Source organism: Microtus pennsylvanicus, chromosome 11, assembly GCF_037038515.1.
Source record: "Microtus pennsylvanicus isolate mMicPen1 chromosome 11, mMicPen1.hap1, whole genome shotgun sequence".
Classification (NCBI taxonomy): domain Eukaryota; kingdom Metazoa; phylum Chordata; class Mammalia; order Rodentia; family Cricetidae; genus Microtus; species Microtus pennsylvanicus.
In genome coordinates, this window is record NC_134589.1 from 103,055,405 (window position 1) to 103,177,300 (window position 121,896).

The 121,896-nt window shown below is 45.8% G+C and overlaps 1 protein-coding gene and 1 pseudogene across 5 annotated transcripts; one reads left to right on the forward strand and one right to left on the reverse strand.

Moving 5' to 3' along the window:
- Nucleotides 1-48,539: 48,539 nt before the first annotated feature.
- Bmerb1 (bMERB domain containing 1) lies at nt 48,540-121,645 on the forward strand. Of its 5 annotated transcripts, none has more exons than XM_075942090.1 (7): nt 48,541-48,828; nt 70,272-70,364; nt 90,766-90,889; nt 108,242-108,315; nt 117,638-117,752; nt 118,657-118,720; nt 120,414-121,645. In XM_075942090.1, exons 1-7 carry the CDS (start codon nt 48,726-48,728, stop codon nt 120,633-120,635), a joined length of 795 nt encoding a protein of 264 aa, XP_075798205.1. In that variant the 5' UTR covers nt 48,541-48,725; the 3' UTR covers nt 120,636-121,645. The 5 variants fall into 5 exon arrangements, with proteins under 5 accessions (XP_075798209.1, XP_075798205.1, XP_075798206.1 ...); XM_075942091.1 differs by having other exon boundaries at nt 48,545-48,828; nt 118,657-118,739; XM_075942092.1 differs by lacking the exon at nt 70,272-70,364 and having other exon boundaries at nt 48,546-48,828.
- On the reverse strand, nt 95,775-96,311 carry LOC142859650 (ubiquitin-conjugating enzyme E2 N pseudogene; annotated as a pseudogene).
- Nucleotides 121,646-121,896: the final 251 nt, after the last annotated feature.

Genomic DNA, 121,896 nt, shown 5'->3' on the forward strand with positions numbered 1-121,896 from the left:
TCTTACTGAAACAGAGTCTCACATTATACAGCCCAGGCTGGCCTTGTACACTAGGGCAATCCTCCTCCCTCAGCCTCTTATGAACTGAAGTCATGGACAGAAGCCACCATACGTAGCAGAATTAATTTCTGTATAAAGTGTGATGGTTTCTTTGAAATTCTGTGGCCTTTTGGAGTCTTTTGTTACTACTGAGGGCATTCAGGAGCCTGATGGAAGCCTCTCACCATCTCAGAGCTACCAAGTGCAGCACAATTAGCAACATTTGTTGTTATGGTTGCCAACACAGAGACAATATTCCTATCATATAGTCATATTGCAAACAATAAATTTAAAACAGAAATAAGTCATGCTTAAGATCCAGAGATCAGTCTTCACACACCACCAACTTGTGACATACAGTTTTACCTTACCAGTTGGAAACCCTATCTGAGGGACCTCTCTGTGACTTCACTAACTAGGGGAAAAAGAGGACCCTTAAAACCGTTTGAGGGGCTGGAGAGATGGCTCAGTGGTAAGAGCTATTCTTGTACTTGCAGAGGACCAGGATGGGAGCTCAGTTCCCAATACCCAGAATAGGAGGCTCACAGCCATCTTTAATTCCAACTCTGGGGATCTGATGCCTTCTTCTGCTTTCCATGGGCATTGCACACACAGGCACCGCACACACGGGAATGGCACACACGGGCACCGCACACATGGGCACTGCAGACATGGGCACTGCAGACATGGGCACTGCACACACGGGCACTGCACACATGGGCACCGCAGACATGGGCACCACACACATGGGCACCACACACATGAGCACCACACACACGGGCACCGCACACATGGGCACTGCAGATATGGGCACTGCACACATGGGCACTGCACACACACGGGCACTGCAGACATGGGCACTGCAGACATGAGCACCGCACACATAGGCACTGCACACATGGGCACTGCAGACATGGGCACCACACACACGGGCACTGCACACATGGGCACTGCAGACATGGGCACCACACACACGGGCACTGCACACATGGGCACTGCACACATGGGCACTGCACACACGGGCACTGCAGACATGGGCACCGCACACACAGGTACCGCACACACGGGCACTGCAGACATGGGCACTGCACACACGGGCACTGCAGACATGGGCACTGCACACATGGGCACTGCAGACATGGGCACCGCACACACGGGCACTGCAGACATGGGCACTGCAGACACGGGCACTGCAGACACGGGCACTGCACACATGGGCACTGCACACACGGGCACTGCACACACGGGCACTGCACACACGGGCACTGCAGACACGGGCACTGCACACATGGGCACTGCACACACGGGCACTGCACACACGGGCACTGCACACATGGGCACTGCAGACACGGGCACTGCAGACACGGGCACTGCAGACACGGGCACTGCACACACGGGCACTGCAGACATGGGCACTGCACACACGGGCACCGCACACACGGGCACCGCAGACACGGGCACTGCACACATGGGCACTGCAGACACGTGCACTGCACACACGGGCACTGCAGACACGGGCACTGCAGACATGGGCACTGCACACATGGGCACTGCAGACATGGGCACCGCACACATAGGCACTGCAGACATGGGCACTGCACACATGGGCACTGCAGACATGGACACCGCACACACACATGGGCACTGCACACATGGGCACTGCAGACATGGGCACTGCACACATGGGCACTGCACACATGGGCACCGCACACACACATGGGCACTGCACACATGGGCACTGCAGACATGGGCACCGCACACACACATGGGCACTGCACACATGGGCACTGCAGACATGGGCACTGCACACATGGGCACCGCACACACACATGGGCACTGCACACATGGGCACTGCACACATGGGCACTGCAGACACGGGCACTGCAGACATGGGCACCGCACACATAGGCACTGCACACATAGGCACTGCAGACACGGGCACTGCAGACATGAGCACCGCACACATAGGCACTGCACACATGGGCACTGCACACATGGGCACTGCACACACGGGCACTGCAGACACAGGCACTGCACACACGGGCACTGCACACATGGGCACTGCACACATGGGCACTGCAGACATGGGCACCGCACACACGGGCACCGCAGACATGGGCACTGCAGACATGGGCACTGCACACATGGGCACTGCACACATGGGCACTGCACACACAGGCACTGCAGACATGGGCACTGCAGACATGGGCACTGCAAACATGGGCACCGCACACATAGGCACTGCACACATGGGCACTGCACACATGGGCACTTCACACATGGGCACATACATACACACAGACAATCATACATTGAAAAAAGAAAGAAACCTTTACAGATGTGCCTTTTGAAGCACTAAAATTGTGTATATGGCTACTGCAAAGATACTTGATCGAGCTCTCTCTTTAGAAATCACACTAGAGTGTATACTCTCCTTTTTCTAAGACCCCTGCTTTGTTACATCTTCCGAATAAGCTTCGACTCTGGTTTATACCGACGCCTCCTGAATTCTGTGAAATTCTCCTGAAAAGCTGTGAAGCCAATTATCTAGGCTCACTGGGGTGAAGGTCTGCAAATCATGTCTCAGCAACTCTTCGGAGCTGGATCTCTGGCCCATCCCTGCGGCCACCACACATGCCTTTCTTTCTGTCTTCCTGGGTTCACCATTACCATTTTCTATTACGTTAGGATTAACAGCGGCAACTTCATTTTGATTTTGATGACGTTCCCAGAAGTCTATTTGACAATTTTTTTAAAAGTATTTACTTATTTATTATTCATTATGTATACAATGTTCTGTCTGTATGCCTGCAGGCCAGAAGAGGGTGCTAGACCTCATTACAGATGGTTGTGAGCCACCATGTGGTTGCTGGGAATTGAACTCAGGACCTTTGGAAGAGCAGGCAATGCTCTTAACCACTGAGCCATCTCTCCAGGCCTTGACAATTTTTGTATGCTGCTAGTGTCTACAGCCAGAGCAGACGTGTGGGACCTTGCGGCTCAACCTGTGGGATCTGATATTCCCTTCAGTATAGGCTGTGTCCACCGGAGAAAACCTTGATGTCTGTCAAGTTCTATAAACATTTACTCACAGGAGAGTTCTCTGCGCTGAGTATGTGAGTGTCACGACCGCCTCGACCAGCAAGGAAGACGCAATACCGGACTCTTCTTTCAGCAGTTTATTCAGGAACCTTGAACATTCTTCGAATACCGGGGAAAGCCAACCCACAGCTAAAGTAGCCCCTGGTCAGCCAGCTACGTGGGAAATGCGGATAGGTCTAGGTACACGAAAGCAAGCCACAGTCTCAGTTTAGGCCATATATAGGATGGTATGTGACTTAGACCACCTTATCAGCCTTAGCCATATATGGGATAGTACGTGACTTAGAGAACATTCTCAAGAGGGGGTGATGGGCGGAAACCAGCGCCACCCTCATGGCACTGCACATGTGAGTAAAGAGAAGGGCTGTTTTTCTTTCAGAATTGAGTGCTGAATTAAATGACAAGGAGGAAAAACTAAGGAATCTACAGAAGACAATTGCAGAGCTAGGGCCAGTTGAGCGATGAAGGCAACGATACCCACCCCCAAGTATGGCGGTCACCTTGATGTGGCCGATTCTTTTCCATTAGGAACAATTTTGCACAGGAATAAAGTGAAATGAGAGGCAAGAACCCTGGAAGTGAAGACCTTTGGGTGGTGGGAAAGGCAACCACATCTGCTGCAGTAGTTTTGGATCGGGTCATTTTTGTTTGACACGACAGAAAGCCTTGCTATCTAGCACAGGTCTAAGAGCCAAAGTTATTCTGTAAGCCCTGTCTGCCCTAGGACCAGGTAACTTCCTGGAATGCTGGGAATTGCAGTTCTCAGAAAATAACAAAGCCACATGGAAAATATGGTGGCTATATAGTTTTGTCCTTAAAAAGCCCCTTACACTCTGGACTCATCATCACTCACTGCGAATGCAGCTGTTGCCCTGACCAGAATCCATGCTGGTCAGTACTTAATTAAGGCTTGCTTCTAATTTTGCTCAAATTTATGGAATTGATTTGTCTTTTACTAATCTCAGGATTAGCATCTGGAGGCCCCAGTGAGATAAGAAAGACCTTTCCACCTATATTCTGCAGTTAGGCTCTTGACTCTGTCTCCAGGGACCTCCCACGGTGAAGGAGGAGATAGTTCTAAAAAGGAGATGGCAAGCATTGTTGGTGAGTCATGGAAACCTTTTTAGCTTCCTAGGACACTTCTTATGCCTAGTTTCTGGATTTTGGTTTTGAGGTACCCAGATCTGGGAGTGGGGAGGATCTAATGAGATCTGTGCACCGCTGTTCAGAGCAAGGAGAGACATCCCATAACTCTCTGGTTAATTCTGGTTAGTTAGGGAGTTCAGCCAAAGCCACCAGTTTCTCTCTCCTGATCTGCCTTGGAGCCCTGAGTTTCTAACACCTAGGTTAACCATAGAGAAATTCCACCACACTGGGAGGCAATCCAAGGGTTTGGAAAGGCCCAATGTGGATTCAGGAGCTGAGGAGGATATGAAGGGCCTGGCCTCTGATGGCTTCCTAGTATCAGGGTTGTACAAAAAGGCTATAAGAAAAGTTCTCTTGGTCATACTGGTGGACCTCTGAAGCAGAAGATTCCAATTGCTAAGTGTTGTTTCGGCTCTATGTCTGTACTTGTTATGTTTTCTGACTGGGGCTCCCATACAGAAGCCCTGCTGCAGCAGCCCTGTGCCCGGGGAGAATTGGATTCAACAGCAGCAGCTTGCAAGCCATGCTGGATCCCCAATTTATAACACTGGAGGAAGCAGGAGAAGTTTTGTTTGTTTGCTTTTGTTTTTGGTGTTGGTTTTTTTGAGACAGGGTTTCTCTGTAGCTTTGGAGCCTGTCTTAGAACTAGCTCTTGTAGAGCAGGCTAGTCTCGAACTCACAGAGATTCACCTGCCTCTACCTCACTGGGATGTGGGAGTGCTGGGATGGGGTAAGGTAGCCACTGCCAGTCTCTTGTTAGAAACCGGGTGCTGTTCCAGCCTACCTTCTCAGCTGGGCACCAGCGGCCGGGTCCGCGCCACCTTCCCAGCTGGGCACCAGCGGCCGGGTCCTCGCCATCTTCAGAACTCGGCACCAGGATGTTGTCAAATGTGATCTTCAAACACTTAAAAAGGTGCTCTCCATCACAGACGTAGCTCTTGCTCTCTTGCTCTGTCTGTCTCTCTCTTGTCCCCACTCCTAGATGGCCTTTCATTCCACATCCCCCACATACACAATAAATCTTGTGAAATCTGTTGTATGGTGTGATTTCTATGTTTTGGGGGGTGGCTGTTGTTGCTTCCCCCCCCCCCCCCCCCCCGAGACAGGGCCTTAGCCGTCCTGGAACTAGGTCTTGTAGAACAGGCTGACCTCAAACTCACAGAGATCCGCCTGCCTCTCCCTCCTGAGTGCTGGGTTTAAAGGCGTGCGCCACCACTGCCTGGTGGTGGTGTGATTTCTACAGCACTCTTTGCCTGGATCTGTCTCTCTGATTGGTTTTGAATGTGTGAACTTACTAGACTGTTTCTCCTACCGCTAGGGCTCAAAATTTACCTCTGGCCTTTCTGGCCACTGAAGCTGATGTAATAGTGATTGAGATGTCAGTCGGGTACACACAATATCACAGGTTTAATGCCGGCCGTCCTAGCTCTTCTTGTATGAGATGTCAGTCGGGTATGCACAATATCACAGGTTTAATGCCGGCCGTCCTAGCTCTTCTTGTATGAGATGTCAGTCGGGTATGCACAATATCACAGGTTTAATGCTGTCCTAGCTCCTCCTGTATGAGATGTCAGTCGGGTACGCACAATATCACAGGTTTAATGCTGTCCTAGCTCCTCCTGTATGAGATGTCAGTCGGGTACGCACAATATCACAGGTTTAATGCTGTCCTAGCTCCTCCTGTATGAGATGTCAGTCGGGTACGCACAATATCACAGGTTTAATGCTGTCCTAGCTCCTCCTGTATGCTCCACCATAGGGTTTCTCTGTAACAGCCCTGGCTGTTCTGGAACTTGCTCTGTAGAGCAGGCTGGCCTTGAACTCACCTACTTCTGACTCTAAGTGTTGGGATTAAAGGCATATACCATCACACCTGGCTGTTCTAGTTTATTGAAAAACTGGCTCTAAAATTAGGTAATGGCTCTTACTTTCCCAGACTCAGATATGCTTTTAAAATCTCTGTCTGGGTAAAGAGTTGAAACAGTGAGAAAAGAAAAAAGCAGAATAGGTAAAGGGATTATTGGTTTCATTTAATTATCTTAAACTATTTATATGAACTTTCTTTGGTTAAAAATCTGTAATATCCGTAAAAAAAAGTTAATTTAGTCCACCAGAACTGGAGTGGGACAGAACCAGCTACCTAGGACAGAGAGCTAACAATCACTACTGGGAGCAGAAGCCAGGAGCAAATCCAGTCCTGGAAGCCACCCCAGTCCCAGAACACTGGCAGATCAGGACTGAGCTAGCGACAAGATCCAGAGTCAGTGATCTCCACCAGAACAGGCTCAACTCGGAGCCAGGGACTTCTGCAGAAGGGAATCCAGACCAGGATTTACAGAAACAGGGTAAAGCCAGCAGCCTAGGCCAAAGTAGGCCTGAGACAGCAAACTCCAAGGGAGCAAACTAAAGCACAGGAGCGCTGAGCTATCTCCAGGAACAGGAATAACCAACGGGGTAACTAGAACTGTGACACTAACTGTACCATGAGGAACACCATCTGAGCTTTGGATTCACTGGCACCTAGAAGATTATTTAACAGAATATCAGACACCCCAACCACACCTGTTAGAGGAAAAGATGAGTAGAAAAGGTAAGATCACACACTACACCACAAAGAGCAACACAACACCAGTAAAACCTAAAGACCCTACAACAACAAGACCTTAACAACCAAATATGGATGAACCAGAAAAAAATGGCCTAAAAATAACTTCAAGAGAATGTTTGAAATCCTTAAAAATGAAACGAGAAATTCCCTTAAAGAAAATTGAGGAAAAGACAAAGAAAAAAATTGGAAGATATCAGCAAATCACTTAAAGAAAACCAAGAAAAAGAAATCAAACATATTCAGGAATTGAAAACAAATAGAAACAATAAAGAAAATACAAGCTGAAGGAATTATAGAAACAGAAATCATGAGAAAAAGATCAAAAACCACAAACATAAGCATGGACGACAGAATACAGGAGATGGAAGAGAGAATCTCAAGCGCTGAAGATACAATAAAGGAAATAGACTCATCAGTTAAAGAAAACATTAAATCTAACAAAAGATTAACCCAAAATATCCAGGAAATATGGGACATCATGAAAAGGACAAATCTTAGAATAATAGTATAGAAAAAGGAGAAGTTCAACTCAAAGGCACAGAAAATTTATTTAACAAAATCATAGAAGAAAACTTTCCTTACCTAAAGAAAGATATGCCTATGAAGATACAAGAAGCTTATAGAACACCAAATAGACTGGATCCAAAAAAAGTCCTCTCGCTACATAATAATCTAAACAATAAATATACAGAGGAAAGAATGAATATTAAGAGCTGCAAAGGAAAAAGTCCAAGTAACATATAAAGGCAGACCTATCAGAATTACACCTGACTTCTCAGTGGAGACAATGAAAGCCAGAAGGTCATGGTCAAGCATTATACAGACATTAAGAGACCACGGATGCCAGCCCAGACTACTATACCCAGCAAAACTGTCAATCACCATAGAAGGACAAAACAAGATATTCCATGGAAAATCTAGATTTCACCAATACCTAGTCACAAACTCAGCCCTACACAAAATACTAGAAGGAAACTCCAAACCAAGGAAGATGGCTACACCAACAAAAACATAGACAATTGATGATCTCATAACAGCAAATCCCAAAGAAGAAAAAAACACACAAATTAACATCACCAACGATGAAAACTAAATTAACAGGAGATAGCAACCAGTGGTCATTAATATCCCTTAATGTAAATGGACTCAACTCACCTATAAAAAGGCATAGACTAACAGATTGGATACAAAAACAGAATCCATCCTTCTTCTGCATACAAGAAACACATCTCAACATCAAAAACAGACATTGTCTTAGAGTAAAGGGTTGGGAAAAAAATATACCAATCAAATGGACCTAAGAAACAAGCAGGTGTAGCTATTCTAATATCTAACAAAATAGACTTCAAGCTTAAATCAGTCAAAAGAGGCAAAGATGATCATTTCATATTAGTCACAGGAAAAGTCCATCAAGAGGAAATTTCAACACTGAATATCTTTGCCCCAAATACAAGGACACCCTCATATGTCAAAGAAACACTTCTACAGCTTAAAACATACATTAAACCCCACACACTAATAGTGGGAGACTTCAACACTTCCCTCTCACCACTGGACAGGTCAGTCAGACAAAAAATGAACAGAGAAATAAGAGAACTAACAGATTTTATGACTCAAATGGACCTAATAGACATCTATAGAATATTCCATCCAAACAGAAAAGAATATACCTTCTTCTTAACACCTCATGGAACCTTCCCAAAAATTGACCACATACTCGGTAACAAAACAAACTTCAACAAATACAAAAAATTTGGAAAAACCCAATGTACCATATCAGATCACCATGGTATAAAACTAGATTTCAACAGCAATGCTAATTCCAGAAAACCCACAAACACATAGAAATTAAACAATGCTCACATGAATCATCAATGGGTCAAGAAAGAAATGGAGAAATTAAAGACTTCCTAAAATTCAAAGAAAATGACCACACAACATACCCAGATTTATGGGACACAATGAAAGCAGTGTTAAGCGGCAACTTCATAGCACTTAATGCCTACATAAAGAAGCTAGAAAAATCCCACACTAGTGAACTAACAGAACATTTGAAAACTTTAGAACAAAAAGAAGCAAACTCACCTAAGAGAACTAGATGGCAGGAAATAATCAAAGTGAGAGCTGAAATCAACAAGATAGAAACAAAGAAAGCAACACAAAAAATCAATGAGAGGAAGAGCTGGTTCTTTGAGAAAAATCAACAAAATAGACAACCTTTATCCAAACTAACCAAAAGGTAGAGAGAGACTATCCAAATGAACAAAATTAGAAATGAAAAGGGGAATATAAGAACAGACATAGAGGAAATACAGAGAATCATCAGGTCATATTTTGAAAACCTATACTCCACAAAATTGAAAAACTTAAAGAAAATGGACAACTAAATTAAATTAAGACCAGACAAACAAATTAAACAGACCTATAACTGCTGAAGAAATAGAAACAGTTATCAAAAGTCTCCCAAACTAAAAAAATCCAGGACCAGATTTCAGCTCAGAATTCTACAAGATTTTCGAGGAAGAACTAATACCAATTCTCCTTAAATTATTCCATACAATAGAAACAAAAGGAACATTGGCAAACTCTTTTTCTGAGGCTACAATTACTCTGATACCCAAACCACAGAAAGACATTACTAAGAAAGAGAATTACAGACCAATTTCACTCATGAACATTGATGCAAAAATACTAAATAAAATACTGGAAAATCGAATCCAAGAACACATCAGAACCATCATCCACCATAATCGGCTTCATCCCACAGATTTAGGGATGGTTCAACATACAAAAATCTGTCAATGTAATCCAGCATATAAACAAGCTGAAAAATAAAAAACCTCATAATCATCTCATTAGATGTCGAAAAAGCATTTGACAAAATACAACACCCCTTCATGATAAAGGTCTTGGAGAGAGCAGGGATACAAGGAACATACCTAAACATAATTAAGGCAATATACAGTAAGCCAACAGCCAACATCAAACTAAATGGAGAGAAACTGCCAGTGATCCCACTGATATCAGAAACAAGACAAGGTTGTTCACCCTCTCCATATCTATTCGATATAGTTCTTGAGGTTCTAGCTAGAGCAATAAGACACCAAAAGGAGATCAAGGGGTTACAAATGGAAAAGAAGAAGTCAAAGTCTCACTGTTTGCTGATGATATGATAGTTTACATAAGTGATCCCAAAAATTCTACCAAGGAACTTCTACAACTCATAAACACTTTCAGCAATGTAACAGGATACAAAATTAACTCAAAAAAATCAGTAGCCCTCCTGTACACAGATGATAAAAGGGCTAGGGAAGAAATCAGAGCATCAACACACTTCACAGTAGCCACAAATAGCAAAAAATATCTCAGAGTAATTCTAACCAAGCAAGTGGAAGACTTGTATGGAAGAACTTTAAATCTTTGAAGAGAGAAATTGAAGAAAACACCAGAAAGTGGAAAGATCTCCCATGATCTTGGGTAGGCAGAATTAACATAGTAAAAATGGCAATCTTACCAAAAGCATCTACAGATTCAACAGCAGCTACTCAGGGATCCGTAGCATTTTTAATTAATCCATTGCACTCTGTTCCCCAGGGAGAGCAGAGTGGGCGGGTATGACTATAAAAGAGTATGAGAAGAATCGTCCTGCAAGAATGCAGGGAAGAAACAGGGTCCCGAGTCGGAAGGAAAGGGTCTTGTCTACCCCATGACAGAAATTGGTGAGAATATTATAGGACCCAAGTGTAATTTTTAAATCAGAGTTAGCAGCGCCATTAAAACGTCAGAGGACTTACCCACTGCCTGTAAGTGCCTGCGCTTGGAGAGGGTAATGGGAGTCACCAAGTCTGGGCCGTGTCAGTCTGCCAGGCTGAGAAGCTCCATGGCATGGCACAGAGGACCAAACCTGCTTGTGGGCATTCTGACTTCCAGTGTCCAGGCTGTCAGCAGACAGGGCACAGCCTTGTTGGCAGCTGAAGGTCAGGGCAAGATCATGACTAGTGGCCCTCTTGGCTGTATTTGAAACAGACTCCTGGTGGAGTTGACTTGGGATGAGCTCTGGATGGATGGAATTTCCTGGTCGACATCCCTTTTACCCCTTGTTGGGGTACTTGGAACATAGTCTTCTCTTGAGTCTTGTCTGTGGGGGCTGCCTCTTCTCAGGTATTGACAACTTTAAAGGCCATTTTTACCAACTACTGTATGGGAGTTTGGGGGCCTTCCTCAGCTTTTTAAATTTCTAATATCTGGAGTTGACTGAGAAATGAAATGGGTGGCGAGGACCGTGGCTCCTGCTGGGGAGATTGCGTCAAGTCGAGTATATTAAACCATCGTCTCTTGTAATCAATTTAGCAAAAATGCCAGGTTTTCACCAGCTAGGTGTGTAATTTCTTGGAGCTTATCAAAATTAAAAACTTTGTTTGAGACCATTTCCATACCTTGAAGGAGACAGAGGACCATAAGGTCGCTCCTCTGTGCCCACTCTGACCTGATTGATAGGCCTAATATGTATGTAGTCCCAGAATGTAGCTGGCATGGCCACGTCCCCTACAGGGACCATACTGTCCACTAGGTGGGTCTGGTCTGCACTCTGTCTTGCTGCTGCTTCTTGGGAGTGACAGTGGAGGCCTGGATGACATAGAGGTCATAGGTCATGCCAGGTCAAATTGTGGGCCTGGGACAGACAACAAAAATTCTTTGATATAAACAGAAGGATTAGTAGAGAAGGAACACAACCACTTTTCTATCTGTGAGAGACCCTGAAGGGAGAAAGGAGTGTAGACTAGAACAATTCCATCGGCTCCAGCCACCTCTCAGAGAGGGCAGAGGAAGTCAGGAGTCTGGTGAGACTGCTTATGAGAAGAGACTGGGGAGGATTCAGGGGGGATTAGGCCAATGTGTAGAAGGGGACAGGGTGTGGGTTGTGGCACGGAAGGGTAGGAAGGAGCGATAGGAGGAGGAAGGGGAGGAGAGGAAGGTATTGGCCCCAAGGGCGTGGATGGGGGAAAAACTTGAGGAGTATTGGCCACTGAATGGAATGTGTGGCTCAGTAGGAGGGGGTGGATAGGCAGAGTTGGTGGGGGGAGGGGAGGAGGGGCCACTGTATCCAGGGAAGGGCAGGAATGCAGTACTCAGAAACCACTGGCAGACAGGAGTTCTGGCCACTTGGACCCACGCAGACAAAAATTTTCAAGGTCACAGAGGGTGGTCATTGTGTCCAATTGTCAAGGACATATTGAGGCTAGGCCTTCGTGCCCAGAGAAGTCAGGCATTCAGGATGTATGGTGTCTAAAAGGCAGCCCAAGGGCATTTGGGATCTGGCTTCGAATTGCAGGTGCCCATTTCACAAGTCTATGCCAGGACCTGAAGTCTAATGCAATGCGTCCATTGTGGTAGGCTTTAGGTCAAGAAGAAGGTTTATGGGATATTCCCTTGAACAGAACATCTTCTGAAGAAGGGATTCCCAAGTGACAAAGACAGGTCTTTGTCCCGGTGTTGGGTTGAGGGCCTGGCATGGCTGCATCTTTGGCAGGACACCCCCAAATAGGAAAAGGACCTGGACCTCCGAGGCAATGACTGGGAAAGCATAATTTACCATTCAAAAGTCAATCTTAGCCCCAAGGTCACAGAGACAAGATGATTGCTTGGCTCTTCAGTTGCTTCAGCTTAGCTGGGAAAACACAAGCCCAAGGTCCAAGAAGAGATCATGCTTCAAAGGAGCAGGTGGAGTGTGATAGATGAGGCTATCAGGCACAGACACACCCACAGCACACACACACTGACACAGGTGCACACACCCACACACAGCACAAACACACTGACACAGGTGCACACAACCACAGCACAAACACACTACACAGGTGCACACACCCACACACAACACAAACACACTGACACAGGTGCACACACCCACACACAGCACAAACACACTGACACAGGTGAACACACCCACAGCACACACACACTGACACAGGTGCACACACCCACACACAACACAAACACACTGACACAGGTGCACACACCCACACACAGCACAAACACACTGACACAGGTGCACACACCCACACACAACACAAACACTGACACAGGTGCACACACCCACACACAGCACAAACACACTGACACAGGTGCACACACACATACACAACACAAACACACTGACACAAGTGCACACACCCACAGCACACACACACTGACACAGGTGCACAACCCACACACAACACAAACACACTGACACAGGTGCACACACCCATACACAACACAAACACACTGACACAGGTGCACACACCCATACACAACACACACATACTGACACAGGTGCACACACCCACAGCACACACACATTGACACAGGTGCACAACACACACACAGCACAAACACACTGACACAGGTGCACACACCCACACACAGCACAAACACACTGACACAGGTGCACACACCCACACACAACACAAACACACTGACACAGGTGCACACACCCACACACAATACAAACACACTGACACAGGTGCACACACCCACAAACAACACAAACACACTGACGCAGGTGCACACACCCACAGCACACACACACTGACACAGGTGCACACACCCACACACAACACAAACACACTGACACAGGTGCACACACCCATACACAGCACACACACACTGACACAGGTGCACACACCCACACACAGCACACACACACTGACACAGGTGCACACACCCATACACAACACAAACACACTACACAGGTGCACACACCCACACACAACACAAACACACTGACACAGGTGCACACACCCACACACAACACAAACACACTGACACAGGTGCACACACCCACACACAACACAAACACACTGACACAGGTGCACACACCCACAGCACAAACACACTGACACAGATGCACACACCCACACACAACACAAACACACTGACACAGGTGCACACACCCACACACAACACAAACACACTGACACAGGTGCACACACCCACACACAACACAAACACACTGACACAGGTGCACACACCCACACACAGCACACACACACTGACACAGGTGCACACACCCACACACAACACAAACACACTGACACAGGTGCACACACCCATATACAGCACACACACACTGACACAGGTGCACACACCCACACACAGCACACACACACTGACACAGGTGCACACACCCACACAAAACACAAACACACTACACAGGTGCACACACCCACACACAACACAAACACACTGACACAGGTGCACACACCCACACACAGCACAAACACACTGACACAGGTGCACACAACCACACACAACACAAACACACTGACACAGGTGCACACACCCACAGCACAAACACACTGACACAGATGCACACACCCACACACAACACAAACACACTGACACAGGTGCACACACCCACACACAACACAAACACACTGACACAGGTGCACACACCCACACACAACACAAACACACTGACACAGGTGCACACACCCACACACAGAACAAACACACTGACACAGGTGCACACACCCACACACAACACAAACACACTGACACAGGTGCACACACCCACACACAACACAAACACACTGACGCAGGTGCACAACACACACAGCACAAACACACTGACACAGATGCACACACCCACACACAGCACAAACACACTGACACAGGTGCACACACCCATACACAACGCAAACACACTGACACAGATGCACACACCCACACACAACACAAACACATTACACAGGTGCACACACCCACACACAGCACAAACACACTGACACAGGTGCACACACCCACAAACAGCACAAACACACTGACACAGGTGCACACACCCACAGAAAACACAAACACACTGACACAGGTGCACACACCCACACACAACACAAACACACTGACACAGATGCACACACCAACACACAACACAAACACACTGACACAGGTGCACACACCCACACACAGCACACACACACTGACACAGGTGCACACACCCACACACAGCACACACACTGACACAGGTGCACACACCCACACACAGCACACACACACTGACACAGGTGCACACACCCATACACAACACAAACACACTGACACAGGTGCACACACCCACACACAGCACAAACACACTGACACAGGTGCACACACCCACACACAACAGAAACACACTACACAGGTGCACACACCCACACACAGCACAAACACACTGACACAGGTGCACACACCCACACACAACACAAACACACTGAAACAGGTGCACACACCCACACACAGCACACACACACTGACACAGGTGCACACACCCACACAAAACACAAACACACTGACACAGGTGCACACACCCACACACAACACAAACACACTGACACAGGTGCACACACCCACACACAGCACAAACACACTGACACAGGTGCACACACCCACAGCACACACACACTGACACAGGTGCACACACCCACACACAACACAAACACACTTACACAGGTGCACACACCCACACACAGCACAAACACACTGACACAGGTGCACACACCCACACACAGCACAAACACACTGACACAGGTGCACACACCAACACACAGCACACACACACTGACACAGGTGCACACACCCACACACAGCACACACACACTGACAAGGTGCACACACCCATACACAACACAAACACACCGACACAGGTGCACACACCCACAGCACAAACACACTGACACAGGTGCACACACCCATACACAACACAAACACACCGACACAGGTGCACACACCCACAGCACAAACACACTGACACAGGTGCACACACCCACACACAACACACACACACTGACACAGGTGCACACACCCACACATAACACAAACACACTACACAGGTGCACACACCCACACACAACACAAACACACTGACACAGATGCACACACCCACACACAACACAAACACACTGACACAGGTGCACACACCCACACACAGCACACACACACTGACACAGGTGCACACACCCACACACAGCACACACACACTGACACAGGTGCACACACCCATACACAACACAAACACACTGACACAGGTGCACACACCCACACAGAGCACAAACATACTGACACAGGTGCACACACCCACACACAGCACACACACACTGACACAGGTGCACACACCCACACACAGCACACACACACTGACACAGGTGCACACACCCACACACAACACAAACACACTACACAGGTGCACACACCCACACACAACACAAACACACTGACACAGATGCACACACCCACAACAACACAAACACACTGAAACAGGTGCACACACCCACACACAGCACAAACACACTGACACAGGTGCACACACCAACACACAACACACACACTGACACAGGTGCACACACCCACACACAACACAAACACACTACACAGGTGCACACACCCACACACAGCACAAACACACTGACACAGGTGCACACACCCACACACAACACAAACACACTGACACAGGTGCACACACCCACACACAACACAAACACACTGACACAGGTGCACACACCCACACACAACACAAACACACTGACACAGGTGCACACACCCACACACAGCACAAACACACTGACACAGGTGCACACACCCACACATAACACAAACATACTACACAGGTGCACACACCCACACACAAGACAAACACACTGACACAGATGCACACACCCACACACAACACAAACACACTGACACAGCTGCACACACCCACACACAGCACAAACACACTGACACAGATGCACATACCCACACACAGCACAAACACACTGACACAGATGCACACACCCACACACAGCACAAACACACTGACACAGATGCACAAACCCATACACAACACAAACACACTGACACAGGTGCACACACCCACACACAACACAAACACACTGACACAGGTGCACACACCCACACACAGCACAAACACACTGACACAGATGCACACACCCACACACAGCACACACACACTGACACAGGTGCACACACCCATACACACAGCACAAACACACTGACACAGGTACACACACCCATACACAGCACAAACACACTGACACAGGTGCACACACCCACACACAGCACAAACACACTGACACAGGTGCACACACCCACACACAACACACACACACTGACACAGGTGCACACACCCACCCAAAACACAAACACACTACACAGGTGCACACACCCACACACAGCACAAACACACTGACACAGGTGCACACACCCACACACAACACAAACACACTGACACAGGTGCACACACCCACACAGAGCACACACACACTGACACAGGTGCACACACCCACACACAGCACACACACACTGACACAGTTGCACACACCCACACACAGCACAAACACACTGACACAGATGCACACACCCATAAACAACACAAACACACTGACACAGGTGCACACACCCACACACAGCACAAACACACTGACACAGGTGCACACACCCACACACAACACAAACAAACTGACACAGGTGCACACATGCACACACAGCACAAACACACTGACACAGGTGCACACACCCACACACAGCACACAAACACTGACACAGGTGCACACACCCACACACAGCACAAACACACTGACACAGGTGCACACACACATACACAACACAAACACACTGACACAAGTGCACACACCCACAGCACACACACACTGACACAGGTGCACAACCCACACACAACACAAACACACTGACACAGGTGCACACACCCATACACAACACAAACACACTGACACAGGTGCACACACCCATACACAACACACACACACTGACACAGGTGCACACACCCACAGCACACACACATTGACACAGGTGCACAACACACACACAGCACAAACACACTGACACAGGTGCACACACCCACACACAGCACAAACACACTGACAGTGGTGCACACACCCACACACAACACAAACACACTGACACAGGTGCACACACCCACACACAATACAAACACACTGACACAGGTGCACACACCCACACACAACACAAACACACTGACGCAGGTGCACACACCCACAGCACACACACACTGACACAGGTGCACACACCCACACACAACACAAACACACTGACACAGGTGCACACACCCATACACAGCACACACACACTGACACAGGTGCACACACCCACACACAGCACACACACACTGACACAGGTGCACACACCCACACAAAACAAAAACACACTACACAGGTGCACACACCCACACACAACACAAACACACTGACACAGGTGCACACACCCACACACAACACAAACACACTGACACAGGTGCACACACCCACAGCACAAACACACTGACACAGATGCACATACCCACATACAACACAAACACACTGACACAGGTGCACACACCCACACACAACACAAACACACTGACACAGGTGCACACACCCACACACAACACAAACACACTGACACAGGTGCACACACCCACAGCACACACACACTGACACAGGTGCACACACCCACACACAACACAAACACACTGACACAGGTGCACACACCCATATACAGCACACACACACTGACACAGGTGCACACACCCACACACAGCTCACACACACTGACACAGGTGCACACACCCACACAAAACACAAACACACTACAGAGGTGCACACACCCACACACAACACAAACACACTGACACAGGTGCACACACCCACACACAACACAAACACACTGACACAGGTGCACACACCCACACAAAACACAAACACACTGACACAGTTGCACACACCCACAGCACAAACACACTGACACAGATGCACACACACACACACAACACAAACACACTACACAGGTGCACACACCCACACACAACACAAACACACTGACACAGGTGCATACACCCACACACAACACAAACACACTGACACAGGTGCACACACCCACACACAGAACAAACACACTGACACAGGTGCACACACCCACACACAACACAAACACATTGAAACAGGTGCACACACCCACACACAACACAAACACACTGACGCAGGTGCACAACACACACAGCACAAACACACTGACACAGATGCACACACCCACACACAGCACAAACACACTGACACAGGTGCACACACCCATACACAACACAAACACACTGACACAGATGCACACACCCACACACAACACAAACACATTACACAGGTGCACACACCCACACACAGCACAAACACACTGACACAGGTACACACACCCACAAACAGCACAAACACACTGACACAGGTGCACACACCCACAGAAAACACAAACACACTGACACAGGTACACACACCCACACACAACACAAACACACTGACACAGATGCACACACCCACACACAACACAAACACACTGACACAGGTGCACACACCCACACACAGCACACACACACTGACACAGGTGCACACACCCACACACAGCACACACACTGACACAGGTGCACACACCCACACACAGCACACACACACTGACACAGGTGCACACACCCATACACAACACAAACACACTGACACAGGTGCACATACCCACACACAGCACAAACACACTGACACAGGTGCACACACCCACACACAACAGAAACACACTACACAGGTGCACACACCCACACACAGCACAAACACACTGACACAGGTGCACACACCCACACACAACACAAACACACTGACACAGGTGCACACACCCACACACAGCACACACACACTGACACAGGTGCACACACCCACACAAAACACAAACACACTGACACAGGTGCACACACCCACACACAACACAAACACACTGACACAGGTGCACACACCCACACACAGCACAAACACACTGACACAGGTGCACACACCCACAGCACACACACACTGACACAGGTGCACACACCCACACACAACACAAACACACTAACACAGGTGCACACACCCACACACAGCACAAACACACTGACACAGGTGCACACACCCACACACAGCACAAACACACTGACACAGGTGCACACACCAACACACAGCACACACACACTGACACAGGTGCACACACCCACACACAGCACACACACACTGACACAGGTGCACACACCCATACACAACACAAACACACTGACACAGGTGCACACACCCACAGCACAAACACACTGACACAGGTGCACACACCCACACACAACACACACACACTGACACAGGTGCCAACACCCACACAAAACACAAACACACTACACAGGTGCACACACCCACACACAACACAAACACACTGACACAGGTGCACACACCCACACACAGCACAAACACACTGACACAGGTGCACACAACCACACACAACACAAACACACTGACACAGGTGCACACACCCACAGCACAAACACACTGACACAGATGCACACACCCACACACAACACAAACACACTGACACAGGTGCACACACCCACACACAACACAAACACACTGACACAGGTGCACACACCCACACACAACACAAACACACTGACACAGGTGCACACACCCACACACAGAACAAACACACTGACACAGGTGCACACACCCACACACAACACAAACACACTGACACAGGTGCACACACCCACACACAACACAAACACACTGACGCAGGTGCACAACACACACAGCACAAACACACTGACACAGATGCACACACCCACACACAGCACAAACACACTGACACAGGTGCACACACCCATACACAACACAAACACACTGACACAGGTGCACACACCCACACACAGAACAAACACACTGACACAGATGCTCACACCCACACACAACACAAACACACTGACACAGGTGCACACACCCACACACAGCACACACACACGACACAGGTGCACACACCCACACACAGCACACACACACTGACACAGGTGCACACACCCATACACAACACAAACACACTGACACAGGTGCACACACCCACACACAACACAAACACACTGACACAGGTGCACACACCCACACACAACACAAACACACTGACACAGGTGCACACACCCACACACAACACACACACACTGACACAGGTGCACACACCCACACACAGCACAAACACACTGACACAGGTGCACACACCCACACATAACACAAACACACTACACTGTTGCACACACCCACACACAACACAAACACACTGACACAGATGCACACACCCACACACAACACAAACACACTGACACAGCTGCACACACCCACACACAGCACAAACACACTGACACAGATGCACACACCCACACACAGCACAAACACACTGACACAGGTGCACACACCCACACACAGCACAAACACACTGACACAGGTGCACACACCCACACATAACACAAACACACTACAGAGGTGCACACACCCACACACAACACAAACACACTGACACAGATGCACACACCCACACACAACACAAACACACTGACACAGTTGCACACACCCACACACAGCACAAACACACTGACACAGATGCACACACCCACACACAGCACAAACACACTGACACAGATGCACACACCCACACACAGCACAAACACACTGACACAGATGCACACACCCATACACAACACAAACACACTGACACAGGTGCACACACCCACACACAACACAAACACACTGACACAGGTGCACACACCCACACACAGCACACACACACTGACACAGGTGCACACACCCATACACACAGCACAAACACACTGACACAGGTACACACACCCATACACAACACAAACACACTGACACAGATGCACACACCCACACACAGCACAAACACACTGACACAGGTGCACACACCCACACACAACACACACACACTGACACAGGTGCACACACCCACACAAAACACAAACACACTACACAGGTGCACACACCCACACACAACACAAACACACTGACACAGATGCACACACCCACACACAACACAAACACACTGACACAGGTGCACACACCCACACACAGCACACACACACTGACACAGGTGCACACACCCACACACAGCACACACACACTGACACAGTTGCACACACCCATACACAACACAAACACACTGACACAGGTGCACACACCCATACACAACACAAACACACTGACACAGGTGCACACACCCACAGCACACACACACTGACACAGGTGCACATACCCACACACAGCACAAACACTCTGACACAGGTGCACACACCCACACACAGCACACACACACTGACTCAGGTGCACACACCCACACACAGCACACACACACTGACACAGGTGCACACACCCACACACAACACAAACACACTACACAGGTGCACACACCCACACACAACACAAACACACTGACACAGATGCACACACCCACAACAACACAAACACACTGACACAGGTGCACACACCCACACACAGCACAAACACACTGACACAGGTGCACACACCCACACACAACACACACACACTGACACAGGTGCACACACCCACACACAACACAAACACACTACACAGATGCACACACCCACACACAGCACAAACACACTGACACAGGTGCACACACCCACACACAACACAAACACACTGACACAGGTGCACACACCCACACACAGCACAAACACACTGACACAGGTGCACACACCCACACACAGCACAAACACACTGACACAGGTGCACACACCCACACACAACACAAACACACTGACACAGGTGCACACACCCACACACAGCACACACACACTGACACAGGTGCACACACCCATACACACAGCACCAACACACTGACACAGGTACACACACCCATACACAGCACAAACACACTGACACAGGTACACACACCCATACACAACACAAACACACTGACACAGATGCACACACCCACACACAGCACAAACACACTGACACAGGTGCACACACCCATACACACAGCACAAGCATTCACATAGATACAGACACAAGGACAAACACTCACACCAACACAGACACACACACACAGCACACACACTGATGCATATACCCCCACATACACACGCACAAACACACTGACACAGATACACAGACAAATAAAGTAAACCTCTTTAAAGAAAGAAAAAAGAGGGCTAAAATACCACAACAAAAATTGAGAGTTTTTAATCATTTGCTTGTCCAGTTGATTGTTGTAGATCACGAATGTGGTAAATTCCAGGAGTAAAGTAAAAATATGGACCTTATTTGTGATGTTTGCTCTTGTGTCCCAGTTTATTAAGGTCAGGCTGGACTTTCAAACCCTGTTTATCATTGTTTTCTAGACTCTAGATATTCTATACAGATGTTTTATAGCAGGTATTATCGAAGGGTAATTAGTACAACAATTTAGTTTTCTTTTTAATTCTAGAATTTGTAGCAAGTGTTCTGTTGGTCCAAATAGAAGGAGATTGTCTTTAGAAAGGACAGAAATGGGGATCATTCCAGGGAAGCATTCTACCTCTGAGCTACATCTTCAGCCCCGGTCAGGCATTTTTTTAAAATACAATTTTATTTTTATTGCATTGGTGTTTTGCCTGCATGTCTTGTCTGCCTGTGTGAGGGTGTCAGGTCACTTAGAACTGGAGTTACAGACAGTTGTGAGCTGACATGTTGTGCTGAAAATTGAACTTGGGTCCTCTGGGCGATCAGTCAGTGCTCTTAACTGTTGAGCCATCTCTCCAGACCCCAGTCTGGCATTTTAAATCAACTTTCCTTTGTAAAGTGGGGAGACAAAATAATAGGAAAATAAAGGACAAGTCATTTCAGACTCCTCCTTTTATGGTAGGATTAGAACCAGGAACATTTACTGCCATGCTAATGGAGCTCATCATCCTCACTCCCAGTAAGATCAGCAGGGGGTGGGTCCTTCAGCACAAGTGGCTCCATTTGATTTTCAGCTAGGTTTATGCAGAAGCTGAGCCCAGACAGTGGTCTCTGTTATTTGTAGTTAATGGTGTAGATAATGGAGTGGTTAAGGGTGGAAGCAGAGACAGCTAAAATCCAGTTTAGAAGTAAAATAGAGGAAACACCACTTTGGACTAAAATATTTATTGAGCAAATGAAAAACAAGCTCCTTGGAGTTTATTAAGGAAATGGAAGACTAAGGCTTCCAGACCGCTCCAAGATTTGCAATTCAGCAATGGTCAGACTACCCGTCTTTCATTTTTGAGCAAATCTTCACCCCTGGTGTGAAGGTGTAGCTGGCGTCAGTGACCTCAGGAGTCTGTCTTGGTTTAAAGCAAACATTCCCGAATACACTACTTTTGGAGAACGAGTCTCTTAAAACAAGGCTTCCATTTAGGCGGGAGATTCTGCTTAGACTAACTGAGTACTCTCAGGTCACGAGTCTTCCTTTATGTTGGCCGAGGGAGCAGGTGTGAGCCGCTTACATGACTGTAGGAGGTGTGAGCCTGGAAGAGATGGGAGGATAAGCATGTGCTGTTCTGATGTCATGTGGTGCTGGGGAAGGAAGCACCAAGGATACATAAAAAAACAAAACAAAACAGCAATTGCACATCCAAAAATGACCCAGATATGAGCGCTTTTATTTTCTGTACCACATTCTTTTTATGTTTAAAATGAAGACATCTGTGATATTTTAGGTTTTTAGCTGCAAACTAATAGTCTACAGGAAACTTTTATGATATCTAAAGGGATAGAAGTCTTAGAGAATTTTATGTTAGAACTTCTAGAAGACTTGTATTTGTGTGTGTGTGTGTGTTTACGTGCATATCCACATGCATGCTGCTGCATGTGGCGATCAGAGGATAATCTGTGAGAGTCGTTTCTCTTTTTTTTCACCTCTATGTGAGGTCTGGAAGCAAGTGCCTTTATCTACTGAGCCATTTCATCAGCCCATTGGTCCCACTTTTGTCTTTCACCTGTATAATCCTAAAATGTCTGTCAGCGCCTTAAAGATAGACAGACCTGCTGTTTGGTGTTGTGGCCACAGTGAGTAGATCCCTTCTCATCCCCATTGGGCTATTGTGGTTGGGCCTGGTCTGTTGGGACCCAGAGAATGAGATCACTCTGGCCATGGCTTTGCCAATTATGTTAATTTGTGGCTGAAGGACCAAAGTTCCTCCATTTTGTCTTCTGCCTCCATATTATGTTGAAATGGTTAAACCTCCGTATGAAGCCACCAAGGGTGACTTCACCTGGACTGAGGAAAGACAGAAGGCATTTGACACTCTGAAACGGAAGCTCCTGGAGGCTCAGGCACTCGGACTCCCAGATGTATAAGCCATTCTACCTGTTCGTGGATGAGCACACGGGAATAGCAAAAGGGGTGCTCCTCAGACAGTGGGACCGTGGGAGGGCCTGCTGACCTACCTGTCCAAGCAAAAGGGGTGCTCATTCAGACAGTAGGAACATGGGAGTGCCCAGTGGCCTGCCTGTCTGAAAAGTTAGACCTTGTGGTAGCCGTGTGGCCTCCCTGTCCCCGCATTATAGCAGCTGTAGCCCTACTGGCAAAAGATACTGACAAGCTAACTCTGGGACAGAATTTGAGTATTGCCACCCCGATGTTTTAGCGATTTATTTGTATACAGTATTCTGCCTGCATGTGTACCCCAGAAGAGGGCATCAGATCTCATTACAGATGGTTGTGAGCCACCATGTGGTTGCTGGGAATTGAACTCAGGACCTCTGGAAGAAGAGTCAGTGCTCTTAACCACTGAGCCATCTCTCCAGCCCTAGAGGGGAGTCTTAAGCAGCTGCCAGGCTGGTGGCTGAGCAGCGCCCGGATGACCCACTGTCAGCTTTAGTCCCTAATCCAGCCCAGATTACATTCCAAGACCCAACAACTTTCAACCCAGCCCCGTTGCTACCTGACCCTGACCTCAAGGCTCCATTGCATAATTCTTCTGGGATAGAGGCACAAGCGCATTGCATCAGACCGGACCTGAAAGATACCCCACTGCTGGACGTGGAGGACACCTGGTTCACAGACAGAAGCAGTTACATGCTAAATGGACAAAGGTACAAGGGGGCAACAAGGGTCACAACTGTACTAGCAAAAGTTAAAATGCTGTGGATCTTCTAGTGGCTGCAGCAGCAGAAACACTGCAGGTCCCGGAAGTGGCGGCAGGTAGCGGGCAAGGGGTCCCCCAAGAGCAGTCAGTCCCAGGTAGGGATGGCACACAAGACCACGAGGAGAGACAGATGCATGGGCTTGTGGCAGTGGTGGGCAAGAGACAGATGGATAGGCATGCCATGCAGAGTGAGGTTGGGTGTTTATTTAGTGGTTATAGAAGGGAAGGGGAGAAGGGAAGAAGAGGAGGGGGGGAAGGGGAGAAAGGGGGAAAGAATGGAGTGAGGCAGAAGTTGCCTCTTGAGGGAGAGACAGAAAAGGAAGAGACTCAGGCTACAAGCAGGAAGGAAGATCTGCCTGCCTCGGTGGACTGAAAAGGGAGTGGGCGGGGCTTGTCTTTTAAAGGAACAGGACAGATCATTACAACGACTATGGAAGTTGTAAGGGTAGAATCCCTACCAACGGGAACATCTGCACAAAGGGCAGAGTTGATAGCTCTCACTAGAGCCCTAAGACTGGGAAAAGGAAAGAGGCTGAACATCTACACAGACAGCAGGTATGCCTTTGCCACTGCTCATATCCATGGGACAATGTATAAGGAGAGAGGCCTCCTAACAACTGAAGGAAAGACAATCAAGAATAAACAGGAGATCCTGGATCTCCTATAGGCCCTTTGGGAACCCTCAATGTTGGCTATTATTCACAGCCCTGGACATCAGAGAGGCTCAGGGCCCATGCAGAAGGGAAATAACCTGGCTGATAGGACTGCCAAAGGACAGCGATGGCCCCCAGAGTTACACCAGCCTTAATAGACCTGGGGGCAAGGAACTTACCCCAGATTCCCAACTAAGATCTGGCATGGTCCTTGCTTATGGCTCAACCCTTAGAAGTGTGGTGGAAAACAGCTGATGGGTGGGTCATCCTGCCAAGGAAGCTAGAACATGACATACTCAAAAAGATTCACAGTCCTCACATTTGGGGACACACAGAATGCAGGACCTACTAAGTCGGGCCAAAGTTAAAATGCAGAATGACATTAAAGCTATTGAAGGAACTGTGTCCTAGTGTTGTGCCTGCCAACTGACCAATGCCATACTATCCCCCTCCAATCCTGGTGCTGAACAGAGGGGGACTCGACCAGGTATGAATTGGGAAGTGTGTTTTACTGAAATCAAACCTGGAAAAATTGAATATAAGTATTTGTTAGTATTCATAGACACCTTCTCTGGATGGACTGAGGCGTATCCAACCAAACATGAGATGGCCAATATGCTAACAAAGAAATTAATTGAAGATACAGCTTCCCGTCCATGATTGGGTCTGACAATGGCCCAGACTTCATATCACAGGTAAGCCAGGGAATAGCCACTGCACTGGGGACTGATTGGAAACTCCATTGTGCTTATAGAGCCAAGAACTCAGGGCAGGAAGAAGAGATGAATAGAAAAATCCATCTCCCACCCAAAGGAGTCCATATCCTCCATGGCGGAGGTAGTCTTGCAGAACAAGAGGGGATTAGATCTTCTATTCTTACAGCAGGGTGAGCTCTGTGCAGTTCTACGAGAAAAACTGTTATTTCTTCACTGGTCATTCGGGAATAATCAAAGACAACATGGCTAGAGTTAGAGAAGGACTGGAAAAGTGGACAAGAGAAAGCGAGGCCAGGGTTGGTGTGAACCTGGTTTAATAGCTCCCTCGGTTGACCACTTTTTTCTCTACTCTATGGGATCCCTGGTAATTCTGTTTTTGTTACTGACTTTTTGGCCTTGCATTCTTAACAGGCTAGTGAAATTCATGAAAGACAATATAACTTATGGTCTAGAGATCACACACCCACAGACCCCTCAGTACTGAAGATACTTACGTGTTAACTGTCAGGAACCCATGACTGAGTTCACTATAGTTACTAGAACAGGGGGAATGAAGAACCAAAGTTCCTCCATTTTGTCCTCCACCTCCATCTTGTGTCTTGTATAAGTTATTTCCCCATAAAACATTTCAGTCCTCAGAAATGGCTAGGGGCAAAAGTAACAGGGGAGTTGTCTGGAGAGTACAGATAACTGCAGAATTTCCCCACTTGAAGGTCAGTCAATAAGAAAACTTGTCAAGCAACAGGCAAGGTTTGAAAATAAAATTTCTGAGAAGTTCTTAGCCAATCAGGATTGAACCCGTCACCCCACACCCTGCTAATGTAACTTTTCTGGTTTTTAACTTTAAATAATGCCCTCTACAAGGGCAGGTTACCTCCTCTTGCTGCTGCTGCTGCTGGTGTACCAGTTGCTTTGACGAGGTCCCTGCTGGCTTGTACTGTGCACACAATAAACCTTGCTTTTGCATTTCAGTAAATCAGGTTCCTGGTCGTCATTTGGGGTCCCCCACAGACTGGGCATAACAGTGGCATCTCATAAAATGGGAAGATAGCCAAGTATAGTGGCACATGCCTGTAATCCCAGCACTTGGGAAGTAGAGGCAGAAGGATCAAAGGTTCAAAGTCATCCTCAGCTACATGGTATGTTCAAGATCTGCCTGGGCTATTTGAGACATGGTATAAACTGATGATAAGGCTGTATAAACTGATGGTACGAATGGTCCATGTTACAGTTAAGGGGAAGGTTTTTTTATTGTAGACATGAGAAAGAGAACAACCAGAGGCATCTGGAAGAGTCCAGGGTAGAGAGAGAAAGAAGTAGACTGAGCATGGCCAGAAGACTGGACTTGGCCATAAGAGAAGCAGGAACAGAGGAGAGAGATAGAGATAGAGATAGAGATAGAGATAGAGATAGAGATATAGATAGATAGAGAGAGAGAGAGAGAGAGAGAGAGAGAGAGAGAGAGAGAGAGAGAGGAGGGAGGGAGGGAGGGGGAGAAAGGGAGGGAGGGAGAGAGAGAGAGAGAGAGAGAGAGAGAGAGAGAGAGAGAGAGAGAGAGAGAGGCTAGAGAGCACATGTTGTGAAATAATCTTGTACACTATGAAGATGTCTTGCTCTCACTGGTTTAATAAAAAGCTAAATGACCAGTAGCTAGGCAGGAAGAGGTTACATGGGACTTATGGACACAAAGAGAGCTCACTGGCATAAAGAAGGGTAAAACTGCTAGCCAGGTATAGAGGAAGCAGGGTGTGTACAAGATGAGGTAACAAGTCATGAGCCACATGGCAGCAAATAAATTATTAGAAATGGGTTAGTTTAAGTTGTAAGTGCTAATTAGAAGCAAGCCTAAGCTATCTGTTGAGCATTTATAATTAATAAGTCTCTGTGTGGTTATTTGGGAGCTGGCTGGTGGGAGAGAAAAGTCCACAAGCACACATATCACAACTAGCAGGAGAATGAGTGGCTGTGGGGAGAGAAGCCCATGAGCTGGAGGGAGTGGAGGGTAGACAACGTTGTGAGAAGGCCTAGAGTGCTAGCTAGCATGGACTCAGATGTGTAACAAGTACTTTTGATGATACTGAGGGGGCCTGGAGTCCAGCATGGGCTTTGGTATGTTAGTAGGTACCACAGATAGTCATTTGTCCTTTGACAAATAATAATAATGATGATGATGAGGAGGAGGATGATAAAAATAAGGGAAAGTTCCTAGGGAATGCTGTCTTTTATCTGACCACCAAAAATCCTCCTATAGTTCAGGTTGAGCCCATTTCTGGATATTTCGACTGCCTTTTGGAATTTAGGAAAACGCAGTGTCCTTTGGACCTGATAAAGGCTATATGACTATCCTAGTGTTCCATGAAGCTGTAGTTCACCACTTTCCTGTTGTCTTACAATGCATTCATCTCTATGATGGATCTACAAGCATTGGTGTTTGCAATACTATGTTGTAACATTGACCAAATCACCACACATATTAATGGTCATCTGATAATAACTGAATTAATATCAGTTAATTATAAATTAACATTTTATGTTTTTCATAAAATAGGGGTGGGAGGCACAGCTCAATGGTAAAATGTTTACTAACTCTGCATAAGGCCCTAGGTTCAAGTCTTAGTGCATGCACATACATGCTAAAGAAGTGAAGTAGTACAGTAGACAGTATTTCTTAGGCATCCATTGGTCAGAGGTGGTTTAATTCTATCTTGCTTGTATTCCTCTCTGGAGGGATGTTGAAAAAGTCTCCATTCTCTTGCAACTTAAAATTTTTTTAAATTATTTTATCTACTTAGTTAGTTAGTTTGTGGGACAGGAGTACAGAGGTTCCGTGGAGCACCTGTGGAGGTCAGAGTCTGTTCTCTCCTTCAACCATGTGGGTCCTGGGGATGGAATGTATCTCTTTAGGTTTGGCCTTTTTGCCAGTCCCTTGCTGATGGGGGAGAGTCTTCTGTTTTGTGTTAATTTCATTGGTTATATAGAGACTGCCTTGGCCCTTTAATAAGACAGAAAATTAGGTAGGCGGAGTAGACAGAACAGAATGCTGGGAGAAAGAAGCTGAGTCGGGCAGTCGCCATGATTCTCCCACCTGACACAGACACAGGTTAAGATCTTCCTGGTAAGCTACTGCCTCTTGGTGCTACACAGATTATTAGAAATGGGTTAGTCGAGGTGTGAGAGTTAGCCAAGAAGAGGCTATATATAATGGGCCAAGCAGTGTTTAAAAAAAGAATACAGGTTCCGTGTAATTATTTTGGGTAAAGCTAGCCATGCGGGAGCTGGGTGGGAATGCAGCCCGCCGCTCCTATCACTACACCTTGCAATTCTTAATTTCATCATTTCATTCAGTGGCATTAGTTCAACAAATAATTTAAGCCATCAATGTCCTAGGCATTGTGATAGACATGCGAGGAGTCTGAGGTTAGTGGGACTTAGCCTGCTCCCAATGCCCCCTAGTCTAGCAGACATAAGTAACTTGTAGTCAGCACCCTTCACAGGCCCATTTGTTGTGGACAAGGTTGGCACCATGTCCTGACAGAACACAGTCAGTAGAGAGGTGTGGGAAGCATCCAGCACCCACTGCTCCATCCCTTCCCCCCAAAATTCAACTCTTCTGGCACAAAGGGGTGGATCATGCAACGGGGGTAAGCCAATCAGGGTCTTTTATACTACTGGTTTAGCTGGCAGTGGCCACGTGACCTTCATCTGTCCAATTAGAATGATTCAACTTTTGCTTGGGAAACAGAACAGGCTGCTTCTCATTTCTAGTTGGTGGTGGAATGAGAATGATTGGGAGTTTAATACAGATGTGATGCTTGCAGTGGTGTGGACAGTTTTGTTCTTACAAGGCATGGAAAGAAGAGAAACATGTGGGGAGAGTCAAAGAGAATGAGATAATTTCATGACTGTGGGCCAACACACACCCTGGCTGAAAGCATCTGTGTGTGTGTGTGTGTGTGTGTGTGTGTGAGAGAGAGAGAGAGAGAGAGAGAGAGAGAGAGAGAGAGAGAGAATGTGGGTGTGCGTGTGTGACTCTGTGTGTGTATGAGAGAGAAAGAGAGAGAATGTGGGTGTGCATGTGTGAGTGTGTGTGAGAGAGAATGTGTGTGTGTGCGCACGCGCGTGTGCTCATGAGTACTCATAGAGACCAGAAAGGCACCAGATCCCCAGGAGCTGTACGTACAGACAGTTGTGAGTAACTTGAGGTGGATGCTGGGAACCAAACTCTAGTCCCAGGGAAAAGCAATAACTAATCTCAAAAAGCTGTATTTAGGCGAGTGAGGCAGCCAACGCACTTCCTGTTCAGGGTTGGTTTAATCTGTGGAATCCACATAAACATAGATGGAAAACTGCCCTACAAAATTATCCCCTGACCCTCATATGCCCATCTGTATCTCAGCCACACACACACACAATAATGATAAATAAAAACTGAGACAAAATCCCTCAAAACTATTGTCTATAGAGAATGGTGGTAGATAACTATAAGCTTAGCATTCTGAGGTAGAGGCCGGGAATCAGAAGCTCAAGATCATTCTTATCTGTATCATTATTGATTAAAAATCCAGAAACAGAAAACAGAAAAATGTCTGGAGGTGAGAAAAGTAAAACAGCCAGCCACTGGGTCTTACCTCTACCTCAGTCCAAAATGGCGATCTTGACTCTAGGAATCTCAGAATGAGATTGTGTGTGAGAGCTGTTTCCTCCTGTTTTATATTCCTCTCTAGTTCTGGGATTGAAGGTGTGCACCACTGCTGCCTGGTCTCTATGGCAAACTAGTGTGGCTACTGGGATTAAAGGTGTGAGTCACCACTGTCTGGTCTGTAAGGCTGATCAGTGCCACCGTTTTACTCTCTGAACTTCAGGTAAGCTTTATTTATTAAAATACAAATGAAATGTCACTCACTACACTTAGCCACACAATCACTTGGAGGCCAGCCTAGGCTACATAAAAGACTTTTGTTTCAAAAGAAAGTTTTCTTTTTAAAACTAACAAGCTTTGTAAAGATTTTGCAGATCCATTCCATTAGCCTTCCTTACAATTGGCAGGTGTTACAGCAACTCTGTAGTGGCTATTCAATGAATCATGCCACTTTTTTAAAATCTGTTTTGTCCACCTTATCCTTGGATTCTGCTGCCTTTGGTCCCCATTGTTTCTTGTGTAGAACCCGGATGCTCACAGTGGTACATGACCCATGGCTTCAGCATCACTGGGGGTATCTGATATTGTCTAGATCAGAAAGCTGACTTAATTTTGTTTTTTGACACAAGCTATTGTTATTCAGCCCATGTTGACCTCAAACTCACAATCCTTCTGCCATAGCCTTGGTGTGAATAGTTTTCATCTTACTAAAAATCCTGAGGCTAGAGAGTTGGTGCAGTGGTAAAGAACACTAGCTGCTCTTGCGGAGGACCCAAGTTTGGTTCCCAGTGCCCATGGCAGGCAGTTACTCAAGCACCTTTTTTTTTTTTTTTGCCTCCGTGGGCACCTAAACTCACATGCACATACCACCTCCCATCTCATACATATAACTCTAAAAAATTATTTTTAAAAAATTACAGTGGTTTCCAAAAACTTTTGTGTAGTCTGCAAAGTCCCTAGACTAGGAAGGAACTGTGGCTGATAGGGATATCAGCTCCTGCTCACCACTTGCTGACCCCGACATGTACTGTATTGCAGCCTCACTGTGGTATCTAGCACAGAATGATATTTGTGAAAAGAGTGCGTGTTAGATGGAGATCACATGATCTGGGGGAAAAGAACTCTATCTGATTCAATGGGAGTAGACTGTAAGGGGAGATTAAAGGTCGTTACAAGTGCATGTACTAGGAGAATCAACAGGACCTGTGGCCAATACACATTCTTGTTTCAGTAACCTACTAAAGCAAAGCTGTGATAGAAAATACAAAATTATATCCTACATATGCATACATGTGTACATATGTGAACATACACATACTTTGGATTTTCCAAACTCATCAGATTCCTGTATTATGAGATTGTTTCTTATTCATTCCTCAAAATCTAGTTCAGGAAACAGACACAAACACATACATGCAAAGAGACACACAGACACAGATGAGAGACACACAGACAGACACACACAGATGAGGACACACACACACAAAGAGACACACAGAGGCACAGACACAGATGAGAGACATACAGACACAGACATACACACACAGATGAGAGATACACACAGGCTCACACAGACACACACATTTGTGGTTCTGGGTATCAAACCGTGGGCCTTGCACAGACTAGACTACTGAGCTATGTCCCCCAGACCACTAAAAGAAGCAGGTAGTGGAGGTCAGGTTGAACTTAAGGCCCTTCTGGGAGATTTTTTTCTAGTGGTCTTGACAGCAGAAAGTTGTGCAGACTCCTGTGTCTTAAACGACTCTTCAGCCATTTCCTATTTGGTTTAGGGTAACTCTTCCAGAGAGCAATGACTTGTGTAGCAAGAACGGAAAATAGATGAGATCAAGGTTAGGGCTGTTCAAACACATTAAATGTCGGGAAGGTGTACATTTTCTGATCTGGGCGGGACTTTAGAGCCCAAGTGCAGGAGAACACTGCTGATTCAGTTTTCCAGGAGACAGTCATGTGAGTGCAGGGTACTTGATTGTCTTCCTGCCCACTACAGGCCAATTGGTGTTCCTGCTGGAACGGTTTGAAGGAATGGATTATGTTTCTACCATGTTAGTATGCTTGTGCCATATGACTTGTCATTAATACTAACACACACTGGTGAGGACAGTTTGGCATAACATCTATAAAAGATGGTTATTTGTTTGTATTTATTTTGGGTTGTTGTGTGTGTGTGTGTGTGTGTGTGTGTGTGTGTACTGCAGTGCTTGTGTGGAGGTCAGAGAACAACCTGGCAGAGTCAGCTCTCTCTTTCCATCATGTGAGTCCCAGGGATTGAACCAGGCTGCTGGGCATGGTGACAAGAGCCTTACACTAGCCTGTCTCACCTGCCACTCAGCCCATTTGATAGGAGGGAAAGCCACATCCCCAGTCCAAGGCATTAGGATTTTTAAAGATAAAGAAAATAAAACATAGGAGGGAGGAGATGGCTTGCTCGTGTGCTGTGCAAGCACACCACTCTCAATTTAGATGCCAGCATCCATGTAAAGCTGAGCTTGGAGTGTGCCTGTACCCCAGTACTGAGGAGATCGAGGTAAGAGGGTCCCATGCCTGTACCCCAGTACTGAGGAGATGGAGGTAAGAGGGTCCCGTGCCTGTACCCCAGTACTGAGGCACAAGGCTTAGCAGTTACGAGCACTGGTGGGTCTTTCCAGAGGACCCAGGTTCAACTCCTAACACTTATATGATGGTTCAAAACCATCCAAACTGAAGTTTGGTGTCATCTTCTGGCCTCCTCCCTCACTTGATACCCATGTGGAGCACATACACATGTAAGAAAAACATTCACACACAAAAATAATTACAATAATTATAATGATTAAAAAATTGAGAAGATAAGGTGCAGTAATTGAAGAAGAAATCCAGTATCAATCTCTCGCCTGTACATGCATGTGCACACACATGCACAGATGTACACACAAATACATATACTTACTTATATCACAAACCAGATATACGTTGTTGACAGAGATTTTTGTCCTGCCCAGTCCTGTAGCCATTCAGTTCCGAAGAATCACACAGAGGTCTACATTATCATAAACTGGTTGGCCTACTAGCTCAGGCTTCTTATTAATTCTTACATCCTACATTAACCCATAATAATTCTTGTCTGTGTTAGACATGTGACTTGGTACCTTTTTTTTTTTTTTTTTTTTTTTTTTTGGTTTTTCGAGACAGGGTTTCTCTGTAGCTTTGGAGCCTGTCCTGGAACTAGCTTTGTAGACCAGGCTGGTCTCGAACTCACAGAGATCCTCCTGTCTCTGCCTCCTGAGTGCTGGGATTAAAGGCATGCGCCACCATCTCCAGGCGACTTGGTACCTTTTATCAGTGGGGCGTTCTCATTTTCTTTTCTCTTGGTCTAGGTGACGACTGCAGACTCAGCCTTTCCTCTTTCCAGAATTCTCTTTTTCTGATTGCCCTGCCTATACTTCCTGCCTGATTGCACCACCTCTACTTTCTGCCTGGCTACTGGCCAATCAGCATTTTATTCAAGCAAAACAAGTGTCAGGGTACAAGATCATTGCCCCACTGCACTTTCCCCCTAGTTTTCCAAAACAAGAACCCTGACAGATTGAGATTCTCTGTCTCCCTTCCTCCATTCCCTTCTCCCCCCCCCCCCTCTCTCTCTCTCACACACACACACACACACACAAATGTGCACACCCACGCACACACCCCCACACACGCGCACATGCGCGCACACAAATTCACACACACACACACGCACACACACGCACACACACGCACACACGCGTGCACATGCGCGCACACAAATTCACACACGCACATACACGCGCACACGCACACACACGCGCACACGCACACACACATGCAAACACACAGCAGTGAGAAAGCAAAACAGAGAAATTAAGTGACACATCACACAGGGTACCTTAGATGGCAGCTGGCAGGATCAGGTGCCATCCAACCCAGTATTCCGTGTTTCAAAGCCCATATTTTCAGAAAGCATTGCTGTGTGTGTGTGTTCTGGTTAGTTCCATATAATTCACATTTGAAACTGTTAACGTGCTGATAAAGTTTCAGATTACCAGGATGCTGCTGCATTGTTCTCTTTTTTAGTCAGCTGAGATGACAGTGATGAGACTGTCTCATGCCGGCCCTGCTGGCCTGGCTCCCAGGAGTGAGTCCTTGTCCAACAGAGCTGAGGCAACTGTCCAGGACCAGGAGTTGGCAGAAGGTGGCCATGACAGCAGCTATTGAACTGGAAGCATTGTTGCTCAATCTAACGGGAACAGACCAGCTCGGCCACACTGCTGGCAGTGGTGGCCTGGTCCTCTGGGCTCACAAATTCTGTGTTCCTCAAGTGTTCGATGCTGAATCCATTCATTTTTGAGATGGTAGAGCAACATCTTGGTATGGGTGCTTGGGAAATGCAGAAAATGGAGAGGTAAGCTTCCCCTCTTATTTCAACGTGAGAAACAACTGTTGTTGGTAACACTTTCCTAGGTTGACTTCATGCAGTATGTGCACTATTTAGGCAAGTGTGGGGTGGTACATGGCTGAAAGCTCAGCTCTGGAGAGGCGAAAGCCCAGACAGGAGACTCAGAAGTTCAAGGTCATTCTCAGCTACAGTTCAGAACTGAGCACTGAGTTGCCACATATTCTCAGCAGCTATGCCATCTCTGAGCTCAAGGAAGAGGGGAAAGAAATGAAAAGAGCTGGAACACAGGAAAACGGGCAAGAGATGCCATCTTTTGATCATGGCCACTTCAGTTATCTCACAGCAGCTATGTGTGCCCAAGACTGGCTCTGCTGGGCTGTCAAGATGGCTAGGTGGGTAAAGGTGCTTGCCAGCAATCCTGGAGACCTAAACTCAATTGCAGGTACCACGTGATAGAAGGAGAGAACTAACTCCTGCAGGTTATCCTCTGATATTCATGTAAGTACAGGCATGCACGCACACACATTCATGGAATAATAATAATATAATAATAATAACAATAATAATAATAAATGTATCTGTCCACAATTATGGATGCAGGAGGAGCTCATGAGACCTTAGAGGTAACTATTATTAATATTTGCTGCATGTCATTTTCCCCCAGTGATGTGAGCAGATATGTAAACATATAAAATGGGGAATCATTGCTAGCTGAGACACACACATAATCTTGGCACTCAGGAGGCAGAGGACCTTCTCAAGTTCAAGGTCATCCTTGGATACCTAGCAACTTTGAGGCCAGCTAAGGCTGCACAGACCCTGTCTCAAGAAAAAATTAAAAAAAATTTTTCATTTCATTTTGACTATGAAATAACAGAATTGAGATCATGATGTGCATTTAATGTTAACCAAGGTCAAGAAAAAAGAGGGCCTGGTAGTACAAGCCTAACATTTCAGCTACTGTGGAAGCTGAAGCAAGATGGTCAAAAATTCTAGATTTTTCTGGGATACTCAGTGAGTCCCAAACCAGCCTGGGTTACAGAGTAAAATGCTAGAGAAAATAAGGAAAGAAGAGAGGGAGGGAAGGAGAGAGAGAGGAAAGGAGGGAAGGAGGGAGAGAGGAGGGGGGAGAGAGAGATGGAGGAAGGGAGGGAGGAAGGAAAGAAGAAGAGAAAGAATACAAAAAGATATTAGTTGATGGGTCACAAAAATGAAAATTAAGTATTACTGAGCATATGGAAAAATTGTATATTTGCATATTTCTGATAGAAATGTAGAATGTTTGACAGTTCCTCAAAAAGCCAACTACAGAATTACCAGGTGGTCTGATAATTCTACTTGTAGATACACATCCCAAAGAAAATAAACAGGTACTCAAATAAGTGCTTATACAAAGGCTCATCCTGGCACTAATCACAGTAGCTAAAAAGGAGGGACACTCATCTATCTATTGCTGTGGGAGCACATTCTGCTCCTTCAGCCAATAGCCTTTAAGGTACCAGCCCACTTGATTGTGGTCTCTTATACTATAAAAGCAATGGTAACCATGCACCTGCTCTCTTGCTTCTGGCTCCCGGTTCCAGCTGCGAGACTCTGTTCCTGTTTGCGCAGAGGACTGTTATTTAGGACAGTGATCTGTAAGTTTTCTCCTTAAATAAATAACCCTTTTATTATTCATAATTCTGAACTGGTGTGGGATTGTTTCGTGACTTACTTCATCAGTCTATCAGTGGCTGAATGGATAAATAAATTGTGGCATATCTATACAAAGAAATACTATTCAATCATGAAAATAGATGAGCACATGATTCAATGAGATTGAACTTCAAAGAGTGTGGCAAATGAAAGCAGATAGACATAGAAGTCCATATTGATGGGGTCATTCCTATGAAACATTCAGAATAGATAATTCTTAGGGGAAGAGCAGGGATGGTTGCTAGGAACTAGAGGATGGCAGAAGGTGGAATTACAGTTTCCTTAAAGGGCGGTAAAAATGTTTTAAAATTAGATACAGAAATAACTCAACAATGGGGCCTCCTCACCAGCCCTAGGGTGCACTTTGTTGCAAGATATTTGATTACCCTGTGTAAAGATGAGCCAGGAGAACAAGTGGGACTTCCAGCAAAGAGAGGATCTGGGTATGAAGCTAGGCACACAGAGGAGACACCAGGAGAGGCAGAACAAGTTGGAGGTGCAGAATGAAAGAAAGGCCACATGGTAGAATGTAGATTAAAAATACGGAACAAGCCTAAGCTATAGGCTAACGGTTCATAATTAGTAAGAAATCTTCATGTCATTATTTGGGAGCTGGCAGTGCAGAGCAAGGATCGTTACAGTGCCCCCATCAGAGTACCCTTCAATTGTAAAGTACGAAAGCATTCTTCTATAGTATCTTACCACCTTTTCAGTTGTGTTTCTCTTAGGTCCTTCACATACCTTGATTTGTGATTGCTTGCATGTATGTGTGCATGTGCGTGTGTGTTTATGTATGTACACATGTGCATTGTGAAGTTTCTGCTTGGCTAGGCAGCAATCTCACCATGCTGTAGAGAAGAACAACCTGGAGTGTTGCTGTAATGTCTTTTCTTTGTCTCCCAAATAACAACATGGAGACTTTTGCTTAGACTTGTTTCTAACTAGCTCTGGTAACTTAATTAACTCTATTTGCCTATGTGCTGCCATGTGGCTTGTGGCTTTTACCTTTCCTCCTCCATGTTCTGCTTCTACTGTGTCTGATTGGCAACGCCTGTCTCTCTGCTTCCCAGACTCTCTTCCTGGAAGTCCTGCCTATACCTCCTGCCTAGCTATTGGCTATTTAGCTTTTTATTAAAGCAAACACAGTGACATATCTTTACTCAGTGTAATCAAATATCCCACAACACATTGCCTCTGTCATATAGCAAGATTCTAAATATATGTATGATGGAGGAAGGTCATTGGTTAAGTAATAAAGAAACTGCTTGGCCTCATAGGTTAAAACATAGGTGGGAGGAGTAAACAGAACAGAATGCTGGGAGGAAGAGGAAGTGAGCTCAGACTCGACAGCTCTGCTCTCTGGAGCAGAGATGCCATGCTCCCCTCTCCCGGGTAGATGTGATAGCTCTGCTCTCTGAGGCACACACGATGAAGCTCCAACCCAGGATGGACGTAGGCTAGAATCTTTCCTGGTAAGCCACCTCGTGGTGCTACATAGATTATTAGAAATGGGTTAAGAGGCTGAAACTAGTGGGCCAAGCAGTGCTTAAAAGAATACAGTTTCCATGTAATTATTTCGGGCATAAGCTAGCCAGGCGGCTGGGTGCCGGGGACGCAGCCCCGCTACCCCTATTACAACAGAAGGGCACCGGACGTGGTAGCAACAATTTCTCGGGTCTGCTCTGCTTGCTAGAGGCAAGCAAGCGCTCTCATTTAAGAGAGGCTTCCTGACTCAGCTTCAGCTGCAAAACCTTGCAGCTCTTAAGAGGTCCTGCCACGAAACATTTAAATGGTGTTGATGAAAAGCCGACTGGATGCTTGTTTGTTTTCAGCTGTAGCAGGAAAAAAGTTATGCTGTTTTAAAATGCCGGCTTTCTGGGCCATCCTGCCAGGGCAAACTCTGACTCTTTTACGCAGGCGGTTCGTGCGGTTTGCAAGCACAGGCTGCTGAAGCTCGCTTGCTGGCAGGGACCTTGAAATGCCATAGTTGTGGCAATAAAGATGGCTACAGCCGGTACCTCTGCCATGAGGCTGAAAAGCTAAGGAATGGGCTTGATCCAGCCGTCAAAGCCACGGCTTTAGTCCTACTGAGATTGCTTGGTAAATTAAAGACTCATGTGTTCAGAAAAAGAGATATATACAGTAAAGAGAGATTCAAAGACAAAGAAAATTTCTAAATGCTTTACAGTGTGTTAAAAATATATGCAAACTAAAAGTTAAAGTTCTTAAAAGTAAAAAATGAAAGAAAGAGAGTAGTTGGGTGTGGTAGTACACACCTTTAATCCCAACACTTGGGAGGCAGAGGGAGATTGACCTCTGTGACTTCAAGGTGTGGTAGCACACGCCTTTAATCCCAGTGCCTAGAAGGCAGGGACAAACAGATCTCTATGAGTTCAAGGTGTAGTAGCATACACCTTTAATCCCAATGCCTGGGAGGCAGAGACAGGCGGATCTCTGAGAGTTCAAAGGCAGCCTGGTCTACAGAGTTATTCCAGGTCAAAGATACAGAGAACCTATCTCAAAAAGCAAAAAATAAAAGTAAAAATAAACAAAATAGAGGTTAAAATAAAGCGCACAAAGATGGAAAATACACAGAGAATTTTGATACTGAATGCTATTATGCTCTCTTTGAATTATTTGAATGCTGAGGAAGGAGCAACAGCTGCTAAAAGATATTTGTTTATAAATGCTGCTGAACTAATTCAACATAGATATTTTGAAAATGCCTTGACTTTGAAATTTGGATCTAAGGACATGATGCTTTGAAAGGAGTTTCTTATTTTGTTTTCACAGAGGGTGAAAGTCTGTGGATTGCTTCCATCCCAATGTGGTATGATGACCACGTCCTCCTGAAAGGTTGCTGTGAATACCCTCAAAAAATCACTTCATTCAACTGCCAACTGAGATGAACCTAGCAGACAGGTTATACCCTGAAATACCTAAATAACAGCGCCCCCATTCAGCAGGAAGCAGTTTGGAGAGAAAAAACTGCGCCCATATTCCCAAATATTGTTTATAAATGTTCTTTTACATTTAAAGGGGAATGTGATATAGATAAGAATAATTTGCATTGATATGGGTTTTGCTTTAGTGATTTAAATTTAAGGTCAATTTTGTTATATGTATATGTGTTTCTGATCTTGATTAAGGTATTGTGATTGTGTAGTTCATTTAAAAATGAAATGTATATAGGTTGTTAATGGATAATCATTAATAATAGTCAAGTTTGTAGTCATGTTAGTTAGATTTTCTAGATATATAGATATATATTTCAGTTAGATCGGCATTCTTCATATCTTTCAAAAACTACGGAATATGCTATTTAATGTTTTAATAACTTAAGGTTTTTCATGACAATGAGACATATCTGCTCCTGGAAACACCAATCTACTTCAAGAAGAAGATGGGCATCGAAGAGGATCCTTATGGAGTTTGATAGCCATTTGGGCAAGAAACTGCTCTTGCCTGGACTACTGCATAAACTGGACACAGAGAACCCACAGAGAGAGGACTACTGAACTTGCCTAAAGGTGAGATGATCTTTCAGGGTTCCTGATTCATGAAAGAGTCTGCGAAACATTCTGCAGGACACAACAGATAGTGACTGAACTGACTTTGAATTTTCCTGCTTCATGGAAATGTCTGCTGGATACCGTGGGCCTGTAGGCCGAAGATGGATGCCTCAACGGTACAGAGAAACTTTGGGTGACTGTCCAGGCAGCGAGATGTCTTTGTCATTTCTATAGTTTGAAAGTTGTTTATTTCTTGTTTGCTTAGGTAATATTGTATCTTTCTGGAGTCTTTGATGGAGTTGAAGAATAGATAGATAGTCATAGTTATAGTTTTCCATTGTTATAATAAAAGATAAAATAGATATAAATATTGTAACTGTAATTCTTGCTTCATAACTCTTTTGTTATATGTAATTTTGCTATGTTAAAGTTAAAGCCTTCCTTTTTGTTTAAACAGAAAAAGGGGAAATGATGGAGGAAGGTCATTGGTTAAGTAATAAAGAAAGTGTTTGGCCCCATAGGTTAAAACATATGTGGGAGGAGTAAACAGAACAGAATGCTGGGAGGAAGAGGAAGTGAGCTCAGACTCGACAGCTCTCCTCTTGGGGGCAGACGCCTCAGAGAGACACCATGCTCCCCGCTCCTGGGAAGATACATGCGATGAAGCTCCGACCCAGGATGGATGTAGGCTAGAATCTTCCCGGTAAGACTGGTGTTACACAGATGATTAGAAATGGGCTAAATTAATATGTGAGAATTAGCCTAGAAGAGGCTAGATAGAAATGGGCCAAGCAGTGCTTAAAAGAATACAGTTTGTGTGTTGTTATTTCGGAGCATAAGCTAGCAGGTGGTCGGGGTGCTGGGGATGCAGCCCCGCCGCTCGTATTACAACATATGTAGGTTAATTGGAGGGCTTACAATTTTCCTCCTCTATTGTCAGGCTTTATTTATTTATTCTTATTTTGTTGTATTATGGGTTTTTCCTTATTTAGGTTTTTTTTTGGTGTGTGTGTTCAGGCTGTTTGTAGACAAGACTGGCATGAGCTTGTTATCCTTCTGCCTCTGCCTCTTTTGTCCCAGGATTGCAGACTTGGGACACCATGTCAGGGCTTATAATAGTGTTTGATATTTCATCATTACATTTTCCCAGTCTTGCTCATTTTCTTCCATGCCTGTTTTGTCTATTGCTTTGTTCTTCTATAAAATTTTAGAATCAGCTTACCAGAGTTAATTTTAATCATGAATTTCTTATTGAAATCTCAACTGGAATTACATTGAAAAGAATTTATCTTTATAATATTGATTCTTTTACCCACAAAGAGAAGGGCTAGGGAGTTGAATGAACCTCTTGTCATGTGAAACATAAGGACCTGAGCTCAGATCCACAGCACCCCTATAAAAATCTGGGTGTTTTAATATACACTATGATCCCATTGTTGGGAAGGCAGAGACAGCAGGATACCTAGTGTCCCCTGAACTGATTAGCCCTGGGTTCAGTAAGAAACCCTGCCCTAAAGAATATGAAAGAGAAAAAAAAAAGAATATGAAAGAAAGCAATTGAAGAAGATAGCTGATCTTGTTCTAGGTCTCCACTTACAGATGGGAAAACCCTCTCCCCACAAAAAATATGTAACTTCATATGTCTTTGTTTTGCTTAGGTTGGATCCATGACCTTGAGTATAATGCTAAGCATACACTCTAATACCTTCCTAGGTCCCTAGCACCTGTAGTTTTCAGTTCTTTGTTGCTGTTTCTTTCTGGCTTTGTTTGTTTTTAAGTCAAGATCACATATAGCTCAGCTAGTCTCGAATCCTGATCCCCCTGTTTCTAGCAACCAAGAGCAACCATGCTGGGTCTTGTCTGTTTCGTTTTATTGATACAGCATTTTTCTGTGTAGCCATAGCTGTCCTGGAACTTCCTCTGCATACCAGACTGGCCTCAAACTCAGAGATACACCTGGCTCCTCTGCCTCCAAGAATGTGGATTAAAGATATATGACACCATGCCCAGTGGCTTGGTTCATTTTATTGGTTCATTTTATAAAAATTTATTTTTGTTTATGTCTCTATGTGTGTATGCACACATGACTGAAGGTCTCTTTAGAGACCAGAAGATGGCATCAAATCCCATGAAGTAACAGTTATAGGTAGTTGTAAGCCTCTTAATGTGGGTCCTGGGAACTCCAGGCCTATGCAAGAGCAGCAAGTACTCTTAACTGCTGAGCCATCTCTACAGTCCCTTAAGTTGATTTTTTAAAAAATGTTGCTTAATAATGTGACATAAAATCAGTTAACTTTCCAGGTGGCATAAAAGAACAGCTTTCTTAGTTAAAAAACATTTGATTATGTATTTAATTTCTAATATACATAAGTACTATTTTATAATAAATATAAATATATTAAATACTTACATTTTGTTGCATTTATTTATTCATTGTGTGTGTGTGTGTGTGTGTGTGTGTGTGTGTGTGTTTGGACAGGAGTAGATGCCATGTAGAGGTCAGAGGACAATTTATAGCAGCTGGTTCTTTCCTTCTATCATGGGAGTCCCAGAGCTGAAACTCGGGTTATGATGCTTGGCAGCAGATACTTTAACCCACTGAGCCATCTTGTCAGTTCTGAGCTCAGGGATTATTGACCTGTACCACCACACCCAATTGTTGTTAGGGTTTCTGACCTGCCTGGTTCCCACAATCGTTAAGTCCCAAAGAAATCACACAGAGGTCTACATTAATTATAAACTGGTTGGCCCATTATCTCAGGATTCTTATTGACTCTTATCAACATTATTCTTGTCTATGTTAGCCACAAGGCTTGGTACCTTTTTCCGTGAGGCAGTTATATCTTCCTTGCTCTGTGGCCAGGTGAGGACTGCAGAATCTGCTTCCTTTTTCCCAGAATTCTCCTTTTCTCATTGACCCAACTCTACTTCCTGTCTGGTTGTCCCATCTATACTTTCTGCCTGCTACTGGCCAATCAGTGTTTATTTAAAATATAATTGACAGAATACAGACCATTGTCCCACACCACTTCCCCCTCTTTTTTTTTTTAAAAAAACAAGAACTCTGAATCTAATACCCTTTGTTTAGCTTTTCTCCTTATCATTAGCCATAACAACTTGTAACCAACATTCTAAACAAAGGAAAATATCCATAGTCCATTTTTTGGGAATGTGGGCATAGTTTTCCAGGCTACTTCCTCCTGGTTGGGGGCACTGATATTCTTATGGGGACCTAAAGAAAATTTAGAATTATGATCAAGTCCTGTGAGTCTTGATCATCTTAGGCAGTAGTCTTGAATCTGTTCTGGATGTAGAATTCAGACATCTGGGCCATCTGTTCCTACTGGAGATTTCTCAGGTGGTCTTCCTTGATCAAACCTAATTTTTCTTAACTCAGAATGAATCCACAGCCTCTCATTTCCTGTGGAAACAAAAGCAAATCCTCTTCCAAAGTAACATACCTTTTGACTTCAATTTTGAAGTCAAGGTATTTTCAAAATACCTATGTTGTATTAATTCAGCAGCATTTATAAACAAATATCTTTTAGCAGCTGCTCCTTCCTCAGCATCCAAACAACTCAAAGAGAGCATAATAATACACAGTATCCAGATTCTCTGTGTGTTTTCCATCTTTATTTTAAACTTTATTTCTTTTATTTTTACTTTTAATTTTTGGATTTTTGAGACAGGTTCTCTGTGTATCTTTGGCTGTCCTGGAACTTCCTCAGTAGACCAGGCTGTCCTTGAACTCACAGAGATCCACCTGCCTCTGCCTCCCAAGTGCTGGGATTAAAGGTGTGTGCTACCACACCCAACTATTCTCTTTTTTTTTCTTTTAAGGACTTTATGCTTTTTTTCTCCCAAGCCTACATATATTTTTAAACACACAGTAGACCACTTAAAGATTTTTTTCATCTTTGAATCTACCTTAACTGTATATCTTTTTCTTTTTATGACCACATGAGTCTTTAATTTACCAAGCAATATGGGTAGGATTAAAGCTGTGGCTTTGACGGCTGGATCTAGCCCATTCTTTAGCTTTCTGAGATTCCAGCCTCATGGCAGAGGTACCAGCTGTAGCCCTGTTTATTGCTACAACTCTGTGGCATTTCAAGGTCCCTGCAAGCAAGCAAGCAAGCTGCAGCTAAAGCTGAGTCAGGAAGCCTCTCTTAAATGAGACACATTTGCCTCTAGCAAACAGAGCCCACCTGAGAAATTGCTGCTATCAACAAGTCATGCTTTACTCCTTTTTGTCTAGAATAACTTCCCAAGCTCTCTCAGGCTTTATGTAGATGCAGTTGTCCTTGTGGGCACCAATCTTATATCAATTCTTTGGGGTTTTTTAAGATTTATTTTTATTTTATGTGTATGGGTGTTCTTACTGTGTATCTGTACACATGCATGAAGTACCCTTGTAAACCAAAAGAGGACACTGGGTACCTTGGAACTGGAGTTGCAGGCTGTTGTGAGTTGTCTTTTGGGTTCTAGGAATGGAACGTGGGTCTGATGTGTGAAGTCCTTCTTTATGTGTTTGCTTTTATTGGTTAATGAATAAAGAAACTGCTTTGGCCTGTGATAGGGCAGAGTAGAGTTAGGCAGAAAAACTAAACTGAATGCTGGGAGAAAGAAGGCGGAGTCAGGGAGAAGTCATGTATCCCAACTGGAGACAGATGCTGGATGGAACCTTGCCGGTAAGCCACAGCCACTTGGCAATGCACAGATTTATAGAAATGGGTTGGTTTAAGATGTAAGAGCTAGCCAATAAGAAACTAGAGCTAATAAGCCAAGAAGTGATTTAATTATACAGTTTCTGTGTGATTATTTTGGTTCTGGGCAGCCAGGAACAAACAAGTGGCCGCTGCCTACACCTGGCCCTCTGCAAGAACAGCTAGCACTCATAACTAGAGACTCCAACTTCCTTGTTTCATTTCTCATGCTTGGTAATAAAGGAAATAAGATATTACTTTATGTTTTTTTATCTAATTAGGGTAGGACCTCTCAGAATTAGCCAAATGGTGAAACCTTATCTCAATTCAAACTCCCAAACAAAACAGAACAAAACCTGGCATTATAATTTAGGTTTAGTTTTTTAGGACTTTTTGAAGCTAGCTCCTTTTTCTCTCATAAGTTGTTTAGGAGTTCACTGTTGATAATTTTTTAAGTGACAGAATTATTTTCTTGAAAAACTTGTCTGCTTTACACTTCCAAGTCATAAAAAAAGATACCAATGTCCCCAGATACATCGCAAAATAACCAGCAAATAGTATCCCAGCATCTCTTGACCTAGAGAACCTTGTCTGTTCCTCTCCCTCCATGCAAAATATACCTGCAGTTCAGGTGCTGCAGAGACAGCTTGGCAGGTAAGAGTGTGCATGATCTGAGTTTGGTTCCCAGCACCCATGTCTGATGGTTCACAGTAGCCTGTAATTTCAGCTCCAGGGGATCTAACGCCTCTGGCCTCTGAGAGCAGCGCTTGTGTTCACATGCACCTCCCCCACATGAGCCCCAGCTTATGCACATCATATCATTTTTAGGTTCTTTAAATATAACCACAGGGGCTGGAGAGTTGGTTCAGGGGTTAAGAGCACTGGCTGCTCTTCCAGAGGAACCAGGTTCAGTTCCCAGCACCCACATGGCAGCTCACAACTGTCTGTAACTCTGGTTCCAGGAGATCAACACCCCCACACAGACATATATGCAGGAACAAACAATTAAAAATATAACCACAGTCAAGGATATTAGAACAATAAGAGGGGGGATCCAAATTCATATATTCTGGATTCAAGGGCTGATTTGGTACCTGAGAAATGTGGGGGTCTGGGTAAATGAACTCTCTGAATGTCAGTTCTGTCTTCTGTAAAATTAGGGGGAGTGGAGTGCTAGCTTCCACAGAGACATCGGTAAGTGTTTTATGCTTAGCAATCATTCAATAAGTAGTATTGATTTTTATCAGCCTAGCTTGCTGATTACATTTATTCATTCATTCATTCATTTGAGACATGGTCTAGGCTGTCCTCAAACTCCTTACAGAGCCAAAGATGACTTTGGATTTCAGATCCACCTGCTTCTACTTATGCATTAGGCTTTTGCAATGCTGGGGATAGGAACCAAGGCTTTGCTCATGCTATGGCAAGCATTCTACCCACTGAACTGCATTCTCATTCCTTACTTACTTATATACACCATATATACATATGCACAATATATACATATATAATATACACATTGCGTATACATATACATACACACATACATAGTGTGTGTATGAGTATATGTATGTGTGTGTATATATACATATGTGTGTGTGTGTAGGCCAGAAGTTGGTGTAAGGTGTCTTAGGAAGTCCTAGGAATCCTCCTGTCTCTGCTCCCAGCGCTGAGATTAGAAGTATACACTGCTGCACCTGCTCCTCTTTTAATGTGGGTTCTGGGGCTCAGCTGTGGGTCCTCATGTTTGGGCTGTGAATGCTGTACCAATTGAGCCCCATTGCCAGTCCTGGTTCTATATTTTAATGCTACCATGTTTGGTCTCTATGATTATTCTCCAGGTTTGTAAAGATCAGTGTTCCAAATAGCTTTGTCGGCCATATGTCCAATATATTTTTGCCTCTCTTGTTTCTGTACATACAAATACACAGGATTGACACAGGTGTACACACACACACACACACGGTGGGTGTCTGCTGCTCTTCTTTACGTAAATCATGTACATAAACGCGAACAACACAGATCCCTCAAGCTGGGGTCCACATCCTTCACGAAGGCCATATCATCTGCAGATACATTCTGACTCACCAGTCACACTTGAAACCTACCGGCCCTCTGACAGACCCCAAGCCTCCCGCAATAGCTATGTCTAACCACGCAAAGCCTCTCCACTAGCTCCAATATGGGCAGGTACCTTATTCTTGCTTCCTCTGCAGATGATTTTATTTTAGTTGTTTTTGTTTTTGTTGTTCTAGAGAGTTTATCATCTGTCCCTCTTTCTCACTACCCAGCCCCCAAACCTCCCCCCTCCAGCTTCCATTGCGCATGTGTTATGCATCCCTCCCCCATCCTGGGTACCAGTTGGGCACTTTAGGGTGCTGGCAGTTGAAGAGATGGAGTCGCTTCCTCGGGAACACCGGGCCCCTTAAAACGCTGCTAACCGGAGCCGCCTTCCTCCCTGCTGCCTTCAGCAAGGATGGAGTGAAAGCGGATCCCTTGGCTGCTCACGAGGATTAGCAATGGAATTAAAGCAATCTCTGTCTGTCCATCTGGAAGCTGAGAAGCCTCTGAGGCGCTACGGGGCGGTGGAGGAGACAGCATGGAAAGCAGAGCGACTGGGAAGTAAGTGTTTGGGCAAGGAATGGGTGGGGACATTGGGGACCCGTGTTCTGGAGCTGGTGACTCCTAGTGCGGGGGTGGGGGGAACGTGGGTGAGCTGACAGGGGAAGCGCCCCCACAGACCGGCTTCCAGTGTTGCACAGCAGCGATGTTCTCCCTACAAACAAAAGAGGGGACCTTCCAGGGCTGGGCTGCACCGGGAGGCTCCTCAGGAAATCACAAGCAGCTAAGCCAGGAAGAGCCTGGGCCGATCAGGGAATCTCAGATCCGGGAGCCAGAGGCTGCTGCTGCGAAGGATAGACTTTCCTGCCGCCCAGAAAGGAGGATATTAGAGCGTTGAAATGCTTGAGGTCGCAGGAGCCAAGGGCCAGCTTGGAAAGCGCCCACGTATTGGAGATGGGGGAGTGTCTGCTTGCTTCCCTGCCTTGAGGTTCAGGGCATAGCTTAAATCCCAGCATCTTCCCACCCCTCCTGGGTCAGAGGAGAGGTGAAAGGGCAAGCAAGGGCAAGGTCAGCCCGCACACCCCCACTCTTCTGGTCCTTGACTTGATGATCCGATTTGGTTTGTGTTCAGCCGCAGCTGGCGGCTTTGAAACAGATCTCTGCACTCGCCGATTCTCTCTGTGGTGTTTGGTATCAACAGACATTGCTAAATATATTCAAGACTTTTCCTTTCAATTTGTTTGATATGATACTTAAAGCTGCAAAGTGTGGAGGCTGCCTGGAAAGTCTAGGGTCACTGATGTCTCTGCAACTCTAGGGATTTCCCAGTGTCCTCCACCCCACCTCCTGCTCTGGTATGGCTTGCTCAGTAGCCCTGGTGTATGTAGTCTCCCGGGCTGGAAGAAGCCCTCTTGTCTTCTAGGGAACCTGCAGCTGCCGGCTCTGAGGCAGGGTCTCCAGGCTTAGTGACCTTTTCCAGCAAGAATCGCTGAGTTATATGTACTTAAAGTATTATAAATACTCTCCTTCCCATCTTCACTCAGGAGAAAGTGTGTGTGTGTGTGTGTGTGTGTGTGTGTGTGAGCATGCACACATGGTTGCTTTCTTCATACTTGTAACTCTGGACTCAATAGCTTAGCTATAGTGTGTTTGGATCTCAAGTTCAAATATCTTCATTTCTGTTACAGTGGGTGTCATAATCTTTCCAACCTCTCTCCTTTCATTTTCTTTCTCCTTTTAAGACCCGGGTCCATTCTTCTGCTTCACCCTCTCTAACTCTTTGGCTTTGGCATTTTGAGGTAATCTCAAGGGTGCAGGTCTGTTTTACAAGCTCAAAATAATGCCACAATTGGGTGCCTTTTATTGTTAGATCGCCATATCCTGAGAACTTAGACACAGCGTTTCATTTCACCACGGTCACACTTCGTGTGGCCTTGAGACACCCTTGCATGAGAAGGCTGGGACCAGGAATGATAGGAGCAGATTCAGACCCCATTGGCTGAACTCCACACATTTGTGGTGAAGGTTTACTGCTTTCATAGTTCAGGAGCCTTCCTGGTCTGTTTCAAAGATGGCCCTGTTGGTCCTGCAGTCCACAGTGCTAGAAAGAACACTGGGTCCCCATAGAGTAGAAGCCAGCCACAGCTGAGGACTCTCAGGTTTGACTAGGGCTTTTTGGCTGACAATGTGGCAAGGGGCATCTCTGTCCTCACTCTGCTCTGTCCTTTAAAGGTGGGGATAATATTATATACCATATGGCTTTATCATGAATACTAAAGATGGTGCATGCAACACTCAGGGGAGATCTCAGGACACAGTTATATTTCAATAGCTTGTCCTCCTTTCATCCTTTCCATGAAACTGCATAAAGGAAGACTCTGGGTTAAAACTGCAATATTTGGCAGATCTGTGAGTCCTAGGCCAACCAGGTCTACATAGCAAGTTCCAGGCCAGCCAGGGCTACAAAGTAAGACCCTGTCTCAAAACTAAAATGAAAAGCAAGCTCAAATATTGATCAGTTCTCTAACAGCTCACACCCCACTATCCCCCACTATACCCCCACTATCCCCCACTATCCCCCACTATCCCCCACTATCCCCCACTATCCCCCACTATCCCCCACTATACTCCACTATACCCCACTATCCCCCACTATACCCCCACTATACCCCACTATACCCCCACTATCCCCCATTATCCCCCACTATCCCCCACTATACCCCACTATACCCCACTATCCCCCACTATCCCCCACTATACCCCCACTATCCCCCACTATCCCCCACTATCCCCCACTATACCCCACTATCCCCCACTATACCCCACTATCCCCCACTATACCCCCACTATACCCCCCACTATCCCCAACTATACCCCACTATCCCCCGCTATTCCCCACTATACCCCCACTATACCCCCCACTATCCCCCACTATCCCCCACTATACCCCCACTATCCCCCACTATCCCCCACTATCCCCCACTATCCCCCACTATACCCCCACTATCCCCCACTATCCCCCACTATACCCCACTATCCCCCACTATACCCCCACTATACCCCCCACTATCCCCAACTATACCCCACTATCCCCCGCTATTCCCCACTATACCCCCACTATACCCCCCACTATCCCCCACTATCCCCCACTATCCCCCACTATCCCCCACTATCCCCCACTATCCCCCACTATACCCCCACTATACCCCCCACTATCCCCCACTATTCCCCACTATCCCCCACTATCCCCCACTATTCCCCACTATTCCCCACTATCCCCGATTATCCCCCCAAGGTCTCGTATGACCCAGCCTGGCCTCAAGCTCTGCAACCAAGGATGACCTTGAATTCTCCTGCCTCTCCTCCCAAGTGTTGGGTACAGGTGTGTGGCAGCCAACATGCCAGACTCCTTCCTCGCTCTTCCCTTACAGCTTTGCATTCTCTTGCCTTTTCATTGGGGAAAACAAAATTTAAGCATATAGGGAAATCGAGGTAAGAATTTAATTTATGCCATCTAAGTCCCTGAAAATGTTGTGCTTCTGACTCCCTGATCCTTTCTGTTCCAAACCATCCAAGTTTCTGAGACTTGTTTCATGGTTCAATAGCAGATCATTTTTCTTGTGCGCATTGGCACAGAACCCCAAACCTGTCCCCTAGCTCTTTAAGCTGTTCACATCTGAAATCTCCTCAAAGCAGGGATCCAGAGGCTCACTTTAGAAACTTGAATTTGGAAAGTTTTGGTATTTTGATTCCTGTTTACAATCAGGCATTTGGGGATTTTTGTTTGTGGTAGATGTCTTCTCAACTTCCAAGTGATCTACAGAGCTATCCCGTAGGTTTGGGCCTCTATTTGTTTATTAATGAAGCATGGAAATTAGTAGCACTGGGGCTATGGGCAAAATACTGCAAGCCGGTGCTGTAACACTGACGTGCTGAAGGAAGAAAGATCCCATCAAGAAGATTCTTCCTCACTTCTGCATGCATTTAAAGATTTTTCTGAAGAACCGAAAAAAGGAGAAAGATGGTAGACTTGGTTGCTCTTAGCTGAGATTGTATTAACTGCTTCCTTTCATTTCAGATAGATTATTTAAGTATTTATGTCCTCTGACTTATTTACACACAAGGTCTCATGTAGCCCAGGCTGGCCTTGAACCAGCTATATAGCCAAAGATGACCTTGTCATGTTATTACATTGTGTGTATGTGTGTGTGTTGTGTGTGTGTGTGTGTGTGTGTGTGCATTCAAGCACTGTGGCATACATGTAGACATCCAAGACAATTTGCAGAAGTCAGTTCTTTCCTTCTATCATGTAGATATCATCAGGCCCGGTGTCACAAGTCCTTACTGGCTTGACCTTCTGATCCTTCTGCTTCTACTCCTGAGTTTATGGGCACCACCATGCCTGGGTTTGCACTGATAGGACTCAGACTTGGGACTGTGTGCATGCTAGGCAAGTGCTCTGCCAACTGAGCCCTCAACTACAGCATTTACTTAATTTACTATCATTCTTATTGTGGTACTGGAGCCTGAATACAAGGCCCTGTGAATGCTAGACAAGTGCTCTATCACTAAAGCCATATTTTAAAGTCATCTGGGCCTTGAACCCCTCACTGTAGTCCAGGTAAGAACCTGGAACCCTCTCAGGCCTGTACCTGGTGCAGCTCCAGGTCCAGTTTTTAGATGGAGACGTGATGTACTATAGTCACAGTAGGAGAACAGAAGCGATGCCAGGGTCCATGCCTGTCATCTAAGCCCTAGGTGGAGAGGCAGGAGGACCTGGATTTCAGGCTCTTCCTTGGCTACAAAGAATGTTTGAGGCTAGTCCTGTCAAAAGCAAATAACTAAAAATGGCAGAACAGGAGTTGGAAGTCAGGTGAAGTAAGTTCAAACTAACCCTGTCCTCTCCAGCTCTGTTACCATGGGCATATAGTTGAAGCTATATTACTGGTTGCTTTATCTGTAAAATAGGAATAAATGGGGGCCGAAGAGATGACTCAGTAGTTAAGAGTCCTTGACCCAATTTCAGTTCCCAGCAACCACACTGGGTGGCTCATAACCATCTGTACCTCCAGCTCCAGGAGACCTGACACTGTCTTCTGAACTATACAGACACCTTTATAAGTGTACACACAAATAAATAAAATAAACTCTTTAAAATAGGAAGAATCATAGTAACAGATGCTTGGGGCTTGCTCTTGAAGGACAGAATGAGGTCATTTAACACACAACCTTGTGTGCTACAAGCCCCAGGTCAATACCAAATGACTGTTGTTACAGCAGCCAAGTAGAAGCCCTTTGTATGTGAAGGGATCATTGAGAAGCTGTGTGGATGACGACGGCATTTATGCTACCTTCTTCACAGAAGTGTGTACAAAAAGACACTTTTTGTTTTGTTTTGATTTTTGAGACAGGGCTTCTCTGTCTAACAGCCCTGGCTGTCCTGGAACTTGCTTTGTACACCAGGCTGGCCTCAAACTCCCGGAGCTCCACATGCCTCTGCCTCCCGCTGCTGGGATTAAAGGCGTGGCCACTGCCGGGCTAGAAAGACTTTTCCAGAGCCCTACTTCGTGCTCCTTTTTAGTTCTGGGGACTGAACTGGGGCCTCACGAATGCTAGAAAGTCATCTAGTATTTTCTCACTTGAGACAGATTCTAAGAAATCGCTTCCATTATCCCTTGCCCTCTTTAACCTTTAGCCCAGGCTAGCCCCAAAGTTGGGCTCCTCTGTCTCCGCCTCCCACCCATCTTTGACAGCATTTTCCTGTAAGCAGTGGGTTATTTTGTTTTTTTTAATAACTCGGCTGGAAAATTCATAGTGACATTTTACTGTAGCAAGGTCCACAAAAATGTTGCTTCCCACTACTGTAAGTAATTAAGGGAGACACGAAGACACAGTGCCTTTGAGAAAGCCTGGGGCTCTCAAAGAGCACAGTGGCCTGTTGTCAGGGTCGTGTCTTGGCAAATCTGCATGTGCCCTAAAGGATGGTCAGGACTGGGGGAGGAGATGAGGAAAAGATGGCCCGGTGGAGGGGGAAGAGGGGGCACCAAGGGCATCGGGGTGGGAGAGGCTGTGGTAAAGTCACCAGCCTAGGCAGCAATCTTCCCAGAAGCCCCTGGAAGGTGACTGTTCTTTACAAGTCCAGGGATGTGAAGCGACTAGCGATTGGAGCATTAACTGACCAGCAACTCTGTTAATAAACAATACAGAGCTTGAAGTAATGTGACTTTGCTGCCGCTCTGTGACACATTGTTGGGGGAAGGTTTGACTCATTTCCCTTGACTTTCTAGTTAGGATGGATAAGTGTATTATTTCTTATTTTATTTTTAGCATTTTTCCTTCTTTTTTTTTTGTTTATTTTGGCTTTTTCCTTTTGTGCTTTTGAGACAGGGTTTCTCTATAGTTTTGGAACCTGTCCTGGAACTAGCTCTTGTAGACCAGGCTGTCCTCGAACTCACAGAGAACCTCCTGCCTCTGGCGCCCAAGTGCTGGGATTAAAGGCATGCACCACCACCATCAGAATGCTGCATTTTCCTTCTTAGTATAAAAATAATGTGTTCACTTTTTGTTGTACTCTAGAGTCAGGACCTCATGTACCCCAGGCTAGCTTCCACTCACCACAAAGCCAAAGATATCCTCAAGCTCCTGATTCTTCTGCCTCCACCATGAAAGCGCTGCCGTGGCAGTGTTCACGAAGGGCACGGCACTGAGCAAGGCAAAGGCCCTCCCATATTCAGGGGATGTCAGGGTTAGGGATGAGGGTGTCAGATAATGTCTTAGCAGCATGCCAGCCATGATACATGTTTTCTGGGAATTGTCAGAGAGGAGCCCTGCTCATCTGGCCATCAGGAAGTGACTGTTTGTTGAATGTCTTGACATTTTGACATGCAAATAGCAAGGGATCCAAGCTCTGGATGCAAGGGCAGAGTATTCTAGGAAGAGGCAGGTGGCTAAGCTTAGCAGCTGGGACCCAGTGAATCAGGGCAAGGTGATGCTTATTTAAAATAAAATATTTAAAATAAAATAAATAATAAATAATATATTTATTCTGTGTGTGGGAAGGGCATACGAAGGTCAGAGGAAAGCAGCCCATTCCTTCCTTCCACTATGTGGGTCCTAGAGTGGTCAGTTTTAACAGCAGGCCCTTTACCCACTGAGTCATCTTGCTAACCCCTGCAAGGACAAACACAGGATGGCTTTTGTTTTCAAATGCTACGCTGGCTACTGGGAGAGAGTAGGACCACAGAGGGGCAAGCTGTGATCCCCACAACAGTGCTTGAGCAGCAACGACACACCGCACTTCTTCCTTCCTGATGACAGCCATTCTCAGCAAATGGAGAAGTGGCCTTGAGTGTGAAGGGCTGACAAGGAACAGAGACAGCATGGCCAGTTTTGGGAGAATGAGCATTGAGTGAAGCTACCCTCAGCTGGCACGCAACAAGGTCAAGTTGTGGAAACTGTAGAAGCAGAGGTTGGAGTTATAGAGATGCTGGTATTAAAGAATCTGGTGTGTGGTGGGGGCGGGCCTCAAACTCTTAATGGTCCTTCTGCCTCAACTTTCTGACTATCAAAATTATAGGCATGAGCTATCACCATTGTAACTGATGGCTCATGTTTTATGTTTACTTCCTATGTGTTAAGTGAAGGAGGAAATGTCAGGGGTGTTTATTGTTGCTGTGTGTGTTTTCCAAGACAGGGTTTCTCTGTATAGCTCTGACTGTCCTGGAACTCACTCAGACTCAGAGATCCACCTGCTGGGGTAAAGGCATGCGCCACCACCCACCATGCCCACGCCTTGCTATCTGAATGGTTATTAAATGGTTGTTAATAATACACAGTTGCTGAGAGTCAGCTCAAGCTCATTCGCTTCTCATGCAATTCTGTGCCATAGGCAGAGTTGTAATTCCCATTCTGTGCTTGGGGGAACTGAGGGACAGGGAGAAAAAGGGAGTTGCTGAAGAGCTTTTTAATATGTATTATTTAGTTTTTAAAGACTATATAGGTTGACTGTCCTGGAACTCCCTCTGTAGACCAGGCTGTCCTCAAACTCACAGAGATCTGCCTGTCTCTGCCTCCTGAGTGCTGGGATCAAGGGCGTGCGTCATTATGGCTGACCTGCTGAAGGTCTTACAGTCATTGGTGGAGCCTAACCTGGTTCTAGGCTTCTCTGACTCCAAGTGTCTCCTTCCAGCTAGGTCCGGTATTCCTGGCCTACTAAAGGGGCAACAGAGATTGGAAATAAAGCAAGACACAGCCTGGAGCCTCAGAAAGCATACAGATGTGGGGAGAGGGGATGAAGTTAAAGCTAACAGTGTGGAATGAGACCTTTGCACCATGGGAACATAGCGGGAGTAAAACGAGACTGAGCTCACAGAGGGACTTCAGGCGGACAGCAAATAAGGATGTTTGCATTGGGCCTGTGAACTACGCAGTTTTTAGAAGTGAAAAGAGGTGAAAAGGACATTTCAGGTTAACTACCAGTTTGAAGGGAGGGCATCTCAGGTAAGCCGCCTGCTCAAGGCGGGGGAGGGGGGGAGATTTCAAAAGCGGGAGGCCATGCACTAGCTTAGGGTTTTGCTTTGTTTATTTTTTCCTGGCTTAATGAAATATACTTCCATTGGCTTGTGTGCTATTCCACGTGGTTCCTTTATGGCAATCACATGTTTCCTCCATGCACATGTGGTTTGGAAACGTCAGAACACTGCTTGTGAGTGTCCCTGAAGAGGCTAACACATTTGCTGGACAGGTTGAATGCCTAATGTGTACTAACCTCAGAGACACAGAGTAGAAAAAGCCCAGGTTCTGTCCTAGAAGAATTCTCTGCCTGTGTTCCCTTTTTTCACTCTGCTGCTTCTTAGCAGCTGGATTCTTAGGCAATGTGCCTCACATCCTTAAACCTCATTTTCCTAATCTGTAAAGTGGGCACAGTCCCCTGAGGACTAAATGGGGCAGTGTCAGTAAGTACAGTGTTTGACATATCTGTGTCTATGCTACTGAAAGACACGGTGTTAAGGGTCAGTCAGCTTAGCTGATGTTTATTAAGAAGCGTCAGAGGTAGGAGGAAGGCTTGGTGGATAAAGGCACTTACCATCAAGCCCAAAGACGTCCCCAGAACTGGCTCCCATAGGTTGTTCTCTGACCCCTACACGTTCACACAGCACTCACTTATCAGCTCAAAGGGGTGTGTGCGCCAAGCTGAAGAGATGGCTCAGTCAGAAAAATGCTTGCTGTGGAAGCATGAGAGCCCAAATTCAATCCCGAGATCCGACATAAAAATGATGGCTTTGGTGGCATGCACTTTTATTAGCTCAGTGTTGGGGAGTGGACACAGGAAGATCTGTGAGACTCCATGGCCAGCTGACTTAGGCTACTTGGCAAACCACAGGCAGTAAGATATCCTGTCTTCAAAAGAGAAGGTGGACAGTGCTTAGGAAACTGCGGTCACTCATGCACACACGTGTGTAGGGAACTGCGGTCACTCATGCACACACGTGTGTAGGGAACTGCGGTCACTCATGCACATACGTGTGTAGGGAACTGCGGTCACTCATGCACACACGTGTGTAGGGAACTGCGGTCACTCATGCACACACGTGTGTAGGGAACTGCGGTCACTCATGCACACACGTGTGTAGGGAACTGTCACTCATGCACACACGTGTGTAGGGAACTGCGGTCACTCATGCACACACGTGTGTAGGGAACTGCGGTCACTCATGCACACACGTGTGTAGGGAACTGCGGTCACTCATGCACACACGTGTGTAGGGAACTGCGGTCACTCATGCACACACGTGTGTAGGGAACTGCGGTCACTCATGCACACACGTGTGTAGGGAACTGCGGTCACTCATGCACACACGTGTGTAGGGAACTGCGGTCACTCATGCACACACGTGTGTAGGGAACTGCGGTCACTCATGCACACACGTGTGTAGGGAACTGCGGTCACTCATGCACACATGTGTGTAGGGAACTGTCACTCATGCACACACGTGTGTTGGGAACTGCTGTCACTCATGCACACACGTGTGTAGGGAACTGCGGTCACTCATGCACACACGTGTGTAGGGAACTGCGGTCACTCATGCACACACGTGTGTAGGGAACTGTCACTCATGCACACACGTGTGTAGGGAACTGCGGTCACTCATGCACACACGTGTGTAGGGAACTGTCACTCATGCACACACGTGTGTAGGGAACTGTCACTCATGCACACACGTGTGTAGGGAACTGCTGTCACACATGCACAAGCTGATATAAGAAATGCCTGCTAGGTGGTGAGCTGACTGTCCAGTGCTCACCACATTGCCCGCACTTGGACCCTTCTTATTCAGTCAATAGTCACTGGCTTGGGAGGCTGGTAACCCAGAAGGTGCAAATGTATTCTGTAAACCTCCAATACTATGGCATTGAAAGTCAGATTCTTGATTAGTCTGTTTGGCTATCCATCTGCTTGACATCATTTGTTCCAGAGGCTGTTCTTAGATCAATATTCTTACTTTCTTTTTGCAAGAAGTGAGGTTTTAAAATCCCATATCAGGAATGGCACTGTTGTTGGGAAACAGTTACATTGAGAATGTGGGTAGAGACTGTGATAGGCTCCCCACAGGTACCAAGATCCCCAGTGCTTAGATACGACCACAGGTGGTACACTGGCTTCTTTAGATTCTCAAACATGCGCGCGTGCGCACACACACACACACACACACACACCCAGAGTGCCAGAGTGAGCTAAGGTGTCCCTCCTCTGTCGCCACACATTGAGGCAGGACCCACCCATCGTCATCCTCTTTGGATGGCGCTCATCCTGGTGTTATAACTAGTGCAGAACTGTCCAGGTGCCAGGAGCTAGGGATCAGTTCTGCCTTGGTTATTTCCCAGAGGCTCATGAAAGGGAAGACTAGGCTAGTTCATTCATCTCTGCTGAGACAGATCTTCTAATAAATGGGGACGTGATTCACAAGGTTGATCATGACCTGTGACCCGGTAGCTTTTCCTGTTGCTGTGATATAATTAATACCTGACAAAGGCAACTTAAGGAAGGAAGAACTTATTCCACCTGGCACCATGAGGGCACAGTCCATCATGGTGAGCACATCAAGACCGCAGCAACTTGAGGTGGGTGCTGGTCGAGCTGTGTCCAGTCAGAAAGCAGGAGTGATGGACGCTCCGCTCACCACACTTTCTTCTCTTTATTCGGGAGGCCAGCTCACGGGATGGCTCTGCCCATACTTGAGACAGATTTCCCCACTTCTATTAACCTAATATAGACAATGCTTCATAGGCATGCCCAGGGTTTGTTTCCTGGATGACTCTAACACTGGTTTTCAAGGGTTTTTTTTTCCTCTTTTGAGGCAGGGTCTCAGGCTAACTTGTAACTTACTAGGTAGCTGAGATTGACCTTGAACACCCGATCCTGCCTCTACTTTCAAGTGCTGAGATTACAGTGGGTGTTATCACACATGTGTATTACCACACTTGTTTTTTATGGTGCTGGAACTAAACCCCTGGCTTTGCACAAGTTAGGCAAGCACTCCATCTGAGCTAGACCCCCAGATCTTACAGTTTACAATGCATTGCCTTTTAGTGCGATACATTGAGTGGGACAAACATTAGCAGTCTCATTCTATCTCATTCTGATACAGTTGTTCTTCCCTAAAGTTAACTCTGGTGGGATTACACAGTTTCTCCTCGTGAGCCTACAGGGCAGGAAAAGATTCTATGCTATTGTTACATTCATGACTGAGAGACTCCAATAACAAATGATGATCATCCAGAGAAAAGGTTAAGAATTTATCCATGCAGTTCAATGTTCCTTGTCTGAAACATCTGTGACCAGAAGTATATTTGGTTGTTGATTCTGGACTGTTTGCATATATTTGCATATGCATAATGAGATGTCCTGGCAATGGGGCCCAAGCCTTGACACTAAATTCATTTATGTTTCATAAATAGCGAAACACACAGCCAGGTCATTTTATACAATATTTTTAGTGTACTTCTGTGTTTATTATGATTCGTTACTCCACATTGGGTAAGAAATTTTCAATGCGAATTGTGATATTGATGCTCAAAAGGTTTCATACTGGGGACACAGCTCAGCAGTAGAGTGCTGACCTTCCATGCAAAATGACAACTTTTTGTGAGCTGGGCAGGAGTTCCAGCATGTTGGAGGTTGAAATAGGAGGGTAATTGTCTGAGTGAGACCATTTCCCCATAAAAAAATATTCCAGGTGTTTAAGCACTTAAAACTTTTGAGGTTGGTATAAGTTTTATGGGACTGTGTGGAGGTCAAGAGGTCAACCTTTGCTGTTATTCCTCAGACACTGTCCACCTTGTTTTTGTGTGTGTGACAGGGTCTTTCACTGACCTAGACTGGCTGGCTAAGTAGCCAGTCCCAGGGATCCTCCTGGATCCTCCTGGACCCTCCTGTCCTGGCCATCCAACATTGGAATTACATGCAACTGACTTTTTTCATGGGTTCTGGGGATCAAATTAAGGCCCTCAGGCTTGTGCAGCAAGCGTTTTGCTGACAGCCCTCCCAGTTCCTTGGGTGGCATTTCTTTCCTTTGGGCATATGCCACTTGAAGATCTTCGGGTTATAAATGCATGAGGAGGTTCGAGTGACCTCCCTCTTCCTGATGTTTCCTCCAATACCAAGGTACCATATTTTGAAGTAACATGTTCTGAACCCCATTGTGGCCCCTTTCGAGGTCCTTAGCACCCACTAGGTTTTCTTTCTCTCTCTGTTTGGGGTATTTTTGTATAAATAGAATTAATCCAACATGTGACCTTCTCTGTTTGGCTCATTTCTTTAGCATCATCGTTTCAAGGCTCCTTGGTGTTCTAGCACACATCAGCCCTTCAAACCTCACTGCTGAATGCTGCACTTATGGAGAGGAAGCTACATCCTGCTTGTCTACCCATCTGTAGATAGCTATCAAAAACCAGTCCTCACTCCATCATTGGGCTCCACCCCACAGCCAGAAATACCTTAGTTCAGGATGCAGATACTCTAGTCTAATAGCATTCCTATCCCCTGTCTTCTTCTCCATCCCTAGGATATCACAGTCAGTGTCTGTACACCACACACATACGCACAACAAGCTGAGATGTCATTGGTCACCCAGGGCACTTTTCATTCATGTGTTGTTTCCTATGCACTTTGGGAGGTGGCAATACAGAAGACATGATTCGTCCCTGGGAACTGATCCTAGTCCAGAGAAACCTCCGAGTTCACTGGCGAGGCAGACTCAGGGCAGCAGCCAGGGTTCCGTGTGCAGGGTATTTCTAGTCAGCCATCTGAAGTATTTTTGGCTGTAAGTGGAAGTGACAATGTTTCCTTCACTTCAATTTGTCAAAAGCAGTAAATTTCTTAGGCAGGGAAATTTGGAGAGAAATCAAAGCCATTTGAATGAGAGCTTCTTCTCATTTCCAGACGCTCTTAACTGTGTTTCCCTTCCACGGCTTTACTCTGAGCACATGTAATACTTTTGATTGTCAGTGCTGTGTGTGTGTGTGTGTGTGTGTGTGTGTGTGTGTGTGTGTGTGTATGTGGTGTGTGGTGTGTGAGTGGTGTGTGTGGAGTGTGCATATGCATGTGAGTGTGTGTGTAGTGTGTATATGTGGTGTGTGTGGTGTGTGTGTGTGTCACAGCCTGATTGTGGAGGTCAGAGGAGGCTAGCCGTATCATAGGCCTGTGCCCAGCATGTTTATGTGAGGGCTGGAGATAGAACTCAGGTCTCAGTGAAAATACTTTACTAATCTGGACCATCCCCAGCTCATTTCTTTTATTTTTATTTTTTCCAAACTGAAATTAGCATTTCTTTCATGAGTGGAGGAGGAGGAAATGGCACCAATGGTCATTCCCACTAACATCCTAACATACCAGCTGCTCCTACACATTGAGATGGTCTTTATCTCCCGGGGAGGTCACTACATCCACATTCTCCATGTTAACTCTCAGTGGCTTCTATTGCTGCCATCATGCATAGAACAAACATGGACGATGCTGAGGAGCATCTTGCCCTATGGGAGCCATCTCTGGCTGCACATTAGAGTCCTTCAAGTCACATTTAATACAATCGACCTGTTCCCTTCACCTTCCTTTCATACTGGACTAAAGGCCTCTAACTCAGAAAGAAGATGATATTCCCAAGGACTGGGGAGCAAAATAAATGAGTCTGAACCCACTTGTCATATATATATATATATATATATATATATATATATATATATATTCATTTTTTTAAGGAAAGAAACAAAAGCAAGGCTGGGGATGTAACTCACTCTGTTTGCCTGGTACACACAAGGTCCTGTGTTCGATCCTCGGCATTGCATAAGCCAGGCACGGTGGTATGCCATGCCTATAATGCAAGCACTTGGGAAGTAGAGGCAGAAGGATCAGAAGTCAAGGACATCATCCACTACACGTGAATTTGAGGTTAGCCTGAGCTATGTAAGACTCTGTCTTTAAAGGAAAAAAAAGCTAAGGAGAAAAAAATGTCCCTTTATCAACCCCAATTACAGTGGCCAAACCCTGAATCTTCTCAAGAAAACATCTGATCCAAATGTTCGCCTGCCGTGGTTCCCAGGGGAAACAAAGCAGCTATCCTAGACTAGACATTCCTACCTGACTACGGAAGGCACCAATGTGCTCGTTACTATTTGTAAACATTCAAAACCTTGCCACTGATAGAGGGATGCAGAATTCATGTTCTGTGGGTCAACTCCTCCATGACTTTACTCCATTTTCTGAAAAAGAAGAGGAAGAAGGGAGGAGGAGGAGGAGGAGGAGGAGGAGGAGGAGGAGGAGGAGGAGGAGGAGGAGGAGGAGGAGGAGGAGGAAGAGTGAGCCACAAGGTCTAAGGCGTCTCAGGTGACACGGCGTGTCAGAGGCTCCGTGCTGCTCTGATGAGCAGATTGAATTAAGTTTATTTTGCTCATGCGCTACATACTTTGGTCCACAGTGGGTGGGCTCTGTGAAGAGCAGAGTATGGGGTTAATCAAAGTTGCTCACTTCAGGGCACTGGGAAGCAGGGTGCCAGTATCCCCTTCAAGGCCATGTACCACTGACTTAACTTCCTTCCACTTAAGAGGTTCACTTCACCCCCATAGTGGGTTCCCAGGCACTGAAGTCAGGTTATAAGGCTAGCCATCACATAGGTGTATAGGCTGACTGGCCACCAAGCCTTTGTTATGTGTTCTGTACCCCCCCTCCACCTCTCTCTCTCTCTCTCTCTCTCTCTCTCTCTCTCTCTCTCTCTCTCTCTCTCTCTCTCTCTCTCTCTCATCTTATGTAGTCCAGGCTATTCTTGAACTTCTTGGTGCTTCTGCCCTAGCCAGGACTACATGGGACTACATGGGACTACAGGTATGTACCACCTGTCTAGACCTTTAACATGTGAGCCTTTGGGGGACATTTGAGATTCGAACTATAGCATATGGCCAAAACAAAAACAAAACAAAACCTTTCCATATTATTATAAAAAGATAATTTTTGGGAAAAGATAAAATTTTGTCACAAAGATAAAAACAAACAGAAGTTAGAAATTGTTGTCTAGGCCTGGAGCTAAAATTCAGTTGTGAGAGAGCTTGCATCCCCAACACCACGTAAAACTGCCTGTGGTGTTGAGTATCTGTTCTCTCTCCCAGCTCTTGGGAAGTGCTGGCAGGAGGATAGAAGTTCAAGGCCATCCTCAGGATGCACCATGAGTTTTAAAGCCAGCCTGGGCTATATAAGACCCTGCAAATAAATAGACAATTATATAGTACATTCATCTGAATCAATGTGAGATCCAGGCAGGTGTGACAACAGGTAATCAGGAATACAGGATCATGTAGTTGATAGGGATACAGAGTTGAATGTTCCCCGAGAGACTGATGTCCTATAGGAGAAAACAGAATCTGCGTGTGGGCCAGAATAACTTGCATGCTGCTGCCACTTAGCGGCACTTGTGCTGCAAAGACAAAGGGTAGCCTCGAGTCACCTCAGAGGAGACCTGAGACAATGAAAGGGCAGCCTCGAGTCACCTCAGAGGAGACCTGAGACAATGAAAGGGTAGCCTCGAGTCACCTCAGAGGCGAACTGAGACAGGGTTTTTCACAAAAGCACAGGCTCTCAGGAAGCACACACCTTCCCCATATAATTCACATGCACTTCTGAGGAGGCAGTGAGCATCAGGTACTTGGTAGCATCTCAAGCTGGCTTCAACTTGAGCGTCTGATCCTCCTGCCTCCACCTTCCCAGTGATGAGATTTACAGGTGTGTGTGATGACTGGTTTATGCAGTGCTGGGTCTTGAACCCAGAGCGTTGTGTGTACTAGTTGAACACAATACTAAATAAGTCACCTCTCTAGACCTACAAAACCTGGTCCAGTAAGTATCTATGCTCGAAATTTGGCCATTTGTTTATCCGGATATTCTCATCTGATGCTCAGGGCTCTCGCTTTGTGTGAACCTTAAACAGATGTGAAGCCGGTGTGGACCCAGAGTTCACCCCAGTCTTGCTGTTACCCACAAACTAAAAGTATTCACCGTGTACACATATTTTCAGCTCAGGGTCACAGTCTGTCACCTGTGTGTAACGATGACAGCTTGGCTGGCAGATCAGATCACCCTTCTGGAGAACAAGAGGGCCTGGCCCAGTAGGAATTCTACACATACCTGATGATTACATGGAGATATCTGATTCCTAAGCCACCAAGGAAACCCATGTGTCAGTTCCTAAAGAGGTGGGGCTACTGGGCATTAACAGGTTTCTAAAGAATGTCCTAGAAGACATTGCTTTGGCCTCTGTGGGTTGGAATCTAGATTTCTAGCATTTACTCAGCGGCTGCTCTTGTTATCTAAAAACAGAGCAAGGGAACTTGGAGCTGGCTTGTGGCCTAACCCTCCTGCTTGCCAGCCTGGCACATGCCATGCTGAAGGTGCCACAGAAAAGCCCATCAGAAACAGGGTTTAAACAATTTTCCTGGAGCAATTTGCCTTTCTCTAAGTCAGTGTTTTGTAAACCCTATTCTGAGGAATCGCAGCTGTCAATAGGTTTTTCTAAGAAAAAGAGGTGGGAGTGTGGACAATAAATCTGCAAATGGGGCCGGGCAGTGGGGGCGCATGCCTTTAATCCCAGCACTCGGGAGGAAGAGGCAGGTGAATCCCTGTGAGTTCAAGGCCAGCCTGGTCTACAGAGCTAGTTCCAGGACAGGTAGGACCCTGTTCAAAAAAACAACACAAAACAAAACAAAATCTGCAAATGGCTCTGTGAAAATTCAAGGAGTGGGATTTCCAGGCTGCTGGAGACTCTCCGTTCTGCTGTGTTGGGCCTCACGTGTTCTAGGCAAGTGCTCTATCCCTGAGCCGTGGCTGTAGCTGGTGCAAAATGGAATTCTTCATGTGTGCATAGAACCTTTGGAGGGAGGCCGAGCTCCTGTAGCCAGGTTCCTGTTAGCCAGGGTTGTGCCCTGTCTGCTGTTGACTTTGCATTTGTTAATATAGTTGAACATGACTTTGAACTTCTGATTCTCCTGCCCCCACCTCCTGATGCTGAAATTACAGTCCTAGGCCTGCTGTATTTTTGTTTTGCTTTGCTTTGTTTTGTTTGTTTTCTTTTGCTTTGGTGTTTTGAGGAAGGTTCAAATTTTTCATGACCCTGAACTTCTGACCTTCTTGCTTCTACTCCTGATGGTTATTGCATCCGTATCCATTTTTGTTTTCAGAGTTGAGGGTAGAATCCAGGGTTTTATGTATAGCCAATTGAGCTATAGCCCCAGCCCTGGGACCAACATTTGAAAAATGAAATAGAAAAGAATAGAAAATCCAAGATAGCATCTGAGGTACTGAAGGACATTTTGTGCATCTTTCATTTGCTTTATGTTTATGTGGCAGGTAGATACTGGGTCATTGTATATTTCTTTTTTAAAAAACATTTATTTATGATGTGGGAGAGCATGCATGTGATACAACGTAGGTGTAGATGTCAGAGGACAACCTGTGTTGCCGTTTCTCCCTTTCTACTACTTTGGTCACTGGGTGCCTTTGGTCACTTAACTGTTAGTGCCTTTATCTGCCGAGCCGTCTCACCTAGTTATTACTGTGGGTCACAGTAAATAAATTTACTTAAGTAATTTTGCAAAATCAAGGACCTTAAAGAATTACAAAGAATGTTTGCAGACTGGATCGGACTTTTGTTACATTCCACGGTACCCTTGTCGCTCTGGACGATACAGCTGGTATCTAGTTTGTGCAGCCATCCTTGAGTGCCTCACTCACCTCTGCCTGAGATCCTCCTTCACTCCAGCTCTGGAAGGAAAAGAATTCCCCTTGATATACACGTTGGTAAAGGTGCCCAGAAGACAGACTAGATTTGATGATCTTGCTTTGAAAAGGAGGAGGAAGAGAAGAGAAAGGAGGAAAGCAGGGGCCTCAGGGAAGATATTTTCCTTGGGTGTTAGAGACTGACAGCATTATGGCATTAATCTATTATCAAAATAACATCCAGCTATTTTTTAAAGATTTATTTGTCTGTTATGCATATAGTGTTCTGCCAGTATGTAACCGCTAAGCCATTGTTGGGGGATGCTGCTTGTTCATTCCTGACCAAAAAGGGAAAATGGTATGGGAAGTCCTTCTATGTGTTGCTTTTATTGGTTAATGAATAAAGCTGCTTTCAACCAATGGCTTGACAGAATATAGCCAGGCTGGGAAAGAGATATAGACAGTAGGCGGAGTCAGTGAGAAGCCATGGAGCCACCCACAAGAGACAAATGCACCAGAACCTTGCCAATAAGCCACAGCCACATGGTGATATACAGATAATAGAAATGGGTTGGTCCAGGCTTTAAGAGCTTGTTGGAAATGCGCTCAAGCTATTGACCAAACAGTGTTGCAAATAATATGGCTTTGAGTCAGGGCAGTCAGGAAACAAACTAGCAGCCTCCCCCAACAAGCCATCTCTCCAGCCCCTGTGATTACAGGTGCACACCATTGTGTCTCACCTGTGATTACAGGTGCATGCCATCGTGTCTCACCTCTGATTACAGGTGCACGCCATCGTGTCTCACCTGTGATTACAGGTGCACGCCATTGTGTCTCACCTGTGATTACGGGTGCATGCCATCGTGTCTCACCTGTGATGACAGGTGCACACCATCGTGTCTCACCTGTGATTACGGGTGCACGCCATTGTGTCTCACCTGTGATTACGGGTGCACGCCATCGTGTCTCACCTGTGATTACAGGTGCACGCCATCGTGTCTCACCTGTGATTACGGGTGCACGCCATCGTGTCTCACCTGTGATTACGGGTGCACGCCATCGTGTCTCACCTGTGATTACGGGTGCACGCCATCGTGTCTCACCTGTGATGACAGGTGCACGCCATCGTGTCTCACATGTGATGACAGGTGCACGCCATTGTGTCTCACCTCTGATTACAGGTGCACGCCATCGTGTCTCACCTGTGATTACGGGTGCACGCCATAGTGTCTCACCTCTGATTACAGGTGCACGCCATCGTGTCTCACCTGTGATTACAGGTGCACGCCATCATGTCTCACCTGTGATTACGGGTGCACGCCATTGTGTCTCACCTGTGATTACGGGTGCACGCCATCGTGTCTCACCTGTGATGACAGGTGCACACCATTGTGTCTCACCTGTGATTACGGGTGCACGCCATCGTGTCTCACCTGTGATTACGGGTGCACGCCATCGTGTCTCACCTGTGATTACAGGTGCACGCCATCGTGTCTCACCTGTGATTACGGGTGCACGCCATCGTGTCTCACCTGTGATTACGGGTGCACGCCATCGTGTCTCACCTGTGATGACAGGTGCACACCATCGTGTCCCACCTGTGATGACAGGTGCACACCATCGTGTCTCACCTGTGATTACAGGTGCACGCCATCGTGTCTCACCTGTGATTACGGGTGCACGCCATTGTGTCTCACCTGTGATTACGGGTGCATGCCATTGTGTCTCACCTGTGATTACAGATGCACACCATCATGTCTGGCTACGTATGTGGGTCCTCGGGCTCGAACTCACGTCTTTGTGCTTTAGTATCTGAGCCATTTTCTCAGCTCTTTTGCAGTGAACAAGCAACTGAATTAATCACATTAAAAAAATTGCATGTGTGTGTGTAGGGGGGTCTCTGAAAACTCCGCTGCCTTCAGAGAAATGAAACTTGAGAGGCAAGAAAACTCAGTTCAGCACAATTTAGCCAGGCTGGTTCAAGCTAAAGCAGTTTGTTATAAGCATATTATGCACGGTACAATTAAGAAAAAAGTTTCCTGGCATAATCCAATCCCCGGTTCATATGGGGGCGTGGTTACAGTCATCCTTCCAGAGATAGGCCACCTGTAGTAGCTTAAGGGCTAGGGAAGGAGCTGGCCTGGTCTCTGTCATACACTAGCATAGTGGGCACTTGGGCTGTTGACCTCCTCCAGTCCTAGCTATGGGAGCTTGGGGAGCCCCTGGCCATGTAGATAATGATATGGCCTGGCCCTTTAGATAACCAAGCTATTAATCACCTCTAATTCCCAGCCTTCTGGGTGGGGAACAGGTTCTAATCTTTCCTTCTGAAAAGATAACCCTGCAAGCTTCACATTCCTGGTTTCTCTGGTGGTCTGTGGGCAAAAAGACCTTTGTGCTCCCAACAAAAAATGAGAGGGAAAATATGAAAAGTTTTTTTTCCCTCACTGTATGCTGAGTTCTATTATTTCTTTTTTGGGGGAGGGGGGTTGGCTAAAACATAGTTTATATTTTTCAAGAAAAATGTCAAGGCCTTTCCCTTTTCTTATCATAATTTAAAAAGAAAAATATGGGGACTGGGGAGTGTGGCTCAACGACAGGGTATTTTTCTCCAATGTGCAAGGGATCATCATCAGCACACACACACACACACACACACACACACACACTCACATGCACAAGTGTATGCAAGCACACACGTGGTCATGCTTCTCCAGCTCTGAAAACTTGGCTTCATATTAATTGAATAATGAAACTGTTCTCCTAACATCGCAAGTGTCTCCAGTCCAGTCCAGAATGTTTATTAGTGATCTACTCAGTACAGAGCACTACTCCAACAGTAGTGGAAAACGGCTCAATGTCTCTGCAGTCAAAGGGTTCTCCGTTTCACAGGAGAGGATCTTTGTGATTCCAAAGCATTTTTCGGGTTGAGAATGTAGCTCAGTTGCCTAGCATGCACAAGGTCCTGAGTTTGTACCATGGAACTGGGTGCGGTGGTGCACACCTGTAATCCTAGAATGTGGGAGGTGCAGGCAGGAGGATTAAGAGTTCAAGGTCGCCTTCAATAACAATAATAAGGCCGGTCCGCGCTATATGAGACTGCCAAAAAATAAAACGAAACCCAAAAGCTCCCCTCAAAGGGCTGGAAAAATGGCTAGGTAAGTAAAATCAGCTATTGTGCAAGCCTGACAATTTTGATTGTGCACTCCAGAACCCACTTAGAAGGTGGATGCAGCAGTGCAAACATCCACAATAACATCAGTGGGCATGGGGTCAGCTAGCCTAGCTCATGCAGTAGCAAAGAGATTCTGACTCAGACAAGGTGGGAAGGCAGGTAGTCTGCTCCTTCTAGATGTGCTCTGTGGCATGCTTGCTTGCTCGCTCGCTCTCTTATGTATGCTCTGTCTCTCTGTCTCGCTCTCTCTCACACACACACTTTAAAAGAAAATGAAAAAAATCTTTCAAAATTTGATTTCTGTTCAGGCAAATGCATATGGCTAATAACAATATAAGCTTGTAAAGTCAGCTTATATTGAAAGCAGACCACATTCTGCTAATTCCTAACTGATTTCCCTCTCTCTGTTCTCTAACTTGTAATCATTATAAGATGATCTATGATCTGTGATTAAATCTTAACTGCATAGGTAGAGAGCTGTGAAGTCTTCACACTCTAGTGAGACCTTAAGCCATCCATTGGAAAGCCCCCAAGAGAAACAGCCACACCTTATGCCCTCCCTGTCTTTCACAGGGTTAGAGTTTTTCTTCCCTGGCACCCATTCAAACTACCTGTGCCTGGAGAGCACCCATGACCCAACAGAGGGATCGTTACTACAGGCTGGGAGTAAGTATTTATGACCTTAAATAATTTTTCAAAAGGCTGGGGAGTTAAGCTAGCCCATCTGTTAGTTTACCTTAACAAGCACAGAACTGGGAAAACAGAGCGGGGGGGGGGGGGGGGGATCCTCCGAGCTTGTTAACCAGCCAGCTTGATGAATTTGTAGCCTACTTGATGAATTCTTGGTTCCAGTGAGAGACCCTGTCTCAAAAAAGCGAGATGGATAGCGCCTGAGAAGGATAGCTGGTGTTGCTCTATGACTCCCATACACAGGTGCACAGTGGAGCACGTGTACCCACGCTGAGCACACGCACTCGTGCTATGCACATCTCCCCATGAAGAAAAGCATCAAGATGGATCCTCTCCCGTACGAACAGGCTGGCAGACTGAGCAGAAGCGATGGAGAGTGACACCAGAAACTCGCATTAAACCCAAACATTTACAGGGCGTGTCAAACTTTTCTCAACATCTTATATGCAGTTACAAACATTATCAGGTTCATATCATAATTAACAATAAATTCACAATTATATCCAAGCATTTACAGGTAGAACAGGGCCGTGATGGGTATGCTAGGAGAGGTACTTGTGATCTTTTGAAGCTTTCACAAGAGAGGTAAAGACGAGCAGGAGAAGCTGTCGTTACCAGCTTCGCCTGAGACTCCCCTAGTTTCGGCACAGGAAGATGCTGTTTCCCAGAAGCTACCATTTGTCACCAGGGTAGCTCTCCAGCACTGACCTGCTTTGTGGAAAACGGTTGAGGTTCGTGAAGTGTCGAGAATAAAACCCGGGCTTTGGGTTGGGCAAGCCCTTTACCAGTGGAGCCTTAGCTCCAGTCTTCATTCACGGGATGCACTATTCCAAAGGTCTTCACTGTCAAGGAGTTAGCCACGCATACTCTGGCCCGACCTTCACTCAGTTCTCTGAAAGGACCATGGTTAATATCCCACTAATCTTAACAGCAGTTTCTGGTTCATCAAATTGACATCTTCCTTTCTCTTTCAGTGGCTGAAACTTATCTACTGAATTAATTCCTTGGTATTCTTGCATGGAACTGTCAGGAAGCTTTTATAAAATCATTTCCATGTAACAAAACCTCATTATAAAAATTTAAACCATACCCAAAAGGCATCCCTCCTTCATGTTTCTGTCCCCATACAAGTCTAGTGTACGAACTCTGGGTTCTTATTGCATAATTATGTTTACTGTTTTGAGACAGAGTTCCATGTGGTCCAGGCTGGCCTTAACTAGCTATGTAGTTAGGATTACCCAGAACTTCTGATCCTCCTGCCTTTACCCTGAGTGTTGGGATTATTGGTGTTTATAGGGTATTGAGAATCAAACCCAGGGCTTTGTGCATGCTAGACAAGCCCTTTACAAACTCAGTTATGTCCCCAGCCCAGACATGTATTGATCTGTATATTTTAATTTTTTAAATTACATTTATCTATTTATGCGTTTGTGTGTGAACACATGTGGAGGTCAAGGACAACTTGCAAGAATGAGTTCTCTCCCTCTACCCTGTGGGTCCCAGAGCTCTAACTCAGGTCCTCAAGCTTCGTGGTACATGCCTTTATCCACTGAGCCATCTTGCTGACCCTTCCTCTACATGGATCTTTCAAGTGGACTCACTAAGTAAAGATTCTCAGTAAGGCTGTGAGTGAAATAAATAAATAAAAAGGAAAAGAAAGGACATGACTGCTCGTAGGCATGGTGGAGGAGAAAGTTATTATAGATAAAAGGGAGAGACATCTGGAAGGGTCCAGAGTGGACACGATCCTGAGCCAAGCCATGCGGGGGGGGGGGGGGAGAAGGGAAAAAATGGAACCAGATGCAGAAGCTAGGAGGCCAAAGGTAAATGGTTGGATTATATAAGGAAGGCAGTCCAGCCCTTGAAGTAGGGGGCAAGGCATGCTAGCCATGCCCTGTAACAGGTAGGGATGCTGGGAAAACCTGGTGGCCAGCATCCACTTTGATATGGTAAATAAGCACCTTTTGTCCCAGATTTGAAACTTAACAGGCTAAAATGGTGGAGCTGTATGCGTCTACTTCACTCTAGGAGGGCTCTTTTTTTTTTCCACTCAAAACTTCTTGAGCAAGAAATGAAATGTAATTCCAGTGGCGCAGTGAAGAGACTGGAAAATCCTGGCCTTGTTCTCCTCCCACTGGCCACACCCCCAATACTTTTCTGGGCTCTTGTCTCTTGGTTCTTATGAATAATTGACAATGTCAATTTTTTAATTAAAAATTTGTGTTCCCCTGTGTTCATGTGTCCATGCCTCCTCATGGGGGGGGGGGGTTCAGAAGATAACTGGGGTGGCAGGTCCTTGCTTTCGAGCTTCTTTGAGGCTGCTGTCTTATCTCTTGCCCTTGCACACACAGGACTAACTTCTTCAGACTCTGCTGCCCCTGCCTCCCATCATGCCTTTGGAGATCCAGGATCACAGTCACAATCATCTCATTCAGTTTTGGTTGTTTTTTGTTTTTTTTTTTTTGTTTCAAGACAGGGTTTTTCTGTAGCTTTGGAGCCTATTCTGGAACTAGCTCTTGTAAACCAGGCTGGCTTTGAACTCACAGAGATCCGCCTGCCTCTGCCTCCCAAGTGCTGGAATTAAAGGCGTGCGCCACCACTGCCCAGCTTCACATTCAGTTTTTACATGGGTCCTGGAGGTCTGAACTCAGGTGATGGAGGAGGGTCATCTTTCTATCTGTTGATTTCATTGGTTAAGCAATAAAGAAACTGCTTGGCCCTCATAGGTTAAAACATAGGTGGGTGGAGTAAACAGAACAGAATGCTGGGAGAAAGAAGCTGAGTCAAGGAGTCACCATGATTCTCCCACTCCAGGCAGACGCAGGTTAAGATCATTCCTGGTAAGCCAGCTCGTGGGCTACACAGATTATTAGAAATGGGCTAGTCCAGGTGCGAGAGTTAGCTAAGAAAAGGCTAGATATAATGGGCCAAGCGGTGTTTAAAAGAATACAGTTTCCGTGTAATTATTTTGAGGCATAAGCTAGAGCTAGCCATGTGGGCGGCCGGGTGCTGGGGATGCAGCCCAGCTGCTCCTATTACAACAGAGTGGCGAACACTCAGGTCTTCACACTTTCTCAGCAATTGTTCTATCAACTGAGCCATCTCCCCACCTTGACAAGAGCATCTGCAATGGAAAGATGGCCCTCTTGAGACCATTGTTCACCATTGCCTTCAGAAAGAAGCTAAACTTTAGGATCTGCAGCAGCCCTCTAACTTGCTTCTCAAGCCACCAGAGCCTTTAATTCCACTGTCCTGCCTCTATTTCATGCCTACTGCACCTGTAGGTGTAGGTTCAGATTGTTCCTGCCTCTCTCACCAACCATGTCCTACTCATTTGCCAACGAATAACTCAGCTATTTTGCCTTCTTTGGAAGTGTGTCCTGACTCCTGTGATTTGAGTTGAGTGCATCACATTCTTGGTGCTCGAATCACATTTTATCTAAGTTTCCACTCTGGATTTATTTATTAATTCATTTTTGAGGCAAGGTCTCCCATAGTTTAGGCTAGCCTCAAACTCACTATTAACTAAAGATGACCTTGAATTTTTGATCCTCCTGCCTCTTCACTGGGTGCTGGGGTTAGAACCCAGGGCTTTATGTATGCCAGGCAAGCAGTCCCCAAGATTCAACATAAATTAAGGCAGTGAGGGAGTGACAGAGAAACACATACACAAGCAAAAAGGACACAATGCATACAAAAATGCAGAGAGACAGCAGGTGTCAATCAACCATGCCACTAGTTAAATGTCAATGGGCCAAAGCTGATGTTTCATTCCTGAAATCCTAGCCCATGGGAGGTTGAAGCTGAAGAAATAGGAATTCAAGACCACTCTGAGCTTTATAATCAGTGTGAGGCCAGCTTGAACTATAAGATATCCTGCCTGCAAGAGAGAGAGAGAGGGGTAGTTCAGTAGTAGAGGCATGTAAATTTCATATTTAAAGACACAAATAAAAAGAAGATGATGAGAAAAATTGTTGTAATGCAAATGTAGAATCATGGAGGTGCTGCGCATCTGTTGTTAAAAAAAGACTATCTGTGAAATGGGTTTGCTGCGGGCCGGTGAGCAGTGTGGGCAGGCGGCGGGTGGGAGACACAGAAATAGGGGAGAAGGGGGGAGAAAGGGAACAGGACAAGAGAGTGGGGCAGAGGCTGCAAGCAGGAAGGGAGTGGGAGTGGCTTGTCTCTTAAAGAGACAGAACATTACATTCCCATTCTTTTCTTATAATAAAAAGCGGGGGATTAGGCACCACAGGTTGAAGGAATTGGGGCAACAGATTCTCAAGACTGCTTCCGGCTTATTTGTGGGTATAATCTTTGGGGGGGGGGGAACCTGAGAAGGCTGGGTGCTGGCCACATCCTGGCATAGCTGGTCTCTTTCTCCTGTCTGGTGTTTGTGACATGGAAATGTCTGGTATCTCTTACACCTGTTTAAGGTATTGGCAGAACAGAGGACAAAGTTAAATTAAGGAAAAAAATTTTAGGACCAGGGAATTGAGGGAGATGTATCTGACCTGTTTAAGGTGGATCCTTCAATTCTGCTCCCTGGAACTCACAAGAATTTTTTTGGGTTTGTGAAAACAGAAGTTTTAGACATATATATTGTATAAACAGTAGCATATTTATGTCAGAATGACTGTGACAGATATTTTTGCACAATGAAAAGTATTTTTAAGACTATGGAAGGCAGCATGAGAGAAAAATTTGATCTGAAATTTGTTTGGTGAGGTTGTCCTTTTAAACTGACAAAACCTCTCAGCTGTCAAACTGCATCAGAGATCTTTGAGAAGAATAAAATTTTACTTGAGTTACTGATTAAAAAAATGACAAAAACTTACTTGGTTGGCACCCAGAGCTACTCCTCAGGGTCCTCCATGGTTACTGAAGGTCATAGTTGCCTTTTGCTGTTTGGTGCAGGGCCTGCCAGGCTCCAGAAGATCCTGTGGGCTGAGAAATCTGTATGAATACAAGCCTACCTTGACCTGAGCAGTTAAGCTGTCTATTCCAGTGATTCTGTCCACGTCAGGAGATCTTCAGTTTAGATGAAAGGCAGTTGCAGCAAATTGTGGATGCATGTTGTTGTGTGCCCGTTAGACTTCTGTCGTTTTTGGAGGAAGTAGAGTGCTGCTGTTAGGAGCCAACCTGCCCGTTTTTGTTATGAAAAGTTTTTAAATAATCAAATATTTAAATATCACATTCCCCAGATCTCTGAGCAGTTGAGGAATGTTTATTAGGTATAAATATAGTATAGAATCTGTCTGGAAGGTTGGGTCTGAGCTTGATCGCATTGGCTCTCAACTTAACAGGTAAGATTTACACTCATAAAACGATAGAAAGAAGAAGAAACTGCTCGCTATAGAACTGACAATAGTAGAGAACAGCTTAATATATTTTAAATGAGGGTTGGATTAAATATAAAGTTTTTTGTAAGAGACTTAAAAGTACATACCAGTTTAAAACATGAGACATTGTTTTTGTAGTCTGAAATGAGATGCAACAAACAATTATAACATTAAGCACAGGTGCATTTAAGTTACACGTATGAACATACACACATAGGGTGAACAGGAATTGGGGAAAGTGGATGGTCTTGGTGGGCCCTACCAAAGGCATAGCACTGCAGAAAACATACATGCAACAGAGTCAACAAGAGGATTTAGTGAAAAAATTTCAGTAAACCAGAGGACAAGGCAGGGTAGACTTCAGTAAAGGTGGGAGAACCTGGTCACCTGACCTGGCTCGGTGTTAAGGCCACCCATGTAACCAAAACAAAGCAAAAAGCAAGCAAACACTCACAAAACCAAAACATGTTATTACAGCAAGGAAGGCCGCTTCACAGTGGTGAAAAAGTCACAGAGCTGGAGAGGTGACTCAGTGCTCAGGAGCACTTGTGTAGTCTCCAGGAGGAGGGAACAAGCCACAACTGACCAGTACGAGCCTGTCACCCTGGTGCTTTCGGAGGTGGCTGCCGGTCTAGTTGAAAACAGAAACCAAACAACCCCACTCCCACCAGCTCCAAGATCACAGAGAGACCGCCTTACTGGGACCAGGCAGAGTGTGACAAAGATGGCTGATACCCTCTTTTGGATCCCACGTGGACTTGCATGCATGTTATAAGATGATAATTATATCATACATGCACTAACCACAAAATAGAAAGGAACTCCAGAATGAGCTGTGTGTGTCTTGAGATACATCCCTCAGGGTCCCCAGATTTATATATATATATATATATATATATATATATAGTACCCACGTAGCTCATTCTCCACTCTAGTCTTCAGATACATCCCTCAGGGTCCCCAGATTTATATATATATATATATATATATATATATAGTACCCACGTAGCTCATTCTCCACTCTAGTCTTCAGATACATCCCTCAGGGTCCCCAGATTTATATATATATATATAGTACCCACGTAGCTCATTCTCCACTCTAGTCTTCAGATACATCCCTCAGGGTCCCCAGATTTATATATATATATATATATATATATATATATATATATATATATATATATAGTACCCACGTAGCTCATTCTCCACTCTAGTCTTCAGATACATCCCTCAGGGTCCCCAGATTTATATATATATATAGTACCCACGTAGCTCATTCTCCACTCTAGTCTTCAGATACATCCCTCAGGGTCCCCAGATTTATATATATATATAGTACCCACGTAGCTCATTCTCCACTCTAGTCTTCAGATACATCCCTCAGGGTCCCCAGATTTATATATATGTATATATAGTACCCACGTAGCTCATTCTCCACTCTAGTCTTCAGATACATCCCTCAGGGTCCCCAGATTTATATATATATATATATATAGTACCCACGTAGCTCATTCTCCACTCTAGTCTTCAGATACATCCCTCAGGGTCCCCAGATTTATATATATATATATATATGGTACCCACGTAGCTCATTCTCCACTCTAGTCTTCAGATACATCCCTCAGGGTCCCCAGATTTATATATATATATGTATATATATAGTACCCACGTAGCTCATTCTCCACTCTAGTCTTAAAGTGTTATCATGCTCAAGTGCACCCTAGTCACAGCCCTAATGGAGAAAGGAGATCCCGCTATAGAAAGGAAACAGTCATGTAACATCCGATTTGGTGTTACACCCTCGGTACAGTTCGCGTGCCACTGTACCGAACGCGAGTCGGGCAAGGGCCTGGAGATTGAAAAGAAGACACAGAGAGACCAGGGTCATTTGAAAGGAGATCAGCCGAATGCCACTTTATTCAGCATTGGGGGAGTCCTTATCTACCTGACTGCAGCACAAGGATCTCCGCCCAGGCAGGTGGGAAATTACCATATTAACAATGGAGTGAATGCCCTGCAGCTAACCACCAGGTGGGGCAGGCAGGCATAGCACAGAAACACACAGGAAGCTTAGTTAGTAGATCATAAACTGTCCCCACAAATGCACCACAGGAATAAGGGAGACCAGGGCCCTACACAGTCAGAGAAAGGGCAGGCTGTTGTTTTGGGTGTAGGGGGTGTTGTTTAAAATCTCATTTTAATCACCTAATCTGGTGCTGAGAGTACTGTTCACTCTGACTTTGTTTCTTCCCATGCCTCTCTTTCAAAAAAACCTTTTTGCAAGTGTTATGTGAGAGGTATTTGTATATGCATGTTCCCGTGCATGCGGGTGTACTGTGAGCATGTTCCCATGCATGCGGGTGTACTGTGAGCATGTTCCTGTGTGTGTGTGTGTCCCATGTGAGGATGTTCCTGTGCGTGCGAGTGTTCTGTGTGGGCATGTTTCCATGTGCGAGTGTACTGTGAGAGCATGTTCCCATGTGTGTGGGTGTACTGGGAGAGCATGTTCCCATGTGTGCAGGTGTACTGGGAGAGCATGTTCCCATGTGTGTGGGTGTACTGGGAGAGCATGTTCCCATGTGTGTGGGTGTACTGGGAGAGCATGTTCCCGTGTGTGTGGGTGTACTGGGAGAGCATGTTCCCGTGTGTGCAGGTGTACTGTGAGCATGTTCCCATGTATGCAGGTGTACTGTGAGCATGTTCCCATGTGTGCGGGTGTACTGTGAGCATGTTCCCGTGTGTGCAGGTGTACTGTGAGCATGTTCCTGTGTGTGCGGGTGTACTGTGAGCATGTTCCCATGTGTGTGCAGGTGTACTGTGAGCATGTTCCCATGTATGCAGGTGTACTGTGAGCATGTTCCCGTGTGTGCGGGTGTACTGTGAGCATGTTCCCATGTGTGTGCGGGTGTACTGTGAGCATGTTCCCATGTGTGTGGGTGTACTGGGAGCATGTTCCCATGTGTGTGCAGGTGTACTGGGAGAGCATGTTCCTGTGTGTGCAGGTGTACTGTGAGCATGTTCCCATGTGTGCGGGTGTACTGTGAGCATGTTCCCATGTGTGTGCGGGTGTACTGTGAGCATGTTCCCATGTGTGTGCAGGTGTACTGTGAGCATGTTCCCGTGTGTGCGGGTGTACTGTGAGCATGTTCCTGTGTGTGCGGGTGTACTGTGAGCATGTTCCCATGTGTGTGCAGGTGTACTGTGAGCATGTTCCCGTGTGTGCGGGTGTACTGTGAGCATGTTCCCGTGTGTGCAGGTCTACTGTGAGCATGTTCCCGTGTGTGCGGGTGTACTGTGAGCATGTTCCCATGTATGCAGGTGTACTGTGAGCATGTTCCCGTGTGTGCGGGTGTACTGTGAGCATGTTCCCATGTATGCAGGTGTACTGTGAGCATGTTCCCGTGTGTGCGGGTGTACTGTGAGCATGTTCCCGTGTGTGCAGGTGTACTGTGAGCATGTTCCCGTGTGTGCAGGTGTACTGTGAGCATGTTCCCATGTGTGCGGGTGTACTGTGAGCATGTTCCCATGTGTGTGCAGGTGTACTGTGAGCATGTTCCCATGTATGCAGGTCTACTGTGAGCATGTTCCCATGTGTGCGGGTGTACTGTGAGCATGTTCCCATGTATGCAGGTGTACTGTGAGCATGTTCCCATGTATGCAGGTGTACTGTGAGCATGTTCCCATGTGTGCGGGTGTACTGAGTGAGCATGTTCCCGTGTGTGCAGGTGTACTGTGAGCATGTTCCTGTGTGTGCGGGTGTACTGTGAGCATGTTCCCATGTGTGTGGGTGTACTGGGAGAGCATGTTCCCGTGTGTGCAGGTGTACTGTGAGCATGTTCCCGTGTGTGCGGGTGTACTGTGAGCATGTTCCCATGTATGCAGGTGTACTGTGAGCATGTTCCCATGTGTGCGGGTGTACTGAGTGAGCATGTTCCCGTGTGTGCAGGTGTACTGTGAGCATGTTCCTGTGTGTGCGGGTGTACTGTGAGCATGTTCCCATGTGCAGGTGTACTGAGTGAGTATGTTCCCGTGTGTGCGGGTGTACTGTGAGCATGTTCCCATGTGTGCGGGAGTACTGCGCGGGTGTACTGTGACATGTTCCCATGTATGCAGGTGTACTGTGAGCATGTTCCCATGTATGCAGGTGTACTGTGAGCATGTTCCCATGTGTGCGGGTGTACTGAGTGAGCATGTTCCCTTGTGTGCAGGTGTACTGTGAGCATGTTCCCATGTGTGCAGGTGTACTGTGAGCATGTTCCCATGTGTGTGCAGGTGTACTGTGAGCATGTTCCCGTGTGTGCGGGTGTACTGTGAGCATGTTCCCATGTGTGCGGGTGTACTGTGAGCATGTTCCCATGTGTGTGCAGGTGTACTGTGAGCATGTTCCCGTGTGTGCAGGTGTACTGTGAGCATGTTCCCATGTGTGCGGGTGTACTGTGAGCATGTTCCTGTGTGTGCAGGTGTACTGTGAGCATGTTCCCATGTGTGTGCAGGTGTACTGTGAGCATGTTCCCGTGTGTGCAGGTGTACTGTGAGCATGTTCCCATGTGTGCAGGTGTACTGTGAGCATGTTCCCATGTGTGTGCAGGTGTACTGTGAGCATATTCCTGTGTGTGCGGGTGTACTGTGAGCATGTTCCCATGTGTGTGCGGGTGTACTGTGAGCATGTTCCCGTGTGTGCAGGTGTACTGTGAGCATGTTCCCATGTGTGCAGGTGTACTGTGAGCATGTTCCCATGTGTGTGCAGGTGTACTGTGAGCATGTTCCCATGTGTGTGCAGGTGTACTGTGAGCATGTTCCCGTGTGTGCAGGTGTACTGTGAGCATGTTCCCATGTGTGCAGGTGTACTGTGAGCATGTTCCCATGTGTGTGCAGGTGTACTGTGAGCATATTCCTGTGTGTGCGGGTGTACTGTGAGCATTTTCTCATGTGTGCAGGTGTACTGTGAGCATATTCCTGTGTGTGCGGGTGTACTGTGAGCATGTTCCCATGTGTGTGCAGGTGTACTGTGAGCATTTTCTCATGTGTTGCACTGTGTATGGAGCCAGAGGTTGACATCTGTGTTGTCCTCAATACCCTCCGAAAGGAAAAGCATCAGCTCAGAGCCTGCAAGACCAAGTTATCAGCGCAAAGGTTAATTTGTTCAGAGGGACAGAGGGCAGAACATAAGAGACATAGGAGACAGAGGACGAGGGAGAGGAGGGGAAAAGGGTTTGTCCTGGCGGGGAACAGAGGACTACTCTGGATAGAGATGAGACAGACATGGACTATGAGAAAATGGCAGATTACAAAGGGAAGAGGAAAGCCTGAGTTAGGCTGAGGCGTCAGAAATAAGAAACATGACTCACCCACAGCCTTTTTAGAATGGAATCACACTAATAGAAAAATAATTTTTAGTTGTAGTAAGTGCACCAAAGGAAAGCCCAGGCAGGGCTGCCAGGTACAATACCGATTGCACTGTTAGTTTTGGTTTTCAGGTAGTTTGGAAAGCTAAGTACATCCCATGCAATATTTGAGATTACATTTCAGTTTGGTTATCTAAAACCAAAGGGAACTGAGTGAACATGTACAACAAACAAACAACAACAACAAAAATAGCCGGTGTTGACTTGTGCGTTTGAGTCATAGTAAGAGCTATGGCTCTGGGTTACAGCATGAATATTCAATGGGACAGACATGTTTCTAGCATGAGAATGAGCATCCTTAAGTCCATATTTAGAAGGCAATCAGACGGAATCTTAAATCTTAAACTTGTGACTGATAATAGTAGCAGTTACCAGGGGTTGATTAATAACATCAGAACATCAGAATTCTACTGGTTAATGTTAAAACTTTGAACTTTTGAAATTCTAGTATAACAATAGCATAGAATAACTAATATTTCTATATTTTAAATCATTTTCTGAATCCTCATAATTTAGACTTTATATTTTAGATGTTTATAATTTATATAAACCTTAAGTTTTTTAATCCAGTTAATTACCATTAGATACATAAGCAGTTAATTCCTGAGATCACCCTTTGCAAATCAAGTCCCCTTAAATAGTGAGAGTTATGTCTGGAACCAGTTTGTCCTGTAATATAAAGCCTGTTAGTCACACAAACGTGTCAGGAGACCTAAGAACTCTAGAAAGACAAGGTCTAGGTGTTTCTTTTCTTTTTTTTAATGGGTTTTGTTTTGTTTTGTTTTTGGCGTGGACATGGATACTGTTTCAATTTTTTTTAATTTTTTATTGAGAAAAAGAAAAAAAAGTTTCTGCCTCGCCTCCCCCCAGCCTCCCATTTCCCTCCTCCTCCTCCACCTTTCTCCCCCTCCCCCACTCCTATCCCCCTCCCTCTCCAGTCCAAAGAGCAGTCAGGGTTCCCTGCCCTGTGGACAGTCCAAGGTCCTCCCCCCTCCGTCCATGTCTAGGAAGGTGAACATCCAAAATGGCTAGGATCCCACAAAGCCAGAACATGAAGTAGGATCAAAACCCCGTGCCATTGTCCTTGGCTTCTCATCAGCCCTCATTGTTCGCCATGTTCAGAGAGTCCGGTTTTAACCCATGCTTTTTCAGTCACAGTCCAGCTGGCCTTGGTGAGCTCCCAATAGATCAGCCCCACTGTCTCAGTGGGTGGGTGCACCCCTCGTGGTCCTGACTTCCTTGCTCATGTTCTCCCTCCTTCTGCTCCTCATTGGGACCTTGGGAGCTCAGTCCGGTGCTCCAGTGTGGGTCTCTGTCTCTATCTCCATCCATCACCAGATGAAGGTTCTATGGTGATATACAAGATATTCGTCAGTATGGCTATAGGATAGGGTCATTTCAGGTTCTCTATCCTCAGCTGCCCAAGGAACTAACTGGGGACATTGCCTTGGGCTCCTGGGAGCCACTCTAGGTTCAAGTCTCTTGCCAACCCTAAGGTTTGGCAAGATCTTAACTAAGATTTGTGCTTCCCTGCTCCCCTATCCAAGCTTCCTTTATCCCAATCATCCTGTTTCCCCAAGTTCCCCCCATCCTCCCCTTCTCCCCTTTCTCTCCCCATCTCCCCTTACCCCCATCCCACCCCACCCCCAAGATCCCAATTTTTCCCCTGGCAACTTTGTCTACTTCCCATAGCCAGGAGGATAACTATATGTTTTTCTTTGGGTTCACCTTCTTATTTAGCTTCTTTAGGATCACCAATTATAGACTCCGTGACCTTTATTTATGGCTAGAAACCAATTATGAGTGAGTACATGAGTACATCCCATGTTCATCTTTTTGGGTCTGGGTTACCTCACTCAGGATAGTGTTTTCTTTTTTTTTTTAGGATAGTGTTTTCTTTTTCCATCCATTTGCATGCAAAATTCGAGAAGTCATTGTTTTTTACCGCAGCATAGTACTCTAATGTGCATATATTCCACACTTTCTTCATCCATTCTTCCATTGAAGGGCATCTAGGTTGTTTCCAGGTTCTGGCTATTACAAACAATGCTGCTATGAACATAGTTGAGCATATACTTTTGTTGTATGATAGGGCCTCTCTTGGGTATATTCCCAAGAGTGGTATTGCTGGATCCAGGGGTAGGTTGATCCCAAATTTCCTGAGAAACCGAAACACTGCTTTCCAGAGTGGTTGCACAAGTTAGCATTCCCACCAGCAGTGGGTGAGTGTACCCCTTTCTCCACAACCTCTCCAAAAAGGCTATCATTGGTGTTTTTTATTTTAGCCATTCTGACAGGTGTAAGATGGTATCTTAAAGTTGTCTTGATTTGCATTTCCCTGATCGCTAAGGAAGTTGAGCATGACCTTAAGTGTCTTTTGGCCATTTGAAGTTCTTCTGTTGAGAATTCTCTGTTCAGCTCAGCGCCCCATTTTATAATTGGGTTGATTAGCCTTTTGCGGTCTAGTTTCTTGAGTTCTTTATATATTTTGGAGATCAGACCTTTGTCAGTTGCGGGGTTGGTGAAGATCTTCTCCCAGTCAGTGGGTTGCCTTTTTGTCTTAGTGACAGTGTCCTTTGCTTTACAGAAGCTTCTCAGTCTCAGGAGGTCCCATTTATTCAATGATACCCTTAGTGTCTGTGCTGCTGGGGTTAAACGTAGGAAGTGGTCTCCTGTGCCCATGTGCTGTAGAGTACTTCCCACTTTCTCTTCTATCAGGTTCACTGTGTTCGGACTGATATTGAGGTCTTTAATCCATTTGGACTTGAGTTTTGTGCATGGTGATAGATATGGATCTATTTTCATTCTTCTACAGATTGACATCCAGTTTTGCCAGCACAATTTGTTGAAGATGCTCTCTTTTTTCTATTGTATACTTTTAGCTCCTTTATCGAAAATCAGGTGTTCATAGGTTTGTGGGTTAAAGTCAGGGTCTTCTATTCGATTCCATTGGTCGACTTCTCTGTTTTTATGCCAATACCAAGCTGTTTTCAATACTGTAGCTCTGTAATAGAGTTTGAAGTCAGGGATGGTAATGCCTCCAGACAATCCTTTATTGTATAAGATTGTTTTGGCTATCCTGGGTTTTTTGTTTTTCCATATAAAGTTGATTATTGTCTTCTCCAGATCTGTGAAGAATTTTGATGGGATTTTGATGGGGATTGCATTGAATCTATAGATTGCTTTAGGTAGAATTGCCATTTTTACTATGTTGATCCTCCCAATCCAAGAGCAAGGGAGGTCCTTCCATTTTCTGGTGTCCTCTTCAATTTCTTTCTTCAATGCCTTAAAGTTCTTGTCAAATAGATCTTTCACTTCCTCGGTTAGAGTTACCCCAAGATATTTTATGCTGTTTGTGGCTATCGTGAAAGGTGATGCTTCTCTGATTTCCCTCTCTGCTTCCATATCCTTTGTGTATAAGAGGGCAACTGATTTTTTGGAGTTGATCTGGTATCCTGCCACATTACTAAAGCTGTTTATCAGCTGTAAAAGTTCTTTGGTGGAGTTTTTGGGGTCACTTATGTACACTATCATATCATCTGCAAATAATGAAAGCTTAACTTCTTCCTTTCCAATTCGAATCCCCTTGATCCCCTTATGTTGTCTTATTGCTATTGCTAGAACTTCAAGCACTATATTGAAGAAGTATGGAGAGAGTAGACAGCCTTGTCGTGTTCCTGATTTTAGTGGGATGGCTTTGAGTTTCTCTCCGTTTAATTTAATGTTAGCTGTCGGCTTGCTGTAAATAGCTTTTATTAATTTAGGTATGACCCTTGTATCCCTAATCTCTCCAAGACTTTTATCATAAAGGGATGTTGAATTTTGTCAAATGCTTTTTCAGCATCTAATGAAACGATCATGTGGTTTTTTTTCTTTCAGTTTATTTATATGATGGATTACATTGATAGATTTTCGTATGTTGAACCAGCCCTGCATCTCTGGGATGAAACCTACTTGATCATAATGGATAATTTTTCTAATGTGTTCTTGGATTCGGTTTGCCAGTATTTTGGTGAGGATTTTTGCATCGATGTTCATGAGTGAGATTAGCCTGAAATTCTCTTTCTTGGTTGAGTCTTTGTGTGGTTTTGGTATCAGAGTAACTGTAGCTTCATAAAAGGAATTTGGTAATGACTCTTCTGTTTCTATATTGTGAAATACATTAAGGAGTATAGGTATTAGCTCTTCTTGGAAGTTCTGGTAGAATTCCGCATTGAAACCTTCTGGTCCTGGGCTTTTTTTGGTAGGGAGGTTTTTTATAACAGCTTCTAATTCTTCGTGACTAACAGGTCTATTTAGATTGTTCACCTGGTCCTGGTTTAATTTTGGTATATGGTATTTATCTAAAAAAGTGTCCATTTCTTTTACATTTTCCAGTTTTGTGGCATACAGGCTTTTGTAGTAAGATCTAATGATTCTCTGAATTTCCTCTGTGTCTGTGGTTATGTCCCCCTTTTCATTTCTGATCTTATTAATTTGCATATTCCCACCTGCCGTTTGACTAGTTTGGATAGGGGTTTATCAATCTTGTTGATTTTCTCCAGGAACCAGCTTTTTTGTTTCATTGATTCTTTGGATTGTTTTCTGTGTTTCTATTTTGTTGATTTCAGGCCTCAGTTTGATTATTTCCAGTCTTCTACTCCTCCTAAGTGAGTCTGCTTCTTTTTTTCTAGAGCTTTCAGGTGGGCTGTTAAGTCTCTAATGTGTGCTTTCTCTGTTTTCTTTAAGTGGGCACTTAGTGCTATGAACTTTCCTCTTAGGACTGATTTCATAGTGTCCCATAAGTTTGAGTATGTTGTTTCTTTATTTTCATTGAATTCCAGGAAGACTTTAATTTCTTTCTTTATTTCTTCCTTAATCCAGGTATGGTTCAGTAGTTGACTGTTCAGTTTCCATGAGTTTGTAGGCTTTCTGGGGGTAGCATTGTTGTTGAATTCTAACTTTAATCCATGGTGATCTGATAAGACACAGGTGGTTACTAATTTTTTTTGTAACTGTGGATGTTTGCTTTGTTACCGAGTATGTGGTCAATTTTCCATGAGCTGCAGAGAAGAAGGTATATTCTTTCCTATTTGGGTGGAATGTTCTATAGATGTCTGTTAAGTCCAATTGATTCATTACCTCCATTAATTCTCTAATTTCTCTGTTAGGTTTCTGTCTGATTGACCTGTCCATTGGTGAGAGAGGAGTGTTGAAGTCTCCTACTATTAGTGTGTGCGGTTTGATGGCTGCCTTGAGTTTTAGTAATGTTTCTTTTACGTACGTGGTTACTTTTGTATTAGGGGCATAGATATTCAGGATTGAGACTTCATCCAGATGAATTGTTCCTGTTATGAGTATAAAACGTCCCTCTCCATCTCTTCTGATTGATTTAAGTTTGAAGTCAACTTTGTTAGAAATTACTATGGCCACACCTGCTTGTTTCTTAGGTCCATTTGCTTGATAAGCCTTTTCCCAGCCCTTTACTCTGAGTAGGTGCCTGTCTTTGTGGTTGAGGTGTGTTTCTTGTAAACAGCAGAATGTTGGATCCTGTTTTCGTATCCAATCTCTTAGCCTGTGCCTTTTTATAGGTGAGTTGAGTCCATTGACATTAAGTTAACTCCGGTCACTTTTTTAGTAGTAGAGTTTGTGCGTTTCAATTTTTGATTTTTTTTGGTATTGACATAGGTCCTGTTTTAATTTTTGATTCTTAAATTTTTTTGGTTGAGTTGTAAATTTTTCTTCATTCCCCCACCCCTTTTCTCTCTCCTCCCCTTCTACCTTCTCCCATGGTCCCCATGCTTCCAATTTACTCAGGACATCTTGTCTTTCTCTACTTCCTATGTAGATTATATCCATGTATGTCTCTTTTAGGGTCTTTTTTGTTGTCTAGGTTCTCTGGGATTGTGAACTGTAGGCTGGTTTTTCTTTGCTTTATGAGTGAGCACATATGATATTTGTCTTTCTGGGTTTGGATTACCTCACTCAATATGTTGTTTTCTAGATCTATCCATTTGTCCGCAAATTTCAAGATGTTATTATCTTTTTCCACTGTGTAGTACTCCATTGTGTAAATGTACCACATTTTCCTTATCCATTCTTCAGCTGAGAGGCATCTAGGTTGTTTCCAGGTTCTGGCTATGACATGTCTTGTATTCTGCTGTTCATTTGTTGTTCCTGATCATTTTCTCATGGTTTCTGTTTCTATAATTCCCTTGGCTTGTGTTTTCTTTATTGTCTCTATTTCAGTTTTTGAGTCTTGAATAGTTTCTTTCATATGTTTTACTGATTTTTCTTGGTTTTCTTTAAGGGATTTACTGATGTCTTCCAATTTTTTGTTTGTCTTTTCCTCCATTTCTTTGAGGGAATTTTTCATTTCCTCTTTAAGAGTCTCAAACATTCTCCTGAAGTCATTTTTTAGGTCATTTTCTTCTGCTTCAACTCTATTTGGTTGTTCAAGTCTTGCTGTTGAAGGCTCTCTAGATTTTACTGGTGTCGTGTTGCTCTTTGTGGTATTGCGTGTGTTCTTACCTTGTCTACTCATCTTTTCCTCTAATAGGTGTGGTTGGGGCTGAATGTGACTCTGGTGATTAAAATTCTAGGAGCTGGTGGATCCAAGGCTCAGAGGTTGTTCCTCGTGGTACAGTCAGTATTACAGCTCTAGTTATAGCGTTGATCACTCCATTTCCTGGAGGTCATTCGGAGCTCCCAGGGGTTTGCTCCACTCCAATGGAGTTTCCTGTCTCCGGCCTGCTCTGGTCTAGGTTGACAGCTCAGATCTGTTTCTGTAAATGTCCCTGGTCTGGATCTGCTCCCGTGAAGGTCCCTGGCTTGGGGTTGGTCCTGCAAAGGTCTCTGGCTCCAATCTACTTCCTCAGAGGTCCCAGACTCGAATGTGCCCAAACCTGCAGAGGACCTGGCTCAGGCTTACTCCCTCAGAGGTCCCAGACTCATGCACCGAGGTATGTTTTTTGTATGCAGCAGAAGGATAGATTTTGTTTTCATATCCAGTCCATTAGCCTGTGTGTTTTTATATATGAGTTAAGTCCATTTATATCAAGGGATATTAATGATCAGTGATTGCTAGGTCCTGTTATTTTTGTTGTTGGTGATGTTGAGTGTGTTTTTCCCTTCTTTGGGATTTGTGGCTGTAAGATCATCTATTGTCTTGGTTTTTGTTGATGTAGCCAACTTCCTTGGGTTGGAGTTTTCCTTCTAGTACTTTGTGTAGGGCTGGGTTTGTAGCTAGGTATTGGTTAAATCTGGTTCTGTCACGGAATATCTTGTTTTGTCCATCTATGGTGATTGAAAGTTTTTCTGGGTATAGTAGTCTATGCTCACATCTGTGGTCTCTTAATGTCTACATAATGCTTGACCAGGACCTTCTGGTTTTCATTGTTTCTGTTGAGAAGTCAGGTGTAATTCTGATAGGTCTGCCTTAATATGTTACTTGACCTTTTTATTTTGCAGCTCTTAATATACTTTCTTTATTCTGTATGTTTTTTGTTTTGATTATTATGTGGAAAGGGGACTTTTTTCTTTAATCCAGCCTATTTGGTGTTCTGCAAGCTTCTTGTATCTTCATATGAATACCTTTCTTTAGGTTGGGAAAGGTTTTTTATTTATTTATTAAAGATTTCTACCTCCTCCCCGCCACCGCCTCCCATTTCTCTCCCCCTCCCCCAATTAACTCCCCCTCCCTCATCAGCCCGAAGAGCAATCAGGGTTCCCTGCCCTGTGGGAAGTCCAAGGACCACCCACCTCCTTCCAGGTCTAGTTAGGTGAGCATCCAAACTGCCTAGGCTCCCACAAAGCCAGTACGTGCAGTAGGATCAAAACCCAGTGTCATTGTTCTTGAGTTCTCAGTAGTCCTCATTGTCTGCTATGTTCAGCGAGTCCGGTTTTATCCCATGCTTTTTCAGACCCAGGCCAGCTGGCCTTGGTGAGTTCCCGATAGAACATCCCCATTGTCTCAGTGTGTGGGTGCACCCCTCGCTGTCCTGAGTTCTTTGCTCGTGCTCTCTCTCCTTCTGCTCCTGATTTGGACCTTGGGGTTGTAGGGAAAGTTTTCTTTTGATTTTTTTTGAATATATTTTCTGTGATTTTGAGTTGGACTTCTCCTCTTTCTTCTGTTCCTATTAATCTTAGGTTTGGTCTTCTCGTGGTCTCCCATATTTCCTGGATATTTTGTGTTAAGCTTTTATTAGAATTAATGTTTTCTTTGACCCATAAGTCTATTTCCTCTATCTTATCTTTAGTGCTTGAGATTCTTTCTTCCATCTCTTGTATTCTGCTGTTTATGCTTACATTTGTGGTTCCTGATCATTTTCTCATAATTTCCATTTCTATAATTTCTTCAGTTTGTGTTTTCTTTATTAACTCTATTTCGGTTTTCAAGTCTTGAATCATTTCTTTCATCTGTTTGATTTCTTTTTCTTGGTTTTCTTTAAGGGATTTTTTGATTCCTTCCAATTTTTTGACTGTGTTTTCCTCCATTTCTTTGAGGGAATTTTTCATTTCCTCTTCAAGGGTCTCAAACATTCTCCTAAAGTTATTTTTTTAGGTCATTTTCTCCTGCTTTATCTATATTTGATTGTTCAAATCTTGCTGTTGTAAGCCACTAGCTTTATTGGTGTCATGTTACTCTTTGTGGTGTTGAGCGTGTTACCATCTTTTCCTCTGATTGGCTGTCTCTCTGATGATCAATCTTCCAGGTGCCAGTGGATCCAAGGCTCAGATGGTTGCTCCTTGTGGTGCAGTCAGGATTATGGTTCCAATCACCCCAGAGGTCACTCCGTGTTCCTGGAGGTTGTTCAGCACTCCTGGGGGTCGCTCTGTAGTACTGGGGGGTCATTCGGGCCTGTTCCCATGGAGGTTGCTTGCTTGGGACTGCTCCCGCTGAGGTCCCTGAAGTCGCTGCCTTGGGCCTACTCCTGTAGAGATCACTGGTTCAGTCCCGCTTCTGCAGAGGTTGCTAGCTCAGGCCTGTTCCTGTAGATGTCCCTAGTTGGGCCCAGTCCCGCAGAGGTCTCTGGCTCCAGCCTGCTCCCTCAGAGGTCTCGGACTCGCACCTGGATCCACAAAGGGTCTGCTCTGGTAGAGGTCACTGGCTCAAGCATGCTCCTGTGGAGGTTGCTGCCTCGGGCCTGGGCCTGCTCCGGCTCAGGTCGCTGACTCGCTGACTCTCTGGCTCAGGCCTGCTCCCACAGAGGTCTCTGGCTCTGGCCTGTGAAAGAAGAAGCACACCTTCTCTCTAATCATGTATCAGAGGCTCCCCTTTCTCTTCACCTCGTTATGCTGGGACACAAGTCACGTTTCCTGGATTTGGAAGGATCCTTCGCTCACACCCGCTGTCAGCCCAGTTCACGTCTCTGCCCCTGTGGTGTGTTACGGCTGCTGGGGCTTTGGCTGCTCCCCAGAGCAATAGCACAATTTTCCCTGTAGAAATTCTTATTTTTTTGGAGAGACAGAATCTCACTGTGTGTTCCAGATGAAACTCAAACTCACAACCCTCCTGTCTCCTGTGTGTTCCAGATGGAACTCGAACTCACATCTTTAGTATCTAGGATGAAGAAACACACCCCCATGCCTGGTGGGAATTTTTGAAAGCCCTTATGGCATTAGCGTCCTGACACCAGTTTCCTTTTTACACAGGCCAGCTGGACATCATCTCCATGGCTGAGACCAGTATGATGCCAGAGGAGATCGAGCTGGAGATGGTGAAAATCCAGCGTCTCCGTGAAGTCCTGGTCCGTCGAGAGTCAGAACTCAGGTTCATGTGAGTGAGTGGGGAAGCAAGGTAGAGGTGTGTAGGACGGAAGTGTCCTGAAGAACAAGGGGCGACGGAACATCATGTACTAACATTGAGCCCTTACAGGCACTAAGAGAACCCCTCATGGGTACCACATGTTCAAGGAATTAAACTCAGTTTTCTTCCTTCCTTCCATCCCCCCCCCTTTTTTTTTCCTTTCTTGGTTTTGATTTTTTAAGACTGTTTCTTTGTGTAGCCCTGGCTGTCCTGGAAATTACTATGTAGATGAGGCTGGCCTTGAACTTAGAGATCTGCCTGCTTCTGCCTCCTGAGCGCTAGGATTAAAGGTATTGCCACCATGCCTGGCTTAAACTCAGTTTTCTTGATTTAAAAAAGTTTAAGGGAAGAAAGTAGAAAACCAACAAATTATTAAAAAATACATCCTGGTTTCTTTGGTGAGGGTAGATAGGGTTGGAGTCACCATGGAAGATATATACAGGTGGTACCTACAGTCTTCTCTTCCTGGAAATCCCAGGGCTTCTGGGACCCTTAAGAAATTTGTCTTTATGTTGGGCAGTGGTGGCACATAGCTTTAATCCCAGCACTTAGGAGGCTGATGTAGGCAGATCTCTGAGTTTGAAGCCAGTGTGGTCTACAAAGCAAGTTCTAGGACAGTCAGGAATACACAGAAAACCCATTTCAAAAAAAAAATAATAATAAAATAAAAATAAACCAAAACCAAAAGAAAGAAAGAAAATAAAAAGAAAAGAAAGAAATTTGTCTTTATGTTTCAGCTTTGCTATTTTAAGTGGGAAGTACCAGAAAGTGGTTAGTTATGGTATTTCTCAAAAGCTTTGCTCTCTGGCCTGTCATGTGATAGACGCATTTTGTTGTATTGAGAAACTCTTCTGACTTCCCATCTCCTTGGGCTTGAGCTGGGCTGGCTTACCGGCTCACAAGTTAATCTTAGAATGTTGACAATGTAGGGCCCTATGGGGGTGCTATGACAGCTACATCCCGATGAAACTATGAAGGTATGTGTACACATAAGTGTGCACATGCAATTGTGTATACATACCGATGCATGTATGCACACGCGTGTGGGGAAAGGCAGCTTCTTATTTTGAGTTAGCAGAAAGAGTAAGCTAAGGTTTGCTGTGGGGACCAGCAGCAGCATTCCAGGGAAATATGTAATCAGGATGACTAGTCTGTGAACGTAAAGCCTCTTACTTGTTCTAAGGAGATGTGGTATGATGTTTAGAGGTAAGTTTTAAATTATCTAAAATACATATAAATTATATGCTTTGCTCAAATATTAATTTTATATGCAAAAAAGAACCTTAGATTCTTACTAGACCCTAAAGAGGTGGGTATTGTCATCTATTTCTTATTTTGTTTTGTTGTGGGACAGTGTCTCAGTATGTATCCCAGGCTGGCCTCTCAGGTTTTGGTTGAGTGCTATGTGTACTACCATGTCCTGCTGTTACTACCATGTCCACCTGCTAAACAAGGCCCCTGGGTTGAGTTCAGGCTAGGCGGCTTCCAAACCCACATCTCTTTTCCTGGCACTCATTAGGGTGGGGTACCCACAGGGGCTGCCCTGGTGTGAGCTGAACAGGCAAAGCTGGGCCGGCCTGGGCTTTGCTGCCCTCACGTGCAGGAAGGGAGGTGATCTGGGTCTCTAGAGTTTAGGATCCCTGGGGAAGGAGCAGGGGGTCTCCCAAGAGAAAAGATATCTTTAAAAACTGTTTGCTGTGCTTGGATTCTAAATGCTCACTGTGTGCCTGTTAGAACCCCAGGGAAATGAAACAGCACTTCTGAACACCAGGGTCTGCAAAGATGTGCAGGCATCTTTCCTGGCTCTGTGATGGTCTCTAGAACCAGAGAGAACATGCGAGACTCCTAAACTTGAATATACTTATGCCCAAGTGAAGATGCATATGCTATGCATCAAGCAAGAGCTGTGCTTGCGTGTGTGCTGCAGAGCCCCTAACCCATGCACACAGTGGGCTAGTCCTGCTCAAATTCCTAAGCAAGCATCCTGCCCAGGCTACTGGACATAGAATTCATGGAAACTCTAAAATGACAGCAAGTCCAGCTGGATCCATTCCGTCTAAAACAGGAAGCAACAAAACAGAGGTACCTGGACTGAACAAACACCTCAGCTGTCTGTCAGCTCAGTCCCACCCTCTGCCAGAAGTAGAACTGGGGAGCATCACTCTCCAGACAGGTCAAGCCACCATTCCTTTCTTGGTGATTTTTTTTCAGTCCTGCCTGTTCAGCAGGGTGTGTGCTTATCCCATTTAGCAGAGGATGAGACCAAGACTAACAGCCTTTGGCAAAACCAGTGGCAGTTATGCCCACAAGGAGACTGGTTCTGTTAGACCTGCTCTGAGGTAAACATGTTAAGTCCACAGACGCCATGGGACCCATGAATTAACCTGTGTTCCACAGTTCAGGTGGCCATGTGCAGATCCTTTTCAGACCAGGTCTGGGAACAGCTGCCATCATTCCTCTATTTCTTCCTTAGTTTGTTACTCTCTTTCCTCTGGATGCAAAGCCCATCCTTGTCTTTCCCCGGCCAGAATGTTGAGTAGTAGGAGAGGAAAATTTACCCATTCTCTGAGTGCTGGTGAGAACTCAGGAGCTTCTCCTAGTACTTGGGCCCAAGGCAAGGCAGCTAAGAGCTACTGCTTCCTAGGGCCTCTGAAATGTTGCCCAGTGTGCCCTACTCATAGTATAGTTCACTTACAGAAACCAACAAAAATGTTCTACTTCCCCCTGCATGGATGTAGAATCTGAGGCAATAGAGACACAACTGACTCGAGGTCAGTAGCCAGTGCACAACAGAAGTACAGCTGGGACTCATTTCTGTCTCGGAGGCAGAGTCTTGCCCTGAAGCAAATCCCAATGCAAGGATTCTCTGTCCCTGGATTGTTCAGCCCCTCCAGAGCAGAGTTCAGCTCCTGCTTGGATGCCTGCATGCCCATACCAGGTTTGTTTTGCTTCACCATCTTTGTCAGGTCCCCAATAAACCTGGGACAAGGCTCACTCAGTTCCTAAACCATGTATTGCACTACAGAGCCCTCCCTGCCTGTTCTCTGAGTGCCAGCACCCATGGGCTCTCAAAAGGAGTCTGGGGACAGCTTCTTTCTCATCTACAGCACTCTGATATTTTCAGACCTTAGCTACAGCCACCTGATGTCTTCTGAGTGTGTTAGGCTTCTGCCCCATACCTGCCCAGGGTTGCTCACCAACACTCCTAGTTCTTTAGCTGAGTGCTACCAGCCACTCCTAGATTCTCAGAAACCGCACTTCCAGTCAGCCCAGGGAGGAGCCACCTCCTCACCAACCAGCACCGACCCAAGTCTCTGAGCTGTGACCAATGCTCATCACATCCTTCTTATCAACATTTCCCGCCCACCTCCTCGTACCACATGCCTGCTCACTGCTGGGCCCCATCAAAACAGCTGCTAACTGCCAGGTTCTCCCAGCATCACCAGCTACAGAGTGCTGGCTCCTTCCAGCATGGCTCACCACCACCCCCTACCCTAAACCTCTCCAGCCTATGGGCCGGGCTTTGCTTCCCTTTCCCCAGCTTCTTCTTTTCTATACAACTTGGCCATGTGCTCCCTTTGTCCTCTGCTCCTGGCTCCAGGTCCCCTCTCTTGCCCTCTCTCTTCTCTCATTCTTCTTCCTGCCCCCATGGCCTGGTTCAGTCTGGACCCTTCCAGATACCTCTGCTGAACTCTCTGTCTTATCTACTACAATAAACCCCTTCGCCCACCATGTGTTGAGTTGAGGGCTCAGAGCAGACACAAGTCATATTGGACAGTGTCCTTTCTTTGAACAGAAACTGTTGGCAGCTTTCTGTTATGCCAACAAATACCTGGGATAATTTATTCATAAACCGAGAGGACTCTCTGGGCTCACCGTTTCAGGTTTGTAATCAGTTGGTCTCATTGTTGTGAGCCTGGAAGAAGCAGAATACCCTGGAAAGGAGAGATGGGGGTCCCAAAATCTTCTGCTAAAGAATTCCCCCCATGGTCTTCCTCTCACTAGGTCCCACCTCTTAGAAGTCCTCACTGCCTTCTAAGAGTACCATCTTGGAACTATGCCTTTAACACGTAGGCCTGTGGGGGACATTCTAGATCCAGGATACAGAGTGATGCTTTGGGACTTATAGATCATAGTGTGATGATCCTGCTACCAAGCCTTCTCCACTATAACAGGCTGCACCCACAGACAGTGAGCCTGCATAAGATCCTCTACTCTTTTTTTTTTAGAATAACAAAAAATATTTTACTAAAATATAATATTTACAGACGTTTCCAGATAAGCCATACAAAATAGTCACAAGCTTTTCTTCTTCTTTTGGGGGGGAATGGGGCAGAGAATCTACACTTGACAGCAAAGTCACAGTGTTATTAGTGAGGGATGTGATGTTTATTTAATGTTCCCATTTTGGTTCAGACAATCAAGCTTGTCCATATACAGGGTCTAAAGTTAGACTTGGCTAGAGAGCATATTCTAAAAAACTGATTAGCTGCATTTAACCACTGCAATTAGATCCCATAAGAGGGGGAGGGAGAAAGGAAACCATAAAATTAAAATAAAACTTTCCCCCTAAAAAATAAAATAAAAAGACCCATACCGCTGGCAGCTAACCCTGACAACTGCCTTCATTCACAGTGCTTTGTACTTAAACCACGATGGGGAAATGAATCCAAGCAGTCACTGCTTTTAAACACTTCACAACAACCCGGATGACACTTCTAGCCTCTGCTCGTGCTTTCCTACAGTGAATCAGGACAGACACAGATCTGCTAGTGTGCAAAGATGACGGTGCCTGGGCTTTTATTCTGCAATGTTTCTAAGACTGTGCCCATTAAATGAAAACAGAACAGGAGAAGTGATGTACACTTGATGATCTGATAGACTTAAATATTATTCATGGCATACAGCCTAGTCCATGCTCTCGCTCTTTCTATGGCGTGGGCTTCATTGGTCTTCCACTGCTAGGCTACATCATTTGCCAATGGATCATCTGGATTAGGAGCACTTAACAGAGCCTGGATTGACAGCAGAACTGTGCGAATGAATCTGCAGTGCTGGGGACCGCTTATCTTTCAAAATATGTAAACATATTCTTCCCAACTTGTCTACATTAGGATGATAAATTTTGGTCCTGAAATGTACTTTAGGTGCTGCCATTGGGTATTCCTCTGGAAGGAATAGTTCAAGTTTAAAAGTCCCTCCCTCAAAGGGGGAATCCTGGGGGCCAGCGATGGCCACATGAAAATAATGGGATTGCTCTCCTCTGGTTCTGCTTTAATGACAGGAACTGGTTCTGCCAGCAAACGCTGGGTTTCCTTGATGATCCTGCAGGGCAGCCCGGCCATCTTGTCAGAACCTGAGTTCGGCCTCTGCTCTCGTCTCCGGCTCCGCTCGCCTCTCTCCAGGACCCTCTACTCTTTTGTTTTGTTTTGTTTTGCCAGCTATTTTGTCCTAACAGGAAAAATAAATATGACACTCACAATAGTGGTATTTTTTAATCTTCCTGGGCCCTGGCACACATCAAGTGCTTCCTAACAGGGTATATCAAGACAGCCAGGTCCATGCAGTCAAGTTATACACCACAGTCAGGTTCATAGGCCATGATCAGATGCATAACCTGATCATAAAGGTGCCCCAGTGGTGTGTGTTTCCCAATCTGAGCACCCAATATGTCTTCTCTGTATCTTCCCTTTAGCTTGTCCTATGGCTTTGATCCTACAAAATGCCATTTTGAGATCTCTTTGCTGAGGTTTGTTGATCTTTATGAACTTTCCCTCTAAGAAGTCAGGGAGCCCCTAGGTCTCAGAGGACCTCCATACAGCAGTCAACAGGTAGCTGGGGGCTAATGGCTGGGGCTGTTCTCTCCAGGACATGCACATCTCTCCTATCCTGTCTGCTGCTACAACCTCAGGCACATTCTCTTTCCCTTCATCCCAGCCAGGGATTAATCGCATCATTGACTTCTAATAACTAAACAGCCCTTGGCTGCCTGGCGCAGCTCTCTGTCTTATATCCCTCCCTGCTCCTGCTGTTTATCTGAGGTACCCTCAGCCTCCCAGTGGGCTGAGCCGCTTATCTCCACTTTGCACCTGCTAGTTGGATTTTCATAAAAGATGTGTGGGCTGCCTCTCAGCTTGCTCCAGGTGGTGGCAGCTTTTAATGGCATCAGGCAAGGAAAATGATAGACCGAAGGGTACATCTCAGGAGTGAGATCCTGGCCTCTAGTATTTCCCCAGAACCACTTCATTTAGGAACATGAGGTTTGAGGAAGAGCTCAAGTCTTAGGAACCAGCAGAGATCCCAAGAGGGGCAGAAGGTGGACACACTGTAGATGGCAGCCATGCTCGAGGAAGATTCTCTGTGCATTGGTGTATTAATCTTCATCACAAATCTTGTGGGGGTTTGAAAGAAAATGACCCCCAAAGGGAGTGGCATTGTTAGGAGCTAGCTGTGGCCTTGTTAGAGGAAGTGTCACTGTTGGGTGGGCTTTGAGGTCTCCTTTCTCAAGCTTCACTCAGTGGGACAGTCAGTTGACTTCCTGCTGCCTTCTGGTCAAAGTGCAGCACTCTCAGCTCCAGCACCACGTCTGCCTGCACGCAGCCATGCTCCCTGTCATGATGATAATGGGCGGAACCTCTGAAACTGTAAACTAGTCACCTTAATTAAATGTTTTATTTAAGAGTTTTTGTGGTCATGGTATCTCTTCATAGGAATAGAAACCCTAACTAAGATACTTCTAGAGGCAGATGATGTCACAAACTCATCTTATACATGAGAACCTGGAGCACAGAGAGATTAAGTTACTTGCTCAAGCTTGCATGGCTTCTAATAAAACAGATGATAGTGGTATAACGATCAGCTCTCTGGGAGTGAGGGTAGGGACAAATCATTGGTCTCAATCCTTGAACTTCTCAATGGCTTTAGGTCTAGTTTCTTTTTTAATTAATTTATTTTATTTTATGTACATTGATGTTGGGTCCCCTGGAACTAAAATTATAGACAGTTGTGAGTTGTCGTGTGGGTGCTGGGAATTGAATCCAGATCCCCTGGAAGAGCAGTCAGGGCTCTTAACCACTGAACCAGATCTAGTTTCTATTACCAACTGTGTGACCTAGATTCATCCCCAGTTCCTCTCTCTGACCAGAAGTCCCACCTCTTCTCTCCTGTCTAGCTATTGGCTGTTCAGCTCTTTATTAAACCAATCACAGAGATACATCTTCACAGTATAAACAAATTTTCTGCAACAGGGGATTGTGGGATGGATTTGGGTGGGGCAAAGAGAGAAATATGTTTTACCTAACAAGCCCTTGGTGTTCCAGCTTCATGGTCAAGCAAGGGTCAGGTAACTCCAGGTTACCATAACCTGTTTCAGGCCTGGAGCTGTGATCCAGGTAGGATGACTGCCTAAGCCTGCACAAGACTGAAGGGTTAATCCCTTTTGTGGTCAATTCCTGAGCCACAAAAGTAGTCCAGGAGCTGAGTGCACTGGTGCACACCTGTTGTTTCAGCACTTGGGAGGCAGAGGCAAGAGGACAGTGTGAGCTGGAGGCCAGCCTGGTAACTTAGTAAGACCCTCTTTTCCACCCATAAACCATCTCTCCAGTCTTTGAACCAGGATCCTGAACATGCTAGGTAAGTGCTCTACCACTGCACTGTGTCCCACACCCAGTTGATTTTGTTGTTAAGCCGGTCTTGTTATATCACAAAGGGAGGAAAGAAATGGGGAGATAATTACCCTACAAAAATTCTCACAGACGGGCTGGAGAGATGGCTCAGCGGTTAAGAACACTGACTGTTCTTCCAAAGGTCCTGAGTTCAATTCCCAGCAACCACATGGTGGCTCACAACCATCTGTAATGAGATCTGGTGCCCTCTTCTGGGGTGCAGGTATGCACACAGGCAGAACACTGTATACATAATTAATAAATAAATCTTTAAAAAAAATTCTCACAGACGAGCAACAGATGGAAGACTCCACAGTGTTCATAAAACTCAAAACAAAATCAGAAGCAGCTCAGATCTTATAGCAGTAGAAAGCACAAATTGATTATAGCCTGGTTATATGGTAAAATAATATACACCCATGTGTACACACCAGCTTCAGGCATGCACATACATGGTACACAGTGACATGTCTGGTGCAGAAACACGAGGACCTCAGGTTAATCTCCAGAATTGACATAAAACAGGGGGTGCGTGGTGGTGGTGGTGCTGGTGCTGGTTGTACTGGTGGTGGTATGTCTATAATTCTAGCCCTGGGAGGTCGAGACAAGAGGAGACTTACCAGTCATCCAGCTTAATTTAATCAGTAAGCTCCAGGTCAACGCGAGAGCCTGTTTCAGAATATAAGGTGGTTGGTATATGAGGAAGAATACCCAAGGTTCCCCCTGGACTTCACATGCATACACAGATTCAAATTCACAAAAACAAAAAAAAAAACATGATAGGTAAAAGACTTGTATAAAGATGGAAATTCACAAAAATCAATACAGGCATTTAATAAGGACATCACATAAAATAAAATTTACATAAACAATTAACCAGCTCGCTGTACCACTTAGCTCTAAGGAAATGAAGGAGCCAGGAGGAGACAGGGTGCAATGTTTTAAGCATCACAGAGCAGTTACCCTGGGGCAGGGTGCCAGCCCGCTGTAGCTCTGTGACTCCACCGACTGTATATGCTTTCTGCCTCCTTTGTGTATAGTTTACAAACAGTTTCCTCAACTTTTAACATTTTTGGTAAAATTAGTGTAAAATTTTCTCTTAGCCACTTAAGAATGTACAATTTGGGACTGGAGAGACGGTTCTGTGGTTGAGAGCACTGACTGCTCTTCCAGAGAACTGGGATTCAATTCCCAGCACCCACAGGGCAACTCACACTTGTCTGTAACTCTAGCTCCTGGGCTTCTGACAGCTTCACACAGACATACAAGCAAGTAAAACTCCAATGAACATTTTATATAAAAAAATAGAACATATAGTTTATGGCCAAGGGGCTGTATTTCTCCAACTAAATGGATCAGTTTTCACAAGAGTGTTGGGTCAATGGAATTGTGTAACAGGTCTTTTTCTGTCCTGTCAGACAGCTCCTAAATACTGACATGGAGACTTCTTATTAATTATGAAAGCTCGGCCTATAACTTAGGCTTGTTCCTAGCTAGTTCTTATAACTTAAATTAACCCATTTATATTCTTCTACATTCTATTACATGGCACTACCTCTCTTCCATATTCCACGTCTTGTTTCCTCTTTGGTGAAGAAGGATGCTTAAAAGAAATCCCACACTAGCTCAGAATTGAGAATAATAGAGTTATGTATTTAGGGGTAGACTCACAGATCAGAATCCTCTGCTGGAACGGAGAACAGAAACCGAATCCTGCGCCAGAAAAGAGGCCAGATGCATGCTTTACATCGGCATAAATGGTAGAAGAGGCCACGCCCCAGTGAGTGGCTAACTTAAAGGCTATTGGCTGTATGATTTCCTACAGCATTATGGTCTTAACTGGGTGCATCCAGGGATGGGTTGGGAGTCTCTGGGGGAATAGGGGAGGCATTAAAGCTTGGACTTTTGATGATTAAATAGGAATTGGTTAATCTACAATGTCAACTTGACAGAATCTAGAGTCACCTAGGAGACACACCTCTTGGCATGTCCATAAGGGAGTTTCTGTGGGTGACTGAGATATGAAGACCCATTCTGAATGTAGGCTGGGCTTTTAGCCTTATTGTTTATAAACTGCCCAGTGTTTTATCACAGCGGCTGCAGTGAACTTCCTCTTGCTGCAGGAAGCCACCTTCCCCATCTGTGCCCTTCTGTCTTACCACTGTGACTCTGTGTATGTGTGTGTTCATATATACGCAGGTGTACATGTGTGTATGTACATGTGGAGGCCAGAAGTATCTATTAGTGTGTTTATATGTGTATGTGTGCTTCCACATGTGAGTTAGTGCATGTGGAGGTCAGAGAACATCCACATTAGGAACAGTGTCCACCTCCTTTGAGGCAGGGTCTCTCCTTGGCCTTAAGCTCACCAATTTGACTAGAATGGCTAGTCATCAAGCCCCAGAGATTCTCCTGTCCCCACTTCCACATTCTGGGGTTACAGGTACCTGCTACCAAGCCTGACATTTTACATGTGTACTAGGGATGAAACTCAAGTCCTCACGCTTGTGGGACAAGCATTTTATTAACTGAACCATCTCCCCAGCACCTGATCCTCTTCTCAGAAGCTGTGTCTGTGTTTGTAAGTCTGATATGAGTTCCACAGTCTCTTATTGGATGCTGATCTCAACAAGGGCCACCAGTATTGAGCCATTTACACTCATTGTTTTCAGCATTAGTGGCAATGTTCAGGACCCCAGATATATGGCCAAGCTCAGTACTGGCTTTCAGTGAAGATTTTGTGAGTGGGTGAGTTCTCAGCTTCCTGCTTCTCCAGGTGTCAGACTGTCCCATCTCAAGCTGCTCTGGGGTCAGTGGGTGTGAGCAGCATGGCTCTTTGTGCAGGGGAGGGCATGCCTAGGCTCCAGGAATGGACAGTGCTGCTCCAGTTCTCGGTGGGCTGTAGGACCAGGCATAGAGACCCAGTCTTAGGCAATGACCATTTGTTCTCTCTACAGTTTTGGAGGCCAGAAGTCTTGACAATCACCGCCCTGGTTCACAGTCGATGCCTCTCTTAGCTGAGGCTCCTGGACAAGAAAGAGCCTTTCCTGCCTTCTGCAGCTCTGGGTTTTGCTATTGTGTGAACTTTTCGGGGGGGGGGGCATGACCAAACATTTACCCACCCCAGACAGTGCCCAGCTGACCAAAGAAACTATTTTACTAAGCTATCTTGGTGAATCAACAAACTTATTAGGCCTGTTTTTCAGGAGCAAGGGTGAGGGGTTACTTACCCCTGAAAAGTTTCCCCCTGGCATGGATGACCACTCAACTCAGGGTGGCATAGCTGGGTCTCTTCAGGTAACCTTCCATGTACGCCATGCATTCCAGCACCACCTGAGACCACCAGTATCCAGGCAGATTAGGTACAGCTGGGAGGTGCTGCTGGAGACAGTGGGCAGGATCTCAGGTAGACCTTCCTCCCACCCTATTATGGGGGAATCCCAAAGGGCTCCATTCTGAGGGACATTTACAGGTTGACTCAGTTGCCCTGATTAAAATGGTCATAGTGGATTACTCAGTGGATAAAACGCTTGCTGTGGCCACCAGAGTTCAGATTCCAGCACCCACGTAAAAGCTGGTCATGGAGACAAGCACCTATAACCCCAACCCCAGCGAACAGAACCACACAGATTCCTAGGCTCGCTGGCCGCCATCTCTAGATTCTGTAAGAACTGTCTCAGCAATGGAGGTGGGAAGCAATTGAGCCAAATACCCAACCTTTCTGGGCTCCACATATGTATAAACATGGAGCTCCTCCAAACATGCATACACATGCCTGTGTGTGCACACACACACACACACACACCACACGCATGTGTGCACGCATGCACGTGCACACACACACATACACACAACACACAGATAAAAAGAGAGAAGACAGCAATGGCCATTATACTCAGAATAGCATCTCACAACACTTGCTTTCCTTGGCTTGTGTTATGCCCAAATCTGCAAAGTCCCCCAAAAGTCAACAAGAATATCGAGTCCCTTATGTAAAAGCAAAGAGCCATTATTTTATGCAAGTTTACACACTCTGCATGTCTAGCGTATTAGAATAAACTGAAAGCTCAGTTAGAGTTGGGTTTTTATATTTGGGGGTGAGGGATTTCTGAGGTTCAGGACCCCTGATTGGCTGACATTTGTCTAGGGGTGTCCTGGTGGGTGTGTGCTGGCAGGTGATCCTGTCTTCAGCGATCATTAGGCATTTCCTTTGGATGGTCTGTTCTTGGGTGGTGCTCAGGTAATCTCAGTTTGTGGTTCTTCCTGCAACCAGGTATTGCTTCAGGGTAAACTACTGAGACTCAGGCCTCCTACTTATCTATGGCTGAGTCCTCCACTGGCAGGTGATAATGGTTGGAAAAAGAGAACTTCCTTGGGGCTGGAGAGATGGCTCAGAGGTTAAGAGCACTGACTGCTCTTCCAAAGGTCCTGAGTTCAATTCCCAGCAACCACATGGTGGCTCACAACCATCTGTAATGAGATCTGGTGTTCTCTTCTGGCCTGCAGGCATGGAGACTGAACTCTGTGTACATAATAAAAAAATCTTTAAAAAAAAAAAAGAACTTCCTTTGGGCAATCTGTTCACATTTAGCTCATCATGGCTGGCTCTCACAGCTTGCAGCTCCTTCCCCAAGTCCTCACTTTACCTCTTTAAATCCATCTTTCACCTCTCTCTTGTGTGTCCAATCTCCCTCTTTAAAAAAAGGTCTTTTTAAATTTTATTTTATTTTTTAAAAAGAAAACAAGCTACCTTTTTTCATTTTATATACCAATCCCAGTTCCCACTCCCTCATCTCCTCCCATACCTTCACTCCCCCCATCCACTCTCCAGAGAGGACAAGACACCTTACTCTGAGGAAGGACCAAGGCCCTTCCTATTATACTCAGTGTGTGGGTGCTGGGAACTGGACCCAGGTCCCTTGCAAGAGCATCATGTGCTCTTAAAAGCCGAGACGTCTCTCTAGTCCCCAAAATACATTTTAGTTGAAATAGAATTAAATCACTTTCCCCATCGTTTCCTTCCTCCAGCTCCTCCTACTATCTTCTCTCAAACCCTTTCCATATTCCCCTCATGTCACAGAGATAAGAACAGTCAGTCAGAGAGAAGAAGCCGGTCCAGTTCCGCATGACTCAGTAGTAGGTGTTGGTTCAGACTTCACGAGTCTGACCCCACGTCATTCATAGCACATTACGATTGGGGGAAACTCCCAGGTGATAATTAGCTCAAACCCACGTACACAGTAAAGCTTAAGACATGATCATCAAAACTCTTTGTAAAGTGCATGTGGCACCTTCCTAAATATAAAAACAACTTGCGGTCAGACTCTTGAAGAACTCATAGATTAAGAAAACTGAATTCATATAAAGGGTCTGAGGAGGATCTGATGTGCTCTCAGCCACACAGGTAGTGCAAACATCACCAGGCTAAAGTCACCTCCACTCCCAGCCTCTCTCCCTTTGAAGCGACACCCTTTGTATTTAACATTTCTGGTTCCTCTAGTGCTTGTCTGTGAGCACAAGGACCTCATGCCCCATAAACTGCTACATCTGCTGGTGCAGCAGCTCTGATGAGACTTGCAGGAGGTGGCTGGAGACAGCTGAGGGCTTCAGAGGGGGATCCTCTGGGCGTGGGAGGGGACAGGACATCTGCCATTCTGCAGCTGAGATTACTTTCCTCCATCCCTTTGCCATGCCCAGCCCAAGCCCACCAAATTATTTTACTTGGGATTTGTGTGATACAAATCAATTTTTAAAAATAGCATGACTCTCTACCAAATGTTTCACTTACATATTATACAAGACAGAACTGGGCCTGGCTACTCTCCTCACAGTCTCAGCACTTGAGAGATAGAAGCAGGAGGGTCAGGAGTTCAAGGCCAGCCTCAGCTATAAAAGCCTAGGCTACATGACCCCCCCAAAAAATTGGGGAAAGTATTTTATTACCTATGTCAAAAGTATTTTTCACACAGTGAAGAGGTTTTGAATGATAATAGAAAATGCAGAATGGGACTGAAGTATCTCCAAACCCTGCCAAGAAAACCCAGCTCCCAGGCTTACTCCTGGGGTGTTGATTCATTTACCCACTTAGGTATTTATTTATCTTGATTTTAGAGACAGGATCCATCTGTGTAGTTCTTGCTGTCTTGGAACTCACTATGTAGACCAGACTAGCCTCAAATTCTCAGAGATATGCCTGGGTGGGTATGTGACCACACCTGGCCTGATTCTGGGCCACAAAAATGGAACAAAGACGGGGGAAGCTATCTGGGTGACATCTGCATGCAGTGTTCCAGCGGCAACTGTTCCAGCTTATCTTCTCTAGAATCGTGCCAGCTGTATGAACTTGGTTGACAGAGTGAGAACTAGAATGTGTGCCCTTACAGGCAGTAAGCATTGCACTAGGCGGTGCTGGGACCAGAGACAGGCTGGCAGGACATTGTCAGCTCTGTGTTAGCTTTTGTTGGTGTCAGTGTGAGAGACGAGTAAATTTTGGGAGTAGGGATAGAGGGTGTGGAAGGGAGACAGCATTGGCAGTAAGTCTTGGCAGGTGATGGGCCATGGGAGGGCGGGGGAGGCCATTGACAAAATGCAAAGCTGCATCACCCAAACTACCAGTGTTTAACTGGGTTTCTCTCAAAAGACTTAGCACCTTCGATAGATGTCGAGACCTCCTGGTGTCTCGCTCATGGGATTTGAGATTTTCTACTTGCATTGGAAGCTCTAAGTCTTGTTTTGATGGAATCTAGGAATGTGTGCTCTTCTCTATGTCCACCTGCTTGCTTGCTTTCTTAAAAAGATCACATATTGACTGAGGTGTGCCATGCAGGAAACAGAAGTCAAGTCCCTTTAAGGAGGGCACATTCTGTTTGGGGAACACAAAAGCTGGGATACCATGAAAGGAAAGGAACTGAACCAGCCTGGGAGCATAGGGAAGGTTCCAGAAGGAGGCCCTGGACTGTTTTGAAGGCTACACAGGAATTAGTTTGAGAGGCAAAGGTGCTCTGACTTAGGAAAGGTTTGGTCACAGATTGGGAAGATGTGGTCCCACAGCTCACAGGCTAAAGGTGAGACAGAAGAGGACAGGGAATGGAGGAGGGTCTTCTGAGGCAACTGTAGTTATATGGTCTCCAAAGAAAGGAGTGACCCATGCAATTAAAATGTACAACCTTTCAAAGTTATCTAGAAAGGTGCTGGGTGGGTCAGGTAGCCCAATGGGAAATCATTTATCTAGTTTGACCAAGGCCCTGGATTCCATCTCTAATACTATACATGTATACTCACACATTTATTAGTAGTAGTAGTAGTAGTTGTTGTTGTTGTAATAGTAGTAATACTACAAATTTAAAAATTAAATAAAAAGAATTTATTGTAAAAATGAAAATAAAAAACTACAGAGAAGGGGCTGGGAATGGCTTAGTCAGCAGATTGCTTGCCATGTAACCATAAAATCCTGAGTTCAGTCACCAAGCCACTACATGAAAAAGCCAGCATTGCAGGCCTGTAATTCCAGTGCAGGGAAGGTGCAGACAGGGGGGTTTGAGGGTTTACGGGCCAGCCAATCTAACCCAATCAGTGAGTTCCAGGTTCAGTGAGAGACCCTTTCTCAAAACTAATGTAGTCCCTCTTTTCCCAGGTCAGGGAACACCTCAGCCTTCAAAAGTGTCATGCTCTCCTGACTGAATCACCTCTCTCATAAGACAAACAAATTTCAATGACTGTTTAATCTTAACACAAGTTGTGGAGGGCACATTTGAAGCATAGAGCTGCTAATGAGGATTGCCAGATGGGGAGGGGGAGGGGGTTCTGTGATTAAGAGCACTGACTGCTCTTCCAGAGAACCCGGTGACACCCACATGGCAGCTCACAACTATTTGTAACTCCAGTACCAAGGAATCCAATGTCCTCTTTGGGCCTCCGTGTGCACCAGGCACACATATGGTAAATAGACATACAAGCAGGCATGATGCAAACATGCATACATGTAAAATAAAAGGTAAATTAAAGTTCATATACACCACATACACACAAAAGAATCAAAACTCAGTCTAGAATATTCTTGAACAAAAAAGTAAGTTGTTCTCAAGGGGTTCTGAAGTTCTTTTTGGGAATAAGTGTCTCATCCAGGAAAGATCTGGTTACAACCCAGGATACATCAATGGAGATAACTGATAGCCAGGCCTTCCAGGATGTTCCAGGGGCTTCTCTTTGCTCTCTGTACCTTGCTCCCCAGCATGATGGGAGCCAGGGCTCTCTGGAGACTTGTGGGCTCATCCGCACTCCAGGGATAACACTGATGCTTACACTCTAGTGTGCTAGCTAGTTTTTATATCAACTTGACACAAGTTAGAGTTATCTACAAAAGGAACCTCAACTGAGGAAATGTCTCCATCTGAGTGACCTATGGGCAAGTCTGTGGGGGCATCTTCCTGTTTGATGATTGATGTGGGAGGCCCGGATTGTTTCTACATGTCCTGGTTATTGAACCCAGGTTGTCAGGTTTGGCTGAAGGAATGCTCAGAGGGTTGTCTCCTAGGTAATTCTAGATTGACAGTATTAACTATCAGGACCCTAAATGACATCCTATTATCTCACATATCAAAGGTCTCACATGCTCAGTGCATTTCTTCAAGCCAAACAGCTCTGCTGTATGAATGTGGGCATGTGTTTAGTCTCGCTCGATGTTAGTTAGGATATCTATTGCTGTGATAAACCCTGTGATCAAAAGCAGCTTGGAGGGGAAAGGGTTTGTTTCACCTCACAGGTTTTTTTTACATTTTTTCAGGTGGTGCTATCTACATGATGAGTTTTATGGCCTGAAAGGTACTTCCATCATGGAGTCAGTTGTGCTAAGGTCTAGGGAACTACTAAGGTTACAAACCAACAGGCAGTAGGCAGTCTGTGTCCTTCTGGCAAGCCCTGGCTCATTCAAGGTAGCCTGCTAGAATGTTCTAAGCCAAGTCTTGAAAAATTCCTGGCCTGCCTCTGGCATCAAGAGGTGTAGACTAAAGCCTGGGATCCCTACCCTGGTCCTGGGATCTTGGATGCTAGGAGTGGGGTGAAAAACACAGACATTTGTGATCAGTCACTGGTGGGTATAATCGTTACACGTGTTAAAGACCTTAGCAGGAAGAAGCTCAGAGGCCTCACGGTAGTGAGAGATAAATACACCATACAAAAACAAGGGGCTGGGGGTCACGCTTCTGGCCAAACACGGTGGCACTGTTGTGGAAGGTTCTACGATTTCAAGGATGTGGGGTCTGGCTAGCTGTGGGGGCAGAGGGTTCTATATGCCAGGTTCCTATCCAAGTGCTCTGTTTCCTGGCCTGGACTGTATAAAAGGAGCTTCCAGACTCATGTGGCTACAGACCCATCTGGTCCCCTGCCTTCCTTCCAATGGTAGACTGTAGCCCCCAGAACTATTGTCCTAAATAACCATCCCCTCCCCCTAAGTTAATTCTTGGGAGGTACTTTGTCACAGCAAGGAAAAGAGCGGTGACTACCCAGACTTACCCAGAAACAGGCTCCTTCAACCAAGTTAAGCAGTTGGCATAGCCCGTGGAAGGGGCACCACTCTCACCAGCCTCCTGGGTTCACACCAGGGTGATGCCAAGGTGTGTTTTCTGAAGTAACGTCTCCTGTGGTGCCCCCTCCCCCACAGGATGGATGACATTCAGCTCTGCAAGGACATCATGGACCTGAAGCAGGAGTTGCAGAACTTGGTCGCTATCCCAGGTAATGTGAGTGACTGCACCCTTTCTTAGCCACTGCCTAGGGCTCCTCACCTGCCCTCTGTATTCACGGGATTGGGAGGAGTGAGGTTGTTGTCTCTTTTCCTAGTGGCGGCTCCATGATTTAAACACAAGTCTATGTAGGGTATGGTGGCACACACCCATAATTTAAGCACTTGGGAGGCAGGAGGCAGGAAGATGGCCCACTCATTCAAAACCAGCCTGGGCTACTGACTGAGACCACACCTCAAACAAACAAGGTAAGCATTAGTTTATGTCAGACAGGGTCACCTTTGACCTTAAGCAAGCCACTTTTTTCCCCCCAAGACTCAATTTTTCTTTCTCTGAATGTGGAAGAGTCATATACCTAACATCAATCTCCTGAGGGACTAAGAGGAACAGTTCAATGGCAGATTACTTTCCTAGTATGTGCAGGGACCAGGTTCTGAACCTCAGCACTTCAAAAATACGATAAAGCTGCTCAAGTCGAATTATTCCCAAGGTGAATGTATACTTTGGCTCAGACCCATCACTGCCATGTTTCTAATGTGTGGAAACAGGGAGAGTGGAGCGGTCATAAGCTTCATAATGGGGTTAAATCTACATCAGTTGTCAACAATGTTGATTATCTGATCCCTTGTCCTCCCCAAAACACTCTGGGTTAGGTGCCCCATGGGCCTTCTGCTTCTCAAAGGAATAACCATTCAGATGCCTGTTATATTAGTCAGGATTCTCTGGAGGAACAGAGCCCATAGGTTGAATATGTATTTAAAGGGGATTTTTAAATTAGGTTGGCTTACGTGATAGTCTCTGGTCTCTGCACACTGGAGAGGCTGAGAGGCCAGTTGCTGCTCAGTCTTGCCTCAGTGGTCCCAATATGTCCCTGAGGGCCTGGCAGATTACTGTAGAGTCAGTCGTTGTCAAAGAATCTGGTTCTGAGATCTGCAAAGGAATGTAACAGCCACAGCAGCAGGAAGCAGGTAGATGACTTCACAAACACTGATAAATAATAGGCAAAAACCAAAGTTTTCTTTCTCGCAACTTTTATCTGTGCTGTAACGAGAAGGTGCCAATCACATTTGATGTCAGTCTTGCCACTTCCAGTAACCTGATTAAGAGAACCCCTCATGGTTGTTTAGGCAGCTCTCCTTTCAGTTGATTCTAAGACTAACATCACAGCTGTTGACTGGATCATGCATCTGTCTCAGTTCATGTCTCTGACAGCATGTGTAGGAGTTTGGCAGTGCTAAGGGAGGACTATTAATAGACACAGCTTCAGCGTCAAGAACTTGACCTTGGCAAGTGTTTTACTTGATTTATTCTCCTAAAACTTGGAACTAGTTGGCATGGCTGGTGCATATAACAAGCGCTTACTGACTATCTGTACATGTCCCATATTACAGGCAGTCTGGAAGTGATTTAATATATATAAGAGGATATTCAGGGTCATATTTAAATAATAATAATGTCAGGACTTAGAAAAGCTGCTGCATAAGTATCATGAGTATGAGGGCTGCCTATTTCAAACTAACCAAACAAGCAACTTACAAGAGCTCTATGACAATCTATAGCAAAACACTGGATGCTCAAAGTAGTCAAGGAATACACCCAGCTGGGCAGAGAGGGCGAGGAGACCACCCCAGCACAGACAGTGAAGGGGAGACAGAAGCTATGGGCCAGGGAAACCAGTTTAGGGAGGATAAATGGTGGTCCTAGCTGAGGAAATAAAAAGTAGAAGCAAGCATGTAGGAGCATTAAGGACCAGGGTGTGTGGTACAATAGATGAGGTGGACTTCTTATGCAAAGTGAATGGAAATAAGGACATAACCGTTCCGAGGTGTATTTGAGAGAAGGTTTTTGTTGTAGATATGAGGGAGAGAACAGCCAGAGGCATCTGGAAGAGTCCAGGCTGAACATGGTCAGCAGAATAGACCAGGCCATGAGAGGAGGATCTCGAGATGGGGGAAGAGCAAGAGAAGAAGAGAAAAGAGAGGAGAGAGGGGTCAAGAGGACCAAGAAAGCCCACAGGAACTAAAAGAGCCAAGAGAGCAGGCAAAGCCAAAATGACCTAGTTATATAGAAAAGGAGAAACTGGGGGAAGAGAAGCAAAACCCATGGGCTGGAGAGGATTAGGGGAGGGGTGGGGGTGAGAAGTGCTGGGAGGAGCCAGGACTCCATAACCTGTGATGCTGGGGGAACCTGGCAGCCAGCATCTGCTTTAATGCTAAGACACCTCAGTCAGCCATTTGTCCTGAGTGTCTTGGAAACCTACCATTCCAGCCTTTTGTTGATGATAAGAGGTGACAATCTCTTCTGTAACTACTTCCTGCTGAAATTAAGGCATTGTTGTGGGTCCGGGAAGGCTGGAATATGTCAGAGGATGGGAAGGGAGAGAGGAGTGTAGGCTGAGGAATATCTGTTTTGCTTGTTGCTCAGGTTCTGTGAGATCACCGGGGACTAGTGAAGTGCAGGCTGCTTTGGACCTATCTGGACATAGGTGCCAAGGAACCCTGGTGCTGACCCATTACAGGAAGCTTTGGAGCAGTTCCTTGGAAATCTGTTGGGATAGATATAGACTAGGAACTGAAGGGAAAGTTAAGGAGTTTAGGGGAATTTTTTTTTTTCCAAGACAGGGTTTCTCTATGTTCCGGCTGTCCTGGAATTCACTTCACAGACCAGGCTGTCTGCCTCCCAAGTGCTAGGATTAAATATGTGTGCCACCACTCCCCAGCAAGGGAAATTTTTATCTTAGGTGTTCATTTAAAATTTCCAGACCTCTGTTCTTGGTAATTGGAGCTGGGGGAAGTCGAGAGAGAGAGAGAGAGAGAGAGAGAGAGAGAGAGAGAGAGAGAGAGAGAGAGAGAGAGAGAGAGATCCCATCTTCAGGAATAGGCAAGTGGGGAAACCTGAGCTGTTGATTAACAGAGTACTTGTCTGGAGTCTGTTTGACCTGTGACAGGTAGATCCAAGTCTTATGACTTCCTCAAACTTAGAGGAAATTTTTAATTTTACAAAAAGAGGTAACAGTTTTAGCTATGTTAGTATTATTACTGTCAGTAATCTGTTCTGAAATTCACATTGTAGAAAAAGCAGTTGACTCACACTTTTGAGTCATAGAAAAAGCTTGAGAACCCAAAAAATAATTCTGGATTAAAAGCATGAACACTTTTTCCTCTGTCCAGATGGTTGAATACATAGAATAGACAGAGATGTTTTCAACACAATGAGAGCTTTAGTCAGTGCTTTACTAAGGACAGTTCTTATAAGAACTCCATTGGTTATTGTTAAAACTCTGAACTTTTGAAGTCTTAATATAACAACAGCATAATGAGAGAAAAAATCTGAAACATTTCTCATTTTTTACATATCTTAAATCACTTCCTTTACAACTCACATTTACACACCGTAAGATAACCTTCTTCAAGCCAGATGGTGGTGGTGCACAACTTTAGTTCCAGCATTTGGGAGGCAGAAGCAGATGGATCTATGTGAGTTCAAGGCCAACCTGATCTACAAAGCAAGTTCCAAAATAGTCATAGCTACACAGAGAAACCCTGTCTTGAAAAACCAACCAACCGATCAAACAAACAAACAAAATTACTTTCTTAGACCCTCACACACCACTTAAATAAACATCAAAACTTTTCTTTTTCCATTTAATCAATTACCAGGAGACACAAGTGATTGACTACTCAGAGTAGTCATTGCAAAGCAAGTTCCTTTAAATAATAGTAAAGATTATGTTGAAACCTGTTTTGTGAATTTATCTCTTTCAGAGTGAAGTCAGTCACCAAGGGAAGCTGTTTCTGTGTCTGTCTTTCTTAGCAGGAAACCTAGTGGCTCTAGAAAAGTGAGGCCAGATTTTACAAAGGAAATAAACTGACCAGGCAGATGCAGCCATGCAGAGAGGAGCTGGTACTTGCCACTGCCAAACTGACAAAGCTATAGTTAGCCATCAACACCATCAGAGATCTGAAAAGAATGAATTATAGCAGGAGGAAGTATAATCCAAATGGTCTATGTAGCAATTAAAATGAGAGAGTCTTACCCGCTACCTAGACAGTGATCTTGATGCCTTCATTAGGAGGCAGAGGTCTTGGTCTTTGGCTGTCAGTCACACAGGACCACACATCTCCAGCGGCTGCACAGGGCTGTCAGTCACACAGGACCACACATCTCCAGCTGCTGCACAGGGCTGTCAGTCACACAGGACCACACATCTCCAGCGGCTGCACAGGGCTGTCAGTCACACAGGACCACACATCTCCAGCGGCTGCACAGGGCTGTCAGTCACACAGGACCACACATCTCCAGCGGCTGCACAGGGCTGTCAGTCACACAGGACCGCACATCTCCAGCGGCTGCACAGGGCTGTCAGTCACACAGGACCACACATCTCCAGCGGCTGCACAGGGCTGTCAGTCACACAGGACCACACATCTCCAGCGGCTGCACAGGGCTGTCAGTCACACAGGACCGCACATCTCCAGCGGCTGCACAGGGCTGTCAGTCACACAGGACCACACATCTCCAGCGGCTGCACAGGGCTGTCAGTCACACAGGACCACACATCTCCAGCGGCTGCACAGGGCTGTCAGTCACACAGGACCACACATCTCCAGCGGCTGCACAGGGCTGCACAGGACCGCACATCTCCAGCGGCTGCACAGGGCTGTCAGTCACACAGGACCACACATCTCCAGCGGCTGCACAGGGCTGTCAGTCACACAGGACCGCACATCTCCAGCGGCTGCACAGGGCTGTCAGTCACACAGGACCACACATCTCCAGCGGCTGCACAGGGCTGTCAGTCACACAGGACCGCACATCTCCAGCGGCTGCACAGGGCTGTCAGTCACACAGGACCACACATCTCCAGCGGCTGCACAGGGCTGTCAGTCACACAGGACCACACATCTCCAGCGGCTGCACAGGGCTGTCAGTCACACAGGACCACACATCTCCAGCGGCTGCACAGGGCTGTCAGTCACACAGGACCACACATCTCCAGCGGCTGCACAGGGCTGTCAGTCACACAGGACCACACATCTCCAGCTGCTGCACAGGGCTGTCAGTCACACAGGACCACACATCTCCAGCGGCTGCACAGGGCTGTCAGTCACACAGGACCACACATCTCCAGCGGCTGCACAGGGCTGTCAGTCACACAGGACCACACATCTCCAGCTGCTGCACAGGGCTACACAGGACCACATCACATCTCCAGTGGCTGCATAGGCAGCCTCAGCCTTTGGCTGCCAGACCCAGAAGGTCTGAGGAATTTTCCTGTAGAGGAGAATTTGATGAGGTAGAGTCGGGCAGTCAATCTAGAAGTGTCTACAGTTTGGGCAGGGCTCTGGCAGAGGGTAAGGCATGTGGCTGTTCTTTGCCCAGTGGTTAGCGTTACCACAGTCAGGTGGAGTCATCTGTGTCCCATATTCTTTGGAAACCCTGCTGATAGGAGCTGGCATTTTTTTTTTCTACCATGGGAAGCTTTTTCCATTAAACACTAAACACCAAATTCAGCGGATCTGAGAAAAGTTTGAGGACCATTATCTATTAAGTTAAACAAACCTTTACTTGTTTTTAGTTACTTGCTTTAGGCTTAATCTTGAAAATATATACAGGAAGCTAAATAAAACTTGTGACTGTAAATGAATTACATTTGTACTTAGCATGACTATAAGCATAGTTCTGGGCACATTAAAGAATTTGACCATTTAAAAGGTGACTGACCATTAACATGCATGTCTGGCCTCCACAGATACCTTCGGGCGCATGGTGCACACACATATCCTCAGGAACACACACATACACATTTAAAAAAAAAACCACAAACAAAACCAGGCATGGTGGCACATGCCTTTAATTCCAGCACTCGGGAGGCAGAGGCAGGTAGATCTCTGTGGGTTTGAGGCCATCCTCATCTACTAGTGAGTTCCAGGACAACCAGGACCTTGTCTCTAAAACCAACAGCACCCCTATAGACAGAGACTATGCATTCATTTCTCAGCCGCCCAGACCTAAATAATAATGCAGAAACCATATTAATTGTATCATTGCTTGTCCTATTAGCTCTGGCTTTTATTGGCTAGCTCTTACATCTTAAATTAATCCATTCCTATTATTTTGCATTTTACCACAAGGCTCGTGGTTTACTGGTAAGGTTCCAGGGCAGACATCTTTCTCCTTCAGCAGCTACATGGCATCTCTCTGACTCTGCTTTCTTTTCTCCTCTATCTCTGCTTGGAATTCCCACCTTGATCTATTCTGCACTGCCATAGGCCCAGAACAGCTTCTTTATTAACCAATGGTAATAAAACATATTCACAGCATACAGAGGGGAATCTCACATCACACCCCCTCGCCCCAAAAGCAAACAAACCAAAAATGTTAGACAGAACCTGGGGAACAAGGCCCGTCCTAGTTCGGATTCCTGCTCTGTGATGAAACACCGTGAGCAAAGATGCTGGGGGGTGGGGGATGAAACACCATGAGCAAAGATGCTGGGGAGGGGGGATGAAACACGGTGAGCAAAGATGCTGGGGGGGGGGATGAAACACCATGAGCAAAGATGCTGGGGGGGGATGAAACACCATGAGCAAAGATGCTGGGGGGGGATGAAACACCATGAGCAAAGATGCTGGGGGGTGGGGGGATGAAACACCATGAGCAAAAATGCTGGGGGGGGGAATAAAACACCATGAGCAAAGATGCTGGGGAGGGGGGATGAAACACCATGAGCAAAGATGCTGGGGGGGGGATGAAACACCATGAGCAAAGATGCTGGGGGGGGATGAAACACCATGAGCAAAGATGCTGGGGGGGGATGAAACACGGTGAGCAAAGATGCTGGGGGGGGATGAAACACGGTGAGCAAAGATGCTGGGGGGGGATGAAACACGGTGAGCAAAGATGCTGGTGGGGGGGATGAAACATCATGAGCAAAGATGCTGGGGGGGGATGAAACACCATGAGCAAAGATGCTGGGGAGGGGGGATGAAACACCATGAGCAAAGATGCTGGGGGGTGGGGGATGAAACACCATGAGCAAAGATGCTGGGGAGGGGGGATGAAACACGGTGAGCAAAGATGCTGGGGGGGGGGATGAAACACCATGAGCAAAGATGCTGGGGAGGGGGGATGAAACACCATGAGCAAAGATGCTGGGGGGGGATGAAACACCATGAGCAAAGATGCTGGGGGGGGGGGATGAAACACCATGAGCAAAGATGCTGGGGGGGGATGAAACACGGTGAGCAAAGATGCTGGGGGGGGGATGAAACACCATGAGCAAAGATGCTGGGGGGGGGATGAAACACCATGAGCAAAGATGCTGGGGAGGGGGGATGAAACACCATGAGCAAAGATGCTGGTGGGGGATGAAACACCATGAGCAAAGATGCTGGGGAGGGGGGATGAAACACCATGAGCAAAGATGCTGGTGGGGGATGAAACACCATGAGCAAAGATGGTGGGGGGGGGGATGAAACACGGTGAGCAAAGGTGGTGGGGGGATGAAACACCATGAGCAAAGATGCTGGGGGGGGAATAAAACACCATGAGCAAAGATGCTGGGGGGGGGGATGAAACACCATGAGCAAAGATGCTGGGGGGGGATGAAACACCATGAGCAAAGATGCTGGGGGGGATGAAACACCATGAGCAAAGATGCTGGGGGGGGGATGAAACACGGTGAGCAAAGATGCTGGGGGGGGGATGAAACATCATGAGCAAAGATGCTGGGGGGGGATGAAACACCATGAGCAAAGATGCTGGTGGGGGGGATGAAACATCATGAGCAAAGATGCTGGGGGGGGATGAAACACGGTGAGCAAAGATGCTGGGGGGGGGATGAAACACGGTGAGCAAAGATGCTGGGGGGGGGATGAAACACCATGAGCAAAGATGCTGGTGGGGGGATGAAACACGGTGAGCAAAGATGCTGGGGGGGATGAAACATCATGAGCAAAGATGCTGGTGGGGGGATGAAACACGGTGAGCAAAGATGCTGGTGGGGGGATGAAACACGGTGAGCAAAGATGCTGGGGGGGGGATGAAACACCATGAGCAAAGATGCTGGGGGGGATGAAACACCATGAGCAAAGATGCTGGGGGGGGGATGAAACACCATGAGCAAAGATGCTGGGGGGGGGATGAAACACCATGAGCAAAGATGCTGGTGGGGGGATGAAACACGGTGAGCAAAGATGCTGGGGGGGGGATGAAACACCATGAGCAAAGATGCTGGGGGGGGGGGATGAAACACCATGAGCAAAGATGCTGGGGGGGGATGAAACACGGTGAGCAAAGATGCTGGTGGGGGGATGAAACACCATGAGCAAAGATGCTGGTGGGGGGATGAAACACGGTGAGCAAAGATGCTGGGGGGGGGATGAAACACCATGAGCAAAGATGCTGGGGGGGGGATGAAACACCATGAGCAAAGATGCTGGGGGGGGATGAAACACGGTGAGCAAAGATGCTGGTGGGGGGATGAAACACCATGAGCAAAGATGCTGGGGGGGGATGAAACACGGTGAGCAAAGATGCTGGGGGGGATGAAACATCATGAGCAAAGATGCTGGGGAGGGGGGATGAAACACCATGAGCAAAGATGCTGGGGGGGGGATGAAACACGGTGAGCAAAGATGCTGGGGGGGGATGAAACACCATGAGCAAAGATGCTGGGGGTGGGGGGAAGAGTTTGCTTAGCTTATACTTCTATATCATTGTTCATCACCAAAAGAAATCAGAACAGGAACTCAAACAGGGCACGAACCTGGAGGCAGGAGCTGATGCAGAAGCCATGGAGGAATTCTGCTTACTGGCTGGATCTTCATGGCTTTGCTCAGCCTGCTTTCTTAGAGAACCCATACCATCAGCCCAGGGGTCGCACCGCCCACCATGATCTTGACCTTTTCCCATCAATTACTAATTAAGTAGGCATTTTCTTAACTGAGGTTCTCTTCTCGGTCAATTTGACATAAAACTCTCCAGCACAACCCCCATTGTTGAACACTAGCTTCCACGTGCATGCACACACGAGTGAGCACACAGACTACAATAAACAAACACACGAGTGGTCATATAGCCTCTTCAAGTTCATCAGTGAACAAAGCAGCAGAGTCCCAGGTCCGATCCTATCCCTGCAGACTCAGGGCTTTCACTGTTCACACTCACTGCCTGTTTGGTTGTGTCTTGAGACAGGGTCTCACATGTTGTCCCAGGCTAACTTCAAACTCAGAATTCTCTTGCTTCAGCCTCGAATGCTGGGATTGCAAGCAAGCACCATCATAGCTGCCCCACTGTTTTCTTCCTCCCAGAAAAAGAAAAGACCAAGCTGCAGAAGCAGAGAGAGGATGAGCTAATCCAGAAGATTCACAGACTGGTACAGAAGAGAGACTTCCTGGTGGATGATGCTGAGGTGGAACGGTTAAGGTGGGTCCTAGGCCCTCAGATCCCAAGCCTTTGCTCCCTGCACCACCCAGCAAACCCATTGTCTGCTCCTGGGACCTATGGCCTTACCTAACAGGCTTGGCCTCTGCCATTGCTCCCCAGACACCAAACCTTTCTGACCTCAGAACCTATTTCCTATTCAAGAGAAACACCATTTCATCCCTCAAAGTCTAGGCAGGGAGAAATTCCGTCATGCGTTAGAGGACAAAGTGCCCTACACATCGTCTGGTTACATCTAAACTTCTGTCAAAGTGGACAAACACCTGCCCCCAGGACAGCTTCTCCCAAGTTCCCAGCTTTGTGCTTTGCTTTCCCTTTTTCCCCCTCATGCTGCTTCCTGTCCTGTACCTGCCAATCTCGGCTTGTAGCCCCCCTGGCTCTAGAGCTGTGCAACCAGGATGCTAGGTCTGGGTGCAGCTGTGTGTCTTGGGTATTTTTGTCCCAGAACAAAGCCTTCGGAGTCTCTCTCCATGTAGGGGGCTACTTCATCATGTGTCCTCTGAGAACTTTCCCAGAGTCATCTGAGCTACACAAAACCCATTTTATTCTTGGTAGCCTTGAAGACGAAGGTAACTTTCTCTCTGAGACAGGCCTAGACCCTTGTGGGAGTCAGAGTGTCTGGGGTAGCTTGAAGGCACAGGGATGCTTCCCAGTTCACTGAACTCCAGCAAGGAACGTGTTCTTCTTTCTGTCTTGAGGTCTCACTCTAGCTCTGGGTCAGCATCTATATAATTAGAGATAGGGTTCACCTAACACAGAGTCACACGCCATATGTACATGTTACACGCCACTCCCCAAGCTCATGCTTGGCCTCTTTCTGGCCACCATTGGCATTTTCCATGCTGACTTTATTTTCCTCTTCTCTTTTCCTTGTCCATCTTCCCAGGGAACAGGAAGAAGACAAGGAAATGGCTGATTTCCTGAGGATCAAGTTAAAACCTCAAGACAAAGTAACCAAATCTTCAGCTAGTGAGTGCCTGCATGGTCCCCCTTTCCTATGACAGAGATTTTAAACAAGTGAGGGTAGGGGCATAAGACACACTTTATAAGATACACATCTTAAGCATGGGATGGAAGCAGGTAGGGCCAGGCTAATGGGGGGGGGTCTGCAGCTCATGCAGTCTCCAAGGTCCGTGCCCTGACGTGCTCCATGCTTGGTCTAAGGATTTGCTACAATTGTCTTTGTCGTTTTGGTTCCATGAGCCTGATGCTGTCATTATCCCCAAGTGTAAGCAGCTGGTCCTGCAACGGCTGTCCTTCCATAGTTCCAATCTGATGTGTTTCATTAAGAATAAGATGGCAACTATGGCCTTCAGGTGTTCCAGCTGCTATTAGGGCTGGAATCTGGAAAAGCCAGAGACACAATTCTCAGAATAATTATTAGCTTTATGAGATACCCTAAGCAGAAAGAGTTTTTAATGAGACAAGTTTGGAAATACCTCCTGTCCACCAGATGTTAAAGTGATCATGGCTCCTGGTGTCAATATCTTTTCTTTTTTGATGTAATGTTTGGCAGATATTTCTAACTGCTACATTAATAAGGTCTCTTTCAGTTGTAAGAAGTGGATATTCTGCCAGGAGATGGTGGTGCACGCCTTTAATCCCAGCACTTGGGAGGCAGAGGCAGGTGGATCTCTGTGAGTCTGAGGCCATCTTGATCTATAGAACTAGTTCCAGGACAGCCAGAGCTGTTATACAGTGAAACCCTGTCTTAAAAAGCCAAAAAGCAAAAATAAAAACACAAAGAAGTGGATATCCTTGGATATTGGTGATGCACATCTTTAATCCCAGCACTCAGAAAGCAAGGACAAGGGGATCCATGTTAGTTCAAAGCCAGCCTGCTCTACGTACATTAAGAGCTCCAGACCAGCTAGGGTTACATGTGTGATCCTATCACATTAAGAGTTCCAGACCAGCTAGGGTTCCATGTGTGATCCTATCACATTAAGAGTTCCAGACCAGCTAGGGTTCCATGTGTGATCCTATCACATTAAGAGTTCCAGACCAGCTAGGGTTCCATATGTGATCCTATCACATTAAGAGTTCCAGACCAGCTAGGGTTCCATATGTGATCCTATCACATTAAGAGTTCCAGACCAGCTAAGGTTCCATATGTGATCCTATCACATTAAGAGTTCCAGACCAGCTAGGGTTACATGTGTTGAAAGCATGCTTCACAAAATGGAAGGCAGTCCTGAGGAAATTACTCAGGATACAGAACAAAGAGGAAAGTACAATAGCTTCTACAAAGAGAGAGGACAGAATAACAAAATTAATTTACATCTAATGGGCATTCTGAGGGGATAAAATGGAGGATGACCAGGAGAGCATTCTGAAAAGATATCTTGAGCATTTTCCTAAACTGAAAGATGTGAACCCTTGAGTTAAAGTGCATTGAACAGAATTTCCCATTTACCCTGCACTAGGCCTGGAAACTAACATGAGAGGGACTGACTAGAAGGTAGACTCACTTGGAACCCGAGGAATGAGTGACAAGAAAGCCCATGAATGTTGAACATAGAATGCATAGCCATTCTCCATACTAAGGCCTGGTCATGGGTTGGGTTTGGGTTGGACTGCCAGTGATCAGGGGTTTCTTCTCCTTACCTTTCTCTCTTTCCCTCTGCTTTTCCATTCCTTCAGGCTCCCGGGCAGAGAAGAAGGCAGATCCCCCACCTAGCAAGCCAACAGTGGCCAAGACAGGCCTGGCACTCATCAAGGATTGCTGTGGGGCCACCCAGTGTAGCATCATGTAACTCCTACGTGGGGTGCCCCAGAACCATGGGGACCATCCCTTCCACCCTCTTGTCCTCAAAGCCCCCATTTTACAGGGGTCTAAGAGATTTCCAAGGCAGAAGGGGTTGAAGGCAAGCCCATGACTGCTATCACGGGCCATGGGCATGGCAGGTGGGCCCAGCCACCGCTGTGCAGAGTGTAGCAATAGAGAACCCCTCACTGTCGCATGGCCCTCCCAGAGCATGCCCAACCCAGGAGTCTGTCTCGCCAGTTATCCAACCACCCTTAAAACAGTAAACCCTCATTAACCTACCACTTGAACAAACTGGGAAAGGGGCATGACCCCCGGGTGTGGATAGCTGTGAACTTCAATAATCTAGCACCATGTTGGACCCATTACCTATCCACCCTCCCAGCTTTGCTGTCAGATAGAAGTCCTGTTCCCTGTTTGTCCTCTCCCAGTGACTGTAGCCTGGAGGGTTCCACATAGTCCACCCATCTCTTAGGCTCCACTGTAATCATTTTCCTAGAGACACTGGCCTGTCTGTGAAGGCTGAGCTTGTGTATGGTGTTGGGTTTATGCCTCCTGCTCCCTCCCATTCTGTATCTGGGCATAGTTCATATCAGGTGTGTATCTGCCAGGCTCCAGGCTCTTTCTCAATTTGTCATGTCCAACCCACAGTGGAATGGGGTGAGAAGGAGTGAGTGATCAAGAGCAGATCCGGTGGACCAGTTTGCAGAGAGCTGCAGGTGCCACTGTCGAGTGGTCAAGAAAGGGATCCAGAACAGATGCCAACCAGCATCCTCTTCACCCACTGAGGGCTGCTGCAGGGAGTACCAGTGAGAGGTCACCCGCTGGCCCAACATCTCAGTGAAGAACAACTGACAGGCAGCAGGAGAGGAAATGTGATCCAACTGTGTCCCAGCCATCTGGTGGCGTGTTTGAGCCAGTCCCACAATTCCTCCTGTGTAACTTGATGTACATTTGCCATGGCCAGCCTGGCACAGCCTGTGTGACCTCTCTGTGTGTATATGTGTGTTGTGATTGGCCTAAGTAGTTAGCACCAGTCAAAGTTTGCTGATGTGCAAACTATCCATCAGAGAAAATAAAAATGAAAAACACACAGAGCATTTCTAAATTTCTTCCCTCTTTCTTGATTATGGGCATAACTGTGTGCACAGGAAGTTATTTTAAAGTACAGGAAGTATATAAAAAATTAAACATACACAACTTTCCCAGTGACCGCTGATATTTTGGCATATTTCCTTGACGTCTTCTCATATATTTCTTGGTCATGTTGACATCATATTGAAACATTTTATGCCCAGCTTTCTTTTCAGTTAATATTATACCACATAGGTTCCTCCTACATCATTAAAAGTTCTCTGT

Bases quoted from the DNA above. Each gene is read 5' to 3' on its own strand.
- Bmerb1 (XM_075942090.1), top strand. From the start codon at position 48,726: ATGGAATTAAAGCAATCTCTGTCTGTCCATCTGGAAGCTGAGAAGCCT. The intron at 48,829-70,271 runs GTAAGTGTTTGG...TGTCTTTCACAG, and splicing joins GAAAGCAGAGCGACTGGGAA to GGTTAGAGTTTTTCTTCCCT. The intron at 70,365-90,765 runs GTAAGTATTTAT...CTTTTTACACAG, and splicing joins ATCGTTACTACAGGCTGGGA to GCCAGCTGGACATCATCTCC.